Genomic DNA, 139,792 nt, shown 5'->3' with positions numbered 1-139,792 from the left:
GCCTCTGCGTTGTCGAGTGGCCCCAAATTTAAGCCCAGGCAGACTCTTCCTACTGTTGTGCGGTGCTCGGGCTCCCGCGAAGAGCTGGTTTACTAACTGGTTAAACCAGAAGCGACACGTCTCACCGGCTCCGTGTCCAAACGCCACAAACTCACGAAGAAACGCAGACACGTAAGGAGTAACCGAGAATCAGAAGGTCAGGCGACAGGCGTGGCCCACGCAGAGGCCACCCGTCCGCAGTGCGTGGCCAGACCCGGCTCCCCGGGGCCCTCCCCAACCCAGGCACAGGAAGGGACCTCAAGTTCCTCTGCTTCTCACCCCGGTTCTCCGTCCCTGCCAAGGCCGCTGGGCACCACTTTCATAACAAATCAGAGAAGCACTGTCTTCCCGTCAGTGCCTGTGGTCACTTCTGAAGTCGTGGGAAGCAGCTGAAGGGTCCGTGTGAAGAGGGTTTCTAAGTGGCTCTCGGGGCACAAGTGAAGGGCCCCCCTGTAATAAAGTCCTTCCGAACGACCAAGGTCACTGGTTTGACCGTAAACCCTCATTACCAGGGGCTCGCATGTGAACCTCCCCTCAGCAGGTCCCCCAAGGTTCAGTATCTCCCTGAAAACGCTCCGGGATGCCTCCCGTCACCCTCAGGACTGGCGCGGAGCCTGCCTTTGCGGCCAGTCTGTCCTGGGCGTGTCCGGCTGGGCGTGAGGACCGACCACGCAGAGGCGGCCGGAGCGGTCGTGCGTGGGCCCAGGCCGGGCGAGTTCCCAGTCCACAGGGAGGACACCACTCGAAAAGGAAGAGGCCTGAACGTAACTTCTCTTCCACAGAAGGTAGATGCTCGGGGAACTTTATTATCCAGAATCTTCCCGCCGGCTTTCTCCTCCGCCGTGTCTGATACGACCCCAGCGCTCCGAGACCGAGGGACACTGCAGGCCCCCAGCCCCCGCCCCGGCTGCTCACACCTCCTAGTCCAGGACGTGGAGGACACAGCTGGTGAAGACCCACCCGCTTCCCGTCGCGCGAGCCCCTCCGACCACCCCAGGCTGTCGGGGAGCTGGCTCCGGGCGGGCAGAGCGGGGTTCGGCGGAGAAGGGACTCTGTCCTCTGTAGAACTGAGGTGCCGCCGGTCACCTGAAAAGGCTCCCAGATATCGAGGTGGGTCTCCTCCCCCACAGGGACGTCCCTGCACGCGCTCCACCTCCAGCCCCAGGCCGTCTGAGCACCGCAGACCACAGCCCGAGGGGCACGCGTCCACCTGCACCAGGTGTTTGCCGCTGGCTCAGGTGGCCCGGCGCTCGGTCCTGGAGACCATCAGCTCTGTTTGACCGATTTCAACAAGTGCCACAGCTCGTCTGGAGACCCAGCATCACCCTCACTTTCACACACCGGCGGGTTCGCAGACGGGCGTCCGTCCAGCCCCACGAGGGTGTGTGTGTGTGTGTGCGCGTGCGTGTGCGTGTGTGTGTGTGCGCCCGTGTGGGCGTGCAGTCGGCCCTCACCCTCCGCCCTTCGACCTCGCGGCTTCACTCTACTGCGGTTTTTTCAAAACAGCATATAGTTTCGTTTTTGAAAAAAATCGCGATAGAGCGAAGCCGCAAAAGTCGAAGCGCAAAGCGGCAGGGACGACTGCATATAAGTGAAGGATCCTACTATTGCGGTAGAGTCTGGAACAGATTGACCACGATAAACAAGGGCCGGCTGTGTGTGCATCGTGTACGTGTGCACCTGTGTGTACGCATGTGCACGCCTACATGTACATATGTGCATGTGTGTGCATGTGTCCAAGGCGGGGAGCACGAGGGGAAAGACGCCTGCGCGTGTTTTCCATACCAAGTGTCCCTCTGACCTTCTCGGCCTCCCCAGCCTCACACGCAGTCCACTCCGAATCCAAACGCGCACATCCGGAGGTTCTGGGTGCCACACCTGTGAGGGCAGAGCCGCCTCCCGCCCCCCAGGGCCAGCGACCTGCCCCTCTGCCCGCTGCACAGACGCAGGTGTGGGTCACAGGACACAGAGCGGGACGTGCGCTGAAGGACTCGGGAAACGCTGCGGGATTCCCTGGGCCTCCCTCACGCCCTCTCCGCCCGGCCCCCCTCATCGCCTGCCTCCTGCGCCCCCCACTCGTCTGTTCACCTGGGCCCTGTCTGCTCCCGCCGAGCACAGGAAGGGGTATGTTCGGCCTGTGGCCCGTACTCGGGGCCTGGCAAACGCCGCGACTTCACACATACCTGTTGGCTGAGCTGTTTAACCTGAAGGTTTAAAACTCCAGACGTGGAGCTGGCTCAGGACACAGGCTCCCAGGAAGAATGCGGAGCGAAGGCGGGAGGTGGGCTCCCACCCTGTGCCTGAGAACCCGCCGCAGGGGCCTGAGCCTCCCCTCAGTCCTGGGGGGTCCCGAGCGGCTGGCCTGGTGCCACGCGGCAGGACCACACCCCACCCGGGGTGAGCGCCGGCGGAGGCGGGGCCTGTCCAGCCACAGCGTGGCAGGGACACACCTCCGGCCACGTCTCTGCTGGGCTGGAGGGAGCGGCGGGCGGCTCTGGGGGCCTCGGGGCCTCACACTAGTTTCCCTGCAGCATCGCGAGTCTACGTCTGCGCACTTTTGCTTTCACAACAGTGCCACCGACATCCCTCAGCGCGAGGCGGAGCGGTGACCCTGCAGGAGGGTCGCGGGCCAAGGGGCCGTCACTCACCCCTCCAGCACCCGACTTTCTGCATCTGCAAAAATCCAGTTCCACTGCTTAACAGAAGTCAGGGGAAACCGTGTTTATTTATAGGATTGCATAATGTCCTCGTCTGCGAAATACATGTCATGGAGGAAAAGCAACCTCTGACACTCACACCCCCGGGGGAGCCACGCCAGGAGCCACGCCAGGAGCGCGGGAATTCTGCTTCAAAGAGACCCGAGGCGGAGGCTGTGGGGACCACGCTCACAGTGACCTGCTGCGTCGTCTCACAGAGTCTGTGCCAGGGATTCAGTCTGAGGACGACGAGAGGCGTCAGGAGGCGCGGACCAGCCCCCAGGCAGCGGCCCCATGGCTAACTCAGCGTGGGGGGGGGGGCAGAGCAAAGTGCAGAACAGGGCGGCACCCGGGGCTCAGCTGACCACCAGTTCTGAGTGACGGTGAGGCCTCCGGGACCCCCACAGGCTGTGCACCCGGACACCCGGCACGGGGGGTCCTTCCGCGTCTCCCAAGCTCTTGGCTGCACAGGCTGATCTGGGGACACCAGCTAATCCACGCTGCAGGGACGTACTGCAGGTGACCCAGCCCTTCCTCCGTGAGGAGCCCAATAAGGACCCACCGGCCCAGAACTGACGGTCCGGTCCGAGCCGGGCTGCCTGCGGGACCCCGGGCTGCAGGAGGACCGCAGGGCTCGGTGGGAAGGGAGCCTGCTGTTGGCTACTCACCCGTCCTGGGGCATCCGGGACGGCGGCGGGGGGACCCATCGCCCTGGACCTGCTCGCAGGCCCCCGCGTGTGCCCTCGGGTCAGAGTCGGAGCCGGGGACAGGGCTGCGCGGCCGCAATGGCCGTCGGAGCCCACGGGAGACACACAGGAGGCAGCAGCCCTGTGACTCAGCTCGGCGAGGGGACAGCAAATATAGAAATGGAAGGCGGGACAGATGGAAGGGAGTGGACGGCGGGGCGGCCGTGGGTGCGCCTGAGGCAGGGCCAGAGGTACACGGGGAGCTGGGCTGTCGCCACAGCAACCACCGCCGAGGCCCAGGAAACCGGAGGAAGGAACATGCAGCTCCGGAGACGGGAGCCCCGGGGACGCTCCTCCTGGGGCAGCAGAGGCCGGCCAGGGCTCCGCTCCGTGGGGCGCACAGGCTGCTCCTGAGCTGGGGCCAGGGACAAGCAAGGCCACACCCTGGAGCCGCCCTCCCGGGCACACGCCCGCCGGAACCGCGGGGCCGACGTCTTTCCAGCTCCGTGTCCGTCTTAGACACTCTCGCAGTTTCGCCTTTTACTCCAAAGTGTCTGAATGTCACCCTTAATTAAGAAGGATTTTTGGTGTGTTCTTGTGTGTGTACTTATTTCTTACTTTGAATTTCTAATGTGAGAAAGTACAAAGGATAATATAGCAAAACTGCGAACTCACGACTTACACTCTCTGAAGAAATGAACGTGAACAGCGGGGTGATCCTGCTGCGCCCCCACAGGGCGGCCTCGGGCTGCACCCTCGTGTCCCTCACCCAGGGCCGTGCATGGCGCCCGCGATACAGTCCTGACAACACCGTCCTTTGCCCTACTCAGAGCCTGTCCAAGTGCCAAGTGCAGGTGGTTGCAGCACCGAGACAGCCGCCCGCATGGTGGGTGGGAGGGGGGAGGGGAGCAGAGGGCGCAGGGGGTGCCTCATGGACGCCAACCCAGTAAAACAGCCCCCAGCAACCACAGCCACCCCCGGCCCCAGCTCGGCATCTGGGAAGCTCCACTCCAGGTGGGTGTCACCAAGGAGACGGCCCCTCCCCTCCGTGTCAGAGGGGGGCGGGCACCAGCGCCCCCACCCCCACCTCCCACTGGCAAAGGCCACACTCCCGTCTGTGGGGAGCGCCTTCCATCCACTCCAGGGGGCCCTAGGCGACGGCCGCGATCTCACCAGACCGTTCGGCCAGCGGGCACCTCCAAGTGCAGAGAGAGCCGACCGCCAGCCGGGAAGCTCATGTTCCGCAAAACCACCTTCAACACTGAAGGTGAACTTTTAAAATTCCCAAGTAAATAAAAGCAGAGAAATTGTTGCTCGTGAAACCTTACAAGACATTTAAAAATTAACTCAGAATAGATCATAGAACTTAAGACTTAAAAATAAAAAACTCTTGGAAGAAAACATGAAACTTGTGTGTATCCGAGTACGGTATCGAGGGGACGGGGACAGAGGGGACAGTGTTCGCAGATAACATACCTGACGGGCTAATATCCACCATGTCAACAACCTCTACACGCAACCGCAAAGCGATTTTTAAAAACCTAATTCAAAGAGTAATCTAAGGGCGGACGGGAATTTCTCAGGGAAGACACAACGGCCAACAGACCGCGGGACGAGGCTCAGTCGTCAGCGAAAGGCCGATGGACCCACAGGGCCCAGGAAGTGGGTCCCCCGAGAGGGCGAATCTCCGGCGCCCGCACCTCGGACGCTCGGCCTCCGCTCTGAGCAATGAACGTCCGCTGTGTGGAGTCTTGTCAAAGCCCCTGAACAAACCCAGACCCTTTCCGGGCAGGTCCACCCTCATTTCCAAAGTCGGCCTCTGGTCTACAACAGGCAGAACCAACATTTGCTGGAAAATTGAATGAATTGGTAAAATTATGTGACTATTTCAAAATGAGCCCTGGCCGGTTTGGCTCAGCGGTTAGAGCGTCAGCCTGTGGTCCAGAGAGTCCCGGGTTCGGTCCCCGCTAAGGGCATGTACCTCGGTTGCAGTTTGTCCCCAGCCCTGGTTGGGTCGTGTGGGTGGCAACCACTTGATGTGTCCCTTTCACGTCGATGTTTCTCGCTCTTCCTCCCTCTCTCCCTCCTGCTCTACCTGAAGATAAATGCAAAAGTGTCCTCGGGTGAGGATAAAAATCAAGAAACAAAATGAGAGCCCGACTGTGGACGCCAGGACCTAACACTGCCTTTAGCACGGGGCAGCGGTCATTTCTAGCTCCACACGCCGAGGGCCCCGGCCAAGGCGGCAGGTGTCCCCTCACGGCACGGACCCCCCAAAGCTCACGTCCGCGACCGTTCTAGGGAAGAGGAAACCGAGCCTCCGCTCCCCAGAGCTCGGAGATGCAAACAGCCCTGGGGACCCTGCAGGCTGTCTCTCTGGAATGACCTCCCTCGTCCTCCGGGGCCGGGGTGCCTGCCGCTTCCCGCTCAGCCCCCCGCGGGCGGCCTCCGGGAGGAACAGGGTGACCTCCGGGCACCCCTGGAGAGACGCCCTTCTCTGGAACACCTCTCGACTCGGATCCAGAAACAATCACTTTCCTGGGCTTTCCTGAAACCTGCTCTCAGCCGAACGTAGTCACTGGTTTGGTGCCTGATTTCCCCGGGGAGCACGTCCCCAGCCCCGCAGTGGGTGTCAGTGCCTCCGTCTGCCACCAGCTGCTCGGATCCCTCGGCGCCAGGTGAGGCCGCCCGAGCTCTGCGGGTGCTGGGATGAAACCTGCTGATCAGAAGTCACTCCGGGTGTTTTCCCCAGATCCAGCTCTGAGCAGACAATTCCCTTGTTCTCGGGAGCTGCTGGCGTTAATGAGCCTGAAAAACCCACGTTCCCCACTGGGCCCCGGGGACACCGCGAGAACCCGCTTCCTGTTACATAACTGAGTCCGTCCCAGGGCCTGAGCTCCCAGGACCCAGGACCCCAGGGCATCAGGGACCTGCCCACGGCCCTGCTCCCACCTGGTGGACCCGACGGGCTCGGCCCCGCATTTCCTGTACACGAAAGTCCGTGTCGGGGGGCAGCCCTCCGGCTCCTCCTGACAGGATCCGAGAGCCCGTGACCTGCCACTTGAGTAAATCAACAGAGCAGAGAAAGGAAAAAAACCCAGGAGACCCAAATGCCCAACAAAAGGTGGACTTTTACCCCAAACCACTGTCAGCCGTCGACATTTGAGAACCGTTTACCAGACGGCACCAGAAGGCTGCGCCCGGAAACTAACTCAGAAACTCAGGGGTGGGCTTGGCGAGGAGAAGGGAGAGAACCCGGTCACCGCCGCACCTGCCGGGACCCCGAGACCCGGGTGCTGCCCCCACGGCTGCTGCGGCGGACACCCTCAGGCTCGCCAATAACCGCCCTGCCCTGCAGAATTTGTCGATTTAGTCTCAGATCAAGTCTTCACACAGGACTTAGGAGAACCGGTGGTGCTGAGATGTTACCTTAAACTCAGGAACGAACCCCTATGACCGAAGATCGACTCAGAGGACTCTCCCGGACCCCCCACAACAAGGCCCCTTGGGTAGAGTGATGTCTCCACTGCCGGCGGCCTGCACCCTCAGAGCCGTTTGTGGGGGCTGTGCCAAGTGCCCAGAGGGGGCCCCGCAGTGGACTGTGGCGTTTCTGTGGCTAATTTGGGTCCTGAACTCAGGCCCGTGTCAACACTTAGCAGCCCCACGACTGCGAGGCCCTGGACAGGAGGCTGCCGTTCACAGGTCTGGCTCCTCTCCAGCGTCGAGCCGACCCCGGAGCCGCCACGTCAGCCACACGGGAAGCCACGGCTCTGACGGTAGAGACTGATGTCCACGTCAGGGACCAGACCACGGCTCCCAACCACTTTCCCACCGGCAGTGCCGCCCGAATCCTTCTGTCCTGCTCAGGACAAGTCCACTCGTTTGTCTCGCCAACACTTTCCAATTAAAAAATTTAAAACGAAGCCACTACCTGTTTTTAACCCCAGTACGGCTGCAGGCGCTGTTATTTTCTAAGTGATGAACGTGCTGTTTTCTACGACGGAACGAGGACCATTTTAGTTTCCAGAAAGATACACAGCCGCCCAGAACTTGGGGTGAAGCCTTGGACCTCAATGGGACCACGTTCAGAGACGGGGCCTTAAAAGAGGTTCTGGTGTTAAATGAAATCCTGACGGGCCCGCGCAGAAGGTGGCAGCTCGGGGCCCGGCGCCCGGACAGTGACGTCTGAGAACAGCCGGCCACATGGGCGGCGCACACGGCCGTGGGAAGGGGAGATTTTCAAAAGAGTGGGAGTAGGGTGTCTATTCAAGTCAGCCCCCAGCAAAGCCGCTGCCAGACAGATGTTAGTGAGATGACGTCCACGCAGGAAACACAACTTAGCGCCACCCTCGGGCCCCACGCGGGGCAGCTTTCCGCTCTCGGAGGACCCGGGGGACACCGCTGGGCGCGGATGGAGCGTGTGGGCCCCTGAGCAGGGGCGCGGCAGAGACGCACCTGAGCAGGGAAGGTCCCCGCAGCACAGCCTGTCCCTGTCCCTGGGGAGGGGAGGGCTGCACACGGGCAGCGTTTGGGAGCTCCTCCGAGATGGCGAACATCAGAGAATCATGGGAGCCAGTGTTTTTCTAAAGTTCCCAGGAAATGGTGCTGCAAACAGCGCTTCAGACGTGTAAATATGTTCAAATATGTGTGACTTAACACAGGTGCTCACAGGTCATGTTTTAATCAATAAAAATAAAAGGCCCTGTGTCTCATACAGATTGTTGGTTTTAAACAAAGACCAATTAGAAAGTGATTAAAAATTGCTTTGCTGGCCCTGGTCAGGTCAGAGCATCATCACCACACGGTTGGGGGTTCGATCCCCGGTCAGGGCACACACCGGACGCGGCCAATGAACACGTGGGAAAGTAGATGGATGTTTCTGTCTCTCAGTGAATTAAAAAACTTGCTTTCTGCCCAGCCGGTGTGGCTCAGCAGATGGAGCGCCACCCTGCAGACCGAGAGGCCCCAGTTGGACCCCCGGTCGGGGCACCTGCCTGGTTGAGGGCTCGATCCCCAGTGGGGGGCGTGCAGGAGGCAGCTGATCGATGTTTCTCTCACATGGATGTTTCTATGTCTCTCTCTGTTCCTCTCTCTCTAGAAAATCAATACAAATATATTTTAAAAATAAATAAATAAAAATTTTAAACTCCTTTCCCTAGATATGGGCAGGTATAGTACCTTACAAATATAGTTCTTTCCACAGCGAAGAGCATGCGCACCACACCCGTGTGACCAAGCTCAGGGAGAAGCCGGGTGCGGGGAACAGGCGGCCTCGGGCGGGGCACCTGCGGGAGGCCCAGGGCGAGCCCGGCTCACCCCCTCGGAGCCCCTGCAGGCCTGTGCCCGCAAGTCCGTTTGATCTTCACAAACGTGTGGGCGGTGGCACAGCTCCAGCCCCCATCGCACAGGCAAGAGGAGCTCAGAGGAGAAACGCCGGCCAAGGGCCCTCTGTCCTCCAGCGCCGTCGGCCTCAGTGCCCAACCGCCTGGGACAGAGCCTGGGAGAGCCCGGCGCACACAGAGCAGGCCTGGCCTTGGTCACCGCGATGTCCGTGCCGAGCGCCCACTCACCACCGTCTGCTGAAACACGACGTCCGGTCCTCGACACAGTGATGTCTGACCTCAGGCCCCACCCGGCCGCGGGCCACTCCATGGGGGGTCGGCATTGTCCCCGACAGACGAGGCCGCTAGCGTCCAGGACGGCCTCAGCCTGGTGAGTGGTCAGTCGGTCGCCTGTCAGTACGTTCAGGTGCTGCGTTGGGTCAAGTGGAAACCGTGTTTCCTCACCATGGAGTGCGCCCTGGTGCGTTTCGTGAATCTAGGTGATCGTCAGGTAGCGACACCTCGGCTGCATTCAGATCTCTTACGCAAGGTGTCTTCTGAGTGTCGTGAGCTGGGCCAGTGGCTGCTAACGGATCGTCTGCTGGGAGGGGACATTTCTCAGAGTCTGTTCCATCAGGGAAGTGTTTCTGAGTTAGACAGGGAGGAGAAAGGGACACAGGCCAAGACGCGGGTGCGCGAAGGTGTTCCAGGCGGTGACCCGGCGCGTGCAAAGGCCCAGTGGTGCGTGGTGGTGAGCAGGAGCTGGGGTGCAGGCCTGGCCAGGGGAGTGGACGTTCTGCAGCAGAGCCGGCGGGAGGAGCTGATCTGACAGCAGAGAGCAGCGTGCAGAGAAGAGACGTGATGAAAGGGCTCGGGGGCCCTCCAGCAGCTGTGTGCAGGAAGCTCAAGCCGACGGGGCCCGGAGGCGGGAGACCCCTCCAGGAGCATGTTCTCCTGACTCGAGCGAAGCGGGCGGTGTGGCCGGTGCAGGGCGCTCAGGGTGGGAGGGTCCTGGGCCCTCTTGATTCCCAGGTGACACATGACTTGGGGGGGCTCTCCGGGTTGGACATCATCACGGACCCAGGCAGGACGCACCCCAACCTTGCGCCTGAACAGTGGACCTAGTTTGGCTGTTTACAGCTCACATGTTGTGTTTATTGCGCCTTTAAATCCCTTACAGATAAACCGCACACACCCCCGAGCGGCAGGTGACCGATTTCCAACCAGGTCCTGGACAGAGAGCAGGTCCCCCAGCTGACCCCGTCGCCCTGATGCCCCCCACCCTGTCGCTGGGCTGGATGCTGCTCCAGCCTGCTCCCCACTCTGCTGCCCCCCCGGAGCTCCAGAGCACCCCCACCCCCACGCGCAGGCCCCCCCACCTCTCATCCTCCTGGGAGCAATGCTTCATGGCAACACCACCTCTGAACTACGAAGGTCGTTCAGAACTTTTACCAACACGATTGCTCGTGTGCTTACGGAACACTTACCTCCGACCACTGATTCACCCCAGCACCGTCTTTCTTATTCACCGGAACAGAGAGAAGGCGGCACGGCGCCTGGCCCTTGGGGGTTCACAAGTAAGCACATCGTTCACCAGTAATAAACACTGAAGTAACATCTTCCGTTTCACCCGTCAGACACGCACCCGAAATTCATATTCCAAAGGACCGTGTGATCAGCCAGTTTCTGGAAATTCAGCCAAAGTCACCAGATTATTACCAGCCGCTGAGATGATTTACCGGGTGGATGGGACACGAGTCGAGCTGGGTGCGTGGGCCCGGCTGTGTGAGGGCTACAGGCGACTTCGGGGGGCGGAGGACACGGCCACGGACACCCCGTTCCCGACCCCACGCTGCTTCCAGGAAGGGCCTGCTCACGGGGGCGGGGAAACCGCCCCCAGGAATCCACGCTGAGGGGTCTGTGCTCAGGGGCTCCACCCAAATGGACGGGCGTCCCCTGACTGGAACCAAGACCCGTCCCTCTGTCTCAGCTGCAGGGACACTGGTCAGAGCCTTCGGTGGACAGAGCGGCTGCCTGCCGGCGATGGAGCCGCGGGGAAGCATCTCTCAGATGCTCTCTCAGAGGCCGAAGACTGGCCCAGAAATCCCCGTGGGACAGACACACCGCTCTGGACACCACCACGCTCTTGCCCAGGACCCTTCACCCCCCGGGAGTCATGAATGCCAGCCCCTTGCTCGGACGCCCATTTCCACGGCGGCTGAATCCCGGGGTCTCATCGTGTCCCAGACCGTCGTCCTCTCTCATCTGTGACACGTGGAGAAAACTTTCTTCTCTGCACATTTACGGAAAGAAGGTTGTTGACCTCACTCACCACCCTGGACCACCGGAGGAGGACGCACAGCCCGTCAAAGGCGCAGACACAGTCCGCCTACATCGCAGACCAGCCTGTCTCCACAGCGTCTGCGTGAGAACGCAGGACCCCGAGCTTCTGGGCAGTGCCCACGGCCCCTCCCACGGTCCCCGCTCCTCCCTGCGACTCCCCTCACTCCCTGCACCCCGCAGCCGGCTCTGTCCGCTCATCAGGAGACCCCACAAGCTGCAGCTCCTTCCTGCAGACGCCTCCCAGGGTCCTTCCTGGGAGGAGCCATCTGCCGAGTCAGAGACCATTTCAATGTCTCCCTCTTTCCTGGGGTTCGAACGCTGTTTCCCTGCAGGTGAAGCTCTGGGATAATAGGGTCCCCACTTGCCCAGAAGGCACCATAGAGCTGAGCCGCCCCATGTGCCCCGATGTCCGGCCCCCTGCAGGTGCCCTGGGGCACCCATGGGGTGGACACTGGCCTCGCCGTCCTGACCCAGCCATGGCCCAGGAGGTCCCACCACGGGGCTCCCAGTGCCCCAGGCTCTGTGTCATATTAGCCAGAGGAGGTGACAGTGCCTGACCCAGACCAGCATCACACCACCGGTGCTGAGTCCGGGGGGCAACGGGGCCTGTGCACGGAGCCCCCCAGGCTGCCACCCCCTGTGATGGTCCCGACATCCAGGCGGACGGTCCTCCGGCCCCCTTTCTGTTTGTCCTGCATCCCCTCAGCAGCCTACGAACCCCCTCGGGGGGCAAGGAGTTCACCTCACTCACCTCTGACTGCCGTGACCTGAGGAGCAGACCTGTCCCCCAGGGGCAGTCAGCGAGAGAGTGAGACGGCCCAGCCCGCGGTCCCTCAGCGGCAGCAGGTACTTGGGGAGGCCCCGGCGTCGCTCGGCCCCGTCACAGGGCAGCGGCCAGCAGGCTGTGTGCTGCCCCCCTGAGCACGGAGAGGCCAAGGGACGGGGATGGTCAGCAGAGAGCAGGGCCCTGACCACTCCCTCCCCGGCGGGAGGGGCGGAGCGTGTGGGCGGCCGGGGCTCACCAGGTGAGGGTCACAGCACGAGCGGCGATGCACAGGTCGGCCGGTCCTGAGCAAACAGTCAGGACACTTACTTCTTTAGGAGAAAACAATACACTTGAAAAAAATGTCAGATAAAGCAGAAATGTAAAAATTAGGGAAGGCACAGGAAAACCAGAAAAAGGCTTACATTTTTAGCCTCGTGAGTCATCTTTTTTAATGTCTTCAACCGGAAAACAATAAGGACTCACAGGGACCCGGGAGGCACTCGAGCTAAAGGCTGGGGGGGCACCACATTCCACGGCCGGAGACGCTGACGCCTGGCCGAGCAGGGCGCGTCCCCCTCAGACCCTTCGGGACAGGTGGGCTGTGAGGTCAGCGTGGCCGACGACACCTGTTTGCCGACAGAGGAACTAAGGGGGCTTCAGGCTTCCCGGTCCGGCCCGCTCACCCCCTCAGATGTGTCAGCCTGGCCGGGGACAGAGGAGATCTATTTCCAGACTGGACATGTCTCAGACACTAAATTTAGCAGCTTGAATTCCTTCTTTAAAATGTTATCCATTAAACCTGTGGAAACAGGAAATCTACATTTCATGACACAGTCAGAACACAGTGTTCTCTGAGCTGCCGTGAAGCCAGGGGGAGACGCCCCAGGTTCTGTGCGGCCGAACTGCACACCACGCGGCCCGGGGACCCGGAGACGCCAGCACGGGGCTCCACTCCAGCCGCTGGAGACTCGAACCCTGGAAATACGCAGCTGTTCACCTTTCTTAAGTAACAGCTCCTTCAACAGGTTAAAAAGCGACTTTTAACAGGCTTTTGCTACTGGTTGTCAGTGATCCGGATGGTTCTCAAGGGCCCCGCACAAATCGGACTCATGTCGCTTCCTGTTCACCTGCTTGTCCACTTTCACGCACTCGTGAGAAGTCTGCGCAGGAACAACGGCGCTTCGGGGGTGAGAGCGACCCAGACCCCGGTTCACTCGTGAGCACGGAGATCTTCCCACGTTCTCGCCAGACGCCCGGACCCCTCCCCCCCTTCGCCGGTCGGTGTTCTGCCCTCACCCTGGACCTTGCTGACTATGCGCCCGCTGGGCAGCCGTTTCGAGAGACTCTTCACACCCACCGCGGTGACCACCAAGGCCCAGCCCCTGGAGCTGAGGACGTGACCGTTGGGAGAAGAGTTCTTTGCGGATGTGACTGAACAAAGAACGCTGACGGGGGGGGGAGGGGCATCCTGGGTCACCTGGGCGGGTCCTAGATCCAAAGGCGAGAATCCACAGAAGGGTCAGGTTCAGGGGGGTGGGGGGGAGACACAGGAGAAGGTACCAGACAGGAGGCAGAGACGCGGGGACAGTGACAGGTCAGGGGGGACAAGGAGGAAAGCCCCCCAGGACCCTGGAGAGGGTGCGGACCCAGGACACCCGACCTCGCCGGCTGGCCCGGCCCTGGGAGAGGACACATTTCTGTTGCTGTAGCCCCGTCTGCAGCGACCTGTCACACCCTGATGACCTGGCCACATCCACTAGTCCAATAATGCTGTTCCTAGAAATTTACTAGAGAAAAATTATCTCAATTTTCTAAAAATATAGAAAAATACATCAATCACAGAATCATGGCCAAAAATGTTGGTAAGAAACTTAGATGCTGAGAAGTAGAAAATGGTTAAATAACACAGCACCCTGGAATATTATACCTCAATTAAAATAAAACTGTCAAATAATATATTGAAAATATGGGCAAATTTTCAGAAAAAATAAATAAAGTGGAAAAAGCAGGGTCATACCCAATTTTGGTTTAAAAACTAAGAAGAAGGAGGAAGAGCAGCATAAGACACAACTGCAGTCGTCCCAGGTCAGGAATCGGGGGACCTGCGCGGGAGGTTCTCTGTTCCACTGCTCAGCGGGTCAGACGCCCGGATGGACGGACAGAGCGAGGGAAATCCTAGCCTCCAGCCTCGCCCGGGACAGAGACCAGAGCACACCGGACCTAAGGGTGCCGGCAGCCCGACACTGAAACAGAACCTCGGGCTTTGCATGTTCTTGTCCCGGGGAAGCACCAAGGGCTTCGGAAGACGAGCTCGTAGGGCGCGACCGAGGCTCACGGCAAGGCCCAGGCACAGCCTCCCGCAGCCCAGCCGCTGCGGACACTCCGCGGCCAGCGTGGTCTCGGGGACGCTGCTAAGTGTGTGGCTGGGCCCCGTTCCGTGCCTGTGCTGGGGTCGTCCTGGAAAATGCTCGGACCTGCTGTAAGACGCACAGGACGTGCATCTCCTGCCCTCCACGGCTCGGGCGCCAGGGCCGGTGAGGGCTCACGGAGAAGACGGGGCATTTGCTGGAGGCTCCTCATGGCCCCGTCGCCCCCTCCAGGGACCCTCCATGCCTCAGGCTAAAACTCACAACCAGGAGCTCCACGTCCTGAGGGAGCCGATCCTGTTCCTCACGCCTGGCGAGGCCCCGCTCACCCGCTGCCGCCACACTGCGTCTTCCTGACGCCGGCTGTCCCGCCAGGCCCGAGAGCTGGCCGGGTCCCTCCACCGGGCTCCGGGCTGCGACCAGCCAGTGCCCGCCGCAGTGTGAAGGTGCCGGGGCCGGCCAGGGATAGACACCTGGCTCAATGCGTTTCTTTCCCTATTTGCTTTCCGATCTCTTTACAGTCCTTCTGTGGACAGCAGCATAAGCAAGTCCGCTAAGATGCTATTAAATTATGAAAGTGCTGTGTGCCCTGGGTAATGTGCAAATTCAGAACAGCAGCGTGATGGACGCTATTGGCAAAGGACCAAACAGCCGTCCCCTCCTGATGTCTACGGGCTCGGGGACCAGGCTCAGCGCTGCCCAAGGGAGGTGAAGGTCAGTCTAAACCCAGACGATGGCCCCGCTATTCCTACCAGGGCCTGGTTCGGACACGATGGGCAGGGACTCGGGCAGGTCTCTTCACTCTGGAAATGATGTGGATGGTTTCGCAGACACAATCAGCGGATCACCAACCCTTTCTCCTGCCAGGACCCACGGGGTGACCACGGCCAGTGGGACGGATGGAAGGGCTGTGTGCACCTCCAGACCAAGCCCACAGACTCTCCCGGGTCAGACGAGGATCTCGGAGACCGTGGACCCCTCCTGCGGAGACGACGGAGCCAGAGAGAGCCTGGACCGTCTGGCAAAGCTGCCGCTGACAGGAGACCCATTCTGACTCTGCAGAAACCAGACCCAACCCCGCCTGTCACCAGACACGGCCAGAGGGCAGGTCCTCTCCTTGGCTGTGGTCACACCTCCGTGGCTTAGGGTGGGGCCCGCAGGGACAGAGCAGGCATTCGAGCGAGAGGCACTGGGGCAGTGGCCAAACCCGGGCTCCAGCACAGCCTGGGCGTGACCTCAAACCCATCACCTGACCTCACTGCCTGGATGTAGGGAGTGCTGGGTGCATGTGGTTATTATTGGGGGACAAACATTACAAGTACATTGCCCAGCAGGTGTGGCTCAGTGGACAGAGTGTCATACATGGGCTGAGAGGTCCTAGTTCAATTCCTGGTCAGGGCACCTGCCCACGTTGAAGGCTCGATTCCCAGTAGGGGGCGTGCGGAGGCAGCTGATCAATGTTTCTTTCTCTCTCTCTCTCCCTTCCTCTCTCTCTGAAAAAATCAATAAAAACATATTTTTTAATTTAAGTAAATAAGTATATCACGTGGTACATTAGAAGGTAACTGGGGAGACAGAGAGTCTGGAGGGATGGAATGGGCTTCCCGACAAAGCACCACATGGGGGCCACAAAGAAAGGGAGGGAGGGACCCGTGTCCAGGAGCACACGACACCTGTCCCCGCAGCTCAGCAGGAGCCAGGCCAGAGGGGCAGCTGCCAGGTCTGCAGGCCGATGCAGGGAAGCTGGCCTGACCGGGAGCCAGGTGGAGAAGCCACCGGTTAAACAGGCCCCTCTCGGGGGGTGTCATCCATCCAGTCTCTTCTCTGAGCTCCCCACGCAGCAGTTTCAGGGAAACAGGGCCCCACCGGACAGTCCGTTTGTGTCCTGCTGTCTTCATGCAGCGCAGACTGAACACCTCTCCGCTGTGTCCCACCCGCCTGTCTAATGGACGTGCATCTTCACGATGTGGCTGCCTCGTAGCAGGTTTCTCTGATCAGTATCCTGCCGTGAAGCAAGGCTGGAGTGGACATCGGCTTAGCTGACCGCCTGTAAGTCCATGTTCACATCCTCAGGACGGGTTCCCAGAAGTGCTGGGACTGGTTATGCCAGGAAGGTGTATTTTTTAATTGCGAGTCGTGACTCTTAGAAAATATCACGGAGGAACAAGCAAGCAGATAAACCGAACCCTAAAAAATACTGTTTGGTTAGTTTTAAGAGCAACGTAACCCACCTTTCACAATAAACATGAAACTTGGAGTCTGATTCCAGTGAGAGCCGGGAGCATGACGGGGAGACGCAGGAACGTGCCCTGAAGTGGCCAAGGGGCAGGTTTACTACACCCCACGGTCTGCGGAAACGGCTAACATCACAGTGCAGACTCCACATTAAGTTTCTAATAGAGTCAGAAAACTGGTTTTCAGAAATTAGTGCAGAAGCTGTAAAAACATGACAAATATCAGAAAAATGGGAATTATGTTTAAAGAGCCAGACGCTTCCCATTACAGAGAAATAACGAAGGTGCACGGCCCCACGGATGCGCTCGGAGACTCCCGTCCACCACCGCACAGCCCACTGAGAGAAGCTGGGGGGGGCGCCCCAGGAGTCAACTCAGAGGTCCACTGTTCACTCAGCAGTTACTGTGTCAGTGACCCCAAGCACCAGACACACACTGAGGCCACAGCATCTGCCGGCGGCTGTCTGCCCTCAGCACCAAGGACAGCGCCCAGCGCCCAGCGCCCGCGGGCTGGTCAGACCGTCCTCTCCCATAGGACGGACCCAGGAGATGCTCACGCCCAAGAGCTGGGAAACGGCGGAGAACAGACATGGGGACCATGCAGAGGAGAAAAGCCGCACAGTGTGAGCAAAGGTGAGCGTCAGCGCCGCACGCGTCTGGGACTGGGTCGGCGGTGGGGCTGGGAGAGGACAGTGTGGACTCCTGGGGGGCCATGCGACAGGCAGTCACAGGAGGTCTGCTGAGGAGCTCACGGGTCCACCAGGACGGAGGCAGACAGACAGACAGACGGGGCTCCTGCACGGATCCACCCACAGCAAGGCCAGGCCCCTTCCCTGGAAGATGTCACTCTAAAGGGGGGACAGGAAAGTGCATCACGGTTGGCATGAGGTGTCACCACAGACAGTGCCCAGAGAAAGCTGCTACCCGAGCGCAGGGGCCGGGCAGTACGGAAGCGGCCTGAGCTTCCACTGAGGACGGAGGACGTCTCCCCAGAGGGGCGGGAGGGAGACAGAGGGGCCGTGGGAAGGGATGGTGAGAACAGCTCGCATTTCCATTTGGGGGGCCACCCTCAGGACAACACCTGTTCCGCTAAGAAGGTTCGGAGCCTTTACACAAAGCATTGTGGGAAACAGGAACCCCCGAGACCTGAGGAGCCCGAGTTGTCTGGGGACACGGTGTGCCGTCCGTGTAAACGCGCCACCTCAGTGGGGACGGGCGGTGTGAACCCTGAAGACCTGCCTCCTGGGCCCCGTTTGCCATCTGACCGAAATGACGCACATCCCGCAGCTCGGGGACGCCTGCTTTGCTTTCGGTTTCTCTCCTAGCGGATTGCAAGGCTCCATCCTAAAAAACACACCTGTGTCTGTGACCCCAGGGAGTCCACCCTGGGGGCGTCTTCCAAGCTGGAGAACAAGTGCACAGCATCCAGCCCAACGAGACAACCAAGCGAGCGCAGACGCCGCTGCTGTTTGCTGACTTGGCTCCCAGGAAACTGAGTCAAATCTAACCCCACAGAATTGTGCTGGCCCTGTGGTTATCATGCTTGTTTGGTCTCACAGTCTACTTAGATTTTATTAACACTTCTGTCCTTGTCTTTTTGTGGTTATGTTGGGTCAAAACTTTTTGAAAAGAGGAGGCAAACAGACATGTAAGAGAAGAGCAGAAGTAATAAATATCTGCGTTTATGAGAATGTGGGGAACGTCCCATGCAGGAGGGCTCAAACTGGGCCCCCGATGTATGTCCTCATGATGAAAATGGTCAGCTTCTACTGAGCACGCACTCGGGGCGCCGCTCCAAATGCATCAGTTCGTTTAAGCGGCGCGTTGCGTTGACATCGTCCCTCTATGAGTGGTGATGGAACAGAAAAGGACCGAGGTCAAACCAACTGCCAAGTAACACACGGCCACCCAGGCCTTCAGACCCCAAACCCGCTGGTTGGTGTCATGCAAAAGACAGTAGGAGACATTTTAATTAATTTATATTGCCTAGTTTAAAATATATACCTTATGGGTCCTCGGGGATCATCTTCTTAGTATTTTTTTCTTCCTTGTAGAGTATGGCACATGGTGTTAAAGACAATGACCAATCAGACTTACAAAGTTACCTTTTTAATTGGTGCTACAATCTTATGGACGGGCTGTTGGATACACACAAAAAGGGATACCAGACAAAAGTATCACCTGAAGCCCTAGCCAGTTTGGCTCAGCAGCTGGGATGTCATCCTGCAGACCAAGGGTCTCAGGTTCAACTTCCGGTCAAGGGCATGTACCTGGGTTTCGGTTTGATCACCAGCCCCAGTCAGGATCATGCAGGAGGCAACCAATCAACATGTTTCTCTCTCATCGATGTTTCCCTCTCCCTCTCTCTCTCCTCTTCCCTCCCTCCACTCTGCCTAAAAATCAATGGAAAAACATCCTCTGGTGGGGATTAACAACAACAACAACAACAAAAGGCCCATGCAACTCTGGGCTAAGGGAAATGTCCTGATCTTCGCTGATGCAGGTATTCTTCAGGGAAGGGTGGGGTTACATGGCTTCCTCTGGGGAAGGGTGGGCCCACCGCAGCCGAGCCCCAGAAGTGGCAGGGGTGGCTCCCCAAAGCCCTCCGGGCACAGCCGTCCAGGAGGGCGGTGCGGACAGGGAAGCTGGTCCTGGAAGACGCTCGGGAAGAGCAGAGGGCTCGGGACCAGCGAGCGACTCCCAGCCTGGAGCTGGGCGCTGTCACTTCAGAGCGAGCCTCGTGGGAATGTCAGACAGCAGAGAAGAAACGGTGGAAGTGAGGGAGAGCGGGGCCCCAGCCCAGGCCAGTGCACAGAGCAAGGGGACGAAAAGCGAAAACTGTGCCCTTACGTGTGAACTCCACCTGCCTCTGCGAGGACCCACACCGACTCACGCCCGGGATGTGGGGGGACTCCGCTGGCAAGTGGCGCCCCAACAGCACACACAGATCTGCACTGGGATCTGCACATCCCTCAGCCCCACCCACCAACACCGAAGCCCGAATGCTCAGCTCCCGAAAAACGCAGGTTTCTGTCCTCTACGCAGATGGTCACGCTCCCTCTTTGCACCCACAAAGCTGGCAACCAGCTAGGAATGGGGTTGCATGATGAAAATAACTTGTATGTAAACAGGTGAAGAAAGACTTTTAACTGCACAGGGCGCTCTGACTGCTACCTTCCCGTGCAGAAACCTGTCCTTCTGAAGCCAGCACTGCTCTCGGCCGACTCCGTCCAGCCCGAAGGATGAGTCATGGTCTAACGGTCAATAAACAATACATTTAATTAATCTCCCTTTCAAATCTATAATCAAAGTGTATATCATTCACCCCCTTGGGCAGTGGAGAAACCATTACATTTTCCTGGACATAGTTATAAAAAAGTGCAACATCTCTTCAGTTGCATCGCGTGGGCGCATCACGGAAGGTGCACTGTTAGAGAGAGAGAGAGAGAGAGAGAGAATCCTCTAACAACTTTAAGATATTAGAACCCTTTGGTTTCAGAGCCGCTTGGGTCCTGGGTGTGCAGACTTCCATGTGGTCCAAATTTTGCAAAGCACTTTTTTGCTTTTAATATTTAATTTGGAATTTCTAAAATTTCAAAAATGAAATGGAAATAGAATACATCGCCATAGGATGACATATTTATGTCACAGGGGAGAAGTAAGCTATGTTTTCTTTTTTTAAGTTGTTAATTCATCCACATCACAAGCAACCTGAGACCTAACAAAATATTGTTAAAATACAGGGAGGGGCAAAAGTAGGTTTACAGGTGTTCATATTGAAAATAATAGAATAATTAATAAAAAAAATAATACAAGAATAAACTCTGTTTCATGTACTCACAACTGTAAACACTTAAAACAACTGTAAACGTTTAAAACAACAGAAGTATTGGTAAGTAAATACACATTTCCTTCTTTCCCGCGAAGGCACTTGGATGGTCGGGGCAGGTGCAAACTCTTTGGCAGGAAAGACAACCATATCAGCAGCATGAAACGCTGGCTGAGGAAGCTTATCTGAGAAACGTCTTTGTGGTGAGAAAACTTCAGTTTTAATGACTCCGGCACTTTGGATGGATCAAGTATTCGTTCTGCCCACTAGGCACACCTTTTACCTTGAAACGCAGTGGGCAGTTGGACATAATAGAGCTTATCGACTTCTTACTGCGAAACAGGACATTTCTCAGGAGGGTGAACCAGCAGTGCTGTCACTGAGAACAAATCCCACGTAACGAACCCCTGACAGTGACGTCTGCGGTGTGATAGAGAAGGGGTGTGTGGGCTGTGCATCAGTGGGCCCATGACTCCCTCAGCCCCGACGTGCCTGACGGACGGCCTTCCCCACAGCCTGCTGCCAGGGGGCCAGATGTGGGGCATAGCATATTCTAAGCTGTTCTCTTCCAACCAATGCAGAAGTCACACCGTCTAAAAGGAATGGCACACACTCTCCAGTTACTATCAGAGCCAAATCTGTGAGTCACCCAGCTGCCTGCGCAAGACCATTTGCTGCTGGAAAGTCCTGATTAATGGCATTTTTTTAAACACCAGAGTAACTATTTGACCTGCCAAAAATTACCTTTTTTTTAAATCATTTCATCAGTTTCATCAGTTTTTCTCCTTAATTACCTATTACCTTTTGCCAAGAACAGGAAGTAACATGGAAAAGGTATGATGTGCATTAACCTCGCATCTAAATGTTTCTTCCTATGTGTGTGTGGGGGGGGGGTGTCTGTCACAGCGTGAAGACACGTGAGGACAGTCTTTCCGGGTGAGGTGCCCAGACTCCCCAAGGCCATGCTGAGGCGCAGAGTGATTTGCTAACAAGTACAGTTGAGTCACCACCTGCACACAGTCTTTAAGTCCCAGATTCCCATCCGGTGCTCCACGAGGTATCACCAAGCTGGATGCGGGGAGCAAACCGGGGCCGGGAAGAGGCCCGCAGGGCAGTCCTGTCTGAAGCGCCTGCTCGCCTGCTGCCTCCACGCCCGACACCTGCACTGTGCACCCCCAGCTCTGACACCGCCCACAGCCCGTGCCTGCGGAATTAATGACAAGAGGAAGAATCCGCTACCAAACGCTTTATTTTTAATCCATATAAGGCAGGCGGCTTTGAGTCCCGCATGCCGAATTCCAGCCCTGGCCATTCATCGGGAGAAGCGACACGCAGGCGGCTGGAGTCACATTAGCTGAGAAGTGAGAAAAGCCCAAAGAAGGGCAGGAGTTTTCACCGAGAACCGCCACCAGCCAAGGTCCCCTGCACCTGCCACCCCTTCTGCCTCTGAGGGTGTCCAGCGGGTCGCCTCTCCGCCTCTAAGTCTGCGTGGTGCCCCGCCCCGGTCCGGTCCGCTCGCTCCGCGCCTCGCACACGCGCCCCCCCCCCTTCCCCGCCACCTGGCCCGCCGGCCCCCGCCAGCGCTGCGCGGCTGCGACAGTCACATCCCGTTATTTCTGCGCGATCGTTAGCGAGCGAGCCGAGAGCAGCAACAGCCGCTGCCGGGGGAGGCTTGGTGACAAAATCCTGCGCCGCCAGCGCCTCGCTTAGCAACCGCCCGAAAAAGCCCCCGAGCTCGCGCTCACACGCGGAGAGCAGGCGGCGGCCACCCCCTCGCCGCGCGCTTCGTCGGCCCCGCCCGCGCTGCAGCCACCCGCCGGCACACAGAGCCCCGGACCCGCGACCCTCGCGACCCCCGAGCGCAGCTCCGGCTGTCCGCACCCCAGTGCCTTCCCAGCGGGGTCCGCTCCCACCTGCCGCCCCCACCCCGCGCGCAGCCCCCTCACCAGGTCTCCGCCGGCCGAGCGCATAATGTCACAGCTCGGTGTCCGCGCCCCAGGGAACCCAGGGTCCGGGGAAGCAGCCATCCCAGCCCGGGACCCCGAGCTCCCGACGGCTCCGCGCCCCGCGCCCAGTCCCCGCACCCGGTCCCCGCGCGGGCTCCGCGGCCCCGGCATCTCGCACCTTCCTCAGCGCGGACATCCTCGGTGCTCCTGGGTCAGCAGGAGTGGGGACACATGGCGAGCTGGCCCCTCCAGCCGGACGGCGGCTCGAGGGTCGGCGTGTCTGTCCGCGATGGGTCCGTCCACCACCACCACCTCCGCCGCCGCTGCTGCCGCGCGCTCCGACCGCGCTCGATCCCGGCGCACAGTCGGTCCTCCCGGCGGCGCCTGCGCACTGGGCGCCCGGGGAGGCCCCGCGCACTGGGGGGCGGCCGGCGCGCGGCGGCACCTGGAGAGCAGCGGGGCAGCGCAGGGGCAGCGCAGGGGCAGCTCGGGGCCTCGGGCGATGACCCCCGCCGCCCTTCCCCCCCTTCCCGTCCGGTGCGCACGGCCAGAATGGGGAGTGCGCTCACCGCCCGGTCCGTCAACTGTTGCGCCGGTAGCGGCCGGTCACGCGGGGACAGCGGAGACGCGAGGCGCCCAGAGCCCGCCCGGCGGTCCGCCCCTGGCCCCGGCGCTGCACCGGAGCAGATGGCAAAAGCGTTGGGAAGTTACCGCGGGTGCCACACGCACCTGAACACCTGGGCAGGTGCAGCCCGCTCTGGACGCCGAGAATGACACGCGGGCGCATTCGTGAGAGGGATTCGTGGACGAGATAAAATCTCCTCCACACCCAAATGCTCCCGTGACAGGAGGGTCATCCATCCTGCTGTGGGTGCACCCAGCCCCACCTTCCACTGGTCCCACGCGCGCACCTTCCTGTCTTCGGAGGGGGGAGGGGTCCGCCACGTCCCCAAAGGCAGGAGCACCACCAGCCGGGCCAGCGCCTGCGCGTGTTCGCTGTCGGCAGCCTACAGACCGCACGGCCAACGGACTCGGACGGGGAAATAACCCAGTCAAGTTGTGCTAACTTGCAGCGATCTGGAAAATGTAGCGACATTGGCCATACTTGACAGACTGCAGCTGCATTCGTGGGGTTGCCCTTCCCAGATCGGATGCGGGGCGGGAAGGAAAGTTGCTGCGGCCTGAGGAAGGCGGCGCCGCGCTGGGAGCGGAGCCGGTCTCGCTCCGCTGGGCGACGCAGTCACTGGCCGGGCGCTCGTAGCCCCACGTGTTACTGCCTCTGCAATAAAGGACTTGTCCACGTCTCCATCTGGGCTGTGGCGAGGCTCGAAGCAGATAAAAGACGGGAAGGCTGATAGAAGAAAAAAGATGACATTTCCCCGGGAAACGGTTAGGGATTCGAACAGGGAAAGAGGATTCAGGGATCAAAATCCTTCGAATGGGACACAGGGGTCTTTTCTGGAAATTCCAGGATCGTTAATCAAAAGTGTGTCTTGAGGCTTCTCCATGTAATTGTCACTCATATCAATCAGCTGCAGTTTATTTCCCCAAACATCCCAAGTGCTGAGGCCGTGGACACAGGACGAAGCAAAGAAACTCCAACAACTGAACTTCTCTGTGTTTCAAATGTCCTGCAGTTTTGTCTCCGTGGTCAACAACCCCCAAATTCAGACTCTAGATCTACTTTTTTAATTTTAAAATGTACTTTCCCTTTCATTTCCTTCTCTCTATATTTGTTTGTCTCCACGCTCTCATCTTTTTGAGATGCATTTACTTCTTCACAAATTACAAAATGTGCTGGGTGCCAATCACTGATGTGTGAGCGGGAGAAACAGAGAAACAGCCACTGGCATGGAGAGAGTCATTTTTCAAAGTAACACAGTCACATATAATTACAAATCATAACTGCTTCCCTGAAGGAAAGATACAGTGTCACTGGAGACTGTTACAAGGACAACCAACACAGCTTGTATCGGGGAGCAGCTCTCTGAGGAAGTCATAGCGAAGTTAAATCTCAGCTTTCTCTAGGTTCTGAGACATGCATCTGGGCCCGGGCAGTTTATTTGAAAGGTTGATCCAGAAAACTGGAGAGAGGAAACGGTACTAGGACGGTGCTCTCTGGAGGGCCCGTGGGGAATGCAGCCTGAAGGCCGGAGGTGGACATTTTTGTCTGACTTCTATCCCTCAATGACTGACACTTGCTCTCCCCCTGCCCACCCCAGGTTCCTCCCGCGGAACAGCTCCCAGGCCTCCAGAAAGGCTGGGAGGCAGAGCAGCAGGGTTTGAGGTGCCAGCAGAGAGGGCAAGGGTGCTGTGCCACAGAACCAGAATGATGTCGGAGATCGCTCTGCCAGCGCAGGCGTGGGATTCTGGCAAGAAAAGAGTGAGGCAGGGTGGGGGACCAGGCGGAAGAGCAGGCTGAAGATTGGGGGGCTGGAAGGACTTGGTGCTGTGAAGTTGGAGTAACCAGGACAAAGTGAGCGAGGGGAGAGTAGCATGAACGTGTCTGCAAATGGGTGTCAGGGGGTTTAAGAACATTTAAGAACTCTGAATTATACCCTAGACAATGAAATGTAATGTAGGATTTCGAGCAGGGAAATAAGATGTTCTGCATAATGGTGTCGATTGCGGACAAAGTTTTATTTCTCCCTTCCCAATCTATATACTTTTCATTTCTTTTTCTGGTCATATTGCATTAGCTAAGACTTCCAGCCTGATGTGGAGAAGGAGTGGTGGGAGGGGCCCCGATGGCCAGAAGAGCTTCCAATTTCCCATTAGTGTGATGTTAGCTACAGGGTATTTGCCTATGTTCTTCAAGTTGAAGTCCCCCCTCATTTCCTAGTTTGGTGGGTGTTTTTATCATGCACTTTGGATTTTGTTGAATTATGTCAAATGCGTTTTTTGCATCAATTGATATGATCATGTGACTTTTCTTTAGCTTGTATGTGATTCCATTCATGACGTTTGAAGGGCAGTGAGTTCTAAAAGATCACTGTGGCTGCCCTGAAGAGAAGAGGTGGAGGTGGGTGGGAGGAAACAGGTGTGGAATGGGTGAGATCAGATTTGAGATGCCTGGAGAACTAGTTAGTGACCACGAAGATGTGAGCTGGACAGAAGTGGGAGATGTTGCAGGTGGGATACATTGGGTGTTATTTCCTGGAGGTTGTGAGGGAACAGGCAGAGAAGGGTGCACAGGGAGTCCCAGGTCTGGCTCCACAAATGGGCGGATGGTGCTTCTGGGAGACCACTGTCACGCACACTGGGACTGAGGACGGGGACTGGTGACGTGGGCTCCTCGTGACTTCAGCAGAGCAGCTACAGCACAAGCAGGTACATGCAGGCCACACAGGGCAACAGAGTCGATTTTAGGTGACACGTGGGGACTGACTTTGTCATCAACTCTTTCAGAGAGTCTGGGTGTAAAAGAGATTAAAGAAATGAGACTGGAAGAAAATATGTGCTTCCTGGAGAGATTTTATTGTCAGGTTAGAAAGTCCAGAGTAGAGCTGAAAGCTGGTGGGGATTTTGAAGGATAGAATAAGTTCACATTCAACCTAACTAAGGATCTTATCCAGCATTGTTTCCTTCTCTTCTGCACCAGTCACTTTTACAAAATACTATATTTTAGAGCATTTTTAGGTTCACAACAAAATTGAGGTAAAGGAACAGAGATTTCCTGTATACCCACCCCCCAAAATGCATAGCCCTCCCATTATCAACATCCCCACCGTATAGGGCATTTGTTACAACTAATGAACCTGCACTGACATGTCACTGAGTCCACCAGAGTCCACAGTTTACATCCCAGTTCACTGTGCTGTACGTTCTGTGGATTTGGACAGATGTGTGATGACATGTGTCCATCATTCTGGCATCACACAGAGTAGGTTCACTGCCCTAAGACCCTCTGTGCTCCACCTACTCATCTGCCCCCCACCTGCCACAGTCCTGTGACCACTGATCTCACTGTCCCCATGGTTCTGCCTTTTCCGGGTCGTCACAGAGTTGGAGTCACACAGTGTGGAGCCTGTCACTTAGTAACAAGTATTTCAGATTCCTCCACATCTTTTGTGGCTTCCTAGCTCCTTTCTTTTTAGCCGAATTAACATCCCATCATCTGGTTGTCCCGTTTACCCACCACCTATTGCAAAAAGAACGTCTTGGTTGCTCCCAAGTTGGCAATTATGAATGAAGCTGCTATAAACATTGTGTGCAGGTTTTCTGTGCACATGCGTGTCCACCCCGCCTGGCTTGCTGGGTTGCACGGCAAGAGAATAGCTTTGTAAGAAACGGTCAAACTGTCTCCCTAAGTGGCTGCCCATCTACATCCCCACAGCAGAGAGTGAGACTCCCGCTGCTCCACATACCCCCCCGCACTGGGTGTGGTCACTCTAACAGGTGTGTTGGGGTGTCTCCTCCTGCTTGCAGTTGCCTGATAACAAGGATGTCGACTACCTTTTCATCTGCCTTTTTACCATCTTGTATCCTCTTTGTTAAGGTCTTTGGTCCATTTTGTAATCACGCAGTTTGTGCTCCATCACTCGGTGTTCGATCTCAACTTGATCGGTGCTTCCGCACGAACTGGCTGTGTATGGAGCTCAGTTTTTTAAACCTTTTGATTATATGTGTATGTGGTGTGTGTTGTCTTTAAAAGCCCTCCGGCGACTGCCCACACTTCCCACCCCAACAGAGCGCTGCGTTCAGTGTGCAGCTCTCTCTGAACTCCCACCAAGCCTTCGCCTCCACCACTCCGACAAAATGACTGTAATCAAGGTCAACAGTAACCTGCTCTGAACGAATCCCATTGTCTGTGATCAGTCCTCACCTTACCCCGTCGCATCATTCCAGACAAATGACTTCTATGACTTGGCTTCAGGACAGCTCAGGGCACCCCGCCACCAAGGATGACCCGAGGCGCCTCTGTCCTCAGAGAATCCCAGCCTTCCGGTCTCCAGACCACAAACCCGGGGCCATTGCACACTTTTCGGCCACAGCCCACGCTCCATCAATCAGAAGTCTCTTTTACTTCGTCTTCAGATACATCCAAAATCCAGCTCCCTCTTCCCACAACTGCCCGTGCTAGGCAGCCACCCAAGTCTTTCTCCTGCAACGGACTCAACGGGGTCCCTGCGCCCCCCACCAGTCTACTCTCGGGACAGAGGCTGGGGGGCGCTTCCCGACGTCAGGTACCGTCCCTCGGTGCAACGCCAGCCCGACTCCGCGTCGCCCGCCGGACAGCGGGAAGCTGACGCAGGTGACCTGGCCCGCCGTCCGGGACCGCGTCTGCCCTGCCCTCGCCCCGCCGCCCCAGCTCTGGCGCTGCTCCCCCCGCCCCCTCCCCCCGGGGCCGCGCGATCTGCTGCCCCTGCCTGGAGCCTGCACAGCCCTGGGGCTCCCCGAGCGCCCGCCTCCCCCGGGGCCCCGCCTGCGAACGCCGCCCGCGCACCCCACCCTGCCACCCGCCGCTCCCGAGGCCCGGCGCCGAACGGTGCCCGCGCACGCTCGCAGATGCGCGCCCGAGAGCTGTGCCGGGCACGGGGCGAAGAGCGGACCTGGGTCCCGGCAGGGCCAGGGCGGACGCGAGCGCGGGCGGTGCCCCTGGCGGGAGCCTTGCCCAGCTGTGCCCGCGGGAGGAGGGCCTCCGAGCGGACGCGGCCCCTTGGCGCCAGGCCCGCGGCGCTTCAGGACGCCAGGCCAGGAGGGCGCCGAGCGGACCCTCCCAAGGCTCCCGCCGGCGGCCCGCTGAGCCCGCTCGGCCCGGACCGCTCGGCAGCTGGGTCCCGGCGCACCCGGGCTTCAGTCACTTTCCTCTGAGCGTGCGCGGAGCCAAGGCGCCTGGAGGCCACGCCCACAGCTCTCACAAGAGCCAATCCGAAGCCAGAGCGCGGCTGACGGACACCAGCGGCAGAGACCGTGGGTCCGGACTGGGCACGCCTGCCGTTGTGGGCGGGCCTATGGGGCGGATACGGAAGCGGCCCTGGAACTTGGCCGCGCAGGGGTCGGGGGTCGTGCGATCCGCATGGCGGCGGCGCGGAGGGGCGGTAGGTGGTCCGGGGCCCGCGGGGGAGACGGTCCGGGGATCGCGGGGGGCGGGGGGCGTCCTGGGGCCGTGGGGGTGGGGGTTGGTCCGGGTGCTACGGGGGCCGGTCCGGAGACTACGGGGGTCGTGGGGGGCGTCCCGGGGCCGTGAGGGCGGTAGGCGGTCCGGGGGCGGCGAGAGGCTGCGGGGAGCGGGGGCGGCCTGGGGTCGTGGGGGGTAGGCGGTCCGGGGGTCGTGGGGGGCGGGAGGCGGTCCGGGGTCGTGGGGGGCGGTCCGGGGGCTGCGAGAGGCTGCGGGGAGCGGGGGCGGCCTGGGGTCGTGGGGGGTAGGCGGTCCGGGGGTCGTGGGGGGCGGGGGGCGGTCCGGGGTCGTGGGGGGCGGTCCGGGGGCTGCGAGAGGGTGCGGGGAGCGGGGGCGGCCTGGGGTCGTGGGGGGTAGGCGGTCCGGGGCTCGTGGGGGGCGGTCCGGGGGTCGTGGGGGGCGGTCCGGGGGCTGCGAGAGGGTGCGGGGAGCGGGGGCGGCCCGCTCGCAGACACCGCTCTCGCCCAAGTCCTGCCCCCCCACCCCGCCCGACGAGGCTGCCGCTGTACGTCCGTCCGGGATCCGCAGGCCCAGCCCTGTGTCCAAGGGGCTTGGGCGGGGGCCCATGGCCGGTGGGAGCCCCAGGACCCGCCGGGCCTTGCGTGAGTACACGTGGGATTTGCAGATGCTCCGGATGGCGGGTGCGCGGACCTGCACCCCTGACTTGCTCTCCTCACCTGAGCCAGAGCGCCGGCCTCTCTGAGCCTGTTGTTCGCTGTGGAGCAGGCGGGACCTGCGACGTGCGCACATTGCAGGACGCACGTGTCTGTTCCGTGACCGTGCCCGTGCCCGGTGAGCCTGGCGGCGCCCTGACACCGACCGTCAGGTGCGGGCCGACCCGGGGGAAGCCGGCCGCGCGAGAATGGAGAAGGAAGGCCGGGCCCGTCCAGCTTTGCCGAGGGCTGTGGCCGGCGTGAGTGCGCGCAAACCCTTAGCCCTGCGGTTACCGCAGGTGGTTCCCGGCCGGCCGCTCGGAAGGTCCGCTCTCGGCAGCTGGCGGAACAGCGTTGTTCCCACCTCCCAGGACCTGCCCACTTCATGTCAGTGTTGTGCCTTGTGACCCCTTCACCCGTCCTGCCCTTCCCCCAGCCCTGGCCTCTGGCAAGCACCCGTCGTTTTCTGTGTCGGTTCAGTCTTGTGTTTGGATCCCACTACCAGTGAGATCATGTGGTCTTGGTCTGGCTTGTCTCACCCGGCACGATACTGTCCTCCAGGTCTGTCCCTGTGGTCTCAGACGCCAAGACTTCACTTCTTTACGGCAGAAGCAGCTCCACTGAGTGCACGTGCCCCGTGTTCTTGCTCCATCCGTCCACCAGTGGACGCTGGCGTCGCGTCCGTGCCTCAGCTGTTGTGAATAATGTTGCAGTGGACGTGGGGGTGCAGATGCCTGTTCATGTTAGTGTTTTTGTTTCATTCAGATCAATAACCAGAAGTGGAATTAATGGGTATATGGCAGTTGGCTCTACTTGTAATTTTTTGAGGAACCTCCATACTGTTCTCCATAGTGGCTGTACCAATTCACATTCCCACCCACAGTGCACAAAGGTCTTGTCCATGTCCACCCTAACCGGTGCTATCTCACTGGTTTGGGTTTGCACTTTCCTGATGAAGAGTGAGGGGTAGCACCTTTCCTGTACCTGTTGGCCACCTGTATGTCTTCTTTGAAAAGTGTCTATTCAGATTCTCCATCCGTTTTTTAATTGGATTGCATGTTTTTTTGCAGTGGGTTGTGTGACTCCTTTATACATTCGGGATATTAACCCTTATCAGATACATGACTAGCGAATGGCTTCTCACGTCGAGGGTGTTGCTTTTCCGTCTTGGTGGCGGCTTCCTTGGCTGACGTAGTCCCGCCCGTTCATTTCCGCCTTTGCTGCCTGAGCCTTAGTGTCGAGTCCAAAAGCTTCGGTGAGGCGTCAAGGAGCCCTCGGTGCTCCCCTCCAGGAGGCTCACGGTTTCAGGCGTGTTGCTCACGTTACTTGGATTAAACCCTGTGATTTTTTTTCTTCTCCACATTTAAAACACAGGATTGCGTTTTTGCCCTTTGCAATGAAAAGCCGAGTGGTAACTATAGTTCATAAGCATTTGTTTAAAATAAGGAAACCAATTTGTTAACCAGACAGAATATGAGGAAAAGTGAGTATAGGTTCCACCGCTGTGGCTGCCTCGTTGGGGAAACACTTTGCTGGTGCACCCCTGCTGCTCGGGGTGCCACTGAGTCATGGCCTTCACTCACCTGGTCAGGTGTCAGGCCCCAGAATGAGCATGCACAGGTGTTAGTGATGCCGCCACGTCTCAGACCTCACTGTCAGCAGGGTTAGCAGGCTGTGCGGTCACATGCTGAGGGTTCTGGGAGCGGGCCTGACCCCAGGGGCTGTCACGGGTCTTCATGCCGCCCGACACACCCCCTTCTGCTTTCCTGCGTTTTGATTGGGGGTTCCCTCTACTTCACACTAGGTTTTCCTTGTTTCTCTTTCTCCTTCCTCGTTTCTGACATTCAGTGCTCTGCCCTGGACAGATCACTATCATCTGGGATACACCTGGTCACCTGGTCTCCTTTTTTTTTTTTTTTATCCTCACCCGAGGACATTTTTCCATTTTTTGTTCAGGTAGAGTGGGAGGGAGAGAGAGGAACAGAGAGAGAGAGAGAAACATCGATGTGAAGGGACACATCGAGTGGCTGCCACCCGCACAACCGACCAGGGCCGGGGACAAACTGCAACCGAGGTACGCGCCCTTAGCAGGAACCGAACCCGGGTCTCTCAGTACCGCAGGCCAACGCTCTAACCGCTGAGCCAAACCGGCCAGGGCTCTTTTTTTTTCTTAATCCTCACCTGAAGTGTTGATTTTAGAGAAAGGAAGGGAGAGAGAGAGAAACATCGGTTGGTTGCCTCCCATATGTGCTCCACTGGGGACCAAAGCTGCAACACAGGTATGTGCTCTGACCAGGAATCAAACCCACCACCTTTCGGTGTACAGACGATGCTCCAACCAACTGAGCCACACTGGCTAGGGTTATACCTGGTGTACTTTTCAAAACCTTTGTCAGCTCACTGAATTAAGATGATTGAAACCTTTTTCTGGTTTTCATCAGTCAAGAAACATCTTGACTTCTTTTCCTGTTGGAAGTGTGACAAAATTGTGGAGTCGAGTTAGGTTATTTGAGCACATTGTGTTTGGAAGCTTGGGTTAATGAGTCTTGAGAGTGCAGGTGTGAGGGACAGTGTTCATGTGGGTCACCTCCTAACGGTCCTGATGAGCCCTTGGCTGGGGCGGCGCGGGCCCTGAGTCACACCCACCATCTGTGGTGGGAAGAGACCTGGGCACTGGGACTTTGAAGTGTGAGTCCGGAGCCCCCGTCTAACATTTTCACCCCTGTGACTGTGCTGACTGTGACAGTTAGGAAGCTGTGTGACGGGTGGCGGGGTGGTGGCCTGGCAGACTTGCCTGCCTCCCTCCTCACAGTCCAGCTGCTCTCCAGGAACACGGGGTCCCAGAATGGCAGGGAGGACAGAGGCCATCTGTGCATCTGTGGAAAGGAAGCGAGCGTGGAGTGGACACATGCGGGACTCACTTAGCGCTCGTCCATGCAGCCAATGGCATTGCGCGTCTGCTGGCGGGAGTGAGCTCCTGTGACACTGGGGCTGCAGCCCGACCAGACATGTCTGCTCTGGCAGCTGGGCTGCCCCTTGGGCCAGGGGAGGGGCTGCCTCGGGAGCAGCAGTCTCAGTCTCGGCCGCAGGTCCAGAGGGCGCTGCTCCCCTTGCACGGGGCAGTGCAGTCGCTTCCTGTGACCATCTAGCACAGCTCTTCGGGGTGACTGGGAAGGGCGCTTCGACTTGGCAGCAACTCTCCTCCAGTAGCAAGTAATTTTTTTGAAATGTACTCTGTCTCGTGCTGCAAAGTCTGTCGCTGGTTCTGGAGCATGTCTCTTGGCCAGAGTTCGGGAAGCTCTGGGAGGTCACTGAAGTGAACCGGCGGGGCCCACCTCCCAGGGGTAGTTCAGTGGCTTCCTTCCTCGGGGGCATCGGGTGAGAATCGGACAGTGTTCAGGACCAAGTCGGGTGGGCCCGTGGAAAGTGCTCGGAGGAGGCAGAGCAGCAGGAACCTGCGCTGCAGTCTCAGCACTGGGAGGGGAAGGGTCTCGGGACCCGGGCTGTGAGGCAGCGCCTGCTGGCGGCTCGGTGCTCCTGCTGCGTTGTGTCGGGCCCCTCGCCCCGCGCTGGCCCTCGGTGGCCGTGCAGTTAACGCTGGAGTGGGTGACCTAGTGCAGCCTTCCTGCCGCCTCCCCCCGGGCCCCCTGCCCTGTCCAGGCCCCTGTCCGCAGGAGCGCGTCCGTCTGGAGGAGATCTGCCCACTCCCCTTGCAGTTGCGCAGCTTCACGGCGGCTCCTGTGTCCTCTCGCTGCCCCCTGCTGCTGAGGCCACTTCCGGACGCTCACAGGACGGGCAGGACTTGAGTCCTGGAGGCACCTGGGAGGCTTGCTCGCCGAGGATCTGGGCCAGCAGGAGACGCTCGGCTCCTGAGGCTGTTCTCACTCTGGCTCCTTCGTGCCAGGCGACTGGTGGAGAGGACTCGTGTCCAGCACGCCCCCCTCTGGGACAATCTCGGAACTTTTCAATCATGAGACTTCTCACCAAGAGGGGCGTAGCAATCCAGCCTGGTGGCTAAAGGATCACAGGACACGGCCTTCCACTGCAGACCTTGGCATTGGAGGTCCCCGGCCGTCTGCACCGGCACCCGCTGTGGGTCAGGCAGGCAGAGGCTGATGGGCTCGTGTGCTGTGCAGGTGGTCTGGTTGCTCTTCAGTGATTTGTTCTTGCAGGGCCTCCTGCCTGTGTGAGGGCCGGGCCGGGCCCTCCTGGGACCAGGGGTGTGGCAGCAGGAGGAGGGCTGCCTGAGCCTGCTGGTCCTCCAGGGACCCTCCGATGGGCTCACACCTTCAGTGGGGCTCTGCTCCGTCTCCGTGCCCTGTGGAGGGTCTGGGGTCAGCGTGGTACGTCCGTACTGTGGGCTCGCCGTGGCTGGCCGCCAGTGCTCTTCCCGAGGCGTGGTGGTGGGACGGGTCTCTGTGTCTGCACGTGTGTGTGTGTATGTGTCTATATCTCTGTGTGACTCTGTTCGTCTATATTTCTCTGTGTGTGTGTGTGTGCGTGTGTGTCTCTGATGTGTATATGTGTCTATCTCTGTGTGTGCATGTGTGTGTATATGTGTGTGTGTATGTGACTAGTTAATGACAGTAAATGCTACTAAAGAGCCCTGTAAAGAAAAGTTTTGGACAAAGTTCAGAATACGTATTTTTCAAGTGTTAAAGTTTTGGGAGATAATGAGTATTAGTGTACATCTGCTTCGTCCATGGGGTTACCACATCAGACTGGCCGGTGTAAGATTCTAATTATGTCCTGTTTGAATACTATTTTTCTTTTAATTAATATTTTAGAAAGTTGGCCAACGTTTTTTAAAATCTTAGCTAATTCTTTTTCTATTTGAAATTCTATCACGGAGCCTGTGAGGAAGCTCTCGGGTGGAGTCACACACCGATCTGAGCTCCTCCTGGCCACCTGTGGTACTGTGAGTGTCCTGACCTTGTTGGGGACGGAGCGGGACAGGGCGCCCTGAGCGGCTTTTGGGACAGCAGTGGGCAGGCTGACAGGCGTCCGCAGGCCAGTGAAGTGGAGAGAAAGTCCACGTTTCAGGAGCTGCAGTACTGACGACATTTAAATGCAAAGTGGCTCTTAAAACAAGACGCGCAGACCTCGGGTGGGGGTGGGGCACTGCCAGCGCGGCTGAGGCCAGTTCTCCGGCATCTTTGATGTGCCGGTGTCCTTCCTTTCCGTGGCCATTTTTCCTTTAACTGTGATTTCAAAAAGCCAGCAACTCTCGTTTCAGATGCCAGGTAACCCCTTTTCCATTCACGAGTCTGTGAGATGAGCCGTCTGCCCTGTTTCTCTTTGTTGACGCTGTGGGCTCTGATTCCCAGGGGGTCCCTGTGAGTGGGGTGCTGCTCCCATCAGCCTCTCCTCGTGACACAGGTTCTGATCTAGTTTTGCCCATGTCCCCACATTAGCTCTACCTGTGTCTGTGTTCCAGACCCGCTCGCGCAGACACGTGCGCACCAGGGGTCACGGCGGGGTGAGCTGCATCCCCAGGTTCGGCCCTGCGAGGCGCTCTGAGGGGCAGGATCAGGCGCATTGCGCACAGACATCGAGGGAACGCGTGCTCCTCTGAGTCTGAACTGTTTTCTGGAAGAGAAGACTTCATGGCTCCGTAGGGTGACTGCTCACTGCTCCCCAGGTGCCTGTTCCCTGCCAGGTGGTTTGCAGCTTCCTTTGCTGCAAGAAAAGTGCAGAGTGCAGCACAGTCGGTCGTGGAGGGAGGATCCCATTTCCACTTCTTCTCTAAGAACATTTCAGGTGCCTGCCCTCCCAGCCTCCCTGTCCAGAGCTTCTCAGGCTGGGCCAGGCTGGAGGGCGGGGCTGGAGGGCGGGGCTCGTGCCCACCTGGTGCTTCACCTTCTCTCCTGCCAGGAGCTTGGCAGACTCTTCACCAGCCTCCGCCCAGCTTCCGCTCCACCAACACAGCAACAGAAAACAGCACCTTTGTGAAAAACAGAACAAACTTCTCTTTTTTTGTCCCCGACTGTTAGATTCTAAATCAGGTAACTGCGCTGAAGAGCTTAGCAGTGAGTGGGTCTTCCAGAGTTCCAGGTGTTCTGTGCTGAGGCTGAGTGTGTGCAGCCTGTTCTAGGCGTCCGGTTTCCAGAGAGCACAACTGGAATTTGTCTTTATGTGGCTCGTGTCTAAATTGAAACAGCAAGTTCAGACAGTCCTGTCTGCTCTTCTGTTTTCTGGTGATTGCTTTCTGACAGTCACCAGAGCTTCTGCCGCAGGGAGGGGACGTGTCGCTGAGGTGTGAGGTGAGGCGCTGGCCTCCTGCGCGTCCGGGCCTCGCGGTGACTCGACAGAGCTGTGTGACACCCGGCCCCTCAGGACAGGCACCCAGCTCCTTTCTGCTTTGTTCTGTATTTGAGCATGCTGGAAATTAAGCACAAAAGGGACTTTTAACCTTTAAATTGTTTTTAGGCCTACATCTGTAGTAGACACGCACACACATACACACACGTGCATACGCGCACGCAGTCAAGGGGCGCATTCCAACAAGCCAGAAATGACTCCTGATTTTTAAAAGTGATGCCTCACTGTGTCCAGTGACCAGGAAAACTAGTTCTCATTTCTGTTCTGCTTTTAACTTGAGCCACTGAGCACATTTGCCCGGTAGAAAACCTGTTTGTACACAGAATTAGGTCCACGTTTATAGAAAACCGTCAGGTGGTTCACAGAGTGCTCGTTCCGTGTATAACTCTGGAGGCTCGAAGTGGCCATGAAGGTTTGAGGGGCGATGCGATGAGTTTGTTCTGCCAAAATAGCTGGTCCACGCAGATAAATATGAACTTTCAGTGACGCAGGACTCCGGTGGCTGCGCCCACGCTCTGCGGCCGCGCCGTCCCTGAGAAGCGGGGAGGTGCGCAGGGTGAGCCGCGCGCTTGTTCTGCTTCCGGGGCAGGTGCACAGGTGCTCGGTCCCACGGGTCAGCGCTGCACAGTCTCCCCACCCTGACGTCCATGGGGTGGGGGTGGGGTGAAATCCCCTGACCTTCCAGCGATATTAGTTGGTAGAAAGTAATCATCGGTCATTTAATTCTGCTTGTTACACGTTGCTCTTTCAAAACTGACCTTAAAAAACTAAAATCACGCCCTGGCCAGTTTGGCTCAGCGGTTAGAGCATCGGCCTGCGGTCTGGAGAGACCCGGGTTCGGTTCCCGCTAAGGGCACATACTTCGGTTGCAGTTTGTCCCCGGCCCTGGTTGGTCGTGCGGGTGGCAGCCACTCGATGTGTCCCTTTCACGTCGATGTTTCTCTCTCTCTCTCCCTTCCTCTCTCTCCCTCCCACTCTATCTGTACAAAAAATGGAAAAATATCCTCGGGTGAGGATAAAAAAACAAAACAAAATAAAACAAAAAAACTAAACTCACATATTTTTAAAAACACTTTGCGCTTCACATTGTGGCAGCTGAAAGAGACCTGCATATTTATCAGCAAAATACGGACATGGAGAGCCTGGAGGTGCTCCTGGTGCAGGGGGTGGCCCTGTGCTCACTGAGGGCGGCCGGCAGGGGGACAGGACCCACCCTGAGGGCAGGCCAGGCCGCACAGAGTGGGGGACATTGCTGGACCGTGGGAGCGGGGCAGGGGCTGGCCCGGGATCCAGTGGTGCCCTGACCATGGAGACGGGCAGGGCACAGGTGTGCGGGACCTGGGGGTCTGCCCCAGAAGCAGGTCAGAGCTCAGGCACTGCAGCAGGTGGCAGCCCTTCAGCGGGTGGTCAGATGCGCGAGGAAGCGTGATGCCGAGTGAACCCTGTCTGCGGGGGTGTCCGGGCTTCAGCCAGGCATGCGGTCCGAGGCCCACGGGTGGCACATCCTCTGTCCACCCTGCAGGTGTGCTGCCCACTCTGGGGGGAGGCTGAGGCCCAGGAGGTGCCCAGGAGAGGCAGACGGCTACGGGCAGCCTAATCCGACTGAGGTCCCTGGGACGTAGGCAGGACAGTCCCGCGCAAGAGGGGCGCCTGCGAACTGGCCTTGGTTTGTGTTCATGGGCCTCGCTTCCTGAGAGAGCAGCTGGAACAGGAAGTGGCCAGCCTTGGGTCTCAGGAGCTGGGCTGCATTTCGTGGAGGGTGGCATGTTGTGGGGGATGCAGGACAGAGGCGGGGGGAGCACCTGTCCTGCCCGGTGTGCAGTGTTTGCTGGGTGGTCCTGAACCCCAGAGCCTGAGGTCTCGCCAGCCGGGGACAGGCACAGCACAGGCCAGGGCGAGCCCCGCCCTGGACCTCGGCCCGTGAGAGCTCTCTGCTTCCAGAACTGCGGACTCTGACGGGGCTTGTCCACGGGGGAGAGGTCGGGTCAGGCAGAAACGGGCATTTCGAGAATGGAGCCTCCCCCAGAGCCCATGTGCAAGCACCCAGAGGAGTCGAGCTCCCAGGCCTGCACCCAGCCCAGGGTCCTTGGGGAGGTGGTCAGCTGCAGTGGCCAGGGGTCTGTGGGGATGGTGCGGGTGGGGAGTCCTGTGGGGACAGCTGCTTTGCTTTCTCTAGTTAATATTAGAATATGTGTTTGTTTAGCCCTGGCCAGTTTGGCTTAGTGGTTAGAGTGTTGGCCCATGGACCAACGAGTCGCGGGTTCAATTCCGGCCAAGAGGAAGTACCTGGTTGCAGTTGGTCCCTGGCCGGGGTTGTGCGGGAGGTGACCATTCAGTGTGTCCTTCTCACATCGATGTTCCTCTCTCTCTCCCCCTCTCGTCCTCCACTCCATCTAAAGATAAATGGAAAAAAATATTCTCGGCTGAGGATTAAAAATAAAATGTCTTTGTTTTACATAAATTCTATATGCGATTTAAATAAAACTGCCTTAAGTAATTCCTTCTCTTTTTTTGTCAATTGGTTGCATTTTAGTGTTTGTTGAAAAAGTACTGAGGAGACTTTTCCCTCATGATCCACGTGACCAAGGAAAGGAGACGTCTGTGCCGGCCGCCGCGGAGACCCTTCCCGAGAACGCGCGGCGCGGGCCGGTCCCCCCGCTGCCAGGTAAGGGCTGTAGGTGCCATGGGGCCGGGAGGGAGGCGAGGTCCCCCGACAGTCCCAAGGGGTCATGGTCACTGTGCTTTCCCTTCTCTCGTGTCCCCCAAATCCACATGGAACCCCGGGGCCTCAGCATGCGGCTTAGAGCGCGACGAAGGTTCAGTGAGGCCGTCGGGTGGGTCCTGACCCAGCATGACTGGTGTCCCTTTAAGAAGAGGGATTAGGACACAGGCGCAGAGCGGGGCCACCCTGTGAGGACACGAAGGAGACCGCACTGTGCACCCCAAGGAGAGGCCTTGGGGGACCACCCTGCCAGCACCCGGATCCCGAGCCCCCAGCCGCAGGACAGAGAACAAGTGTCTGTGGTCTGAGTCTCAGCACATGGAGCTTTGTCACGGGCCGAGCTGTGGGCGCCCTGCTCGCCCGGCCGCGGGTGGGCGCTGTTGAGACGGTGGTGCTGTGGAGAGGTGCGCTGTCCACACCAGGAGCGGCCCCTCTGTTGCTGCCCGTGGCTCTCGGATTCCACCAAGCCCAAGGTCCTCGTCACTGGGACATCGAGTTCCGGCCCGTCTGCACTCTCTCTCTCCTTCCAGCTCGGCAGCTCCGACGGCCACTGTTGACCAAGTGGCTGTTGGGGGCCGCGTGGGGAGCTGAGGCTGGTCCAGCCCTCGGCCACACTGCCCGCACGGGGCCTCTGGGCCCCGGGACCCTTCCCTGGTTGGCAGGTTCTGTTGGACAGCGTCCCGGACACGAGGGCACCTGCAGTGCTCCCTGCGAGACGCGTTGGGGTTGCACGTGATCTCAAGGAGCCTGAGCTTAAACCCAGAACATGGAAACAAAGTACCAGCCCTGGCCAAGGCTCAGTGGTTAGAGCGTCGGCCTGCAGGCCAGAGAGTCCCAGGTTCGATTCCAGTCAAGGGCACGGATCTTGGTTGCAGTTTGTCCCCGGCCCCGCCAGGGCCGTGTGGGAGGCAGCCTGTCGATGTGGCTCTATCGCATTAGTGCCCCCCCAGACTCATCTGAAGATAAACTGAAAAACGTCCTCGGGTGAGGATTAAAAAAAAGAAACATAAGGTAGTAGAAGAAACCGTGAGCCTTTTCCCTGTGAAGCTCACGCGCCACCTGGGAGCACGAAGTAGAAGATGGGTCATTGCACCTTATGAAACGTCAAGTCCCACGTGGCAACAGTGACCAGTCGCGAAGTCAAATGAAATAAACCAGAAAAGAGATGGTAACTCCTGGCGCTCACAGGTCCATCCCTTCGTCCGCAAAGAGACCGTGTGCTCCTGGGAGAACGAGCAGCTGCCCAGTGAGAAACGCAGGAGCAGACGGACGGGGCTCAGAGGGGGCCAGGGGCTCACAGGGACGGGGGGCTCACAGAGGGACGGGGTCTCAGAGGAATGGGGGGCTCACAGGGACGGGGGCTCACAGGGATGGGGGCTCAGGGATGGGGCCTCACAGGGACGGGAGGCTCACAGGGACAGGAGGCTCAGAGGGGACCGGGGGGCTCACAGAGGGATGGGGGCTCCCAGGGACGGGGTGGTGTGTGCCGTGCCTCTGCCAGCGTGAGAAAAGGCTCCTGGCCTGCTGGTGGCACTGATGGAGGCTGGCGGAGCCCACGCTCTGCCATGTGGGTCGTCCTGATGGGAAATGCGCCAACAGCTGGGTGGCAGGCGAGCGCTCAGGCCTGGCCATGGAGGCAGCACCTCGTGCCATCGTGAAAGGCTGGCTGTCCGTCCCCAGGTCGCAGGTGCCCAGGGCTCAGCAGTCACACCTGCAGCAACTTGACGTGCACATGAAGTCCCAGGTGGGCATAAGCTGTTCAGGGTTATTCATCGTGTGGTTGTTCAGGTAGCAGGAGTTCAGGGAGTGTCTGCATGTCCATCCACAGGGGCTGGCTAGGTGACGGATGCACACTGTCCCGGGACGTGGGGGGGGGGGAGACCACACAGTGTAGCCCTGGGCTGCTGGGGCCGTGGGGGGGGGGCATAGTGTGTTGTGGGCTCGCACACGGGGCCTGTGGGAAGGATGCATGAGCTGCCTGGTGGGGGGCATCCCCTGCGTCCCCGTGCACCTCGTGCTGTGACGTCAGAGCACCTGCTAAGGAAACAACAGTCCTCTGAAGTGTTCAGCTCTGTGGAGCACGAGGGGTCCACCACCCACAGCCTCACTGAAGGGACCACAGAGTGAGTTTTAACAGGAAAAATGAACCTAGAAGGAGGGACAGGATATCAGATGCAGTGAGGTCAAAGCAAATGTGTTTTCAGTCTTGGTGACGTACTTAGCTGTTAGTGATGACGGAGAAGTGATGGTTTGTGTGGCTGTAAACGTGGCACTCTCTGTGGCCAGAGGCTCGTGGGGTGGAGTCCGGGTCCAGTGGGATGGAGCTGAGGTCAGAGGGCACTGATGGGCTGCACAGGAGGAGCCATGGCTGCCGTGTTGGAAGATTGGGGAAAGGCCGCATGTCTGCAGGCGCTGAAGTTCTGCACTGAGAGGAAACATTGATGGGGGGGCCTGCTTGCCTTTGGTCAGGGTGTGGGCTGGAGGGAGGCCCTGTGTGTGGACGATTCTGCAGAAGAAGCCAGCAGATGCTCTAAAATAGCGTCCAAGGGCGCCGTGGGGGACGAGCGTTTCTGACGTTTCCCCTCATTCCCGGCAGCACCAGCTCTGGGTGGGAGCCGTTCAGCCGCCTGCCCAGGACTCGCTTTTCCAGGGGAGTTCAAGGCAGAAGGGCAGGCACAGGCGAGGGTGCCCCTGTGAGGGCCCACGGGCCGGGTGCCAGCGTGGGGCCCCTGAGGAGAGTCAGTGGTCTGTATGAAACCAGGCTGGAGTGGTCTGTCTCCCAGAAGAGCCAGGGCCAGAACGAGCAGAAATTCAGCGCCTGGATGGAAGAGAACCAGCGTCTCCAAGGTCACCACCCTCCTGTCTTCCAGGGAGCATGTGACCTCGTCAGCAGGAAGGTTCTGGGTGCCTTCTCCAGGCCTCTGCCCCGTCCCTGGGAGGCAGCAACCCCAGGGCCAGCTCAGGGTCGCCAGCCTCTGCAAGTGGAGGCCACCACGGTGCGGGTGCGCGGTCGAGTGTAACTGGCCTCCCCTTGGTCGCCACGTGAGCCACGAGTCAGCACCTACTTCGTGAAAGGAAACGTCTCAGCAAACCCTCCCTACCCAGCGGAACCGAGAGATCTCAGAACTGGAAGCGGCGGCGGAGTCCCCAGACCCCACTGTGCAGATGGCCAGAGGGAGGCCCAGGGACGGACGCCCTCATGCCCTCCCCAGGCATCTCACCTGCAGCTGAAAAGCGCAGCCTGGAGCTCAGCGCTGGCTGCTGAGCCGATGACGGGGTCTCTCGGGACCTGCGGGCTGCTCTGGCGCATCCTGGGGCCTCGCCAGGCGGTGTGTCTCCTGCCCCTCCCCCACGGTGTCCATGCCCCCCAAGGCGGCCCCTCCCCCCGCATCTCACTCCCCCTCTCCTCCTCCCCCACAGTGTCTCCTGCCCCCCAAGGCATCTCCTCCCCCCTCCCGCATCTCACTCCCCTCTCCTGCTCCCCCCCACACTGGCGTCCCCTGATTCCCCCCCCAACAGCGTCTCCTGCCCCCCTCCACGGCATCCCCCCTCCGTGTCCCGTCCCCCATCTTCTGCTCCCCCCACGGCATCCTGAGCTCACAAAGGAGGACGCAAGCAGGTTCTTTCTAAGTCCTGTGCAGCTTTCTTCAGAAAACTTCTCTGATTAAAAGCTTCCAAACAGCCCGGCTGGTGTGGCTCAGTGGTTGAACGGCGACCCTGCACCAAGAGGTCGCTGGTTGATTCCCGGTTGGGGCGCACGCCCAGGTTGTGGGCCTGATCCCCAGTGGGGGGTGTGCAGGAAGAGGCCATTGGATGTTCCCTCTCGTCAATGTTTCTATCTCTCCCTCTTCCTTCCTCTCTCTCTAAAAAACCAAAGAAAAGAAAAAGATTTTTAAGAAGTAGCCTTAAAAAAAAAAAGGAAAGTAAATAAATGAAAGCTGCAAAACATACCGCCCTGGCTGGTTTGGTTCCCTGGTTAGAGCATTGGCCCTTGGACCAAAAAGCTTCCAAACAGAACGAACAGCAGGTCTGCACATGTCCCCTCCCGACTCCCGCCAGGTGACCGCCATTGGCCACCTGGGGGCTTCAGACCGAGGTGGGAACTGGACCTCCACATCTTTTTTTTTTTTTTTTTTTTTTTATCCTCACCCGAGGACACTTTTCCATTTTTTGTTCAGATAGAGCGGGAGGGAGAGAGAGAGAGAGAAACATCGACGTGAAGGGGACACATCGAGTGGCTGCCACCCGCACGACCAACCAGGGCCGGGGACAAACTGCAACCGAGGTACATGCCCTTAGCGGGAACCGAACCCGGGTATCCCTGCACCGCAGGCCAACGCTCCAACCGCTGAGCCAAACCGGCCAGGGCTGGACCTCCACATCTTAGCTTCAAGAAGATGAAATATTTTTTTTTACTTTTTAATTACAGTTTTATTCGTTATCACTTTGTGCCTGTCTCAGGCACAGCACAGCAGTTAGACCGTCGTGTGCTCTACAGAGGGTCCCCGTTGTTTCCAGGGCCCGCCTGGCACCCCAGTCACCCCGCAGTAGTGACTGTCCTGTGCTTCACGCCCCAACTGTTCGTAAGGAACGTGAGATCTGTCTTTGGCAGAGGAATTTAAAACGTCTCAAGGTTTTAACTTGAAGTGTCCTGAAACCAAATGTCTGTTACAGGAATTAGTGATTTTGTTCAGTCCTTGTTTTTTAAAATTTTTTATTGATTTGAGAGAGAGAGGACGTAAGGGAGAGGGGACATCAATTTTTGTTGCTCCTCGTACTGAGGGTTATTGGAGCTTCCTGCAGAGCCGACCCGAATCGAGCCCGCAGCCTGGGCACGTCGGGATGACTAACCAACGGCAGCCCAGCCACTATTGTGTTTTTAATGCTCGTTTTTCTGTGAAGACTGGTCAGGCCATCCTCGTGTTTCTCACGCACAAGGTTTACTTGGCCTTATTTTGATGAGGTATGAAGATGGAAGGGTCGATGCTGCGGAAGAGTGTGGGGGCGGGGCCGGCAGAGGGGCTCCCCCTTTCGCCCGCAGCCCTCTCCGGGACTCACCCCGAGGAGCTCAGCCACCCGCAGCGGACACTCCAGGCCGCCCTGAGTAAGATGAGGACAGTGGCACATAGGCATCTGCCAGTTACACAGGTTATTATGTAGCCATTAAAACACCACAGAAATAAATACATTTTATCATATTCACTTTTGAATGATACAGTGTGTGATGTATGTTTTATAATAAAATAGGTGAGCATGATCCCATGAAGACGTGTCTGTGCACGCGGCGCGCACACCTGCGCACACACACCTGCACGCGCACGCACACCTGCACACACACCTGCGCGCACACACACCTGCACACACACCTGCACACGGTCGTCCGCACGCACGGGGCGGGGGCGGCAGAAGATGGTGCCGCGGGGGTGCTGAGACTCACGTTGTGATAATGATGGTTAATTATGTGGAGTATTTTCTGCTTTCTGCTCACTGATCAGTCATGTTGTTATATCCAAACACCTGGACGCAGACATGACGTGTGACCTGATGTGAACTGAAGCATCGCAGAGCGATCTCCCGGCCGCGCTGTTGACCGGCCGCGCTGTGCCCTCTCCTCCCGCAGGTGGCAGCACCGGGACCCCGCCGGGCCGGCGGCCCTACACCGCGACCCCGCCCCCGGAGGGCTACGCGCCCGCCCCGGAGCCGCTGGGCCCCGCGGACTCCGAGGGCTCGTCCAGCAGCGCCGGCGCCGGAGGTGAGTCCGTTCCCAGCCCTGCGCGTGGGTCCGTCCACGTTCACGCGAGGGGCGAGCCTGCCCTGTGCGGCCGGGGGGGGGGGGGGCCGCCGGGGGGGGGGGCGGAGTGTGATTTCGGCCCCTCCTGCGCCTTGGCCCGCCGCCGGGACCCCTGGTGGTGAAGTCGTGGAAATGGCAGCAGCGCTTGTCTTGGTTTCGCAGAATTTGTCTTGATTCCCGTATTTTTTTGAGAGTGTCTGGGAAGGGATGTCCGTCGTGGGAAAAGCGCATTTTGCTCTTTCGTGGAAAATGGAGCCACGGCGTCGCTCTGCCGCTGCCTGTCCGGTGCCCGGTCACGGCTGCCGCTGCGCAGAAACTTCCACCTGGAGAAGTGAGCCGGCAGCTTGGTCTCTGGTTCGTTCTTCCAGAACCTCCCCAGAGGAGTGTGCGTCTCCAACACAGTTCTGCCCGGATGCCTTCCCCCGAGCGTCCGGGAGCCCCTGCGGGGACTGACTGGCCCGGTGTGCGGAGGTGGGTCCCCGCACACTGGTCTTTCCGACTCCCACGCAGAGGCCGGGTCTCCAGCTCTGCAGGTGGTCGCTGGGGAGCCGTGGGGTCACTTTCCAGGCCTGGCTGGAGTCTCCGGGATGTGATTATGAGAGGAGTAGATCGCACATTAGATGAAGGTGAATCACTGTGGGGAGCACACGTCATCAATCACGCTGCTTGTGTGTTCACCGCACACGCGCCAGGCTCTCTCCCGAGCTGCGTGCACCTGCCCGGAGGACCCTCGGCAGGTCAGTGCAGGGCTGCTGGGGGGACCGTCAGTCCCCGACTCCGTCTGTCCCCTGCCCTGCAGGGCTGCGCTGGAGTGACGTCCTGAGGGAGGGGTGATGACAGTGCCAACCGGACACAGGTGTCTCCTGTAAGCAGTGTTCCTGACCCCTGTACCTTGTCTCGAATTACCTGTTGGCTTTCCTCAGTGACTGTTCAGAAACACTGACAGACCAGACTCCCTCTCCATGTGCTCCTCTCGACTCAGCGCCTGACTCCTCTAGACCCACGGGTCTCACTGGCTGCATCGCTGGCTCCAGGCTGATGCGTCTTCCCTGCAGGCCTTCCTGCAAGGCCGCCCGGACCCCCTCCCGCCGAGGGGCACCCAGAATTCCTGCGTCATGTGCACACTTTCCCTGGGGGACGGTTCCCGGATGCCCCTCCACAGCCCCGCCCACTGGAGGCTGCCGCCTGCGTCAGGACCGCCTACCCCCCTGCTCCACTGGACTCCTGTCAGTGGCCAGTCATTGTCCTGAGGGGCTGTCCACCTTCCCGGGGCCTCCCTCAGCAGGGGCCTCTGTTCCGCAGCCCCCACCGCAGCCGCTCATCAGCTTCCTGTGAACACGGCGGCAGGGTGTCTCCCCCACACACACTGCTCACTCGAGGTCTCGTCCTCGCCCCTCCTCCTCCTTCCGGTCAGAGTGGACGCACTGTGGGCACCGCCTGGCGGTGGGTGACTAGGGCCCCTCACAGCCACTGCTGTGGACTCACAGTCCTGCATCAGCTTCTGGGGTCCGTGCCTCTGGCTCCGGCCCCTCGCTGTGCACATTTCTATTTGCCGAGTTCTAACCCAGAGCCCTGCTCCTGACTGGGGCCTCCCTCCTCCTGTCACATGTTGACTTCACGCCACCCTCGTTTCTGAGACCTGCCCCCCCCCCCACCCTCTGGGCTCTTCCTGGCCTCTGCTGGCTGCTTCATGGCTGCAGCAGCCTCCCTCCCCGCACCGCCGTCCCTCCTCCCAAACCGTTCTCAGCCTGCTTCCCAGCCTCTCTGCAAAGGGCCTGCCCCCTGTCCTGGGTCTTGGTTATTTCTGTAACTTCCCGTCCTCCTCTCCTCACCCGACTCAGTCCCGACTCCCCAGAGCGCGTCGGGCTGGGTTCCAGTCCTGACGACGACAGTGCACCTGGGCACCTGGCTCCCGGCACTGCCAGCGCTGCCCCGAGGCCTCTGCCTGCTGGAGCCCAGGCTGCAGTCAGGTCTGGTCGGCCGAGCGCAGCAGTTACTCCGGACAGCGAGCGGGACGGCGGGCGCCGGGCCCCTAGTTCCTGAGCACGGGAGGCTCCCGCTGTGCGCACACGGTTCTGTGTTCAGACCGAGCTGCAGTGCGGCCAGCGCCCAGCTGTCCCCACAGACAGCTGCACAGGCATCGAGCTCAAGTCGTCGCTGACTTCATGGCTCTTGGAGTGTGAGCTCGTGCTTGTTCCTGGTGGGCTCGTTGAGGGTTAAACGAGGGTCCTTTCCGTGAGCTGGGACAGATCTGGGCCCTGGTCCGGATCTCGTCGTCTCTGGGCTGGAGAAACCCCGGTCTGTGGTGTTTGAGGCCCGAGGAGGCACTTCCGTGGCCCCTCGCTGGGCAGTCCAGCTCGCTGGCCAGTGTGGCGGGTTTCCCAGCAGGTGCGCAGAGCCTAGTGGACGCGCTGCACCGCTCACTCGCGGGGCCAGGACCATCGGGCAGAGTCTGCAGCCTCGTCTCCTGCCGCCTGCTGAAGGGAGGCCTGGGCACTGCCGCGTGAACGGCTTTCCCTCCGTGGCTCCTGCGGCTCCTGCTCTCCGTTACCAGGACCAAGAACATGAACCTGGACAGTGAAGGCATCTTCTCAGCCCGTGAGAGCTGAGCCTGCGCAGAGCTGACCGAGAGGACTCGGAGGGTGCGGCAGCGTCGGAGCCTGACGCGAGCCTGCAGGGCCGACGCTGAGGGTATCGAGCAGCGTGTGGGTCCCGCACTCCCTGCCTGCTCACGGGGGGTCGCAGAGGTGACAGCGCTGCTCCCCGAGCACCCAGGTTTGAGTCGCAGAGACCGACTCCTGGACTGCTGCCTTTTAACCGCCCTCACGGCATCAAGGCCCCCACAGGGCGGAAGTAGTGCAGGTGTGCACGTGGAGAGCAGAGCACGGGCCGTGGAGAACAGCGCGGAAGATGCTCTCGGGCACAGCTGTGAACTCGCTGCTCCCCCGCTGCTCCGTGTCACTTGGACTTCAAGCTCAGTTACATCCTGGAGCTGATGCAGAGCAGCGGGACCGGCGACGTGCTGTTGTCATGGCCACTTTCACACTCTGGACGCGCTGTTCTAGGTGTGGGAGCCACTGGAAAAGAGGATCCATTTTCAAAAGGCAGAGTCTCCTTCGCTCAGGCTTGGTCCAGCCGTCCCCACCCCAGAGTCCCCAGAGCCCCCAGAGCCCCCAGAGCAGAGGCCTGTGCTCGGGGCTGCCCAGCCCCTCCTCCCACGTCTGCGCCTCTCGGTCGAGTGTCGTCTCCAAGGCCAAACCAAGCACGACATCCTCCTGGCTCAGCTCCTCCTGCCCACACCCGGCCCGAGGCTTGTGCCACCTTCGGCTCCGGTGGCCTTCCCTAGCCTGGACGGGCTTCTGTCGAGAGGCCCCGTCTGTGGGCAGGTGTCGGAGGCCACAGGTCTGACCTTGCTAAGCGCTGCGTGTTAGTACAAATGTCCTGAACTTTTGGCAGACAGCAGACCACTGACGCATCGGCGTCGTCACTCTGACCGCTGACCTTCCCGAGGCCGCTGCTCTCTGTTTAGCTCCTGGAGCACACTGATCCTGAAGGCAGGCCTCCCGTGTTCGCTGTTCAGCACCGGGGGCATCGACACTGAGGGCGGGCGTCACATGTCGGCAGCCTTAGCCTGGACCCGAGTGGACTCTTCGAAAACATCCCACGTGGCCTGAGACTGTGGGGTTGGTTCTGTCTCCACTGCTCAGGACGCAGGTGCCAAACGGCGGTGCAGACGATTTTGACAAACTGGTTTCTAGAATTAGCATGTGTGAGAGGAAAGGTACGTTTTGGGGATGGCAGCTTTTCAAAATGAGTGCGCTTCTCAGATTATAAATAGTCAAACCTCTGGTTCTCTGATAAACATCTTGTCATTTTCCCGTGCCTGAGGGTCTGAAGCAGGTTCTAGCTGCTGGAGCATCGGGTCAGACCACACAGCGGGGAGGCAGCACCTCCTGTGCCCTGGACGGGGGTCTGACCAAGCTGGGGGTGAGGAAGCCACGGAGAGTGAGCACCAGGGGCTTCGCTGGAGAGGAGCCCGAGTCTGCGGAGCCTCTGAAAGGGAGAGGGCAGCGGGCTGCGGGCCCCAGGGGCCAGGGATGCCTGCTGGCTCCCCGGGCCGTCCAGGCTGCGCTCGGTTCCCGGGCTGGTTCCCGTCCAAGGACCTGAGGGCACCGCACTGCCTGTCAGAACAGTGCTGTCTGCACTGTCACGTTGATGCCTCCTCTCCGCACGGCTGCTAGACGGGGGACGAAGTTGGGGAGGCTGGGCGGGGCCACGATGTCTGGCATGAGGCAGGGCAGGGCCTTGGGAAAGTTCCGTCCTCTGCTTTGCTTCCAAGGGTGCTGGCTGCACCTGTCATCGACGATCAGGACAGGTCACCGCCGTGGGGGACGGGGCCAGCCTGAGTCTCAGAGGAGGGACACAGCCAACTCGGCCCCAGCTGTGGACCTGAAGTGCCCGGCCCAGAACAGGAACCTCAGTGGCAGCACACTGCTCACACCCGGTTGTCACCCGGACTGGCAGGGAGGTGGCATTGTTTCCACCTCGCGGATGAAGAAACAGGCCCAGAGTGACCTCATCTTGTGCTCGTGTTACAGCCGTCGTCGGTCGATCGTGTGGGGTGGCCATAGGAGTGACATTTTATTCCCAATAAAATTGCAACAACTCCTACATCCTTAAAACCACACTGTGTGTCATCACTGTAGCAACCATGCGTGTGTCTTTCCAACGCACGTCTTTGGTGCCAACTGAGCACCAGCAGGAATCCCCCGTGTGGGGTGCGGTGAGGAGGAAGCTTCGTTCCTGCAGAGGCTCCAAGGCAATGCAGCTCGGCTGTGGGGGGCCCTCTCCTGCTGACGGCTCTGCTCTGCCCCCCGCCATTCTGCACTGGTCTGCTCCCCGGGCTGAGGTCGCTCTGCCGCTGCCCGGCCCTGGGGAAACACCTTCCGGTCTCTGCTCAGCCAGGAGGAGGCCGCCCTCCCTGGTGGGAAGGAAAGTGCCCCCCAGGGGAGCTGGCTTATGTAGAAGGAAGAAGTCCTTCCCTGGTCCCTGATTGGTCCATCCTCATGCAAATGAGGACTCCAAATCCTTGCAGTTTGATTGGTCCAAAAGGCAAAAGGCACTGTCCTGATTGGTCAGAAAAGGCCACTCTGGTTAGAGCTACCAGCCCGGATCCTAGAGGTTGAAGCAGGTTCCAGGAACTGCTTCCCAAGGGCGACTGGGCAGGAGCTCAGCCCGGCTTTGCGGAGAGGCCCCCCTGCAGAAATGGCTGCTGGGCTCTGCTCTGTAGCATTTGAGCCCGTTGGCAACCTGCCCTTCTTGGTGTCTCCCCAGGGTCCACCACGTGCGCCTCTTCTCCCGAGAGCACGTGGGCTGTTAACTCGCGATGTCGTCGGTCTCGGCGTCCTTGGTAGTGTGGCTGGTCGAGAGGCCGCTGAGCATCGCTGAAGTAAATATCTCCAATTCTTTTTCTACTAAAATTACAAGACCCTAATGGAAATACACTTAGGCCGATACGCTGTGGTTCTAGCACACAGGAGGTCAGAATGTTCCTGACTTTTGTTTTGCAGATCAGGACCCTTGTGGTCAGCCGAGGAGGAGAAGGGTGAGGAGGCACCGGTCCAAGCGACGGTCTGAAGACCCCGACAGCACCCACGGGGTGCGCGCCGCGGAAGGGGGACAGCAGAGTGTCTCACAGGGGAGCCCGCACCCACAGCACACAGATGGCGCCACAATGAGCAAGAATAAGAAAAGGAAACTGAAGAAGAAACAGCAGAGGAGGAGGAGGGCAGCGGGCTCCCTCACGAAAGCCTCGGGCATCAGCTTCCTCTACGAGCCCAGGGAGGGCGGCCCGGAGCCGGGAGACACGCGCGAGGACGCGGGGGACGCTGAGGACCACGGGGACCCTGGGGACGCCGGGCAGGGCCCTGGCAGAGGCTCTGATGAGAAGGCAGATAGGATCCTCGATTTTTTCAAGTCGACACAAGAAATGTATTTTTATGACGGTACGTTTTTCCTGTTTTTCTTTTGAATAATGACATCTATTTATTGGGGGAAATAAGCAAATATAGTATAATATTTAAATGTTTAAAATAGAACTCATATTTAAATACTCAGTTTCAGAGTAAACCATTACTTTTGAGGCAAACTAAGATGATTTAGTTCTTTTCAGCAAGATCTGACCGGCACTGGCTCAGGACACAGCGCAGAGGCCTCGGCGGCGGCCTGGTCCTCCCGTGGCCTCCCCGCTGGCGTCGCCCAGGCGGGTGGGGAGATGCTGGGACCGCCGTGTCTGAAGGACAGGCAGGTGCCGAGGGGAGGTTCTGGCTGACTGGTCCGTCTCGTCGCTGTCTCCTCTAGGGCACGACTTTCTCCACCCCGCGTGGCAGGTGCTGGCGGGGTCTTTCAGCATCGGCTCTGAGTGCTGATGCGGGAGGTGAGCCAGACGCAGGCTCTGCCCGAGCGCGGTGCCTGCGCTGCAGCCCGGGTCTGGGGGAGTCGGGCGCACCCTGCCGGCGGCAGCGATGCACAGACACGGGGACTGAAGTGCGTTTCTGACGCGGTGTTGACCCCTCCCTCTGGCACAGTCGTCAGCACTTTGCACAGCAGATGAGAGCGTAGTGTCAACACCGAGGGACAGGGACGCGGTCCATGCGCCGCGGGCGGGAGCAGACCTGGAGGACGTGGACACTGCCGTGGGTCTGAGCTGCTGAGGAAAGTCCCCCAAAGGGCAGGTCTCAGAGGCTGCGAAACCACCAGGTCAGCCAGAGCCCCCCACTTCTCCGAGGGCAGCTCTGGGTGCGGGGCCGGCAGACCCTCCAGCACAGACCAGCGGGCAGAGGCCTGCTCCTCGCGGGGCCAGGCCAGCGGGTCCACTGACGGCAGGGAGGAGCCGCTCTTCCCTTCGGAGCCTTTGCCAGACCCTGAGCTGTGGGCGGTGAGAGACCAGGCTCAGGGCTTCTGAATCCACAGGGACTTGGGGCCGTCTCGAGGTCAACAAGGCCTTGAGCCGACAGGGATGGACCTGCCCCTCGAGCACAGACGCGCTCAGAACGGGGTGCAGGCTGAGGACCAACTCCCACAAACGCAGCAGACGCCCGGGACCAAGCCAGGAGCAGAGGCTGTGCCCCGCAGGGTGGGGCCCCACGCTGGAGACCAGGGGTGTAGTGAGGTGGCTGTGATCCCCACGGGGGGTGAAGGGGTGGCAGGAATTTACCCGTTGTCTTGAGTCTGTTAAGATACTGAAATGGCCGGTTTGGAGCATTGGCCTGCAGACCAGAGGCCCAGGTTCGGTTTCGCTAGGGGCACATACCAGAAAAAAAGATTGAAATGGAAATCCCAGATCTGAAAAATGTAATAACGTGAATTTAAACAGATTAGATTCAGCATAAAAGAGAATCAGTGACTGGGAGCCTGGCCCCAGGCGGACTCAGAACACGGAGGGAGAGAGAAAGGACCGGAAGGGCAGCGTCCCGGCTCCTGTGCCCCAGCAGGGCGGGAAGGTGTTTGAGGAGGTCGGACGGGAGTTCTTCCAGGTTGAGAAATGCGATAAAGCCGAAGATTTGAGACGTTGGGTGAGCTCCCAGCAGGATCGGTGCAGAGCCGACCTCAGCCTGCGACTGGAGAGGGCGGAAGGCACAGGGCCCGGTCCTGCCAGCGCCGTGTCTCCTGCGACACCTGTCGCACAGCCCGCGTGGGAGCTGTTCCCCTGGGGACCCGGAGAGGCCCTGCCCCACCGTCGCCCAGCAGCCTGTTCAGTTGTCACTGCTCAGAGTTCTGCTCCAACTGTCTCGAGGCTTTTCTATCCCAGACGCCTCACCCAAGTAGAAACTATTCTTTGTTAAGACACGAACACTGGTCTTCAGTTTGCAAGAGCCAAATGAAATGCATTTCCGTGGTCCTGCCTTCCTTCAGGTGTGTCCAAGGACTCGGACCCGGCCTTCCTGGGCGCCGCCGAGCAGTTGTGTGACGACCTGGGCACAGGCAGCCTGCCCGCCGCAGACCTGCTGGCCCTGGACCACATGCGGGCGCTGCTGTTCCTGCAGGACCCCGGGGAGCTGCAGCGCGCCCTGCAGGTGTTCACGGGGCGCTGCACCCTGCCGCCAGGTACGTGCGCCAGGGACCGCCCGATCGCCCCACAGCCGCCTTGGAGTCAGACACAGCAGGCAGGGGTGGCCGGAGGGGAGTCCCCCGAGGAGGGTCTGCCCTGCGGACGGTTGTGAGAAAACCTGTGCGTCAGCTTCCAGGCCTGGGAGCTGCAGGCCTTAGGGCCACGTTTTCCTTAGTTTAAATGAAATGGAAGTGAAAGAATTCATTTCTTCTGATCTTTTCTGCCCCCTCCACTGCCCTGGGAGAGGGTCAGGGTTGTCTGTTCCTCCGGTGTGGAGGGTGCCTCACCGAGCCCGCGCGGAAGCAGTTGAATGATGAGGTGGCGTCCTGCTCTGCCGCCTCCGCCTGACCTTCACTGGGTCCCTCTGCGCAGACCGCAGGTGCAGAGCCCACAGCCTCTCCCCAGGGCTCTGGTGGTGGCTCCGCGTCTGGGACATTAGGCCGCAGAAATCTGCAACACGCATCGGAAAACCGGGCTTTAGAGCCGCTGGAGCTGGACAGCACTGTGCCGGACACGGAACAATCTCGGACGCGGTTTCAGTTAAAGCAGGGTCTCCAGCCTCAGACGTCTCTGTCGCTGAAACAGACTGAGATTCACCGACAGCAAATCAGATGAGTCAGGAAAGCAGCCCCGCTGGGCCCCGCGTGATTGACAGGTGGATGGCAAGGCCGGGAGGGGACTTGGTGACCAGGGCAGCCGCCCTGTGCCTGGCACGTTCTCCAGGATTTGCAGGGACAGAAAATGCAAAGCCTGTGAGATGCCCCACAGCGGTGTGGCCTCAGAGGAGAAGGCAGGAAGGGTCCTGTGGGCGGAGGAGGTGACGGCTGTCACGGGCCCCCTGGGGCCACGCGGATGTGCTGGTTCGTGGTCGGAGAGGACGGGGCTCCGGGGACTCTGGCACCAGGGCCACTGCACTGGGCAAGGCTTCCCGGCGGTCAGGCCAGGACTGAGGGGCTGAGATCACCTCCCAGGGGGTGCAGGATGGTGAGACCCATGGAGGTTCGGAGTAGGACCAGCAGGTGTGCTGAATGAGCAGGTGTGGGATGTGAGAGACATCAGAGGGGGGTTTGGATGGAGTCTCCGGGTTGATCGGGGTGGGTCCAGAGGGGAGAGGGGCAGTGGAGGGTGCAGACTGCACCGCCGGGGCTGGGGCTGGAGGGGAGAGGCCTCGCGGTTGTATTTTAAGTGGGAGAAATGGCAGCCGTGTCGCTGCTGGGGGAGGGGCGGCCGGGTCTGCCTGCGGTGAGCAGCTCTGGGCAGCCAGGTCTGAGCCAGACGCAGGGAGGTCGCGTTGCCCCCCGGGGCCAGGAGTCTGACCAGCTGGACTGGCGGTCAGCGGCACGGACGAGTCTTCACCGGTTAGGCAGCTGGACTCTGAGGAGCCCTTCCCTGGGGCCCGATTCTCCCCGAGACTGAGGGACGGGATGTCACAGGCCTTCGTGAGACGTGAGCGCTGGGCCAGCACCAGTTCTGGGGCTGGGACTCTGCTCAGCTTCTCGCTGGCTCGCTCCCCGTCGGCGCTCCAGTCGAGCTCTGCGTGGTTCTCTGGCGAGACGGCGGCCGTGCCGTGGGACACTGGGCCCTGCGTCTGCAGGCTCCGTCCCCGGGGAAGGGCGAGTGCAGGGCGTGTCCACCCTCCTGCCGTGGGGGCCGTGCAGCCACCCAGTGCTGACCGCACCGCCCACGCCACCCCCACCCCCGCTGCATGTCATCAGGTTAATTCAGTGGTCACTTTGGGCCAAAGGCGAATATCCACAAACTAATAATCTGTAATGTTTCTTGTTTTGTTTTGTTTTGTTCTGGTTTTGTGTTTGCCCTGCAGACCAGGCCAGAGTGATCTCCGCTTTCTTTAGTTACTGGATCACCCACGTCCTTCCGGGGAAGCAGTGAGTCTGCCTCAGGGGCTGATAGGCAGCGAGTGGGCACCAGACCAAGGAGAGGAGCCAAGACGGCACCTTCCCCCGAGGTGGGATTCCCTGGGTGTCCTCAGTGCCCGGCCCTGCACCTGCGAGGACGTTCCTGCCACGTCACCGGCTCGGGTGCCCACGTGCCGGGAAGGTGTCGTCTGCGACCGCACGAGAAGTGGACAGGACAGAAAGTTCCCACTTTCCAGACATCACATATGTCTCGAATTACTGCCCAGTGATTCTGTTTTTTAATTCCTGCAACCAGTGCCCTGGCCAATTTGGCTCAGTGGTACAGCATCGGCCCTCGGACCAATGAGCCGTGGGTTCGATTCCAGCCAAGGGCACGTACCTCAGGGGTGGCTCAGCCCCGGCCCTGGTTGGGGTCATGCGGGAGGCAGCCAGTCGATGTGTCCCTCTGACATCAACGTTTCTCTCTCTCTTCCTGCCATTCTATCTGAAGATAGATAAAAAAAAAAGTATCCTCGGGTGAGGATTGAAAAATATAAAAATAAAAATCCTGTAACAATTGAAAACGCACATTCTGGTGCACATCCTGGTCAAGGGCAGGGACCTGTGCTGCAGGGTCAGTGCCCACCCCAGGGCGGGGTTGCGAGGGAGGCAACCGGCGTGACTCACTTGGAGGCTCCCCTGCCGCCCACCCCCCTCCACTCGGACCCAGAATCGGGAAGTGCCCTCGGGTCACGCGGGTCAGCAGGGAGGAGGAGGAGGAGGAGGAAGAAGCTGCATGTCCCGTGAAGAGTGAGCTGGGGTGTGACGCCGTCTGTGTCCACGCAGAGTCTCGACCACGTGTTGGAACGTCTGTGGAGAAGCCCGACGGGTGTCAGGTGCTGTGGTTTGTAGTTTGTATGTTTCATTTTCCTCCTTCCTACTCTACCCAACGCTCGGCCCTTCGACAGGGAGCGGTCAGCAGTTGGCAGTGTTTTGAGGTATGAAAGCCTGTCCCTGGGCACAGCCTTTAGGGGGCTCAGCGCCTCCCTGAGCACACCCTCTGCCGTGGTGACGGGCCCCTCACAGCCGACTGAACACACCCTCTGCCGAGGTGACGGGCCCCTCACAGCCGACTGAACACACCCTCTGACGGGGTGACGGGCCCCTCACAGCCGACTGAACACACCCTCTGCCGTGGTGACGGCCCCCTCACAGCCGACTGAACACACCCTCTGCCGTGGTGACGGGCCCCTCACAGCCGACTGAACACACCCTCTGCCGTGGTGACGGGCCCCTCACAGCCGACTGAACACACCCTCTGCCGAGGTGACGGGCCCCTCTCAGCCGACTGAACACACCCTCTGATGGGGTGACGGGCCCCTCACAGCCGACTGAACACACCCTCTGCCGTGGTGACGGGCCCCTCACAGCCGATTGAACACACTCTCTGCCGTGGTGACGGGCCCATCTCAGCCCACTAAGCACCATGACCCTTGGCGCTGCTGTGCGCACACTGTTCCCCATTGAGGCTGACTGGCGCTGTGGTGTGGACAGGCCCATCTTGTCACCCGTTGCCCATCGATGGGCCATGTAGGTTCCCATTTTTCTGCTATGAATCGTCTGCCGTGAACATCACCTACAGGATCTGGGTGAGGTTTGTTTTTGTCTGAAGAATTGCTGGTTGCAGGTGACCTGGGCGGCCGTGTGGGAGGGCACGTTCCCACCTCCCTCGGGCTGTCCACCCGGAGGCCGGCCTGGAGGACAGTTCTCAGGACAGCCTGGTCCACATTTCCCGATGAGCCCCCCCGCCTCCTGCCTGCTCGAGCCCCCCCCCCCCCTGAGAAGTGCCCTCCGTGAACTGGGGGCTTCGTTTTCATTGAGTCACGAGAGTGTCACTAGAGCTGTGGCCCCTCCCCTGTCACCACGGCTCAGACGAGCAGACTGGTCCTTCCTGGGTCACGGGTGCAGCGGGCACATCCGGGCTCAGCCCTCCCGGCTCAGAAAGGCCTCCCCCAGGCAGCGTGGGCTCGCGGGAACGAGGTCCCCAGGATGGAGGTGTCCTCGCCCCGGCCCTCAGCTGACGGAGCAGGAAGGGTGTGTGCACAGGTGGTGAGGAGACACAGGCAGAGCCATCATCTCAACTCTCTGTGGACTGAGCGTGCTCACAGCACACGCTGGGAGGAAGGGTGTGAGGGGCACACAGGGTGACCCGTCTGAAGGAGAATGACTGTCCCTGCAGAACTGCGGGCAGTGTGAACGGCACCGTGTGGTCTTCCGACTTGTCACCTCAGGCCTGCGCCCTGCTGGCCCGATGAGGGTGAGGGGTGGCCACCATCGGCCATGACACCCAGTGGCACTGTCCCTGAATGACGAGCCCTCTGCACAGGTAGGTGGGTGGCCACCCCCTGAGGGTCTCGCCTCCTCGTGTTCAGCCCTCAGCAGTTCAGACCTGGGAACAGCCCCCTCCCTCCACTGCCCTGGCCTCCTGCTCTCCAGGAGCCGCCCACATGGCCAGCGACCTCTGCTCTGCAGTGAGGGACCTCGCGGGGCCACCGTCCTCCGCCACTCGGCAGCTCGGCGTGGCCAGGGGCTCACCCGGCGTGTCTGTGGGGGCGGCCGTCGCTCAGCGCCACACAGCACTCGGAACAAGCAGAGAAGTGAGGCCGGTGCCTCCCCCGCGCCGGGACTACATTTCCCATGTGACCAGCTGTGAGGACCGTCCGTGAGGAGACGGTCACTCAGAGACCACGTGACAAGTCATCCTAATGGCTCGCCTTGTCCTGCTGTGAAACACCCACCTCAGAGCTGATGTCACCCGTCGGTACAGCCGCTTCAGGGCTGGGGTCGCGCAGAGACCTGAGGAGCTGCTCACTGCCCGAGGACAGGACGCTCCGAGGGGCCTGGGTGTGGCCGGCCACTTCCTGGCCTAGTCTGGGCCCAGGGGCCCTCGGCCTCCTCTGTCTTGCAGGGAGACCAGGGCCTGCCCGGGGGCGTTAGGTGCAGCGTGGTGGTACTCGGCAGGGGCACCGCATCCTCGTCCCTGCCCCAGGCCCTCGTCCCTGCCTGCCTCCCGCACGCTGACAGATGCCGTCTGGCGCCCGGAGCTGGCGTGGCCCTTGGTGCCAGGAGGGAAGCTCCCGACGCTCTTGGGGCCAAACAACATCCCCACACGTGTTCTCCTCTCCCCTCGGGTTTGAGCTGTAACTTGTGTCTGTGGTGCCAGCGTCCTGAACGCAGGGCCCCGGGGGAAGCGAGGGGTGTGACTGCCGGGCCCGAAGGTCCCGTTGTCCCCAGCTGTCCCTCGCCGGCGGGAGCCCACCCAGCATGCCCCTTGCCAGGTTCCTGCTGCCCCGTGTGTGCAGGAGGTCCCCATGTGTGTGTCCGTGTGCCGTGTGCGTGTTTGCCGTCTCTGAACATGCGTCTCAGTCATGACTCGTGATCAGTGCTCTTGAAGTTCGGTGAACAGTCTCCGGTTCTTGGGTGCGCTCGGCCCCTCTGACTGCAGCGTCACCTCCACGCTCCGCGTCTGCAGAGCCCACGTCTCATGACCCTCAGGGATGCAGCCTCGGTTTCTCTCCAGGTAGCGAGCAGGTTTCTCAGTCAAGTCTCAGGAGGTTCTGTTGGCCGCCTTGCTGGGACCCCAGGCCTGCAGGACCGGACCCTCTTTCCGGACCCCGCTCGGGGTTGCCTGTTTCTCCTGCAGCACCTTCCACGTCCACGGGCGAGGCCCTGTGTCCTCTGGCCTCAGCCAGGGCCTCCCCCGCGGCCTCTGCTCTGGAACTGACAGCTGCCTGCGTGGAAACGTCCCTGGTGTTTTCCAGTTGACCTGAGTCTCCAGCTGGCACCTTCGCTGCATTTGAACAAGTACTGACACCTTCACAGTTTAATCAACATCGTCACATCCCAGACACGAACCTCCCCGTGGAGCTCACCTCCCTCGACCGTCCACGGGGAACAAGGCCTGTCCACAGAGGGGTGGTGCGCCCTTCCAGGGGAGACCCTCTGTCCTCCACGTCTGCGCAGGCGCCTGGTGGGGCCGTGTGGATGGTGCCCCCGCAGGAGGGTCAGTGACCAGACCCCGCGCGTGAGCAGCTGTGCGCATGTGTCGGTCTGGGTGCTCTGCCTACCTGGGGCCTGCACACCTGGGGCCTGCACACCTGGGGCTACACACCTGGGGTCTGCACACCTGGGGCCTGCACACCTGGGGCCTGCACACCTGGGGTCTGCACACCTGGGGTCTGCACACCTGGGGCTACACACCTGGGGCCTGCACACCTGGGGTCTGCACACCTGGGGCTACACACCTGGGGTCTGCACACCTGGGGCCTGCACACCTGGGCCTGCACACCTGGGGTCTGCACACCTGGGGCTACACACCTGGGGCCTGCATACCTGGGGTCTGCACACCTGGGGCTTGCACACCTGGGGTCTGCACACCTGGGGCTACACACCTGGGGCCTGCACACCTGGGGCTACACACCTGGGGCCTGCACACCTGGGGTCTGCACACCTGGGGCTACACACCTGGGGTCTGCACACCTGGGCCTGCACACCTGGGGACTGCACACTGGGGTCTGCACACCTGGGGCTACACACCTGGGGCCTGCACACCGCCTCTGTCTGGTGCTGCTATTTCCTTGGCTTTTCCTGCAGGCAGCTGACAGGAATGGGACCCGGGTGCTGACCAGCAGGTGGGACACGGGCTCTGAGCTGCTGACCCCGGCGGCTGGGTGGTGGAGAGGACCAGGCCTCGCACCACGGAGGGCCAGTGGCTCAGCACCGGGCGTCCTCTTCCGGCCAGTGTGGCGTCCAGCCCTGCAGAGCAACCACAGGCTCGTCCTCAGTCCGGCCCCGCCCGAGGTGTCCCCACGATTGGTGCTGCTGGGGTCCGGGCAGCAGGAGAGTGTTGCTCGACCTAACCCCAGGCCCTCAGACTGCAGGTCTCAGAACACAGGCGCCCACGTCCCGGCGTCCGGGCAGGGCAGACGTGCAGAGTTGGAGCTTCATGGAGATGGTTGTAGGAGGTTCGTGCGGTACGTGACCTGAGGCCTGTGGGCCAGCGAAACAGTGACCGTCATGTATGCAACTGTGGTTTCTGGGACTTCAGACACCCGTTTCCAGACCAGGACCTTTTCCAGGCACTTGCTCGGTAGCACCTGCTCGGCCGAGATGAATGGACACGGACCCCAGTCGGCTTCCGCACATCCAACCTCCCACAGCGGCGCCCGCCACCCAGACCATTGCGCCCACATGTCCGGCACTGTGGGCTCTCTGAGGGGTGCTCGAGTCCACACACGCCCTCCCTGTGCTCCCAGAAAAGTAAAAGCATCAGTCTGAGCTCTTCTGTTTTGATTTAATTAGGGATTGGCAAGGACAGAGTGTGGCAGCTGAGGGCTGAGGGCTCTGTGGGGAGAACAGGGCAGGAGGAGGCGTCGGGAGGAGCCGAGAACAGCTGTGGCGGGAGGAGGGGAGGTGGGCTCCCGACGGGACTGAGACAAGCCCAGGTGGTCTCATTAAACTGAACCCGATGGTCTGAAGATGCTCTGGCAGGTGCACAGCAGAGGGGCCTCCCAGGGTGACCCCGCTGACTGAGCCCTGGAGCTGCGGCCGAGGTGTGGCTGCTGCGCCCCACTTCCTGCGCGGGGGCACTTACCAGGACCCCCCTTTTTTTTACTTTTAGTTTTGAAGATGCTGCCCTCTCAACACTGTGTATGTTTAGCCACTACGGGGCTTCCTAAACAGCTGGTTTTCCTGCATAAACATTGTTCCCTCTGGTGGTGGTGACTACAAGCAGGCAGACTGGCCCCACAGCCCCGCGCGGCCCGAGGCCTGGGGATGGGTCCTGCATAGACACCATGGCCCCACAAGCAGAGTGCCCAGAGGTGCCCAGGCCTCTGCTCCACGTGGGCACAGGGCAGTGTGTCCTTTTTCTTCAGACTGCAGTCTTAGCTAAACTCCCCAAATCTCTGTTCTTGTCTAATGCTGCTGTGGTTGGGCTACTTCTCATGGATCCTGGGGAGGGGCCTCAAGCCTCAGACCAGAGCCCATTCAGGGACCGGAGAGAGAGAGGGGCAGTGACCAAGACTCAGGTCCCTCAGATAAAAAAAAAAAAAAAAAACTGAGGGCCTGAGTGGACCCCTGCCCTCTGGGCGGTTCATCCGACTCTGAATGATGCTTTTCCAGGCCGAGTCCTGTCTGGACACAAAATGAACTCTCTCCCCCCAGTTACCGTCTGGGGGCAGATTCTAGTAGTAACTGTACTTCCTTCCGCTGGAAACAGTCTCCGTCCCCTCCCCAGACCAAAACATCCCAACTCACTGAGGAAGGAAGGAAAGGCTCCGAGTGGCCGGCACAATGGGCTCAAGTGTGGCCGGATGTGCGCTCAGTTCAGAAACCGCAGCCGGTCAGCTGGTCGCCAGGGCCGCGGGCCAGGGGGGGCTGGTGGCCGAGCCTGTGCGCCCGGGTCTCAGGCCGCCCTGCTCCGGACCCTGCTGACTCTGCCGCGTCCCTGCTGAGCCGCTTCTGTGCGCAGCCGGAGTGGTTTCCACCCGACTCGGGTTTTAGCCGCTGATGCTTCCCGGGCGCCAGGTCTCCGCGGCCTGGGGTGAGCTCGGACACGGGCCTCGCGCGTGAGCACGTGGTGATCGGCTAGTCGCTTGGTCTCCTTGTGTCCCCAGTTCCGGGCACTCAGTCTGTCCCCCCGACTGAGCGAGGTTCGCTGTGCGGCGGCACCAGGGTAAAATGGACGTTTCCTCGTTTTGTCTCGTTTGTTCTAGTTCTGTGAGCTGTGAACCCCTTGAAGGGCTTGGAGCACAAACCTCAGCAGGCATAGGACCACCGGGCTCAGAGGTGACCCCATCCTGTCTGTTCAGGAAGAACTTCCTGCGATAAACCTGGACGGCGAACCAGGCACAGGCTGGGCAGGGCCTCCCCTCCGAGGCGAACCCCCAGAGCAACCGGGCGCCGCCCGGGGGGGGGGGGGGTCCAGCCTGGGCCGAGGTGCTGGCCGAGCCGAGTGAGGAGCTGACTCCCCTGGGTCCGTCCCGACGGGGTCAGGACCCTTCTCAGCGCCGGGCACCTGCTCCGGGCATCCTCTCGGGGGTCACTGGGGTCACTGGGGTCACTCGCCCGTCCTGCGCGCAGGGGGAGCGGCGAGCCTGGCTCCTGCCTGGACCATGTCCGTTGGGGACGGGTCCCCTGCGGGTGCCCTGTCCTGAGCGCCCCAGGAACGCGGCCCCGCCCACGGCCCCCACAGCCGGGCCGCCCTCCTGCGGACCCCGCCGTCCGTGGCTCCCGTCTGTCCCTGACTCGTGTGACCCCCGAAACCCCGCGAGTCCTAGGCTTTCGGGAAACTCGAGTCTCCGCCGTGAGAGGAAGTGTCAGGGTCTGAGCCCTTCCGGCCCGAGGACGACCCGTGTTTCCTCGGGTCCACGGCCACGGCCTCGCCCCTGCCGGCCCCCCCACGCCGCCCACGGCCACTCGTGACGTCACGTCTTCCTGGAAACCCTTCCGCTGCGCCCCGCACAGTGCGCTCTGAGCATCACCAGGGGGGCGCTGCGGGCTCCCGGCTCCCCGGCTGCGGGGTCCAGCCGCGCGGGTCGGAGGGCGGGACTGTCCCGGGGAGCAGGGGCTGCGCAGGGTTCAGCTCTGCCATCGCCCGGCGGTGAGGGGGTGCTGCTTGCGGGGGGGGGGCAGCCCCGCAGCCCGGCGGTGGGGGGTGCTGCTTGTGGTTGGGGGGCTCCTGTGCCCGGCGGACACGTGGAGCTGAGCGTGTCCCCGGCGGCCCCGCCCGCCTTGTCCGGGAGGCGGCGTCCTTTCGGCCAAAACCTGCCAGGGCCCTGGACACCCGAGGGGACCCCTGGGGGCCGTGTGGTTGAGAGATTTCAGGGGAACCTCCTACCGAAATACATTTGTGTTCTTGAGGGGTCTGCCATTAGAAAACTCTGCTACCTGATACTTGAGGAAAAAGGCTGCAGGAAAATCTTGAATTGAGAACATAATTATTTGTAAGAAGAGCACGGACAGAGAAATTCTTACAGAAATTCACGGGGGTGAAGGTTTTCCGGGGGGACAGCTTCCTGCCGCCCTGTGGCCCCTCCCACAGGGGCACCGCGACCTTGGGGCCTGGAGTCTGGGGGCCGGCCGCCCCTCTGCAGGCTGGCGGGGGGCTGGCGGCCCCTCCTGTGCTGTCCTGGGGTCCCCCCCCCCCGGCCCCTCGCGCTCACACCCGGGGAGGACTCGGCCGCCCGCTCACCCAGGACCCTCCGGACTGAGGTCGGGGCCGCCGGACGACCTGACAGGCCTGTAGGCGCCGAGGTCGGGTGGCCGCTCAGGCCACGGCCGGGCCCGTCAGGCGTCCTTTGAAGGAACCTGTCTACGTTTCGCAATAAAAATGTTTCCTTCCTTTACTTCGTGGACGCAACGTCTCTGCAGGCTGAGTGTGAGCATCAGCATCACGTTTCAAGGGCAGATGCCCCACTGCGGTGGCGAGTGGTGGTCACGGCCCTGCGGCAGTTCCGGAGGGTCTGCTCGGGTCTCCCCGGCCCGGCCCACCTGGCACCGAGCACACCTCCGTCCCGACCTCGAGGCTGGGGCCCTACACCGGCCTCCAGGGGGCGCACAGCTGTCTCCCTGCCTCTCCGGCGACTGTCCTGGGCCTTCAGACCTGCACCGCGGTGAGCTCCGGGCCCAGGGTGCCGGCTCCGGGCCCACTGGTCCAGCCCAGCTCCTGCTCACCGCGCCGGAGGCCCTGGCACAGGTCCTGGCACCGCCGCTGAGGGTGCGGGATGCGCACCCAGAAGGTCCACACGAGAACTCTGACCCCTGAGCTGAAGGCCCAGAGCAGAGCAGGTCACGGAACTTCCGTGAGGAAGGGCCGATGTCCAGGTGGACCTGGACAGACAAGCCTCCTCCACGGCCCTGGGCTCCCAGGCACTGTCCCGGGAGCTGCAGGCCCAGCCCACACCCCTCTGTCTCCTGCCAGCCCCACAAACTTTGCTGAAAAAAGTACATAAACTTGGGTCCTAACTGACAGGGTCAGGAACGTTTTAAAGGGTGAAGGTAACAGTTTGCAAAAGGCAGAAACTGTGGAAACTGTGTGGCTGCAGGACCTTTGCTCAGCCTCTCGCTGAGTACGGATGAGGATTCTCCGGATCGTCCGCAAGGCTGGGTCACCCAGCAGATGCCGGACGAGATACCAGACCAGCCCTGCTGCAAAGTGGACAAGGGGCCAGACAGAGCACATCAGCAGGAACTGCCGGAAGCTAGAAGTAGGGTGTATGACCGGCACCCCAACCCTGACTCGAGGCTGAACCCTTCTCGGCTCAGTTGCCTGCACCCAGGTGTGTGCAGTAAGCCGTTTGCTCCCCGTCGGCCTTGCGCTGTGGATGTGACCTCCGGCCGCTCAGCCCTCTCACTAACTGCACCTTCGGGTCCCGTGTTGCCGCCGCGCACGCAGCCGGAGAGCACCGCGCAGCGTGGGCTCCTGTTACCCCTCATCCGCTCAGTCTCAGGCCAGCCCAGCAGGTGGGGCTCAGTGGTTGAGCGTCAACCCTGCACCATGAAGTCACCAGTTCAATTCCCGGTCAGGACACATGCCCAGGTTGTAGGCCCGATCCCCGGTGGGAGGCGTGCAGGAGGCCAGTCGTTCTCTCTCATCAATGTTTCTGTCTCTCTCTCTCTCTCCTTTTCTCTCTAAAATCAATAAAAGAAAAACATTCTTTTTTTAAAAAGTGTCAGGCCCAGTCACAGGACCCAGGAGGGCAGAGGGAAGTTCTCCTCCCTCACAGGACCCCCAGCCCAGACCCTGCAACAGAGAATTCTCAAGAAGAGCGACTCCTGGGCTGCGTGGTGGTTACTGAGGCACCGGGAGCCTGGGCCCTTGGTTCCCTGCTGGGACGACGGTGGACCACACTGCCTGCCCCCGGCCCGAGGGCTGCAACAGGGCTCTTCAGGCCCCTGCTCCCCGCAGCCCGTCCTCAGCGCGGGCGCCTGGGGCCCGCACCCTCGAAGCTCCAAGTGCAGACCACAGAGGTGGTGTCACTGTCCTGCTGACCGTGAGACTTGGCAAAAGCCACAGGGCCCTCCGCCTGTCTCCCAGGGCGCCTGACTAAAGCCACTGAGGAGTGGCCAGCCCAGAACAGTCCTGAGCCTCAGGCAGGAGCAGAGGGCACGGGAGGCCAGAGGTGGAGGTTCCGGGGGAGGGGCGGGCCCCCAGCAGCATTCCCTGCTCCTCAGTGCCCCTCACCTCCCTCTGCTCCCCCATCACTGCGAGGATGGCTTCTCCTCTGGGGGTGGCTGCTGTCGAGACTACACGTTTTCTGATACTGGTTCTGGGAGCCCAGGGTTTCTGCACACCTGCTGCCCACGAGGTGAACCACACTCTCCTCCCCGCTGCAGACACCAAGGCAGAGGGACGGCGTAGCCCCTCGAGCCACAGCGCCCAGGGCTGGCGGCACCTCGCTCCCGGCAGCGGCTCCTGCCGGGGCCCCTGCCGCCCTGTGCTGACAGGTCACAGGCTTGAAGAGCATATAAATGTAACTACTTACATGCAGAATAACCTTCAACATAGTTTTAATTTGAAAGAAAACAAATATGACCCTTGTTAACTACGATAGGAGAAGCTCTGGAAGGGCCGGTGTGTTCCCTCTGCTCCTGGCCCCCTCAGGAGGAAGCCGGAGTTAATGACAAGGCGCTGACCTGTGATGAGGAGGATGGACAGTAACTGCGGTGGAGGGACCACCAGCCCCGAGTGGAGACAGCAGGGTGGGGGGTCACTTTCTGCGCTTCCGGTTCAGTGTCGGGCGTGAGGGGTGCTGCTGCCCTGGGAGGAGCCCAGGCTGGTCTGTTTCTCAGCTGAAAGGCAGGACCTCGGTCAGAGGGGCCTGTGCGGGGCACAGGGACTCGGGGTTTAGGGCCCAGGAGTGGGGGCTGGACAACCTCTAGGAGGAAACATCTCGGGTCAGAGGGATTCTGTCCAAATTGACGCAACAGGTGTCCCGCTGAGGGTGGCCCGTCGATGAGATGCTCGTGAGGCAGGTGGGCAGCGGCCGGGGTGGGGCGTCTGACTCAGCAGAGTTCGCGCTGACACAGGCTGGACAGGACACAGAGGTCAGCCCCAGAGGTCGAGGCCCTGAGGAGACGACTGGTGTTTGGCGGAGGAGGTGTCGCCGTGCACAGGGCCCGCGTGGCAGCAGGGAATGAGCGCTGACTGGGGCAGCGGTTCTCAACCTGGGGTTGAACGACCCTTTCACAGGGGTCGCCTAAGACCATCGGAAAACACATCTTTCCAGTGGTCTTAGGAACCGAGACACCACTCCTCTGTCGTCCCCAGGCAGGTCTGCCCACGAGCAGATGCCCACACACGGGAGGAGCCGTGTTTCAGGGTCGGGCGTTGGGAAGGCTGAGAACCATTGGCCTAAAGCGGTGGCACCGACAGGGAGGTCGTGCTGGGACAGCGTGGAGGTCCCCATGGAAACGGGCTCAGCCGCTCCCCAGAAGCCTCCCAGCCTGCTGTGCAGAGGCAGCCCCCCAGGGCCCTGCAAGGGTCCCCACCCCCCAAGGCAGACCCCCCCCCCCCCCCCCCCGGGGTTGTGAGAAGTGCTTCTCAGAATCCGAGACTGCCTGACGCCCCCTCCCCTGGAAATGATGCAAAATGTTTACAACCGTCTGGAGTTGCGCTTTCTGACGTAGTGAGCCCGGCTTTCTTCTCCCGGATCATCCGGATTTGCAGGAGGTGACCACGCATGTACAACGGAAACGTTCAAAGCACAGAAATGCGGCTACTGCAGTGGAGGGGAAGCCGGGGCCTGGGACCAGGTGCCGAGCCCCCGTGTGAATAACGAGACCCGAGTCGGTTTTCCGTGTGGTTTGCAGTGTCTCTGAGGGCTGTTTCGACCCCGGCTTTGCTTGGCAGCCTGTTTCAGGTTCTACTTTGTCGCAGTGGTTCTGACAGTGGACCGGTGTGTTGGTCATGCATCCAGTGACCACTGCCCATGTGTGTACTCGGTTGCATGTGCCTATTTGACCTGGTTGGAGAAGGTGTGTCTATAAAAATGTTCAGTATTCTTGTATCTCCCGAGGAAGAAGTTCTTAAATTTAATTTCTACTGGGTAGAGCATTTTTTATAAGTGTTCTGTGGTTTTCATCCACTTGTAATATTTGTGCCTGGTGGGTCCAGAGATATTGGGGCCCTGGTGAGCCTGTGGCGGCTTATCTGGGATCCTTGGCTCACGGGGAAGGCGTCTTGCTTTGCACGCGTCTGGCTGATGTTTAAACAGGATTATCCCAGTGAGCCCTGGGCCCCTCGATCCTGACCACTAACCCTGTGAGGCCCTGTGCCTGACACCACTGGTCTGTCTGGAGGCCCCTGGAGGCCTCTCCCCTGAAGACAAACTCAGAGACTCCTTTATCTTCAACGTTTTGCTGATTGCTCTGGAAAAACCCAAAAGGTGCATTTGATTTTTTTTTTTGGTAGTAGCAGTAAAGTTGCAATACTTAAGTAAAATGTTTACAGAAGTGTACAGTTCTGGGATCTCCTTATAAATGTATTTTTAAATTACTCAAGACGCACATGAATGTCCAGTGAAGTTATAAACAATATGAAGGATATTGGAAAGAAGTTTCTCTGCAGAAGCTAGTCTGCTTGGCAGGAAGGTGGGCACGTTCAACTTTCAGAGAGACTCACAAATGGATCCAATCTGCCTCCAACAGTTTTTATGTAAAATATTTTTTAATTGATTTTTTTAGGAAGAGAGGAAGGGAGAGGGAGAGAGAAACATCGATGTGGGAGGGACCAGGCCTCCTGGGTCCAGCCTACACCTGACCGGAATGGGACGGGGCCGGGCACCCTGGGCGCTCAGACTATACCCACCACGGAGCCTCACCAGCGGGGCTGCCTCCCACGGCTCCTCCCGCTGTCCCAACACTGGACACGCCTTTGTAAATCCTTACGACTTCCATGGGTGGGGAAACGGCATTTCACGTTAATTTGTGTTTTTCTGATTATAATGGAGTGTAACACACTACACAAAATAAGTCACCTTGTGCTTCAGCGGTGACGGGTCTCCTGCTGGACTTTTGGTGACGTGGGAGAGGACCCTCTGCGCCAGGTGGGATGCAGGCTGGGTCCCTGCAGTTCTGTGACATGAGTGTCTCCTTAGCTACAGAAAGCCCACCGCAGACTGTCGGATCCCCTGTTCCCTGCGCCAGGTGCAGCGCAGCTCACCTGTTGGGTCAGAAAGCCCTCCAAGTGGTTTCCTCTTCCTCTTGCCCCAGGACGGCTGCACTGCGGAGGGGCCACTGGGCGTCCTCCAAGTGCTTGTTGGTCCAGGGGGGCGGGTGTCTCCCTTTGGCCAGCCCGGGTGTAGCTACCTTGCTCCCTTTCCCCTGATGCCGAGACTTGAACGTGGATACTCACAAAGCCCCTTCCTTCTCCTCTCATTGGTCTGGACACAGGCCACCCGCCTCTCCGGGCCGGGCTGTCGCGGACGGCGGTGCAGGGGACGCACCTGCCCGCCTGCTCCACTTCCTGGGGCTCGGCGGCACCTGCAGGTGCCCAACCCCCGGCGTCCCGCCTGCCAGACGCGAGGAGCCCTCGGCGCAGGTCCAGGGCTCTCGGCGCACTGCGGGCGCGCGCACCCCGCACACCTGGAGCCCCAGCGTCGCCTGTGGGTGGACCGAGGCCTTGGGCGCGGGTGGACCTCGCTCCAAGGACACAGGGGTCACCGGCCTGCGGCGTCACTTTTCTGGGCGAGCCAGCGGCCTCCAGATACCTTCCAACCACCGCGTCTCCAGCCCCCGGTTCCCCTCTCGGAGGCGGTTGTGGGCATGCGCACTGGCCCGCCCCGCGTCCCGCGGCCGTTGCCATGGGGACCGGAGCCCGGCTGCCCCGCCCCCCGCGCCAGCGCCCCGCGGACATGGCCGCGCCCCACGCCAGGGTGAGGGGTCGGCCCGGGGTGGGGGCGGGTAGGCGGTGGGGGCGGGGCCTCGTCCTGGGTGGCCCGGGCGGGGCGGGGCCTGGCCGTGGGGCGGAGTCCCCGGGTGGGGGCGGGGGTGGGGGCGGGGGCGGCCTGGCCGGGGATTGGCCGGGTTGGGTTTGGGTCCGGGGCCAGGTCTCTGAGGCGCGGGGTCCAGGGCGGGGGTTGTAGGCCTGGCCGGGGGCGGGACCCTGTCCCGAGCGGAGGTGGGGACCCGAGCTGGGTCGGGAGCCTGGGGGGGAGGGGGCGCAGGGCGGGTCCGGGTCCGGGAGCGTGATGTGGCCCCGCCCGCCCGGCCCCGCCCCTCGCCGCGTCCGGGCCCCGCAGGAGCCGCCGCCCGACCTTCCGCGCGCTGCGGGCCGGCCGGAGAGGGGCGCACGGACGCGCGGACGCCGGGGCCGGGGCCGGGGCCGAGCATGTGGAAGCTGAGCCGCAGCCGAGTGCTTCTGGACGAGCCCCCGGAGGAGGAGGACGGCCTGAGGGGGGAGCCGCCGCCCGCCGCGGACGCCGCCGCCGCGCAGGTGAGGGGCGCGCAGGTGGGAGGCGCGCAGGTGAGGCCGGGGCCGCGCAGACAGCGGCGCGCAGGCGGGGTGCGCGGAGGGGCTGCTCGCAGGATCGGGGCGCACGGGTGGCGGTACGTGGGTGCGTCCCGTGAGGATTCGAGGCTTCTCCGGGGCCCGCCGCCGTCCGTGTTCACCACCCCGCGCGGGGCCGGGGCCGGGGGCCGGGGCCGGGGGCCGGGACCGGGCACCTGCGACGCTGGCGCGGGGCCGCGAGCTTCCTGCGGAGGTGGAGGCCGCCTAGGACCTGGCAAGTCCCCGCGCGGGGCGGAGAAGCGGGCGGGTCCGGGGTCCCTGGGCGCTCCCGCCGCCGGACCAGAAAGCTCTCGGCGACCGCAGCGACGTGCCAAGCGAGCAGCACTTGTCTGGGTAACAACTGTCTCCTTGTCTTAAGTCTGATCGTCCGGAGGAAGAAGGCGGGTGACCTTTCTCCGGAAAACGGAGACACCGGCCCTGCAGGTTCGGAGACACGCTTGGAATGATCAGCATTTGTTCCTCGGAAGGGTCCCAGGTGGATCCTGGGCGCGCCGCGCTCATTCCTGGACTTGGGGCCAGAAGCGCGCTGTTTTCTCGGTCTCTCTCGTTTGAAGGGGGCAGAACATTTATGTTTTGTTACATGTTTGGAAACTGCTGCTGGAAGTTAGTGGTGATGCGTCTTTCTCGGGACTTGTGAACGGTTCACTTATCGTCTGGATTAGTCGGTTAATGAATTCGAGTAAGCCTTCAACTACGGTTCCTATCCGAACCGCCTTCAGAAATTACTTGTTCATAGTATTAGTGCTAACCCGAAGTTTTATTTTTTAAATCTCAAAATTGATGGTCACTCTAAACAGCAACTCTCTTAAATGGAATGATGGGAATGTATATGTGGCCACAGTTATTTAATATTTTAAATAACTTGTTGATCAAAGATGAGCAACATCTCTTTTGGGATGAACTCTTTAAAATGTTTAATTGATCCTTTCTGTGCTCTGCTTCCTTTTCTCCTGATGAACCCTAAAACCCTTTTCAAGTTTCATTTTGAGAAATTCCTCACATAAGGAAAAGTTGGGAGAGCAGGAGATGGAACGGCACGTGTCCGCCTGGGTTCAGCCACTGGTGACACATTCATTGAAGTTTATTTTTCCTGACCTTGCAGTTTATGGAGTTGTCGTCGGCATCCTTTGGCTGTGTATTTCTGTGCGTGTGGGTTAATAAGTTATTTTTCAGGCACCCAGCACAGCTGGGCGGAAAGCACAGCGAGTCCCCACATGCCCTCTGTGCCCACAGGCACTGCCTGCCCCACGCTCAGACCCTTTGGGGAGCCCCTCACCCGGAGCCCGAGCTCACAGCACAGCCCACTCTCTGTGAGCTACGCTGTACAGACTCCGACACACACATCGTGAAATGGTTCAGGGTCACAGCATCACATGGTTTCACCGCCTGAAAACCTCCTTACTCACTCACTCATCCCTCCTCTTAACCCCTGGCAACCACTGATCAATTGACTGTCTCCTTGGTTTTGCCTTGTTCCTGAATGTCATTGGTTTGGAATCACACAGTCGTGTGCGTTCACGGTTCCTCCGTGTCTTTTCTGGTTTGAGAGCCCGTTGCTTTTTAGCTGAATAATGTCCCATTATCTCGATGGACCACGGTTTACCCGCCACGTACGGGAGGACGTCGTGGTTGCTGTCACACACGGGCAGCTGTGAATGCAGCTGCTAGAAACATCTGTGTGCAGGTTTGTGTGGACGTACGTTTTTAACTCGGATGGATACTACCAAGCAGAGTGGTTGCTGGGCTGGGTGACGAGAGAAGGTTCACTTTGTACGAAGCTGTCACGCCGTCTCCCTGAGTGGCCCCACGGGCATCCCACCAGCAGAGTGGGAGGTCCCGCCGCCCCGTCCTCCCAGCCCTGGGCGTGGTCAGTGCTGGTGCTGGTCATTCGAACAGGTGCGTCCTGGTCCTCGCTGTGGTTTTTATTTGCATTTGCCTGATGGTGTGTGGCGTGAACCTCTTTCGTGTGCGCCCCTCTTTTTTGGTGACGTGTCTGTTACAGTCTTTGTCCCATTTTTAATAAAACTAGTTACTTTTGTATTTTTTATTGTCGAGTTTGAAGGGATTTTTGTACATTTTGGATAACAGTCCTCTATCAGATGTACCTTTTCCAAGTATTCCCTCCCGTGGCTTGTCTTCTTCATTTCCTGACCTCGTTGTCAGGAGAAGTTTCCGATGTTGATGAAGGGCAGGCTGCCAGTCACTTCGTCCATGGATCACGTATTCGGTGTTGTCACCGCCACCACCAAAGTCATCTGGATTTTCTCCTGTTATCTTCTGGGAGTGAGATTCAGCTGGGCGGTTTGAACGTTCCTTTACAGTGATACCTCGGTTCTCGAACGCCTCGAATTTCGACCAAATCGGTATTCGACCAGGAGATTCGAGAAACTTTTGTCTCGGAATCCGAACAAATATTTGGAACTCGAACTTCCGAGTTGAGCCGAATGGCGTTCATTCGGCCCAGCGCGCCTTGCTTGCGTCATCAGTGTGAGTGCAGAGAGAGAGTCACGCTTTGTGGAGAGAGTCACGCTTTGTGGAGAGAGTCACGCTTTACACTGAATTTAACCCTTAGACATACTGTACACTTTTATTTCTTGTTGAGACTTATGTTTTTCTACATATTATATACAAATTAGGCCAGTAAATAGGCATTTTCTGGGGCTTGGAACGAATTAATCCAGTTTCCATTATTTCCTATTGGGTTTCATTGCTTCGGTTCTCGAACAATTTGGTTCTCGACCGTCCTCCTGGAACGAATTATGTTCGAGAACCGAGGTATCACTGTATTAAGGGTATCTGTAGTTTCATGTGTTGAAAATCTTTGGTACAGATAAACTGGTGGTGTTTTCATGGTCACAGGTTAGTCATCCTCAAAATGTAGTTCATTCCTTCAGAGGATTGGTCTTTATCCCAAAGCCAGTTTCTGTTAGAATTAAATTCGACCCTCTGTGACAAGCTACCCTCACACTTCTGCCTACGTAACTTCCAGTTGGAGTGAGTAGGAGTCAGTGAACGAGAAGGGTGGAGCCAAAGTGTCGGGTTCCGACCTCTCGGTTCTCAGCGTGAGCCCTGCCGCCCGGCGCCCAGGTCCGGCAGCCTGTTTCGGACCCGACGGGCAGCTGGGAGCCACTGGCCCGGGTGTGGACAGGTGCACAGTCCGCCCTGAGAGCTGGTGGCCCGACTCCCGTGGAAATCAGGTCACACAGCTCTCGTCTGCGCTGCTTATTGAAAGAAAAAGGAGCTTAATGTTAGGTTCTAATAAGTGTGACATGTGAGGCCTTCAGAATCGTGTGGCCTCAGGAACTTCGCTGTTACTGAACTAGTTTGGACGCTGGAGAAATGAGTGTCTCTGGGCTGCTCCTCAGGCCGTGAACTTTCGTGCGGCAGCGCTGTCGCAGGAAAGTAAGACAGGCCTGTAAGGCGAGACTTTCAGTGCAGTTATTTAACAACAAGGAGAGAGCAACAAGTTTCCATGAGTCTGATGTTTATTTTATTAAAAACTCTGTGCTTACAGTAGAAGATCTCTGGATACTAAGTGTAGGTCTTGCCCTCTCCCTTCTTTTCCATGGGGAGTATTGTTACATCTTTTCCTTTGTGGGGCTACCAGGAAGCACTTGTGTGTCCGTGTAACTGTCTGTTTAAAGTCACACGTTTGCTTTTCTGCTGTGACCCCTCTGAACTTGTTCCCTGCGTAGTGTCACGGGGCACTGAGGTCCAGCTCTGCAGCTGGGAAAAGTCATTGCTGAGGCTGTTGAGTTAAATGCCAAACTGGCTCCTGGGCCTCTCCTGACGGCCGCACCTCTGCCCCCCGCGTGGTGCAGGCAGAGCCACGAGATGCACAGGTGGGGTTTCTGCCGGTGCCGGGAGACGGCTGCAGGGCTTTGGGCTGGAACACACAGGATTTAGCAGCTTTAAATTAATGCCTTCGAAAACAAGTCTCAGAGAATTTTTGGCATATTTTCATGTTAAAATTTTAAAAGGCTTAAACATGTTCTGTAAGCACCCCCCCCCCAAAACAACCCAGGGAACATTTCATGTGACTCCGTTTGCTCAGGAGATTGGAAGAGTCAGGGTGGTGAACCTCCGTGTTGGGGACACGGGCTCACCCGTGTGGGGAGCTGCGAGTGTGCCCCAAGCTTGTGTCTGTGTCGGGAGGACAGGTGTGGAGGTGACTGGACAGCGGATGCTTTGTCTGAGCTCCCCAGTTCAGACCCAACATTGGTGGGCCCGGGGGACGGCATCTGGCCGAGTGTGCGCTTTAGTGAACAACGTTTAAACACATCCACGGGCTCTGTTCCACTTAGCAGTAGCTTTGGGCTCACTGATACCTGAGCAGCTTCTTCATGCTGAGTGTGTGTCAGCATCACGCAGTCCTTGGCTGATACATAGGCTTTTAAAGAACTGTTCCCGCGGTGACGGTCAGGAGGGTTTCTCTGGTCCACGTGTCTGAGGACAGAGCTCTGGACGCGAACCGCTGGGTTGGGGCCTGCGCACAGTGACGGGAGGGTTAACCCTAAATGTCCCACAGAGGTGGAGCCCACAGCCCTCAGCCAGCTGTGTGGGGTGTTGGCCGGGCTGGCTCGCCCACAGGGATGGTCAGAATGTTTGCAGAATTGTACACCTGAGGGTAAAAGCGGCATCGTAAGTGCACAGCTTCTCGCACGTCTGCACGTCCTGATGAAGACTTCTGCATGGTCCCTGCAGTCCCACCAGGCGACAGGCTGACCTGGAGTCCAGGCACCTGCGTCCTTCCCCTGAAAACAGCCCGGGTTCGGGTGTGGAGTCTGGCTCCCGGGCTGCCGTGAGGCCTCACCCTCTGCCGCTTGTTGGTGGGTGACCTGTCCGAACCTCAGTTTTGGTTTTAGCCGTGAAACTGGGTCAGGACGAGCTGACGCCGATGAGCTCGGGCTCAGAAGACCCCTGATGTGGTGTCCCCGCCTCTAGCTGCAGAAAGCCGTCACCGAGGAGGGGCCGGGGACCGCCACACCCCTCGAGGTCCTTGGCCAACCTGCTCAGGCCCCTGCGAGCCTCTTCCTGGCCAGTCTCAGCCGCTTCGACCTTGAGAATCAGCTCTCGTCCTTGTGCTTCCGGTGATGCAGCCAGTGGGTGACGTGAGGGCTGTGGGCCTCCAGCCGTGGGACACAGGCTCCCCCGAGGCCACCGACCGCTTGCCTTTCACACGTACGGTGGCCCATAGAGAGCTTCTTAAAGATACGTTTTATTGGTTTTTAGAGCGAGAGGAAGGGAGAGAGGTAGAAACATCGATGTGAGAGGCACATCGATCGCTCTGGCGCCTCCTGCACGCCCCCTGCTGGGCATCGAGCCCACAACCCGGGCACCTGCCCTGACCAGGAATCGAACCAGGACCCCCCAGTCCAGGGAGGATGCCCAGTTCCCTGAGCCACACCGGCTGGGCTAAAAATAAAATTTTTAAAATGCTACTCATGCCCTGGCCGGTTTTGCTCAGCGGTTAGCGCGTCGGCCTGCGGACCAGAGAGGCCCCGGTCAGTTCCCGCTAAGGGCACGTACTTCGGTTGTGATTTGATCTCCGGCCCTGGTTGGGGTCGTGCAAGAGGCAACCAGTCAGTGTGTCTCTTTTGCATCGATGTTTCTCTCTCTCTCCCCCTTCTTCCCTTTCTCCCACTCACTCTATCTGAAAACAATGGAAAAATATCCGCAAGTGACGATTTTTTTTAAAAAAATGCCACTCATCATTACATTTGAGTTCGATGACTGGGTTTCAACGAGCATTGGAATCAAACTGAACACGGGGTCGCACACCTGTCCGGTCTCGGGCTGCGGTCGTCGGCCCTGCCTCACTGGGCTCAGACCTTCCTCACAGGAGCACTTTGTCCCCAGGGTGAGGCCATGAGGTCTTCATTCTGCCGTCATTTAGGTCACCTGCTGGGAACAGTGCCGACTGCCGTGTCTGGGTTTGGGGAGCAGCTGTCCGTGGGGGGCAGTGAGCCCTGGTTCAGGATCAGGGCCGAGACAGAGGCCCAGCGCGTGGGCCTGACCTCTGAGGGTGAGACAGGGCCCGGCTATGGCCGGGTGGGTGCTGGCAGCTCAGCTGTGTGCTGTCGGCCGTCCGTCCGCAGCGGCCCTGTGCTCTGTGCAGTCAGACAAGCGAGTTCCTGCCCTCAGCTCCGGTGCTGCCCTGAGGGAGGCCTGAGCTCACCTTTGCTGAGCACAGAGACTGAGGAGAGGGGCCCGGCTCGGGCGGAAGGTGAGGTGAGCTGGGCAAACAGGTTCGACCCGGAGGCCAGGCCCCGGGCCAAGCCGAGGGCAGGTGCCCAGGAGCTCAGGTGATAACTGCATTTCTTAAAGAAAGAGCCAGTCGCGCGTTACCGTGGAGACAGGAATACAGTGTTCTGTGCAGGTCTCACTGTCGGGACCCAGTGGCCAGCACGGACTGGCTCCGGCCTTCGGAAGGGGCCTGGGTCCCCTCCTGCGCGCCGGAGGCAGTGAGGCCCGGTCGTCCGGTCACAGAAGACACCGGAGCAGCCAGGCCCGGCCGTCACGCGAGCACCATCGTCCCAGGGCCTCAGCGCTGCCGTCCTCACGTCCGGTGCTCTTGGAGGCTGACGTCGCTGCCCCAAGGCCCCGAGCGTCAGGCCGAGTGCGCCCAGCTTCCCTGGGCAGGAGGCCGCGGTGTCTGCCGGAGGAGGGCGGCCATGGCTCAGCCCAGCGGGGGTGGGGTGGGCCGTCCGGCCGACAGGCCCCTCGGTGTTCAGGCGTCTGCGGAGCACACATGAGCAGGTTACGTGTTGACGGACCGACGGACGTTCTGTGGCCCGAGGTCGACGGCCTGGCCCTGGTTCCCGCGGCGGCAGCATGTCCACGGCGGTTGCTCCGTGTCCGTCGTGACGTCCACAGCGTCGCCGCCTCGGGTGGAACTCGCGGGACTCGGCCGCAGTGACACGAGGAGCTCGGAGCCGTCAGAGAGCATCGGGCGTGGAGTGGCCACTAACGAGAATCCGAACTCACGTTTCTGAGTTTACATTTTTTTGCTACTCTCTCTCTTACGGGACAGGTTACAAATTGTGGTATTTTCTTCATTTTTCAAATATTCACATTTGTATTAAAAAAGAACTAGGGCCCCAGCAGTCACTGCCTTAGAAGAGCGTTGATGACGTCGTGGCCCCAGTTCCCGCGCCACAAACACCACTGTTCTCGTGACTTCCTGCCGTGTGTGTGGGGTGAGCGTGAGGAGCCCTGGGCAGGGAGCTGCCCTGGTGAACCAGAGGTGGGTGTGGGTGAGGAGCCTGGGCACACACCTCCGTTCTGAACGTGCTCCGTTCCAGCTGAATAATTTAGGGGCAGCAGGTAGATCTGGCCCAGGAGGGACGGTGTCGGCTGCAGGAGCCGGCGCAGGGCTGTGGGGGGGCCCTGGTAGGTCTGGGCACGGAAGACGAACCTGTTACCTGGCACAGTCTCAGGGAGGAGGTCGGACTTCACCTTCTAGGGAAAGACTGAAGGCCGTGGCGTCAGGCTGTGTGGTCTCTCACGAGGGTCGTTGTCCACGGAGACTGTTAGAGGCGGGAGGTGCGGATGGGAAATGAGCCCAAATTCCAGACCCAGGAGGGGGAGGTGAGCTCCAAAGCCCGTGGAGACTGTGCCCCTGGAGGGGAGGGTCAAGGCTGAGGGACCTGACAGGAGCCGGGCCGCCGGGGCCACCGTCTTGGAGCAGCATCTGGAGGACAGAGTGTGGGCGCTGAGACGCGGCCGCACCACGTGGGGGGCGGGGCCCACACGCTGACCCTTTTGGAATCGTGAAAGGTCTGCAAACACCTGCTGTCCGTTTCACGATCTGCTGTGTGTCCAGGAGTCGCCAGCAGAGCTGGGTCCCAAGCAGGTCACTCATTTTGTGACTGAGGCACACAGGTCAGCACCCCTCCCAGAACCCGTGTTTGGGGGCCGGGAGCTGGTGCCGCTGACTTGCTGTGGGGCAGGAAGTGAGCGTTTTAGGCTCCGCAGGTAACGTGCGTGAGCAGCGTGGCCGTGTCCCCACCAAAGTCCCTGTCCACGGGCCAGGCTGCGGCCTTGGCGGCTGACCCCTCACCGAGACCAAGGGCCTGTGAAGTGTCTCCTTATTCCGAGGTGACTCACCTCGTCACGGGTTCTGATGTGCAACCTGCTGCGACTCCGTTCACAGGGAGGAGCCTGGGTCGGGGGAGACGGCAGTGCCCGGGACGCCGCTGGCCCCGCGTCGGCGACAGGTGTGCGCTTCAGGTGCCTTTGTACAGACCACCTCGTCTGCTCCTTCATCTCGTCCTGAGACGCAGCGAGAGTGGTGTGCGGTGGAGGGGACGGGGCTGCGCTCCTCGCCCTCACAGGCTGGAGGCGGTGAGCAGTGGGCGGTGGGCGGTGGGTGGCCCAGACGGCCGGGTCTCAGTCCGTGGGCAGCCCCAGCCCCTCTGCCCCTGCAGCTCCGCCCTGTTCCTCAGTATCGGGAGCGACGAGCACCCTCTGCTCCCGCCTGGCGCCCTCTCCCCCTCGTGGGCCGTGGGCCCCCTTCCACCCCGCGGAGGACACCAGAGGTGTCGGGACGAGATGTGAGATTAGACTCACGACATCGTCTAGCGCCCGCCTGGCCTCCTGACTCCGGTGGAAGAGACGTGACTGTCTTGCTGGCTCGTTGGTTGTTCGCGGGAACTCAGAGCCGCGCTGGGGTGCTCGGACCCCCTCCTGCCCCGGTCCCCTCAGCGCTGAGAGAAGACCTGGTGTGAGCGAGTGTTTTCTTGTAACTGCTGATGTTTGTTTTTAGATCCCTCACAGGCCTTCTGCACAGCTGTGACTAAGCCTTTTGGCTGAAGATGAATAACTTCAAAAACAAAGTTGTTTTATAGTTCTGGTATTTCTAAAAATAAACGGAGGCATTTTGCCCGTGTTGTAACCCGTAGACCTGTTCAATGTGGCAGGGAGATGCGCTGAGAGATGTCGCAGGGGAAGGTCCCGGTGCTGTTCCTCACTGTCCTGGAAGAAACATCCCCGTGCGTGGTTTTCCCAACGTGGGTGGTTCTCCGGCTCCTCAGCGCCGCGTTGCCCTGCCGTGCGGGTCGGTTCTGGCAGAGCCAGCAGGCTGCACCCGGAGCTGCCCTGCTCGGCTCACACACGGCACCCAGGCGGGCTCGGGGCCCACAGACACCCCCTTAACTGGGGAGGCGCAGCCCGGAGGCCGGCACAGCCACGGACAGCGGGGGAGGGGTGAGGGGCCCGCTCTTCCCTCAGTGGCCTCTGCCCCTGCGGCCGCCTCAGCACATCAGAGCCGTCCAGCCTCCTGGGAATCTGCCCGGGACTGGGTCCGTCTCACCTGGCGGCGGTGGGACGGAGCTGCTGTGCTCCGGATCCGGGGCCGCTGAGGACGCGAGGGCTCAGCCCCGTGGGGCGCTGCTGGGAACCCGCCGCCCCGCACACAGACACCGGGAGGAGCGAGGTCCTGAGCGAACTCTGCAGGTGGGAGAGCAGCTCAGGCTCGGAGCAGACTCGGTGAGAAGGTCTGAGCGGCTGCAGGTCTCCCGCCTGCTGATTGGTGCGGCGTCTCCCGCGAGGCCCGTCTGCGAAGACCGGGAGGCCCCGTTCTCCCAAATGCTCAAGTCCCAGCAAAGAAGAAGGCGGCGTACAAAGAAACAGGGAAATAGAGCCCATCGGGAGGAACAAAATAAGTGTGTGGAAGCTGAGATCTATGAATTACCTAACAATCAAAAATAATTACATCAGCCCTGGCCTGTGTGGCTCAGTGGTTAGAGCGTCGGCCTGCGGTCCGGAGAGACCCGGGTTCAGTTCCCGCTAAGGGCACGTACCTCGGTTGCAGTTTGTCCCCGGCCCTGGTTGGTCGTGCGGGTGGCAGCCACTCGATGTGTCCCCTCACGTCGATGTTTCTCTCTCTCTCTCTGTTCCTCTCTCTCCCTCCCACTCTATCTGAACAAAAAATGGAAAAACGTTTTTGGGTGAGGATAAAAAAAATTAAACTCAATAAGCGACTAGAGAATATAGAGAATTGAATGAATTCAGGAGAGTTATGCATGAACAAAATGTAAACATCAACAAAGAAATGGATAATATTAGCCCAACCTGTGTGGATCAGTGGCTGGGGCGGCGCCCCATGTGGCGGGAGGTCGCTGGTTCGATTCCAGGCCAGGCACAGGCCCGGGTCGCTGGCTTGATCCCCAGCAGGGGCGTGCAGGAGGCAGGTGATCACGTATCTTTCATCGATGTTTCTCTCTCTCCTCACGTCTTCTCTCTCTTAAATCAGTAAAAACATTTAAAAAAAGAAATGGATGATATTAATTCTGCAGCTGAAGTGTACAACTAAAGGGAAAAATTCTCTCGAGCATCTCAACAGCAGGCCTGGCCCAGCGGAAGGAAGCATCCGCAGACATGGAGGAAAGTGATTTGAAATGATCAGGTCAGGACGGAGGAGGGAGACGCGTGTCCCTCAGCGCAGCGTGGAGGGCGGGTCCGCGGTGCGGCGGGAGGCGGCCGGAGGGCAGACGCTTGAAGAAGTGATGGCAGAGCCTTTCCCGAACCTGAGGAAGAACACGAACATCCAGGTTCAAGAAGTTCAGCGCATTCCGGCTAGAACGGACTCCATCTCCGGCTAGAGATGACCTGCGATGAAACTGTCCAACGTCAGAGACGGAAAATCTTGAAAAGAGCAAGAAAAAACCATCTGTCGTGCACAGGAGCCCACGAGATTGTCAGCAGAAACCTGACCATCAGGAGGAGATGGGATGACGTTGTATTCACAGGGCCGGGGGAAGTACACCAACCGAGAAGACTGTGTCTCGAGAAACATTCCCCCAAGAAGGAAGGAAGTGAAGACTCCCAGACGGGCCGACGTCGAGGGAGAACGTAACCGTTAGACCTGCTTCACCAGACTTGCTCAGTGAAAAGCACGTGAAAATGTATAGACAAAAACACAACCTTGAACACTGCGATGATGTACACAAGTCACTTCAATGTGGTGTAGAACTTAGAAGTGTAAAAACTAACTAACTGTAGAACTGTGTTGATGAATATCGTCGATGTACGAGACCAACACTGCAGAGGGTTTTTATGAGTTTATTTGAGCCACGATTTGCCACAGCGCCAGGAAGCGAGGTCTCTGCCTCCGAGGTGGACGGTTCTGCAGTTCCCTTTCTGTACTTGGAATTAGGGAGGGAGAGGCGGGGGGACGCAGCGGAGGTTGGAGAAAGCGGGGTGCAGAGCAGTTGATAGGTCACGTGCCCCCTTGAGGGCAGTTCTGCCTTTGAGGGTCCGGAGAAGAGAGTCACTTTGGACTTGCTTAAGGCGAAGGTGAACTTTCCTAAGGAAGTGCTGTGCCTGGGGTCTGACTACCCCGACCCTCCCGGTTAGGGTTTTACGATCACATCACCCGTGAGATTGCTTACGCTGGAAAGAGCAGACCTGTAGAGGGTTTTTGTGAAAATGTATTGGAGCCAAGCAGAGGCTGTGCCTGGCAGGAGGCTCTCAACAGGTGACGTGGTCTCAGGTGTGGAAAACCCTGGAGACCTCACAGAAGCACTTGCACAACCAATAAACACATTTAGAAAGTCGCAGAATAAAAAATCATTTGTGTTTCCAGATACTACTTTGAAAATCAACACACAGATTAAGAAAGCAACCCCATTTAGGGTAGCTTCACGAGGGATGAAGTACCTAGGAATAAATTCATGCAAGGAGACAAGTTGTCCGCTGACAGTGGGAAACATTCCTGAGAGAAATTAAAGACAGACCTGTGGGACGACATCTGTGTTCGCTGAGGAGGGTGCTGGCTGTTGTTACAGTGTCCACACCACCCAAAGTGACCCACAGCGTGAGCACAGCCCGTCGACATCCCACGCGGGGTCTGCAGAAATAGGGGAATCTGCCTTAAAATTCAGACGGAATTCTAAGGGACGCTGAGTGGCCACAGGACCTCACACGCCCTGACCCCAAGCTGCAGTCATGTGAGCAGCACAGAACCGGCCTGAAGACAGACAGTGGGACAGGACAGACAGACAGAAGCCCCCGTCCCCATGACCCACGTCAGCGGAGCCAGGAACACACTGTGGGGAAAGAACAGACTCTTCCGCGGAAGATTCTGGAAAAACTGGACATCACGTGCGAAAGATGACGTTGGAGTCCAAGGGGACCCCACACACAGACGTCAACTCAGTGAAGCAAAGACCGAAACGTCAGACCCGCCCCCGTCCACAGTCCCCGGGAAGGACACAGGCCCAAGTCGACCTCACGCCGGTCTGGGCAGCCACCAGAAACAGCCCGGACGGAAAGTCGACCAGGAGGCGCGGCCTGCGGAACCGGGGAGACACGTCTGCCGGCCGCTAACCGCCAGGACCACAGGTCGCCCCACTTCCCAGAAGTCCGTGTCCAACCACTTTGCTTTCAGGAAACGTCTACATCAGCCCGTGTCTCCACGGGAGAGGAAGGTGGAGAGACCCCGCCTTCGCGGGAAAGCCGTTCACGCCAGTGCCGGGCGGGCGCAGAGGCCGGACGGGGGCTCGCAGACACTCGGGGGGCGGTGTGGGGGGGGCCTGTACGATGGACTCCGACAACTCAGCTCCAAGACCTGCTGGGAAAAAAAGAACAGAACTGTGCAAACATTTCTCAAAAGAAAGTTACAAACGGCCTGCAAATATGTGGAGAGAGATTTGACTAATTTTCATGGAAATGAAAACGATGAGTCGCCACCTCACACCCGTTAGGACGGTCACTACCAGGGAAACAGTAACGAGCAGGTGGGAGGAGAAGGGGCCTGTGCACTGGTGGGGGCAGCTGGTGCGCGGCGGGGTCCCCAGGGGACGGCCACCCGGCCCCGCCCACCAAGTGCAGGTACATTTGCGTCAGAAGCTGAGCCGGCTGACGCTTTGTGTCAGCAGAGTCCTGTGTTTTCTTACGTTTTACCCACTTTTCTACTTGGCCTTTTTCATTGTCTCATAAAACTGTTCATGTTGAGGATATTGGATTTTTATCATCACATATTGCAGTTTTTCCTAGTATTTTGCTGGTTCATTTTTTGTTTTGTTTCCAAATTCACGAAGAACATAAAGTTTGTGATGTAAACAAGTCATTCCCCACACCTCCCTCCGCACAGATTCTGCTCCGAAGTTACGACTGAGCCTCTAAGCCGCTTCTCGGGACGCTGGACCCCGTGCCCCAGGCTTGGCGCCCGCTTTCCCTGGGGGTCAGAGCCGGGCAGAGGCCCCTGTCTAGGTGGCACCCCGGGCGCTGCTCCCCTTGCGGTGCCACAGCTGCTGCCTTTGGGGTGCGTGCTGTGCCCAGCATCGGAGCGGGGACCCTCCGGCTCCGGGTTCTCCCCGGGGCTCAGAGCTGCAGACCCACCGCCGTCTGCTCGGTGCTTAGAAGCTGCCCCGCGTGCGGGTTTGTCCTGGAGCCGGTGTTTCTGGAAGCCTGGTTCTCTCCGCGTCGGCACTGCCCCTGGGCTCTGCGTCGTGGGCTGGGGGTCGGTTCTGGACTGGCCGTGGGCTCTCTGACCACACGTGTCCCACCCTTCACTCCCGAAAACCCTGCACCATTCTCCTGCTTTTCCCGTGAAAGTCGTGAGACTCACCACGTGGACGGTCCCGTAACCACGCCTTCACCCTCTGCCTGAACCTCGATCTGACCAGCCTCCGGACCGCGAGGCCTGTCGGGGGCCCGCTGCTGTGACAGCCCAGACCGGTGACAGACGCGTGGGGCACAGTGGACAGTGTGCGGGTCGGTCCGCCAGGGCGGACTCCTTACTGCTGGCTGCCAGCCGTCTGTCCTTCCGTGACCACTTTCCCCATTGACTCTGCGTATAAACACACGACTGGCTCCAGCTGGTTTGGCCCAGTGGCGGGTGCATCGGCCTGCGGACCGGAGAGTCGAGGGTTCGATTCCGGTCAGAGGCTCGGGCCTCGGCTGCAGTTTGATCCCTGGCCCTGGTCAGGATCATGTGGGAGGCAGCCAGTCGATAAGTGTCTCATATCAATGCCCCCCCCCCAACTCTATCTGATAATCGGTGGAAAAATATCCTGGGGTGAGGATTGAAAAACAACATATAACTGTAGACGTGTGCAGATACATAAACACGACACAGGTGTGTTCGAGTGTGTGACAGTCACAAACACACGGATTTCGTGTGTGAGGAGGACGCGTGTCCAGTGCTGTGTCTGCGTGGGTGGCGCACGGGGTGGACTCGCACCCGCATCTTGCTGGTCATTCCTGTGGCCCCTCCACTCAGGAGATGATGCTCCGCGTGTCTGACCCGCCCTCCGCCGCCGGGACTGCCCCGTGCGTCCCCTCCTCAGGCTGGGGCACAGGACACACTGGCCCTGACGCGGGCCCTCCCTCCTCCGTCAGTGGGAAGGGTCAGAGCTGACCCGGGTGATTCGGGTGTTTAAGGGTAATTAGAAGCACTGTTGAGCCCGGCCCTTGTGGCTCAGGGGACTGAGCGACGTCCCGGGGACTGTGGGGTCCTGGTTCGATTCCCACCCAGGTTGCGGACTCCATCCCCAGTGGGGCGTGCAGGAGGCAGCTGATGGATGTGTCTCTCCCCCGCCTCTCTCTCTCAAAAGATCAATAAAAACATACTTCTAAAAAAAAGAAGATAGCCCTGGCCGGTTTGGCTCAGCGGTTAGAGCATCGGCCTGCGGTCCGGAGAGACCCGGGTTCGGTTCCCGCTAAGGGCACGTACTTCGGTTGCAGTTTGTCCCCGGCCCTGGTTGGTCGTGCGGGTGGCAGCCATTCGATGTGTCCCTTCACGTCGATGTTTCTCTCTCTCTCTCTCTCTTCCTCTCTCTTCCTCCCACTCTATCTGTACAAAAAATGGAAAAATATCCTCGGGTGAGGATAAAAAAAAATAATAAAAAATAAAAAAAGGAAGATATACTATTGAATAAGTGATGAAATAAAGCAAATCACCAAAGGGTAGCTGGAGGCTGATCAGAGCCCTGTTCCTGTTTCAGCGGCTGTGGCCGGGCTGTTGCCCGGTGTCCCCGAGCCGCACCAGTGGGAGCGAACAGGAAGCGTTAGCCGATTCTCACTCCATCCGAGAGGTGGTTTCCTTGCCAAGGGCGAACCTGACAGATGAAACTCCACCAGCCTGAGGCCTGCGTGCGCCCCCCTCCTGGTTCTGGGGGTGGTGACGGCCTCCGTGCTTCTGGCTTTATTCTCTGAATAGTCACCAGGGCCGGTCCCTGCGTCCGACCTGGTCCAGTCGCGCTGCCCGCAGGAACAGGGCCCCCACGCCGTCCCCGCAGCTGAGTGCCTGTGTGGGGTGTCCCTGCGCGGACGAGCCCGGGCGCGGGCAGGGGCCCCTCGTGCCCCGGTGCTGCTCCGAGCTGGGAGCCCGGGGGTCTGGGCGCTGGCAAAGGCCCTGCCGCCCGGTAGCCGTGGTCTGCTGAGCTCCCGGGGTCGGTTCGCATTGACCCAGCCGCCCGAGCGAGCCTGAGGCCGGGTCACGGCTCAGAGCTCAAGCGTGAGGTCCTGTGACTTAGCGCTCAGAATGGCTGGTGCGGAAGCCTGTGGCTCCTCCCGCCCATGAGCCGGCCCGGCACCGCGTCTCCCTGACGGCACAGCCGGTGCTCCTACGGAGGAGCTTCGAGACACGTACCCCCGCCAGCAACGCCCTGGAATGGAAACACCGCCGTAGGTGTCGGCACGCGGCAGCCTGTGGGGGTTTCACAGGCTGTTCCAGCCAAGCTGACCAGGGCTGGGGGCAGGTCTGCGGCTTCTCCCATGTGTCTGGAGTTGGGGGGTGTGGAAGGTCCCGTGAGCGGGGGGGACTGGCAGGTTGGGTGACGGGCTCTCCCGTGGTTGCAGCTTGTTCACAGCTTGTGACCAGGATACTCAGGACGGCGGACGGGCTGGCTGGAGGCCGGCATCGGCCTTTGACAGGAGGTTAGTGGCTGGGGCGCGACTGCCCACGGGGGAGTCCAGGGTCAGTCCCATGAGGTCACTTCCCACAGCACCCCCTTTACGTCCACAGGGACAGAGTGGGCTCGGGGTCTACGCAGCTGGCTCCACACGGCCCGTCTCCCAGCCACACGAGGAAGCGCGTGGACATGAGTGGGGACACTGCCACTGAGTTCCCGGACAGACAGACGCTGACCTTCCCGCGTCCTCCAGGGGTGCGGTTCTCCCAGGGCTGCCGGGACGCCTGGCCTGACAGATGGTCAGTCTGACTCCCGGCCTGGGGCCCGAACACCCTCAACAGAGTCCGCGTCGAATTGCTCTGGTTAAGCGGAGACGGAACCTGGTCAGGTGGGAGGTGCCCACAGGGCTGACCCGCCTGTGTTATTAGTCGTCGTCCTTTGCGTTAGTTCCTGCTTCTCAGAGATGTTTGGTGAGATATCTCCACGCGCCACCCTCCGCTGTATGTGACGCGTCCTGGTGACACGTCTGGGTTCTGACCTGTTCGCACCAGGACGCCCGGCAGCCTGGGCCCCGGCGGAGCCTGTCACAGGGGCTGAGGGTGCCCGCAGGGCTTCCGTCCTGGGGTCGCTGTGGCTGTCCTCACGGCACGGACGGCGGAGGGGACGAGATGGCCGTCCCGCAGGTACCGGGCAGCCGCCCCGTTTGTTTTCTAGGCTTTGGCTCCACAGATCTTGTTGCAAAACTGATCTGTTCATTTTCTCCCTCAGACTCGATCTCTTTCTTAACCTTTTATCAGGTGCAGGGAGCCGGCTTCCGAGGATGGAAAGAAGTGACCTCGCTGTTCGATAGTGACGACGAGCAGCACCTGCTGGGGAGATGCAAAGCCCCCAAGTCCAGAGGGTGAGTCCCATGGGGGGCGTGGGGAGTGGCGAGGTCCCTGCCTGCACCCCTGTCCCTGTCTCGTGGGGACAGCAGGGCAGGTGGCGGTGAGAGTCCGTCCCCTTGGGGTCGGCGGGAATTCGTAGGACCAGCTGGGCCCCTGGATGGAGACGGAGCAGGTGTGTGTCCTGTGAGGTCAGGAGGCCACTCAGCAGGGTCTCGGACCTGCTCCACTGCACGGTCGCGGCCGAAGCCACGAGCCAGACCAGGCTGCAGCCGGCGCTAGACGTTCAGCAGTTTCATAAATTCAAGGGAAAAAACTCAAAACGGCAAAGGGTATAAAGAGGTTAGAAAGTGAACGTACGTGATGCCGGCGGCTGGGTGGGGCCAGGAGCCTCTGAGGCGCGGGGTTCGCGGACGCGCCCCTGGCCCACAGCCACGTTCTTCTCTGAGGACCGGGAAGTCGGGCCTGTGTCCTGGCCCCTCCGTCTAAGTGACTGAGCCTCTCGGGGGCGCAGCCTGGACGTGGTATTGGGGGTGCTCCAGCCACCAGACTGCGGGACCCGTGGCCACTGTCCCCCCGTGGTGCATGGGGCTCTGAATCCGTTTGTTCAGCAAATGCCCCTACGTGCTGGGGACCAGCCAGCTGGGTGGGGAACCCTCTGGGAATCACTGGACACGGAGTGACCCCCACACACGGGCCTGGCTCCCTCTGCTTACTTTGCTTCGACACCTGAGCACCCAGAGCCTCCTCGGGGGGAATTGGCGGCGTAGTTCCAAGCGGGGTCTCAGACGAGGCTCCACGATTTCATCGCTGACGTGCGGTGACTAATGTTTCCCTATTTTGCTGTTTAAAGTTTCACGTGTCGATTTGTGTCACTTTCTGCCTGATTTAAGTGTGTAGAAGAAGGGCCTCTGTGCGCAGCGGGACGCACTGCAGGCCCCGCCCCACTCCGCTCCTGTCTCCTGCAGGGCCGGCGCGCGGCTGAAGGAGGAGCTGCGGACCGAGAGGAAGCCTGGGTTCTGGGACAGTTTGGTCCTAAAGCAGAACGTGCCGTCGAAGAAGCCGGACGAGATTGAAGGCTGGGAGCCCCCAAAGCTCGCCCTGGAGGACGTGGCCGCCGAGCCGGGGGGCTCCCTGGGTGCCGGGGCGGCGGGGCCGGGCTGGGAGGAGGGGGCCGCGGGCTCCGGCAAGTACACCAGCCTGGCCAGCCCGGGGGGTGGCTCGCGCTGGAGCCTGCGGTCGGCCGGGAGGCTGGTCAGCATCCGGCGCCAGAGCCGGGGCCACCTGACCGAGCGCTGGGAGGAGCTGGAGTGAGGCCGGGCCGTCCCCGGGCGCCTCACACTGGACGCCCCGACGTTGCCGCTTCGCGTCCCGTCTGCTCAGGGCCTTAGTCGCTGTGGTGTGTTTGCTAGTCCTGAGTTGTCCGTCTTTCCCGATCAAGAGCATGGAGTCTGCTCTGCACACGTTTCCTGTCTCAGCCGGTTCGGAATCTCCAGACACTGACCGCTTGGCGGGGCCGCGGCTGCTGTCCTGCGAGTCCGTTCCCGCCGCCCTCAGCGGCCGCCGTCCGGGCCGTGGTTGGTCCTGCCGTCGCGTCACCGCTGTGGCCACGCGACAAGCACGCCAGCCCGGGCGTCTTGCGAAGGCGTCGTGTTTACCCTGGGAAGTCACACTCTGTCTCGTGTTGCATAAAAGTCAGCAAATCAAAACCCAGGGCAGCAAGGGCTGCGCCAGGGGCACGAGGCCCCCACCTGCGGCGGACACGGAGCCGCCTGCTCGGAGCTCCCGTCTGCACCGCTGGACTTTCCGACACTGATCTTTCTTCTCCTCTAAAGGTTTGTCCTTTTCTGATGACGGACTAGGAGTGCTGTAGTGTGGGTCCGTCTTCGTAACTTGAATCCATGATTTTGTGTGGAAAACGTTCGCTTGCTCATTGTAGGGTTGAAACTGTAGACAAAACACTGGAAGTGCCTCCACTCTGACCCCGACTCGGCTCGGCCACTGTGATCGCCCGGCTCCCTCGGGCTTCCTGCTGGTGTGCGGGCGCCGGTCAAGGGCCTTGCGGCCGCGCCAGGTCCCCGGGCAGCTCCTGCCTGTGGGCGGCGCACGGTCCGTCTGAGGTGTGAAAGGCGGGTAGTTTTTTTTGGGTACAAACAATAACCACTGGTCACACTGTGTCCCTCTCGCAGGGAGCACTAGTCTGGGGCGCTCAGAGCTGAGAGTGTGGGGCTCTGTCCCCAGGTGCAGGAAGGTCGGTCATTTCAGCGAGACAACAGGCTGCGGACTTTCCTCGAGCGGACGGTGCGGCAGGCGGTACCTGTCCAGCCTGAGCAGCGCTGCGGGGTCCGCACGTGCCCGGCCTCACGCGTCCCGTCCTGGGCTCCGGGCTCGGGTCCAGGACCCCGTGGGCGACCGGGCGGAAGACCTGCGGCGCCCAGTCTGGAGAAAGTGCTTCGTAGGATCGCTCCTTAGAATCCGAAGAAAAGCCGTTGGGATCGGAACGTGCTCCGAGAACCTCCCGTGTCTCACCCACGGAGATTCGTGCACAAGAATTTCTCTTCTTCGTATCGAGTTAGAGGGAAGGAGCTGTTTGTGGGGTTCACGTGAATATTTATCGGTGCCTCAGGAGACGTGATTTACCAAAGCAACTCTGTTCTCAGATCGAGAGGAATCAGGTCTTGGCGGCGGGGTCTGTGTTGGTCATTGTTAATACGAGCACCGCAGCTTCAAAGAGGGTAAAATGCATCCTTAATGCTGAGATTTTTAAAAATAAAAGTATCGTTTATATCACCTTTCGGTGTCGGCATGATTCTTGAAGCTGTGAGCAGGTCACTCCCACGAGGACGTCACTCGGACTTCTCCACGCCGACCCGAGGTCACGGCCGACCGCGAGGGGCCCCGTGGGGGCCGAGCCTCAGGCGCCCGACCGCTGCCGGCTGTGCCCTGGCTCGGGGGCCTCGATCGCTCGGCCGGTGAGCTGCAGCTTGAGCGTGTCTCCCGGCACCTGCTGGGCACCAGCCACCAGACCAGCGACAGGACACAGCTCACCGCTCCTTCCCTTTGGGGAGCTGCTGCCTCTCAGAGGAATTCTTTTTCTAATTTTTTTATTTCACCCTCACCCGAGGACACCTCTGCATTTATCTTCAGATAGAGCAGGAGGGAGAGAGAGAAACATCGACGTGAAAGGGACATAGCAAGTGGTTTGACCCCGACCGGGGCCGGGGACGAACCACAACCGAGGTACGTGCCCCCAGTGGGAACCGAACCCCGGACCCCCCGGCCCGAGAGGAGTGTGACGTTCCCCCAAGCAGGGGTGATGTCGCGTGGCCTCAGGCAGGAACTGTGGATGGGGGCGCGGGGACCAGGGCGGAGTCCAGGGCAGGAGTTTCTGCCTCTGCTTTTCCCTTCTGGGCTCTGGGAACCGTCAGGGGTCCTGCCCGCTGCCCGTCCAGGCCTCCGCCCCGCTGACCACATGCATTTCCTCATCTTCAGTCGTGAATTTGAACTCGAACGGGGGCGGGTGGAGAGACGGACAGGAGCCGGCAGGGAGCTGCCTGCCCCCCCGCCTGCCCCCCCTTGGCTCTAACCCTCGGGGAGGGTGTTTCCCGTGGATTTCAGATGAGCCGGAGGGTGGGGGGAGACATCGAAGGGCTGCCTCCTGCTCAGGGGTCAGACCTGCAACCCAGGCACATGCCCTTGACGGGGACTCAAACCCGAAACCCTTTGGTCTGGGGGCCGACGCTCTGACCGCTGAGCCCACCAGCCTGGGCACGTGGCTGAGTTGGTTCCGGTTCCTGTGAAGGTCGCACGGCCACTGGGCCCAGGAGTGGGCGTTGGGACAGCGCCCGTCACTGCAGGGCCCCAGCCTTCCCGGTTGGGGCCAGGTCGGAGCCGGGTGGGGTGCGCTCTGCCCTCCCCAGGCCCTCGGGGCCACGGGCCCGTGCCCTGGGCTCACAACATGCCCCCTGCGTCCTCAGTCACCCCTCTTCCCTGCTGAGCCTGTCCCGTCGGGTCAGCGTAGCCTCAGCAGACTCAGCCGCGCTCTCGTCACTACGGAGGGTCTGAGCCAGGCCGCGGCCTCCTCCTGAGGACAGAGAGCCCTCGGGGCCCTCGTGGCCTCGTCTGCCCGGAGGACCTGCACCCCCCGGCACACCGGGGCTCCCCGCGGGGACGGGGGGCCGAGCCCCGGCCCTGCTGCTGATCCCTGGGGGCCTCACGATGCTCCGGCTCGCGCCCACCAGGTGGTCTGTGGGAGGCCCCGCGAGCAGGCGATGCTGGGGATCCGGCGGGCAGGCTGGCCGGAGCTGTGCCCTGGCCGGAGCTGTGCCCTGGCCGGAGCCGCCCGGACGCTCCAGGGCCGAAGGAGCAGTGGTCGCCCAGCTGCCCGTGGCATGAGGAGGCCAGCTCCAGGCCTCCCTGCAGGGCCCCGTCCGGATGTGGGCTGGGGGCCCTGTGCCAACGTGGGCCGTGTCTGTGGCGTGGACATTGGCTGCGCAGGGTCACCAGCTCTCGTCCACGTCAGAGAGGCCTCTCCCCCAGGTGGCCCCCAGCCCCGGCCTCAGGACCCGCTGTCCCAGGGATGTGTGTGCGCCCATCTGGGCCTCCCCGAGGCCACGCTGCGATCGTGTGAGCCCTGCACCCCCACAGGAGGCCGGTCACAAGTGGGCCCCTTCCCGCCGGGTCCAGCCGCTGACCAGGCAGAGGGTCGGCTCCCGCCCCCAACTGAGGCTCCGTCCAGAACCTCTGCTCTGTGAGGTCCTGGGCCTGGTGACAGCAAGCAGGCCTCACGGACACTGTCCCTTCCACCGGGATGTGGCCGCAGGCCCCAGGGGACGCAGTGGCACGTGTCAGCCACCTGTGGGGACCACGTGGGGGGGTCTCCCCCTCTGAAATGTGGGGGCCAGACAGACCCTGGGCTTCCTCCCTCTGCCTGACTGATGTGTGGCAGGACCGTCTTGCACACCCCAGGGGTGCCCCAGGGCTCAGAACCTCTGGGGGGGCCCCACTCAGCACATCCCTCCGCACTCGGCCCTGAACAGTCCACCCCGCCGTCCGACGCTGGGGCGCTGGTCAGGGAGCCCAGGGCTGGCCGCCCGGCAGGTGCCCGTCCCCGGGCCCTCGGTGGCTGGAGCGGCTGGGCCCGCGTCTCAGAGCAGCAGCCGAGGGGCAGTCAGCTCCGCCGTGTTCGACCTGTGCGCAGGGAGTTCACTGGCGGCCACGTTCGTCCTCAACGTTCATAGCTGACCTGGCCCGTTGCAGCCGGGCTTGTTCTTGGGGGGACGAGTGTTCCGATTGAAAATCCCATTTCATTAGGGAAAGGGACGCAGAAGTGGAAGGACGCGGACACCTGTGCGCGCTCCACGGCGCTGTGTGACGGTGCAGAGTCGCGTGTGACGGTGCAGAGTCGCGTGTGACGGTGCAGAGTCACGTGTGACGGTGCAGAGTCCTGTGTGACGGTGCAGAGCCGCGTGTGACGCTGCGGAGTCCTGTGTGACTGAGCATTTAAAAGCACAGCTCAGACGTTTCACCGACTTGCAGGGAGATGACTCTCCCCTGCCCACAGCACACCCGCCCACACGGAGTCCCCAACAACATGCGTGGACCCCGATTTTCCCTGTTGTCTGGGCAAAGTCCTTTAGCTTCTCCCACAGAGCCGGGGCGGGCACGGGAACTGCGCCCCGCGGTCATGCGGGGCCCGTGAGGACCCAGACACCCACTCCTTTCTCGCTCTGGACGGGTGGAAGGCAGGCCTCTCGCGTGGGCGTGTGCCCGTGCCCGGGGCAGCCGCTCCTTCCCCTGCGCCCACGACCGGCTCCTGGACACGGGCGTGGTCGCCGGCGTCTTTCACAGACTTCCCCGTCCGTGGCTCTGCACAGGGTCCGAGAGTCCACTCGGTATCCGCCAGGCTGATCCCCGGTGAACCCCCGAGTTCTGAGTGTGGCTCGGGCCACTGCGGCCGCCACGTCTGGGTCCCGGTCCCCCAGGGTCTGGGAGGTCTGAGCTCGTCCCCACACGGCCCGTGAGGGGCGTCCTGTGCGCCGGCTCCGTCTCTGGAATTGGGGACGGAGGCCTCAGCCTGGCCCCAGGGTCGCAGGTGACCTTTCCGCTTGAGGACGAAGGCTGGGTAGACTTTTAACTTTCAAAACGAAGCCTTATTATCGACTCCCCTGGAATTACTGCGTTTAACGTAATCTTACAAAGTCAAGATCAGGGTTGTAGTTTTAGGGAAAAATGTCTTTGATTTTTTTAAGTGCAACTTAGATCACTCAACTGTTTTCAAAGAAGCTGAACAAGGGCAGGAAATGCCATTTGCTTTGAGGTTGTTCTGAGAAGTGCTTTCTGCCTTCGGAGATTAGGGCTCCGACGTCCGCCCCAGGGCTTCGGCGGGGCCACGGAGGGGCAGGGACTGCAGCTCGGGACACCCCCAGAGCGGAGCGCGTGTGTGGTCAGGCAGGCGCCGTCCGTCCGCGGAGCCGGACGCCCGCGTGGTGTGGTGCCCACGGCGCCTCGGCGACCCCCCCCGGGAAAAGCAGCAGGAGGCAAAGACTGGGAATAGCAGGAAGACGTGTCGAAGTGGGAATAACACCTCACAGTAGGATCGTGGGTCGTGTCGGAAACTGTGAGTTGGTTTAAGAAAACTTTCCCGAGGGAAACAAGTCCAAGAAGCAACGCTCCCTTTGAAATGAGGCCCGGATGTGTGCAGCCCGGCGTTAGGGACGGTTCGTGTCTGTGAACGGTGGAAAACATTAAGAAGGCACCAAGACACACAGAAAGGATGGAGCTCAGGTGACCCGTCACAGACAGACGTCCGTGAGCCCGCTGTGCCCACGGCCACGCCCCGGCCACGCCCATGGCCCTGCCCACGGCCACGGCCACAGCGGGCAGGGCAGCTGGCGGCGTCACAGGAGGACGGGAACCAGGCGGAAGCAGGCGAGCACCCTCGGCCGACACAGACGAGACACATCAGCAGCACAGCAGCACCGCGCAGCGCTGATGGCCGGCCGCTCCTCGTCCACCCCGCACAGCGCGGCCCCGCCCGACAGGCAGGAGAGAAGGGACAGAAACATTGAGGGAGAGGCAGGGCCGACTTCACCGTCGCGCAGGAAGCGCCGGAGTCTGGAGCACGGAAGCGGCAGTTGTGTTCCTGCACGCTGACAGCACGTGAGGAGGAAATTTAGAAAATCCCATTGATGACGAATAAAATGTTTGGGATAAACTGAGTCGTACAAACATTCAGACGGAAATTGAAGACAAAACGGAAAGACTCCTGTGCTCTGGAACGAGAGCCCAGGGCGTCACCAGGTCCCTGTCAGGGCGGCAGCGGCACCTTTGTTGTAGGAACAGAAACGTCCATCCACCCCGGCTGGCTGCTCGTGGTCGGAGCGTCCGCCTACGCCCGAGGGCCACAGGGTCACTTCCCTGCCGCGGGCACGTACCCGGGCTGCAGGTTCAGTGCCTGGGCCCAGTCAGGGTGAGTGCGGGAGGCGGCCAGTCCGCGTGTCTCCGTCATATCACTGCTTCCCTCCCTCCCGCCCCCCTCTCCAAAAATCAATGGGAAAAGCATCCTTGGGTGAAGATTATAAAGGAAAGAAAGTAAAATGCTAACCTTCCTCTGGAATCCCCAGGGACCTGATAGAAGCATTGTCCTTCCCGCTCCCGGGGGGCGGACGGGGGCCCTGCCCCAGGGGACACAGGTCCAGGGAGCAGGGCGCAGCCCAGGACTGCAGCTCACACACCCGGTCAGAGGTGCTCACGGCTCTGGGGCCCCCTGCGCTCTGGGGACACTTGACAAGCGAGAAGCTCGCTGTTGGCCGCCAGGGCTGGTGCAGCCAGAATGTGGAGCTGGCGGCGGACTGGTCCCTACAGACAGGGGCTGGGTCTCCACGCGCCCAGTCGGGGCGGCAGGCGGTGTGCGCAGGCCCGACCCGCGGACCCAGGCGGGACCCAGTGTCCACATTCTTTCCAGCCGCTGCCTGTGGGCGGCAGGGCTGCGGTGATTGTATTCATACACCTGTGCACACGTCTTCTAACACGGACTTGTGTTTGCTTAAAATAAAACAATCTCGTAAAGATTTGAAAGGCCGGGATGAACCACAGGGAAATCGCGGTCACATTCCCGGTCGATGTGAAACTGCGCGGTCGGCCGTGCAACTTGCCGTCCACAGAAGCGGTTTCAGCAGAGGAGCCAGGCTGGGGCCCCCGACGGCCCGCGTCTGTCCGCGGACACCCAGGCAGCGTGGTGTGCGGTCCGCACCCCTGCGGGTCACACGCACTTTGCACAATTCACGACCCAAGGGCTGAACCCCGGAACGGACAGCCAGGTAGTCCCCCAGATCGTCTGCGTCCGCACAGGAACTGCTGGGACACAGCCAATGTGGTTAAAATACATCTTAAGAAAAAGAAATACTCTGCACAAGGTGCTCACAAGGATCGACTGCTCTTCCCACCCCCAGCCGCTGCAAACCCAGGAGTCTGGGACCTGACAGTGAGACTGTGGCTGGGGCAGGCCGGCCCGGAGCGAGCTCAGACCCAGAGCCTGAGCGGCCAGGCTGGTGGACACGCAGTGTCCGTGTGCTCAGAAGAGAGGGACTTGGAGGAGGAGGTGGAAATGGCTTCGCTGCAGCTGCCTGGACGTGTTCAAAAAGGAGCAGCCTCTCCTGCTCGGCCTCGGCCTCGGGAGCGCGGGTCCCAGAGCACAACTGTGCGCCTGCGGGACACGCCGGCCCCTCAGGGCTGGGAAGGTGGAGGAAGCGCTGCGGGGACAGGTCGGCGGCTGTGCAGGTCCGGGGTCCTGTGGGGGGGTGGGGGTGACACAGGTCAGCCACCTGCCGTCTGTGTAGACGCCCAGACCCAGCCCAGAGGTGATGAGAATCATGGAAACAGGCAGCACAGTGTCTCGGCACAGAGCCTTCCTGGTCGATGTCCACTCCAGTCGATGGACAGACAGCTGGCCCGGAGCCAGCCCCTGGCTGCTGACCCTGCTCAGAGGCCCGGACGCCAGGGTTTCTCCGCCTTCGTCCCAGCCAAGCTCCCCACGGCTGCCCTGGACCACTGCCCGCACCCCGCAGACACCTAGGGCTGCACAGGACACGGGTTCTGTGCAGAAGACGATCCGAGAGCGCCGGGCCCGGAGTCCGGGCCAGTGGGGCGGGGGCCACACCAGGTCAGCACGTGCTCAGGGCCACGTGTGGAACCTACCAGAGGACATTTTCCCGCCACCTCTAGAGCTTCCCCTAAGACTGAGCCCAGGGCTCTGAGGTATTTCCATGAAAACCCCTTCGCGGCGGCTGAGTCCTCCGCCGTGTGGCTGCTGGTCACTGTGGGCCCAGCGTGTGGGCGGCAGAGGCTGCGTCTAGCTCACTGTCCTCGGCAGGGGACGGCGGACGCCGGGGATCCCGGGCGGGGCAGGGGAGAGGCACCCTGAGCAGCAGAGCAGGGCAGAAGGAGGTGGAGACGGCGCAGGAGGGAGGGGGAGAGTAGAAGGAGCCGCCGACGTGCACTGTTTACGACAAGTACCACCACCAGGTGACCCGTGGGCACCTCTGTTATTAACGTGAGCACCGGACACCAGCAGAGCCCCAGGCCCGAGACTGAGGACAGTCTCCAGCCAGGACACCGTCCGCTTCCCTCTGCGTCTCCCCGGGAGGACGAGGGGAGCTGCTGTCTCCTCGCAGAGCCCGGCAGAGTCCTTCGCAGGTGGGGTGGCCCCACATGGAGCGGCCTCACGGTGAGCCCGCCGGCCCAGCACCGACGTGTGCACACGCGTGTGAGGCCGCAGCGCCCCGGCGTCTCCGGGCGGCTGTGCGGGCTGGTAGCTGGCCCATCGGGTTTGTGACGTTTACTAGGACGAGGTCACCTGTTGACGTTTCTCACCAGGTGTCCTTGTGACGTGACAGGTCACTAAACAAACACGTGTGGTAACAGCCAGGAGCCCGAGGCCCCCCCCAGGTGAGGGGCAGGTGGGGCTCAGGACGCCTGGGCCCGTGCGCAGAGCCGTCCACAGCTCCACCACTCTGCCCGTGAATCTCACATCACACACTCACTCAAACTCACGGCGAAGCGTGGAGAACGTCCAGGTGAAGCCAGGTTACGAGAGAAGAAGGTGAAAGTTACTGCGGAGGCGGCGGCACAGGTCGCGCAGTGGACAGCGGAGAGGACGACCGCTGGGCAGGTCCGGGAGGAGGCCCCGGCCCTCTGGGCGTGGGAAGTGCCGCGGACACTGGTCCCCCCTGGAGGGCAGTCCGGCTGTGACCACAGAGGAGAGAGCGTGTGCTCGGCCGGGTGTCCTGCGTGCAGCTCTGAGGGGCCCCGAGGCACGGGCGTGGGGGCTCCCTGGGAACAGCTCCCTGGGGCAGCTGGGACGCTGGGCTGAAGGCCTGTCTGGGGAACGTGAGCACAGGCCTTCCTCTTCCTCTTCCTCTTCCTCTTCCTCTTCCTCTTCCTCTTCCTCTTCCTCTTCCTCAGGCAGAGGCTCTGGGGAGCAGCATCCGCCCAGCAGGAGGGCCGAGGGCCCAGCCTGTCCTGCCCTCCTCCCCGTGGGGACGTGCCCTCCACCAGCGGACGCCCCGCAGGGAGGACCGTGGTCCAGGGACAGGAAGTGGCCAAGCGTCTGACTCAGACCACAGCGTACATTCCGCCTCCATGAACCCACCCCCTGCCCAGTGTTGCTGATAGGGTCTCGCGGTCCCCACTTCCCACACGGCACAGCGGGGCAGTGTGCTCCCCACGCCGCAGCCCTCGCACCCGGAGCCAGGTGTGCCCCGCACCGCGCCCTGGCCGGGTAGCTCCTCCGCAGCCCGAGTGGGCGTCTTCCACTCCACGGGGCCCTTCTCTGAGAGGGTCAGGCGTCTGCGGGGCTGGACACGCGCTGCTCTGAGCCGGCGGCGGCTCCCGCGGTGCCCGGAGACCTGGACCCACCTGCCGGGACCGACCGCGGCCGCAGGTCCGCACGGTGGTCACGCACGGCGCTGAGCAGGTGTAAACCCTCGGATCTGGTGTGTTACTGCGTGAGAACCAGGTCTGCTCACTACGCTGTTCACCAGACACCAACACGCTATCTGTGTCGACTGAAAAACAAAAAAGCTGATAAATTACACACATCACACGTGTCAGACGGCACAGGCCTTGAAACGACATTTCTGCAGAGGTACAGGACTGGCCACGAAGGCTCAGCCTCCCATCCTCGGACTCGGACGAGACACCGCGCACCCACGGGACGGCTGTGATCACGGCCAGCCGGCTGCGCCTCTGACGGGAGGTGGACACACCTCGCCCTCGCGCACTCTGGACGGTCCGGCAGCCCCTCAGAGACTCGGACACGGTCCCCGTCTGACCCAGAACGTCCACCGCTAGGGACACACGAGCAGATAGGCAGGGACATGTCCCCACGGGAACAGCATGTTCGAGCGAGTCTGAGCCACAGGTGGGAACACCCGCTCGCGCACAAGCTGAGGGGCAGGGAGGCCGTGTGGTCAGAACGGGCCGCGTGCGAGCTGAGTGGACCGGGCAGCGGTGCTGCGGGGACTGGATGTCGTGGCTGCGATGACGGCGACGTCCAGGACAGAAGTGGACTTGGGGGGCTGTGCTGAGAGCAGACCGTGGGGGCTTCTTTCTGGGGGGGGGTCCTCACGCCGACTGCGGAGGGGCCTGCGGGGTGACGGGTCTGAGTGAGGGTGTAGCACAGGGGACCTGGCTCGGGGAGCTGTGTGTGCCTGGACGCGTGGACGCTTGGACGCACCCAAGGACCACAGAGGCCGGCCCGGGGCAGGGGCTCCGCTTCCTGCCAGCACCGCCCGGCCCGCGGGTTCCGGCCACCGCGACGGGAGCTGGAAGGGCCCCTGGCGGGTCTGCCGCAGCGGACAGACCCTGCAGCTGCGAAGCGCAAAGCACATCTCCTCTCTCAACACTGACGCAGACGTAACTCGTTCTGTATTAGAAAACGATCGACCTTGTCATCATCAAAAATAATCACTGGGGGCCACGCCCCCTTCCCTCGCGGCTTTGAGGTGGAGAAGGAGTCGCTGAGAAAACTTTCTCAGACTCTGCAGAGGCAGCGTGAAGAACGCAGCAGTTACAGGCCTGGTTACTTAACGCCTGCGCCCCCCCCGTGCACCCCGACCCCCCACGCGCGCCCCCCCACGCTGTCCCCAAGGACGTTCCCAGAGAGGAATAGAAGGTCAAGCGCTGTGGCCGCTGCAGCTCTGAGAAGCGGACGGTCACGTGGTCGCCCCCCCCCCCCCCCCGTCTCCCCACCTCCCCCCACTGGCCCACCCGGTTCCGAACACACACGCAGCCCCACCCCCGACGCTCCTCCTGCCGGCACAGTCGCCCCTAACTCATCGCCTGTGCCCCTCACAGTCACTCCAACGTGCTGGGCTATTTCCTGTCCCACCGTTAGTTGCTGAGCCCCCAAAATAGGTCATTTATTTTGGATGCTGTGTTTTTAAATCTGGTCAAGAAAGGTGCAGACGAGACGCACCTGTAGGTGCTGCTGCCCATTCTGACGTCTGTGTGGGAACAGAACCCCTTTCAAGCGGCTCCTTTGGGAAACGGATGCGAGGACGTCACCAGCGGTCAACATGTCCCTGAGACGCCGCCGGGCCCCCCGACCACCCCGGCCGGGAACCGCCGGGACCCACGCGAGCTCCTGCCGCACCAAGTGCACCTCGCGTCCTGGTTGCCTGGGTTACGCACCCTCCCTGCTCCCTGCAAACGCAAACGAGAAATGTCCCCGTACCCTGTGCTGACTCCAAATTCCATCGACATTCTTCCTGCTGAAATTAGCCCTGAACCCCTTGGTCTCCCCCAAGTTCATGGAGAACGTTCTGAGCTCACCCAGGGCCTCTGCAGACCTCCGTCTGGCAGGTGGGTCCTGACGCCCTGGTCCTGCACCCCGGGACCCGGCAGCAGGCTTCCCGAGGCCCCAGCCCTTCTCCCCTTCTCTGTAGGGTCCCGCAGGCGAGGACCCTCTGAGCTCTCCACTCCCCTCTGGCTGGACCTGTCTTCACACCCCCAAGGCCCGCTCAGCTAGCTGCACTCGGACACCGTGACGTCCGCTCGACCCGACCCCGTGTCCCTCTGGACGCCTCAGGGATGCGCAGCACGGCCCCCATCCGTGCACACGGCTGGTGCAGGCTGACGAAGGCCAGGAGCAGAGTGACCGCATGCGGCGCGTCAGCCTGATTCTCAAACACCCCTACGGTCCTGTTCCCCAGGCTACAGGTGACAAATCAGAGGCCCAGGGAGATGAAGAAAATGACCGAAAGCCACACGGCTCGAAGGGGGGCCAGGACGGGACACAGGTGGTCTCCAGTCCGCACTGTCTGCCCAGCAGCTGCCCCCCCCCACCGTGCTCCGGCCTGTGCCTGCAGCGCTGCTCCGTGCGGTGTCAACCATCCGAAATTCGACGATCTCACTGTACCTTTAGCACACGAGCTGACTGTGACCTGACTCCACACCAGTGGAAAACTCCCCACGACGTTCCCGAGGCCAGAGCGGACCCTGCGCGCCCGACACCCTGCTTGGGCCTCCGCAGCCGTGGCCTCCGCAGCCGTGGCCTCTGCAACCGTGGCCTCCCTGGAAAAGCTGCCGCACTCCAGTCTGCGCCCCGAGCCTCTGCCCGAGGGTCACAGGGCGGCACCCACAGGACGGGCTCAGGCCGCACTGAATACCACTTTCCCCTTCTGGGAGCCCGTCAGGCAGATGGCCTGTGAGACATGGTTTCTACCTTCTGAAGTGCCCTTTTCCTCCACCGTCCTTGGGAATTAACATCCCGTGTGACTCTGTCCTTTTCGCTGACTCCTTGCACTGGCCGGGAGAAAGACTGTCATTTCGGGCCCTGGCTCAAGAGCCGTTGGTTGGACACCCCTCCCCCCCCATAAGCCCTGATTGCAGGGCACATGCAGGAATCAACCGACGAGTGACGGAACAGCACATGACGTCCCTCCCTCTCTCCCTTCCTTTCTTTCTAAAACTGATTTTAAAAGACTGTTGCCCTGGCCGGTTTGGCTCAGCGGTTAGAGTGTCGGCCCACGGACCGGACAGTCCCAGTGTTGTGGCCGAGGGAACCCAGAGACCCCCAGAGCCAAATCAAAGCCAAATAGAGAGCAAAGCCGGCCGGTGACTGATCCCCAGTTCTCGGAGATCAGCCCCGACTTTCAGCTACATTTTTATTTTATAGGGGGCTTGTGACAAACCTCTGCAGCTGGCACTTCTTGTTGGCCTTGGGGCAGAGCAAACAGTACAGATGCGGCAGCGATACGCAGGAGGGGACGCAGTGGGGAGGGAGCTGAGGCGAAAGGGAACTGGGTGACCTGGGTCAGTACACGTCTGTCCTGCTGTTCATTCTATTATCCAAGTTCTAAAAACTAACACATTCGCTTAGAGGACACATTCACTTAGAGAAGCACAGGCCGGCTGGTCCTTCCTCAGTCTGCCCCTGAGAGCTTCCAAGTTGGCCTTTTGTTTATTGAGTCAGGACGAGGTGCTAGGAGCAGGTTCCCGCTAAGGGCAGGCACCTCGGTTGTGGTTTGTCCCCGGCCTGGTTGGGTCGTGCGGGTGGCAGCCAGTCGATGTGTCTCCCTCACATCCATGTTTCTCTCTCTCTCTCCCCCTTCTGCTCTATCTGAACATGAAGGCAAACATGTCCTCAGGTGAGGATAAAAAAATAAGTTAATTGAGAAACACACTCCTTGTTTCTTTGACATAAATTCTCAGGGAAGTTCCATGGAGGAAACGAGAAAACTCCGTCAAGCATCGTAGATGTTTCTCCACCCCTTGTTCAAGCTGCGCTGGGAAGAGCTGTGGGGGGGCCTCTGGAGACAGACCCTGAGGCCCGCTCCCCGCAGGCCCTGGACAGCTGGTGCCTGCAGCACCCAGGCCGACAGCCCCCAGGTAACAAGGACCAGGGAGGTGTGTCCCCAGTGTGTCCAGAGGTGGAAAGAGAACAGGACTGGCAGGAAGCAGAGGGGCAGGTGTGGGAGGGCGGGGCAGGAGGGCGGGGCAGGAGGGCGGGGCAGGAGGGCGGGGCAGGAGGGCGGGGCAGGAGGGCGGGGCAGGAGGGCGGGGCAGGCAGGTGGGTCTGTGTAGGGGCATCACTGAGGGCTTCTGTTTGTCTTTGCTCTTTACAGAAGGTGGACGTTAGTGGTCAGGGTTACGAAGGGACTTGGAGGCCTTGCGAGGGTTTTACAGGAGACAGCTCAGGGACAGGGAGGTGACACGGCTCCGGGAGGGGTGCAGGGGAACGGAGCATGGCCACAGGTCCCCGGAACAACACGTGGAGTTTTTATACTCTGTATCTTTTACATGTGTTAGAAAGCCTACGTCACAGCTATTCTTGTCTAAGATGAGGCCAGAGGAGGCTTGTCCATGTTAAAAGACGTCAAAGAAAGTCTCAGAAAGCAACATGGGACAGACGGGACAGGAAACCACCAGGTGGCTCAGGAGTCAGGACCAGGGACATGGGCCGTCCACAGAGCCTCAGCGGCCGGCACTCAGCTTCTTCTCCAGACCCTTGAGATGGGACCCGGGCCCCCTCCCCTGGCCCAGGACCCCCGATTCCAAGATTGAATCCCGCTCTGTGGACGGGGCCGGGGTCACTGCTGTAGACCAGCGAGCGTGACGGGGAGGGAGGAGTGACGTGGGGACGCTCGCTGTGAAACAGCCTCTCTGCTGACGTCGCTTCCTGGCTACTGAATTCTGGGCAGTTCCAACAAGACTGGGTCCAGTCGTGGTCCCAGCGATAGAAACCCCAGTGTGTCTGCACACAACTCGGGGGGGCGGCCTCCACGAAGCCCCGCCTGATGCCAAAGGCACCCAGGCAACCGACTGGCACCAAACCAAACAGGTAAGACACCACCAGGCTTAAAGTGACCTACCTCCCAACAGTTTGCTCTCATAACACTTTTTGTTTCAAGTTATTGATGGAAAATTTTAATCAAGATAAGTATTGGGCCCTGGCTGGTTTGGCTCAGGGTTAGAGCGTCGACCCGCAGACCAGAGTGTCCCGGGTTTGATTCCGGCCAAGGGCAGGTACCTCAGTTGCAATTCGTCCCCAGCCCTGGTTGGGGTCGTGTGGGAGGCAGCCACTCGATGTGTCTCTCTCACATCGATGTTTCTCTCTCTCTCTCTTCCTCCCTCCCTCCCTCCTACTCTATCTGGAAAAAAAAAAAAAAAAGGTAAATGCTGGTACTAAAACACAAATATATACCTAGCAGGAAATACACGTATTGCGCTCTCTGTCCGCGGCCGCTGCCCTTGGAAAGCTGTCTACCTGCCAGAGCAGTAACTGAACGGAACTGCAGGAACAGCGCTGTCAGCACCCACCCGGCGAAGCTCTTTGGTGACTCCCTCCCAGGACAAGGAAGAACACAGAGTATCAGTGCCCAGTGTTCCTCCATCACATCTGCCTTCCTGGAACAGAAGTTTCAGTTCTGTACAGAGAAAGGTGTGGACCCATTTGCTAAATTGGAAATTCTTTTTTTTTTCCCCTCACCCGAGGACATTTTTCCATTTTTTGTTCAGATAGAGTGGGAGGGAGAGAGAGAAACATCGACGTGAAGGGTCACATCGAGTGGCTGCCACCCGCACAACCAACCAGGGCCGGGGACAAACTGCAACCGAGGTCCGTGCCCTTAGCGGGAACCGAACCCGGGTCTCTCAGGACCGCAGGCCGACGCTCTAACCGCTGAGCCAAACCGGCCAGGGCTAAATTGGAAATTCTCTATGAGCACAAGCAGACGGGGATTTTTTTCCTGCGGACACAGTGACAGACGTCCCCCGTTACCCTCGTCTTTGCCCTGCTCTGCCCAGGCCCACCCTCCCCTCCCCTGGCCAGCGCCCAGTGCGGTGTCTGGGGGTCACACTCTCCTCCTTCTTTCCTCCAGCCCCTCCCAGCCCCCCCCCCCCATCCATCAGTCTGTTCCTCCTAACTCTTCTCAATGCCTAAAAGCCACCCCAGGGAAAGTCTCTCCAAACCCAACCCTCAGCTGCAGGAACCGTCACTCACTGTCCACCTGTAGCAGCAGGAGGCGGAGAAACCGCCGACTGGGTGACTTCCCACAGGTAAGAGCAAACTGTTCACGGCTAAGAGCCTTTCTCTTCGAATGCAGGCTGAGATGCACATTTCTTCCCAAAAGGCATCAGGAACACAACAGGCTCTCGTGAGTTCTGTTTTGCACGCTCTCCCTTCTCTCCGCAGGCGTGTGCTCCCCGCGAGGCAGGGCTCTCAGATGACCGGCAGGCCCACAGAGAAGCATCTGCTTCCCCAGTACCGCGACCGCCGACGTGCACATAAATGCTTCAGAGACCGGCCTGGCCCCCCCGAGCCCCGAGGACCATCCCCTGAGCAACCCCCAGTCTGTTTCCCCTGGAGCCCACTCTCTGCCCCGCACATCAGCGCAGCTGCCTGCAGTTGCCAGAGCATCATGTGTCCCACACTCACAACGAAACACTCACGCTGACCACGTGGCTGGACCTGTGGACGTCCTGCACGGCACTTGAGAAGTCCAGGCGGGTGAGAGCCCCCCACAAAGTGCTGCAGCTGGAACAGGCCCGAGTCAGCGCTCAGCACGGCCCGGCGGTGAGCTGACAGTTCACACGCGTGTGCGAGACGGCTCCTGAGTGCTGGGAAGGACGTCTGTGCTCATCACGCTCGAGCCCACATTCGGACGAGAGGCAGTGAGATCGCAGCGACGCCCACTCCAAGTCCCCCGTGGGCCACAGGGCTGCGCGCTGGCAGCACACTGTCAACAGGACAAAGACGCATCTGTGCAGCATCTCGCTGATTTATTCTGTTGGGACACATTTGGTGGGAGGGCAAAGTCAGCCTGAAATCATGCAGTGAGTGGGAGTATTCCCGGGATGCAGCTACAAACAGACCTCGGCCCCTGGCTGCTATGAAGAGCGCCGACCACACCTCCACGCCCAGGATGGGATCCCCTGGACCCCGCCCGTCGGCAGGCCAGGAGTCTGTGCAGCACACAGGACAGAGGTGGGGGGGGGAGGGGCTCTGACACCAGCGCTGGGGCAGAGAAGGCAGGAAGCAGTGGGGTGCGAGTAGGGGGCAGGGCCTGCCTAGCACCCAAACCCAGGACACTGGTCATTAGACCCAAAGGTCCAAGAGTCAAAAAAAACAAATGAACACAAGTAGTTCTTGCTAAGAGGGAAAACCGCGCTACCCGACCTTAGAGGGTTTGCTTTAACGAGGTGCCTGTATTCTGATTGTTCTGTAAACACTGGTCTGTGCAGCAGGTCCCATGCATCACTGTAAACTGCATCTTTGGTATTTGTAAATACAAAGGATACAGAAAGATTTGTAACAGTCAGGGGACAGAGAAACGGGGGCACAATTACAGCAAACCGCAGATGTGGCAGGAGAGGTTCAGAAGAGACTTGCCTGCGGCTCAGAGAAAAGACGCACCAGAAGGGCTAATGTGGTTTGTGCCCAAGTCGCAAGAACAGCCCTCACGTGTGCACGGTGCAGCCGAACACGTCTGTGTACAGCGCTCAGCGTGATGCACTGCTCTGTGCAGAGCAGTCCCTGTCCTGCTAACTGGACGGAGCCTGACCTCCACCACGGCCACTTTCCTGGGCGTCTCCTCCCGCTCAGTCTAGAGCTGGTGCAGCAGGCTCCTCCCCACGCAGCCCCACTCACAACAGCCCCTTCTCTGGGGGAACTGAGTCTGATTTGCAGAGCTACCACAAACGGCATGTGTGAACCCATGTGAGCACCCCCACCTCGCGGGGGCCTGGAACCACACAGGCGGGCACTCAGAGGCTGCAGGCGGCCACAGTCCGCCACACAGACAGGCAGCGAGATACCTGGTCCGCCCAGGTGAGCAGACAGACAGCTCATGATGCAGAGCTGGGCAGAGACGGGCCAGCTCACCGTTCCCAGCCCTGCCCCCCCAAGCCTGGCCGCACCCTGCTTCTCGGATCCACACGAGACCCGCAGGCCCAGTGCGCTCCGTGCTGTTGCGGGCACTGCCTCAGCTGGGTCTCTTTTCTTGGACCCAGTGTGAGAGCACAGAGCAAGTGAAGCATTTACTAGTCTTAAATAAGCTCCAAGTACGTTAGATTCTGCCAAACTTTCTTCTAGTTGTGCATCAGCCTGTATGCTAAGGGTCAGAGGCCTCTCGCACCCAGTCAATGCTGTTACCATCACCAAACAGGTCAAATAAGTTTGTCTCACAATGTAACCCTTTTGCCCTGGCCGGTCTGGCTCGATGGTCAGAGCGTCAGCCCGTGGACCAATGAGTCGTGGGTCCTCTTCCAGCCAAGGGCACGTCTCGGTTGCAGTTCGTCCCGGCCCTGGCTGGGGGCGTGTGGGAGGCAGCCAGCAGATGTGGCTCCGTCACACCGATGTCTCTCGCTCCCTCCCTCCTGCTCTGTGTGGAGACAAGTGGAAATTGTCCTTGGGGATGTGGCTCTCGAGCGCTCAGGAAGCTGGGCTCACACACTCATTATGACGCTTCTGGTGACGGACTGTTCACTTAGCAACAACCCCCTAATTTATTTCCTCGGTTGCTACAGAACAAGGCAGAAGCGAGCAAGCTTCCCAGATACCATACGAAAGAGGAGCACAGAGCTGCGTGAGGGGCCTGTTCCGTGGCCTGTAAAAAGGCTCCTCCCACTCGGCAAAAGGAAGGAAGAGAGGGTTCGAGGTGTCTCTGCAGATGACGGTCACTCACGAAAGCCACAGCAGCACCTCGACACAGTGAAGGAGGTTCAGAAAGTTCTCACCCTCCCAACACAGGAGCCCCACCGCCCCACGGGCACCAGGCTCCGCACTGAGCGCCTCCAGGGGAGGGGAGAACGACCTACGTAGGGGCCCACCCTTGTTCTGCTGGTTCGGGTTTGTACCGGGGCACCGGCCACAAATGCACACACACAGGCACACACACACACACACACACATGCACACACACGCACGCACACACATGCACACACATGCACACGTACACACACGAGATTCACTCTTTCAAAGATCCTCATGTGTCTTCATCTGTCAGAATGCGAACCACAGACGTGATGTCGCAAAAGGAATAATTTATTTAATGTGACATTACATATTCAACACAACACAAATATACACTTATTTATAACAGAATACTTACTTCTCCTGTGCTTTCTTTATGGACATAGATCCATTTCTCATGATAAAAATCTAGAACAAAAATTAACTTTGTTTTTAAAATCTGGGGAATCATTTCAAAATGTAGATTTTCAAGAACTGAAAATACCTGCAGTGTTAACAAAGCACCTGGTGTGGAGACCGGAGATGCCTGCACTTGTCACACGTGGACAGACTTTGTTTCCTGACGTCAGGTCGAGAGATGCTGAAACACGTCTTCACGGGGAAGACGAGCGGCAAGCGCACCGGAGCCTAGTGACTCAGGAGAAAGTCGGCGTCACTACTGAGCATCATGACATGAAAACACACATTGTTATAAAAGTGCAATTTTTAATCAATTATTATGTATCTAATAAAAAGTTATCTTCTGGTACTGCCTTTATATTGTATTTTATTTAATAAAATTTTTCATGAAATTCAAATCCCAAAGCTTCAAGGGTCAGGAGGACTTCTGCCAGGACCGACCTCCTCCAGCAGCCTGGACACACAGAGGCCCCTCAGGCTCCGGTGGGCCACGTGCTGGGTGCAGCCTGTGGTGCGTGGCTGCCCCCAGGGCCCTCTCTCACCCGGTGCCGCCCAGCTCGGGCCTGCGTGCGTCCTGCTCCGAGCAGCGGTTCTCCTGCACAGAAGCCCCAAGAAGACACCTGACTGGGCCTCACTGCGTGGAGCGAGCCAATCCCGACCACGGTCCAGTCGTTCAGATGCGCGGGCTCCTTTGTGGGTTTGCTCTCTTTTGTTTTGTGTTGTTTTGCGAACCCTAAGAAAGTGGGTGAGCTGTACGGAGTCTGCTTACGCGGCCGGGGCCCTGGGGAAGCTCTGCCACACGTCTGGGCCGCCTTCCTGGGAGCCCTGTGGGCGTGACTGAGCACACCGGCTGTCCAGGTGCGCACAGTGTTCACTGAGAACCGACTTACACTGGGCGTTGCTGTTGTTCCTGAAATGGTCCTTCTTCCTTCTGCTGGATGCACATCTGTGGTCCGCAGTGGTGACTATTTCTTCATCTTGACTATTTAAGATTCTGAAATAAAGATACATTTTATTAAAATATCTTTACAGGGAGACAGATCTTCATTTGGCTTTTCTTTTTCAAAAATGATACTAAATATCTGGTTTGCAATGTAAGAGATCAAAGTAAGAGTCGTGTTACATCTGAAAGCAAGCAGTGAGTTTGCAAAGCGACACATCACAGTCAGACAACACAGCGCAGGTCGAATACATTCTTTTTGTTTTGAGAAATCTGTGATTCCTCTTGGTCCTTTGAGAATGGTATTCCAGGAAGTGCTGAACATGTTTTAGGGTGTGCCAAGGGTTTTGATGTGCTGAACCCACAGTTTCAGACTTCAAATCGCGTTACTGGAACAGGGACACTGTGAATACTCCGGGGAAAAGCAGTGTGACCCGACACTGACCAGTGACCTGCCGCCCCTGGGCCGGTGCAGCACCAACATGGGCCTTAGATGGAGTGAGGCTGGAAGGACAGAGCAGACGTACACCCATCTCTGCATCCGAAAACCGAGTTCACGGTCTTCCAGCACATGGAACATTTTCCAGGACAGATCATATGTTGGGCCACAAAACAAGTTTTTAAAAAATTAACATTGAGCCCGGCCGGTGTGGCTCAGTGGCTGAGCGTCGACCCTGCACCAAGAGGTTGCTGGTTCGATTCCTGGTCAGGGCACATGCCCAGGTTGTGGGCCGATCCCCAGTGGGGGGCGTGCAGGAGGCGGCCAGTCGATGTTCTCTCATCGATGTTTCTGTCTGTCTGCCTCTCCCTTCCTCTCTCTCGAAAATCAATGAAGAAAAAAATTTTTACATTGAAATAATATCAATAATATGATGGTATGAACTGGGACCAGTTACCAGACTGAACTGAAACATCACAAATATGTGGAGATTAAACAACATGCTACTGAACAACCAGTGTGTCAAACAGGAAATCAAGAGAAATTTAAAAATACCCTGAGATGAACGAAACTGAAAATACACAGAACTCAGGGGAGGCAGCAGAGCTGTTCTGAGAAGGGGGTTCGTAGTGACAAATGCCCCATCAAGAAACAAGAAAGATTCCCAGTCAGCAAGCTGACTTTACACCTCCAGGAATATAAAAGAACAAAGGAAATAAAGATCAGAGCAAAAATAAACAAAACAGAGACTAAATATATGTACCACAGGTCAATCAAACCAAAAGCTGTTCTAAAGAAAAACAAACAAACTGACAAGCATTCAGGTAGACGCACCAAGGAAGGGGACGTGCACTCCACTCACTCGGGAAGGCAGGGGGAGGCGTCACAGCTCATGCCACCGAATCCAAGGATCCTGAGAAATGACCTGTCAGGCTGGACGACCGGGGACAGACACTCAGCTCCAGAGGGAGCACCTGCCAACACGGGTCACAACAGGGAGCCTGAGCGGACTGACCACAACCCTCCCAACAAGCTAAGTCCAGTGCAGATGCCAGAGGCCTGTCCTCAGGATCCCACCGCACCCTTCGGGCTCCTCCTTCCCTCGCCCACTCCTTGATGATCCCACCACACCCTCCAGGACCGCCCCCCACTCCCCGGAGCACAGGGCGCTGCACCCACAGCACCCCGAACGCCTGCTCCTGCCGTCGTCCCTCTAGCAGCTGCGAGACTAACTCTTCGAAGCAAAGGTGTTTCCGTTCCTCTCTTTGGTAAACACAGTGCTATTCACGCTCACCTACTTCACGTGTTCACCCTGTCACAACCGAAGTCACAACCGAAGTTAGTTCACGAAACTGTAAATAACCTACATTTCTTCCCTGCAGAGCAGGATCTCTGCTGAAAGAACCCCCACTGTCCCCACTACACGCGCCAGGGCTGCTGGTTGCAAGGGACACAGTTGGACAGCCCTGCGCCGCCCACACGGGGCGCCTCTGAGCAGGTCGGCTGCTCCGACGTCGGTGCCAACGTCCTAGCCACTAAAGAGAAAGGCAAGGAAGGCCACCTGGGGCTCACTGAAAGCTGTCACAGTCCTCTGGAGGGCCCACGGGAACAATGCTGGAACGAAGGTGGAGGCAGGTCCAGACCACACGGGAAAGCCTCCCCCCGCACTGTGGCCTCAGGAGCAGTTTTCACTTCTTACCCCTCATGCTGACCAGAGACCGAGTTTGCATTTTCGCAAGGGAGCCAAACATGCGGTTATTTTTTCGTTTCCTGGGGGAACCACAATTTAAAATGGTTTTTCTTTCAGAGAAGCCCGCGGTCGGGACATGTGGGAACCACCTCAGTTGGAGATGATCCCGGTGGAGACCCAGGTCTGCCACGACCTCCGCTGCTCTGCCCACCGAGACCAGCGACCTGCGCAGGAGGTGGAATGCTTCAGCAGACGCGCGTAGAAATGACGCCACGAGGTTTCGTACGGAACGGCAAAGGGAAACCCAGAAGCAGCACTGCTGAGGCTCAGCTGGACACGGCCACTCGGCCACTCGCTCCCTCCGGAAAGCCCAGCTCCCAGAGGACAGGAGCGACCTCCGTCTGCCTCCAGAGCCCCCACTGCCACTAGCCCCGAATCCGATGGAGATGCGACAAGTCTCTGTGGACAGCACCCGACCTGCCACTCAGGGCCTCTCCTTCCCAGAAGTCAGAAGTCTCACCGTCTCCGCAGCGAGGCCGCAAGCTTGTCGTTTCCCCAGGCGAGAACCTCGGCCTGGGTCCTCCCTGGAGGGGCCGATTCAACACGCCACCCGCACCTTCCCAGCCAGCCCCTCAGACCAGCCTGTTCCCTGGGACTGCGTACACCCTGCCCTGGGCCCTGATGGGGACACAGCTTTGAGCCCTGCCCCGGTCTCCTTGCTGGTTGGCTTCACAATAAAAGCCTTTTCTTTTCACAAGCGGGTGCCCTAGTACTGGTGTCTGCGAGCGCCGGGCACTGAGCCCTGAGCCCTGAGCCCTGGCTGGGTGACAGGAGCAGCATGTGCAGGTGGGCCACCTGCTGGCTCGGACTCAGCTAAGGGACGTCTCTCCTCACGCCGCCCACCAGGTGACCAGCGCAGCGCTCTGCAGTGACTTGGGAAGTGAGTGGAGCCGTGACGCGGAGCAGGCCCCCAAAGGACGGCTCTGCCCGCTGCACCACACGCCGCGGGGACGTGGCGCTGGGCGTCCCCTCCCTCGAGGGCCCGTCCGGGACACACACCTCGTCCAGCGTCTTCCGTCTTCGTCCAGCTCCATCCAGACCTCCAGTCCTGGCCCAGAAACGGCATCTTTCCAGGAACAAACTTGATTCATGTTTGAAATGTGTGTGTAATTAGCAAGTTGCTTTTCACTTAGAACATTTATTTGTTAATGTTTAAAAAGTAAGTTCTTCCTTAATATTTAAATATCTGTACAGGGTGTAGATGCTGGCTGGACAGTATGATAAAACGGTCAAGATGACAGCGCCTCAGGTGTACCGAAATGACAAGATGGAAGGCTTTGGCGGATTTACTAGCCTAGTGTGGCCCCGTCACAAAGGGCCGACCAGAGGTGCCGTCTCCGCTCACAGCTGAAGAACAAGCAGGGCGGGGGCGGGAGAACAGGGAGCAGGCCCCCGACAGACCTGTTCCCCAGAGGTGGGAGCAACGTGAATGGAGCCTGTTCTGCGTCACGGTGGGTGGTGTGGGGGAGGGGGAGGGGCTGCAGAGGGGTGCAGGCGACTGGGGCAGTCGAGGCAAAGCAGTTGGAGGGCCCAGATGAGGGATTAGATCACACCTGAGCTTTACAAAGAAATTAGGGTTACACTGCAGCGAACAGATTGGGGGGTGTGCCTGGAGGAAAGACAGGGCTGGAGGCCACTGGACACTGACTGTCCTTTAAACGGGGAGCGGGCATGGCTGCAACAGGGACAGCGAGAGGAGGAAACACTGAGGAGTGGGGGCGTCGGCAACCAGAGCTTCCGCCGGTGTCCTCTGCTCTCCCCGACCCCGGGGACCCCAGCCACACGCTCTGAGCTGTCCGAGGGAAGGGCCAGGGCAGGGAGCAGCACCAGACTGGCTGAATGTGTGAGGGATCTTGAAGAGGTGTTGGTTTCAGTTCTAGACATGTTGGTTTCAGAAGAGGTGTTAGGTTTCTATGCCCATGTGACAGGCACTATACTAGACTCCAGGTGACATAATTAAACAATGAAACAGATATTATCACCGTCATAAAGCTTTTGAACTGGTGAGAGCAAGACCTGAAATGCTAACTCTTCTGTTGCCTCGAACTGCCTTCCTCTGACCAGTGGTTCTTAACCTCCGCTGTGCATTAAGTACTGAAAGCTTTTAAAAATTACAAGTGCTGCCCAGCCCTGTGGCTCAGTGGACTGAGTGTTATCCCATGGACTGAGAGGTCCCGGTTCGATGGCCAGTCAGGGCACATGCCCGGGCTGTGGGCTCCATCTCCAGTAGGGGGCGTGCAGGAGGCAGCCGATTAATGTTTCTCTCTCACATCAATGTTTCTCTCTCTCTCCCTTCCTCTATCTCTAAAAAAATCAATAGAGCCCTGGCCAGTTTTCTCAGTGGTTAGAGTGTCAGCCTGCGGTTCAGAGAGACCTGGGATAGGTTCCCGCTAAGCGCATGTACCTCGGCTGCAGTTTGTCCCCAGCCTTGGTTGGGTTGTGCAGGTGGCAGCCACTCGATGTGTCCCTTTCACATCAATGTTTCTCTCTCTCTCTCTCTCCCCCCCACTCTATCTGAACAACAACAACAAAAAATGGTAAAAAAAAAATGTCCTCAGGTGAGGATAAAAAAAACAATAAAAACATATATATATATATATATATATATATATGTGCTTGATCCCATTCCAGACCAATTACATATGCGTATTTGTGGTGATGGCTAAGTCTTTTTTTAAAGGGCACCAGTGACACCTGCACAGTGAGAGCTGAGAGCGGCCTCAGGTGTGCACATCAGTGACTCTGGACGTCCCAGCAGGAAGTGCTCCCTGGAACACTCACATGTTGACTGTCTGCCTTCCTCCAAGAACATGCAGGGTGTTGTTCAACTCTGTCCCCAACTGTCTCATCGGGGCCGGCACACGGCAGGACCTCGGGGCCCAGAATGAGCGCACGCACCACAGATCATGGCCCAGGAGAGAGGAAGGCTGGAGAGCGAGGCAGGAGACAACGCACACTCGGACAGAGCCACAGGGACAGCCTCATGGAGAGGGACACGCCAGCCAGCAAGGAGGGGGCCAGGAAAATCACGAAGGGCAGCGGCACTTAGGGGCAGGCAGAGGAAGATGAGCCAAGGAAGGAAGCAGAGAGGAGGGGACGCGGTGGGGAAGCATGGGGTCCAGAGAGCAACACGCTTTAAGAAAGAAATGAGCCCTGGCCGGTTTGGCTCAGCGGTTGGAGCGCAGGCCTGCAGACCAGAGAGTCCCGGGTTGGTTTCCTGCTAATGGCATGTACCAAAAAAAAAAAAAAAAGAAAGGAATGATGTACAGAAGGAACATGTTACCAAGAAACCAGTATTGTAAGAATGAAAAAGTACATAATGAATTTAGCTACAAAATAGCAGCTGGCAACTCAATCAAAAAACAGTTTCAACAGAGTAATGTGTTATATTGATCTAAGTCCCAAAGTAGCCTCGGCATGTCTCACTAACGTGGGATATTTTAGAGTCCACAGACCTCAGTGCAGGGCAGGCATTGCTCTAACACTGTACCTGCATGATCTCATTTAGGCCTCACACTGCCCTACAAGGTGGAAAGTGTTCTCACCCCCATTTTACAGGGTTGACTCTCCATTTCATAGTTGGAAGCACAGAGGCAGTTTGGTGGCGCCGGCATGTACATTTGTGGAACGTCACTCCAGGGTCCATGCTCTGTCGCTGCGTTTTCACAGCCGCACTCCTGAATGTCCTATGAAACAGACGTCATAAAATTGCAGAGTTTTTTTTTTGTGTGTGTGTGTGTTTTTTTACATCATTTACCTCATATTACACGTATCACCAGAAATAATCTCAAGTAATGATTGGTTTAAATATGAAAATGGTTAAGATAAGGAACCTGACAGGAAACAGAACTCTAATAAACTTTAAAAGGCTACATACAGCCCGGCTGGTGTGGTTCAGTGGTTGAGCATCGACCCATGAACCAAGGGCTCGCGGGTTCAATTCCCAGCCAGGGCACATGCCCGGGCTGTGGGCTGATCCCCAGTGGGGGGCATGCAGGGGGCCACCAATCCATGTTCTCTCTCATAGATGTTTCTATCTCTCTCCCTTCCTCTCTCTCTAAAAATCAATATAAGGCTACATACATTTTGCTATGCTTTTAAACTAGATGGGAAGGAAATGGGAGTAACTTTACAACAGTCATTAAACAATAAAAACTGTAAGTGCTGAACAAGGGCTAGGGCTATAAATATACTATAAACAAGTAAAAACAAAGGGTTTTGATAACAATAGCAGTAAGGCACTCAGAGAAAAAACTGGCAAAGGAGTCCCCCCCACCTTTGTCATTTTTCATCATAAATTCTGAAAAAATACATGTTCATTGTCCTGAGAAGGGGTGAGCGACAAGGTCCTCAACTGGATAAGCATTTGCCCTTTCGTGCTGCTTGTTCTTCTTACAAACTTTCCAAGTAATTTAGGGTCAAACGTGAACACGGACTGAGAGTGAAAGAATCTGACCCAGAAGGAACATCAAGAAATTCACCAGGAGGGCGGACCAGAGACGGGGCGACTGTCAGGAGGCTTCACGGAAAAGCAGAGCTTTCAGAAAAAGGGGGCGACGGAATCGAAAGAAGAGAACGTGCTTTCCGACGGGGCGGTCGTGAAGGGTTTGGAGGAAAAGGGGGCTTCGCGGGGGGGACACGACGCTCCGAGGCCGAGTTTGCAGCAGCCTCGCGGGCGGCGGGCCCGGGCCGCCGGGCGGACGGAGGGCGGGTCGCGGAGGGTCGGCCGAGCACGCGCGGGCCCCCACCCGGCGCCCCCACGGTCCGTCCCCGCAGGAGGCGCACCGCGGGCCGCCCCGTCCTCCCTGCGCGCCCGCAGACAGCGCGCTCTGCCCCGACCGCGGCGGCGCCTCCGCGTTTATTGCCGAGGTCGCTGCGGAGAGCCCCGCCCCGCCGCGCTGATTGGTCGGCGCGCACCGCGTTGCCAGGTTACTGCCCAGGTCTCAAGGCCGGCGACCGGGCCTGCGCAGTGGGCACCTCCTCTTTTCCGCCCCACGCCCACTGGACGCGTGCACCGAGCACAAGCCGGGCATGCGCAGTGGGCTCCGGGCTCCGTGCCCTGCTTGCTCAGAGCCCTGAGCGGGGCGTCGTGGGCGGGCGGCCGCGTGGGGAGGGCATCCGCGTACCCTGCGTGCTCGCAGCGGAGGGCCGCCGCCTGCCCTGCGGTGGGACAGAAGCGCGGTTCCCAGCCCGCCCGCTGAAGCCCAGGCACGGCCCGGGTGTCAGAAGTGCGGCGGGGACTGGCCTTCCCGGCTGTGCTCCTGATCACCTTTCGTACTTAGGTTTGAGGTTCGAGTACTTTCTGTTCGTAAGCAAATCAGTGTTCAGATCTTTCTGGATGGTTGCAGATACTCCAGAAGACCGGCCTCAGCCTGTGGGTTTTCCCCGTTAGGAGAGAAGCCGGTGGGCCGGTGCGGGCGGGGAGGGGCAGGGCCCAGCGGTCAGTCCGCTGTCACCGGAGGCCGAGGTTGGGGCCAGGGATGCCTGCCGACCAGCTGCGTGAACTCACCGAGGCCTTTGTCCTCGCACAGGGAATGGAGATGCAGTGATCCTTACCGCAGAATTTCTATACGGATTAAAGAGTTCAGGTATGCAAGATATTTCAAGTTCAGTGCCTGATGCCTAGTGAGCAAGATAAGTATCTGATCTTAGTGCTTTTCTTTATGAAATGCGCTTTTATGTTTGAAACTCACTGCAGGAAGCACATAGTAGGTATGCGTGTTTTATTTATTTTTTGACTTTAGAGAGAGAGGAAAGGAGAAGGAGAAAGAGAAACAGCGATGAGAGAACATCGACTGGCCGCCTCCTGCACGCCCCCCACTGGGGATCAGGCTCACAGCCTGGGCACGTGCCCCGAATGGGAATCACCGCAACCTCTTGGTGCAAGGTCCATGCTCAACCACTGAGCCACACTGGCTGGGCAAGGTACGCATACTTTAGAAAAATTGTTTTGTAAGTTATTTCTGATGTGATTACTACAGTAGTGTTCTTTGCCTATATGGTTTTAAAATGAAAGTGATTATGGACCGAAGTCAGCAACATTGCTTGCATATCCCCAATTTAAGAGCTTCTCCACGTTGCCCCTCAAGGCTCAGGAGATTGTCTCTTTCTGCTGTCCCACCCCTTCTGCAACACAGCTAATGACGTCTTTGTGCATCATGTGAAGACTGATTCTGTCTTCTTTACAGTGATGATATGAGGTAAGAAATAAAAAGTAACCACCAGAACCAAACCCTGCCCCCTTGGTGTAGAATCGTTAATGAACGAAGCAGGGCCTTCAGACTAAAGGTGCTGCGTCACTAACTGTGGGCACCATGGCAGGTGCTGTGAACTCACCATCAGTGCAGACCCAGCGTGGCGGTTCACACTGAAGAAACAAGTGGTGAGAGCTGTGAGCTGTTCAAAATGTGGAGGGAGCCTCGGGCAAAAGCAGCATCCAAAGAGCTGCCTCCAGGGAGCACTGGGCTGTGACCATCCGAAGCCAATAAGCCTCTGTGCTGAGGCCAGAGGCCGGGGATGGGATGGGGACAGGACCCACATGCTTGTTTGCTTGCTCACTTGTTTCAGATCTCCTCTTGGTCTTGGGTCTCAGTACCTTTCAGATGGGGATTAGATAAGAACTGTGAGGTAGTCCATCAAGCTGGTGGCCAGGAGCCCGTGGTAGGTGTGTGACATCTGAAAGGGAAGGCTGATGTGAACACTGCAGTCCCCCTACAGGCACCCCATCCCCACTCGGGGTCCATCCTAACAGTAGCCTTATGCAACCCCTGACTCTATCCCGCTTTGAAAGCCTGTCTAGCCTGGCACCGTGCCAGAGCCAGGCTGACCTCACTGCCCAGGGAGAGTGGCTCATTGAGCTAGAGCCAGAGCACAGACTCGGGGGCGTAGCAGACCTGGGACCTCATCTGGATGCCTAAGGGTGCACCTTTGGGCAATTCACCTAGCCAGAGGCAGCTTTCGGGGTTCTGATTAAGTCACCGCTGGCCACAGCATAAGGGTAAGACAGCCCTTTCCCTGCGAATCTCCCTGCCAGTCTGCAGTAGGAACACTGGTGGGCACTGGATTTGCACAGAACATGAATTGGGGATAACAATCCACCTTGGAAGGATTGTTAACAAGTCTTCAATCAGAATGGAATTCAATCTTACTAGGCACAGTTTTAATGATGACAGGAGGCAAAGGCACCCTTGTGGACGAGAGAAAATGACAGCGAAGCAGTGAGTGGTTTCACAGCAGCACGGAGACTGGTGATTAGGGGAGTTCAGGTTGCGATGCTCGAGGGTACAGGGCCATTACGTCTGCATCCTTGAGGATGCTCTGCAACACCATGTACATCAGGCTAAGGGCTGTGGCCTTCACTTTGGAGGTAAGATCCCCAGGCTGTGTTCTTAGGACCCCTGGGAACACAATCATAAGGACCCTTCTGCTAAGCATAGGAATGTAAGGTACAGCACAGTAAGTATAGTTAATAATTATGTATTTTGTGTATATATGAGTCGGAAGTAGATCTTTTTTTTTTTTTATCTTCACCCGAGGACATTTTTGCATTTATCTTGATATAGAGCAGGAGGGCGAGAGGGGGAAGAGAGAGAGAGAGAAACATTGATGTGAGACACATCAACTGGCTGCCACCCATACAACCCCAACCGGGGCCGGGGACAAACTGCAAACAAGGTACGTGCCCTTAGTGGGAACCAAACCCTGGCCTCTTGGTCTGTGGGCTGATGCTCTAACCGCTGAGCCAAACCAGCCAGGGCAGAAAGTAGATGTTCAAAGTTCTCATCAGGACTACATGTGGCAATGGTTGTGAACTAGACTTACTGCAGCTGTCCTTTTGCAATATAACCAAGTGAATTATGTTGTCCCTCTGACATGAATGTCAATTATATCTCAGTTTAAGAAAAACTTCTTTGAGGTAAGACTGACACACACACACATTTAAGGTATATAACTCAATCAGTTTTCCTCATTAAAAAATTGTGCTTCCTGAATTTACAGGGTTGAGTCTTGGGAAAGATCTGATCTCTTCCCATTTCTTCTGCTTCCCACAGTTTTATTATTGTAGTTGGTTTTATGTTTTTTGTTAAGCCTTACCTGAGGAAATTTTTTCCATTGGTTTTTAGAGAGTGGATGGGAGGGAAGAGTGGGGGGAGAGAGAAACATTGAGGGGAGAGAGAGAGATCGATTGGTTGCCTCCTGCATGTGCCCGACTGGGGCCAGGGATCACACCTGCAAACCCAGGTATGTGCCCTTGACTGGGAATCAAACCCAAGACCCTTCCATACGCAGGCCAACACTGTAGCCACTAATCCACGCTGGCCAGGGCCGTTCTATTATTCTTGACAGGGAACTTTCCCCTCCAAGACCTACAAAGTCACACACTGGAAGGAATTTGGAGTTTGTAACCATCCTCAGTAGACCGGACTGGGCAAGAATAGGATCGTCATTGAGGGGCAGGGTGTTCCCATGTTATCAGGGCCTCTCCACCAATTGCTCATTACTGGTCAGAATTTTTTGCTGTAACAAATAATACACAACTTATTCTGGAAGGCAGGGAGGCCAGACAAACACGAAATCAGAGTCCTGCCCCACAGGTGGTCAGGGTTCTGCACTACGATGGTCCAAAAATACTGCCCGTAGACCACATGTGTTCCCTCTGATGGGGACCTGCAGGCCAGCACAGGGGTTTGCTGTGGGCATCTGCTGCCCTGGAGCTGGGCCTGTGTTCTGGTGTCAAATGGCATGCGTGGTTGTGCTTCCTGGGCCTTAGTTTCCCCAGATGAAAAGTGTGACGTTGGATGAGATGATCCCCATCTCTAAGCTGTACTCTCTCAGCAACTTTAAGTGTGTAATGCTGTGTCATTAACTGTGGTCCCTGAGCTGTACATCAGATCTCTGGAACGTGTTCATCCTGTAGCTGGAAGTTTATACCCCCTGAGCAACGTGTCACCAACTGCCCCTCCCCTAGCCACTATCATTCTACCCTCTGCTTCCATGAGTGTGACCTCACTGGCTTAGAACACTACATAAGTGTTCAATTGTGTAACCAGAAGAAATGGCCATAAAATGCACAATGACTTAGTTGCTCCCAAGCGCCGTCCAGTAGGAAGTCTGTTTCCACAGCGGTGTCTGCCTGCCTGTGTTTAGGGTCTTCACGAGCCTATTGGGTCTGGAGGCCACATAGGCAGTGCTGAAAATTGCCCAGGCACCCCACAACAGGTAGTCCATCCCTCCTGCTACACTCTCAACAGCAGAGGCAAAGGACTTCAACATGTGGGCTTTGGCCTAAATTAGACCTGTGTTTGAATCATTGGCTTTAGGGAAGACACATGCCAGCCTCTGAACCTGCTTTGTCACAGGTCTGTGCTGTGGCGAGGATGCACAGAGAGCCCTCAGCATCTAGCTTGGCTCTGCAGGTGCATGTCACATGAGGGACTCCCCCCTTGCACCTTGACCTCTGGCGTGCAGGAAGGCTCTTTCCTTCTGAAGCAGAGGCACTTGCTGGAGAGGTGGGTGCAGGGCCTACAGGGGCCTCACGAGGCAGGGAGGCAGGCACTGAACCGTCTCCTGTGTTGTCTCACGTCTCCCTGTATGCAGGGCCCATGAAGGCTCCTGTTGGAGAACACAGCAGGAGGGAGACGCCCACCAGGGCTGTCCCCACCCACACCTGCTCCCAAGCAGGGCACCATGGCCCTGCTCTGACGTGCTGAAGTCTCACTTTCTTATGGGCACAGATGGCTTTGCCCTTCAGAGCAGCAACAGTTAGCTGCACTCACATCCACAGGGCAGGTCCTGGGCCTGGACTCCTGATCTGTGTCCACCCAGTGCATAGACACCCTGCCTACTATGAGCATGGGCATCCCGGACACTTAATTTTCTCAAGCTTCAGTGGGCCTAGAAAACAATCCCAGCACATCCCTTCCAACATGAGCAGTTCTACGGATCCTGAGCTAAAGTAAAATGTTCTGTGGAGGCTCAGGCAGTCCAGGGGACCTTCCTACCTTCTCATGGAACAAGAGCACTTACTAGTCCCCCCCCCCCCCCCCCGTTTGACTTCGACCATATTGTGGAGGCTCTGGAACACCATAGGACTGTTCCATCCCCCACTTCCAATGCAGCAGTTGTGGTTGATGGTAACTGGAGGGGACTTAGGACTATTTCTAGAGATTCATATGGACCAAGGGTGCTTTCTGAGGCCTCCTCTGGCAGCTTCATCTGGTCCCTGTACTTGGAGTGTCACTTTCAATGTCAGGAACGACATGAACATGTACCTGGCAGTACAGTGGGGTCCTTGGAGAGCTGTGTGTGCCTATCTCTGCAGTCATCTTTGTAAGCCTGAGACAGCCTTCATGAACAGAAAATTTATATTCAGTATTAACAGCAATCACAACAGTGATCCGTAAGAATGGTAATAGCTGGGGTGGGGGCATAGAGCTGTAAAGGAGTAGAATCTGAATCTGTGATTTAAGTTGGTATCAATAAAAAGTAGACTGTTTTAACTTTAGGACACTGTGCCTAACCTCCATAGTCACCACAAACAAAATATAGAAGTTCAGTCACATGTGGACCTTCCACATTAAACACACCCTTTCACAGAGGCCACTAAATCACACAAACAGCAAGGAGACACCTGTGTGCACACCGTGCGGTGGCCACGTGCCCTGTGCAGACACTAAGGAAAACCTGGCCGTCCTGCTTCGACAGGAAGCACTTCATCCCCCAGCAGCGGCCAGGGAGGCACATGGCAGAGGAACACGTGTGAACTCCCGTCAGGCCAGCGGTGCTGTATGGTAAGAGGCAGGTGATAAAGGATCTGCATGTGGGTGTTTGACACAATTGCATCAGCAAAAAATTAAATTTGGGAAGTGCAGGTAAATTAAGCCAGGTTCCCATGAGAAAGTACCAAGATTTTAATGTGATTGCATGTTGTTGGTTGTGGAGGACTTTTCCTATGGAGTCATTTCTGTCAAAATTCTGATTTAAATATTTTATATATTAAAAAGAGGTAAATCCTTTTTTGATTTTAAATATTTCAATAACTATAACATGAATATCACAGAATATGGTTTTGTGTACTGTATAAGTTCACATCTAATATTTTATAAGTGACCCAAATACGTGTGTTTGTATTAGTATAAAGAAAACTGGAATTTAACCAATCTGTTTAATTTTTACTACCAATTAATGCCTGCATTTTTCCGGTATTAATCATTGTAGTTTGACTTTTATGCTTAAAATCTAGAATTTTTCTTCAGTCCCAAATTCCTAATGTAAAACCCACCGGAATGTTTATCCACTTATTCAATGTGAGATAATTAATGCTAAGTAATGAGAAGTCACTGAAAATATTTCATTTGTGACACTGAATGTTCAAGTGTGAACTCTCACCTGTTGTACAAATGTTGATTAATAAACATTTTGCCAATTTTCATAAAATCACTTTTCCAAGATAGATTATCTGCTAATTTTCAAGAGGCTTTGCCCTCCTAGTAGTGAATTTTTCCACTTAACCTGTTTTAGCAGCTGACACTAAATGTTCTTGTGCACATCAAGCGTGGTGCTTAGCTGAACAGCACAATGATTACAGAGCTGGGATATCTCCTTTGTGCGGTTTACTAACATGTTTAAAAAATAAATGATAAACCAAGGCATTTCTACATTGATTGCACACACAGAATTTCTCCATCCCCCTCCCCAATCATTCATGGGTTAGATTCATTAACTAAATCTTTTATCTGGCTGAGAGGTCTCAGATTTTGGTCGCTGCCCTGTCACTAAGGAGGACATGGCAAGAAGCTTGTGAAAGCACTTGCACAGAGAACATCCAAAGCCACTACGGGTCTAATTCATGCCAGCTGGCCTCACCTTAATCAAGTTAGTAGCACTTAATTGTTCTCATTCCATCTCACCCAATTCTTGTTTAGTCCCAGCTGAGATCCAGGGCTTGGGTTGATAGATTTCCATTCTAGAGTCTCAATTCAGATCTGAGTTAGAAATGTGTCCTGGCTCCTGACTGGGATCAACTCCCGGCAGAGACCTTGCTTGCAAGGTGTTTTGGTCAAACTGTGTGGTGGGCTGGAACCAGGAAAGAACTCTTGTCAGTTCCAGCTCCTAGACAGAATCCTGGATCTGGACAGGACTCAGAGGTCAGGGTCAGCCCTAGGACAGATTCAGATCTGGTCTAAGAATGAAGCGCTCCAGAATCCCTGCCACAGCACCCTCCCCCACGTGTATGGTGACAGTGGCTCTAGCCAGCAGTGTCTCACGGTCCAGGATGGAGTCAAGATCCTATTATACTGAGGGCATGCAGGTCCCAGCCTCCCCACCTCCAGTCTCCTGGCCCATGCCTACTGCAGCTACCTGCTCAGAAGCAGACTCCCCAGGGCTCTATCCAGGCTCAGCTGCCACCACACCGCCACACCCCCCTGGCCATACTGTCGGCATTTTGCCCCTAACTTCATCCACCATAGCCAACCTCCGATTTCTCCATTTTCTTTAACAGAACTGTGTATAAAAATCCTTATACATTCATTCTTTTACAGTCTGAATTCTCCAGGTAAGCCCATTGTCTAGTTTGTCAAGTAAATGCCATACATATAGATTCTCCCCACTTAGAATTAACTTCAATTGAATGAAATAAGAATGAATAAAGGCTCTTCCACATTGATTACAGTGCTTTTTTCAATGTGTGAGTCGTCATGAGTGCTTAGAGTTTGAAAGGATGGGTGGTGAATCTTCCACATTTATAACCTTTACAGCGTGAGTTTTCCCATGTTGCCTAAGGTTAAAGTATTTACTGAAGGCTTTTCCACATAGATAACATTTGTACGGTTTCTCTCCAGTATGAATTCTCTTATGTAGTCCAAAGTTATAGCTTCTGTTGAAGGCTTTACCGCATATATTGCATTCATATGGTTTCTCTCCAGTGTGAGTTCTCTCATGTCGTCTGAGGACAGAAGAGTGATTGAAGGCTTTTCCACATAGGTGGCATTCGTATGGTCTCTCTCCAGTGTGAGTTCTCTTATGTCGTCTAAGAACAGAAGAATCGGTGAAGGCTTTCCAACATAAGTGACATTCATATGGCTTCTCTCCCGTATGAGTTCTCTCATGTCGTCTGAGGACAGAAGAATCAGTGAAAGCTTTTCCACATTGATGACACCCATATGGTTTCTCTCCAGTGTGAGTTCTTTCATGTTTTCTAAGGTGAGAACAATGAGTGAAGGCCTTCCCACATAGAAGACATTCATGTGGTTTCTCTTGATTGTGAGTTCTCTCATGTTGTCTAAGGTAAGAATTTTTACTAAATGTCTTCCCACATAGATTACATCCATATGGTTTCTCTCCAAAGTGAGTTCTTTCATGTTTTATAAGGTCAGAACAATGAGTGAAGGCCTTCCCACACAGATGACATCCATGTGGTTTCTTTCGAGCATGAATCATCTCATGTCGCCTAAGGTTATAACTTTTACTGAAGGTTTTCCCACATAGATTACATCCATATGGTTTCTCTCCAAAGTGAATTCTTTCATGTTTTCTAAGGTCAGAACAATGGGTGAAGGCCTTCCCACACAGATGACATTCATGTGGTTTCACTCCAGTATGAATCATCTCATGTCGTCTACGGTTAGAACTGTTACTGAAGGCTTTTCCACATACGTGGCATTCAAATGTTTTCTCCCCATCTTGAATCTTACTGTGTTGTCTAACAGCAAAGCGGTGAATCAGAGCTCTCCCACGCTGACATTTATACACTTTACTTCTAGTGTCAATCAGTTTATGTTGATTAAAGTAACTGATCAGTTTTTTAAATTCTTGTATAATATGGGGTTTCTTTCCCATGTGAGGTATCACACACTGAGTCAATGTTAAGATTTCAGTAAAATTGTCTCCCAAATCATTACATTCAAACGGATCTTCTTGATTGTAAAATCTCTGCTTTTTGAAAGAAAATGAGAGACTGTTAAAGGTTTACCCACGTTTATTCTTTCCTTCATTCATTTCTCGACATATAAACTCTAGAATAATCAGTCAGTGATAGACTCCAATTAACATTTTTGCTATTAGTTGTATAAACATGGGGTATTACTCTCTCACATACATAAAAATTTTCTCTTTTGTGGCTTCCTAACTGCAGAGATATCTGATTAATTTTTAGACATTATATGTCAAAGATTGGTTATATGAGCCAGGATTATGCAATGATCTGTTTATAAGATCTCAGGTTATGGTTTTGACATCAAGTTAATTTTTTCCCTAAAACCAAACTAACTTGATTCCAACTCTAATTAGTCAAGTAACTGCCAAACTCATAACTTGTTCAATTCCCAAGTTTTTATTTGGAAGTACAGGTTCACACCCATAAAGCTTACCACTGCACTGATTAGGGATGTGTCCTTCTTGTAGAAATGTTGAGTGGATATCATTTCTTGTTTTTTAAAATCATCTCTCCTATCTGAAATGACTAGAAAAGAATAAATTGTTAGAGCTACAGTAGGGGGATTAAAATGTTGATGAGACCCAACGCCCATCTGAGTATGTTTCAAATATTAACAAATAGATGGGAAAGCATGTTAATAAAAATAAGGAGAAACACATTACAGACATTAATGACTGACATTTTCTGGACCAGAATATAAGAAAATAAAATGAAGATGGCAAGTTGGGGAGGAAAAGAGGGAAAATCTTCATAGAGTAGGTCCATGAAAAGGGACATTTTGTGAATTAAAAAACAAAAGGAAGCATCACTTTTAAAAATGTTTTAATTGATTTTTTAGAAAGGAAGAGAGAGAGAGGTAGAAACATCAATGTGAAAAAGAACCATCTATCGGCTGCCTCCTACATGCCTCCTACTGGAGATTGAGCCCACAATCCAGACAGGTGCCCTGATCAAAATCAAGCCAAGACCTCTCAGTCCATGGGATGATGCTCAATCCACTGAGCCACACTGGCTAGGCCAAAACATTACTTTTAATGACCAGTCAGGGACACAATGGACAGTTTCACAGAATAAGACAGTCCCAAGACAATGGGGTGTAAAATGACAGCAGGCAAGTTAATACTCCTCACCCTTATCCTCATCCTCAGCACGATCTGTTCCAACCTCCTCACAGTCCTTGTCAAGCAGAGCAATGTCCTCACGAGTCTCAGAAGACTCTCCTTCCTCCATTTCCTGACCCATGGACCAGTGAACAAAGGCATGCTTGGCATCCATCAGGTCAAACTTGTGGTCCAGGAAAGCCAAGGCCTCAGCAAGAGCTGTGGTGTTCTGTGGTATTGCTCAGCATGCACCTATCTCACTGTATTTTGTCCAGATCTCTACCAGATGCTATAGTGGAGGCTGCTAATTAATGCCAACTTAAAAACCAGTGGGGCACCAATCCACAAACTGATACTGTGCTTGGTCTTGATGGTGGCAATTGCAGCACTGGTATCTGTGGGAACTGTGTCACCAAAGTAGAACAGGCAGCAAGTCAAATTTCACCATCTGGTTGGCTGGCTCAAAGCACAAAATGGTGACCTTTACAGTAAGCTGTTCACAGTAGGCTTTCTCAGTAGAGGTGACAGGGGCATATGTGGGCAGAGGAAAGTGGATTTGGGGATATGGAACCAGGATCTTGAATTCTGCAAGATCAACATTCAGGGCTCTATCAAACCCAAGAGAAGCAGTGATAGAAGACACAATAAGGTGGCCAATAAGGTGGTCAAGGTTCCTATAGTTTGGGTGCTCAATATCGAGGTTTCTACAACAGATGTCATAGATGGCCTTGTTGTAAACCATGAAAGCATAATCAGAGTGCTCCAGGGTGGTGTGGGTGTTGAGGATGGAGTTACAGGGCTCAAATAGAGCTATGGAAACCTGAGGTTGGGGGGCGGGGAGGGTAAATAGAGAACTCCAATAAGTACATGAATATAACCTTCCCTAAAGCTAAAGATACTGAGAGACACTTGAATAGAAGTTGATAACTGCAAGGTATAATGACATCTCAAAAATTTGTCCCCTACATTTTAAAAATCACCACTAACCTGAGATATCATTTTAATCGTTCTTAGGGCCTGCTCACTTACTGACCATGCTCCTTTTCTTACCGAAGCACAGGTTCTGGCAGCTCACCTGGACTCTGGCCTTGCACAACACCCATCTCTTCTCTTGAAAGTTGCTCTCCCTCCTTCAAATGGGAAATCACATCTGATTTGTAGAGCTGACCGCCTATTTGTAGGAAAATGATATTTGAATTTGAGTTTGGTACTAATGACAGTACATGATCATCAATACAGGCTCAACTAATGAGAAAAAATAAGACAACCTCTGAAGGTCAACCCAGGAAAGAGTATACTGACAGCAACATGGATAGTTCTTCATCAGCAAAATGAGAGGTCCTGAACTTGTTCCAAGCTCAAAGACAGTCTGAAGAACAATCAGTATTTTCATTCAGTGAGAAAATATAAGCTTTCACAGTGTTTGAATACTATAGCCAAAAAAATCCAATAAATACAACTTCTACCAGGTAAAAATGTAACTTCTATGTGGAAAACAACGTCTTGTTATTTTTTATTTAGTTTTTTTATTCTCACCTGAGGACATTTTTCCACTTTTTGTTCAGATAGAGTAGGAGAGAAAGACAGAAAGAGAAAGAAACATCGACATGAAAGGGACACATCAAGTGGCTGCCACCACACAACCCAACCAGGGCCGGGGACAAACTGCAACCGAGGTCCGTGCCCTTAGCGAGAACCAAACCCGGGTCTCTCTGGACCGCAGGCCGACGCTCTAACCGCTGAGCTAAACCGGCCAGGGCTGTCTGGTTATTTTTAATACTGTGTTTGATCTAAGCACAGTCCTTGCAGCAAAACAATTATTTATCTTAAAAATCAATACATTACATACCCATTAAAAAATAGTGAGTTTCCACCACTATTTGAGAGTTGGAAATTGAGTAGTAAAGACAGAAAATTGTGTCAGCAAGATTACACTTTACTGGGATTACAAAATCAACATAAGTAAAATGTAAAGAAAACTGCTTGTAAGGTAGTTTTGTGAGAGTTATGAAGGAATCAAGACAAAGTTTGGAACAAGGAATGGGAAAGCTTTCTGACATGTTGAAGGAATAAATACGTACCTACGTGTTGAGAAACTCACCAATCGAGACCAGATGCCTGATGCTCTCCAGCATTACATCAGCGAATAGTTTTCTCTGGGATGTGTCCAGCAGGGCCCACTCTTCCTGGGTGAATTCTACAGCGACATCCTCGAAGGACACTGCTTCCTAAAACATTATGGACCTTGTTTCAGACAGGGCCATGACTGCCAGTCTCCAGGGGAGGTGGTACAGGTAGGTCATAGAACTAAGGAAGTGGCAGTTGAGTGCACAGAAGGTTCAAATAGTTTGGGTCCAGTCACATCATTCTCATTGTTGAACTTTACATCATACTTTCAGATACACCCACAGTAAACATATAAAACTTCATTATTAAGAAGTATCAAATGAGGTATGGTGATATCCCAATAAACTTGTAATTAGGACTCCAAATCATGACAACATTTTCACTTGAAAATTTATAATTAGAACACTCTTTTTGCCCAGCCAGTGTGGCTCAGTGGAGTGAGAGGTCTTGGTTAGATTCCCAGTAAGGGTGCACACCCAGATAGTGGGTTCGATCCCCAGTAGGGGCATGCAGGAGGCAGCCAATTGATATTTCTCTCTCACATCAATGTTTCTCTCTCTCTCTTCCTCATTCTCTAGAGGATCAATAAAAACATATTTAAAAAAAAAGCCTAGCTGGTGTTGCTCAGTGGATGGAGCAACATCCCATGGACTGAGAGGTCCCAGTTCTGGGCACATGCTCAGGTTGTAGGCTTGAGCCTGGTTAAGGGGTGTGCAGAAGGCAGCCGGTCAATGTATCTTTGTCACATCAATGTTTCTATCTCTGTCTCCCTTCCTCTTTCTCTAAAAATAAAAACACACTAAAAAACAAAACGAAACCCCACTCTTCTCCACCAATTTCAAGGAAACCTACAAACTCATCACAAGGAATGCAGTCTCTATGATATGCCCCCTTTTAACCATGACTGTGGTCAGATTATTCTCTTTTATTGGCTCAGTTCTCATCAAAGAACAGGTTTAATGATTGTTAGGAAATTTTTAAGATCCAATGAGCATGTGTAAAATGATAACTATCTAGCAAACAACATTAAATACAAGCTCCATGTTCATTATTCAATAAATGACAGGATATTGAAGCAGTGTTCAGAATTCCACAAAACAACACAATTTATACAGGACTTGGGATCATCAGGTGCTGCCTTTTACCTCCACACAACGCAGACATTTGTTACAAAGCATGAACATAAATGGTTCAGCAGCACAGGTCAGAGATTCCGAGACCTCTGTGCTGAAGGATAATAGAATCCTATGGTCTGAGGCCGGTTTCTCAAATTCTCTGGAAGCTCTGCCTACCACTTATCTTCGCCTCTCGTTTCTTCACCTTGTTTCTCTGTTCAGGCATACTGGAAGCCACTTGATCATTCTTGCCTTTTAAGTTAATAACATTTTTTCCCCACAGGGCCTTAAGTTTTACTCTACCTTTTAAACCCCTCCTCCTGAATCATAACCAAAATTAAAGAAGTAATAGTCCCTATGAACTGCCTCCATGTAAATAGATGATAATTCCTCATTCCTTTCTCTGGCATAGTCATCGTTCATTGTCCCTTGACACTAACCAGCACTTCTGTCGGCACCTGTAACACTGGGCTGACTGAGCTCACCTGTGGAAACATCTGCCTCCCTTTCTGGCTATACTGTTTTTGCTCACTCCCCACTCATCTGCATTACCTGTATTCACCCCAATCCTAAAGCCATTACAGTTAACAACATAGTTAATGTGTAACTCTTTTTTGCTAACAAGGCCATGAATTAGATGAGAAAACGAAACCTTTCTCATCCCTCCTGTAAGTACATAGCACTGACAGAGGCTGGAATAGCTTAGTGTGATATTGGGAAAGAGATGATCATTTAATAAGTCCTTGACCCAACATGACCATTCAGGAGTTCTGGGGAAACTTGACTAAAGCTCAGGTTCTTATTCAATCTCGCATGTACTTAGACATCAATGCCTGCGGGAGACATGCACCTATACTGGCGATGCAGATGCAGTCCAGTAGAAAGAGCAATTCTCCACTCACCTGGGACCCCATCATCTCTAGCTCAGCTGCCAACCGTCCTCTGGGTTTTCACTGGCACAGTCCAGGCAACAGGAGGCAAAGCTGAGGGAGAAAGAAGTCATGAAACTTCATTATCTATAATTTCTAGACCCCGCTGTCATGAAGCTCCAATGCTTCACCTGGGCACCAGCCCCAGGCCAACCAACAGAAACAGCAGGGTTTGCTAAGAAAAACAGTGGGAGCGCTCTCCTGTCAGGGCCCATAGAAGACACAAAGACCTTCACTTTAGGTAAGAGTTGGGACACCATGAGTTTGTGAACTAATTAACCCATGGTGTTCAGAACTTTTAAATTCCCTCTTGAAACAGAGATCCTACTCATGCCACACGTGTCTCCATCTCCAGGAGCCACTGTGAGATTTCTCAGGCCTGAACATTCTTAGTTTGTGCACAAGCAATGTTTCTCCAACTTGATCCAGCCCTTTGATGCCTCAGTCCATTCCTACTGCTTCCTGTCCCTGCCCTTCAGGTACTTTTGTCCTGAATCAGTTTGTCTCCTAAAATGAGGTTTCCAGGAATATCAATCCCTTAACATGGACTTTTAGATTTGTTCTATATGAATTTGGTTATGAACCAAGAGAATTAGGGATACATTTTAGGATAAGGTCGCTCACTGCAGTGGCTTATTCCATTTAGAGGACTCAATGGCATCTACCTTCAAATTTACCCCTGAAGATCCCCTGCATCAGAAAACAGTGTGAGTACATGGGCTACAGAACCACTATCATGTCCAACAATCCTCGCAGGGCAGTGGGCTCAAAAACTATAGAACGTAGGCGTTTTAGAGGAAATTTAGTTCTTCCACCTGATACTTAGAAAAGTGGCAGTGGAGATCCTGCCCTTCACCAGCCCCATCACCTGACACTTCTTCTAACTGCATTACTGCTCTGCCTCACACAGCTTTGTGAAGTGTAAGCCCTCACCGAAAACATTAATAATTATGTGTATTTCATGGACAAATGATGACAATGAGTCATAACAGAAGTAGCTTTAAATGACCTATTTGTGATTTGTAACAGTGAAGTTTCATTACATGTGATGCTGTGCTTAGACTTACATATGTTTGTTTATTTATTCCTCAAAATAACCCTACTGATTATGGTTCATTTATCAATTTAATAAATGACATGATCAGAGGTTCAAAAAACTTCAGTAAATATGACAAAAATCACATGCATACAAGAACATACAATGCAGACAAGCACATGTTAGAAAGTAACACAGGCTTAATCTGAATTTGTCTCTGCCCGCCTTCCAAGCTCAGAATTTTTTTTTTCTTTCTTGGTTTTAGAGAGAGAGGAAGGGATAGAAACATTGTTATTTTCTCATACATTAACTGGGTAGATTATATGAATCAGAGCTAGTGCTAAGGATTGGGCAGTAAAGACAAAACATTTTATTCCCCCCTTCATGCCACTAGTGTCTAATAAACAAATAAGTTACAACACTGTATTACTTTATAAACCTACACGTCAGCAAACAACTGAACTGTATTTGGCTGAGCACAGTGTAAAGAAGCCCTGAGCCCTGTCTATTCTACTTAAAAATTATCCGAAGGGACTGGAAATAGAAAGTATCCTAGAAACCAGTCTCGGTGACTGAGGCTGAGGGAGAAGAGATGAGAACGCTTGCACAGTGCAGACAGCACTCGCGGGTCAGCTGAGCACACTGATGACGGACCACGCTCAGTCGTGCTAGGGAGAGAAGGTCTGCGCTAAGAATTGCTACAAGTTTTCAGTCTCTGGGTGACTGTTAAGTCTAACATTTTCAGTGACTTTAAAAACATGTAGATACTGCCTTGGTCACTGTGGCTCAGTTGGTTGAGCATTGTCCCATATACCAAAAGGTTGCTGGTTGATTTCCTGGACAGGGCACATACCCAGATTGTGGGTTTTATCCCTGGTTGACGTGCGTATGGGAGGCAACCAACTGATGTTTCTCTCTCACACTGATGTTTCCCTCTCTCCTTTCCTCTCCCTCTAAAATCAATAAAAACATATTTTTAAAAAACAAAAACATACAAACGAAGAGAAGGAAAAAGGAAACATGAGTTTTTTGGCTTTTCCAATTTTTACAAATAAGCAGACAATAAAAGTTCAAATAATAAAAAGATTAAATAAACAACTATTGAAAAATGAAAAAACATTTGACAAAGATCAAGAAAAGTTTTGACAGGGAAATCAAAGAATTAAAAAGGACTTATGAAAATATAACACTAGCAATTAAAATAGAGCATTTATTCATTTGAAAGCAATACTTTGAAATCTATGAAAAATGGGAAGAACTATATTATTAATTTGTATGTGTTAAGAGAAATTGATTAATTTCCAAGGAAATGTCATGACTCTTCACTCACCAATAAAAACAATCAGATTAGGCCATTTGAATATATAAATTATATATCAAAATTTATCTCCAAAACGGGTTCATGAGAGTGTCCTGAACATGTAAGGTAAATTGCTCTAAAGAGAAAAAGGACCTGTTCTCCTTGGTTAATCAGGCAAACCAAATATACATATATGTAGAAAAAAAGTCGGACATTTCAACACTCTTCCTTGAGAACATTTTATAAAAACTATTAATACAGCCCTGGATGGTTTGGCTCAGCGGTTAGAGCGTGGGCCTGCGGTCCAGAGAGACCTGGGTTTGGTTCCCGCTAAGGACACCTACCTTGGTTGCAGTTTGTCCCCCGCCCTGGTTGGGTTGTGCAGGTGGCAACCACTCGATGTGTCCCTTTCATGTCTATGTTTCTCTCTCTCTCCCTCACACTCTATCTGAACAAAATATGGAAAAATGTCCTCGGATAAGGATTAAAAAACAAAACAAAAAACTATTAATACAATTTTAGCCATTTAGCTATTACTGCCATGGTTAAATACTAATACAACCCTGTCAAGTGGAGTTTATTGCAAAAATGTAAGTATGATTCAATACTAGAAAACCTATTACTTTCATACAATAATTTTAACGATCCCCCCAAATTAAATTACATCAATAGACCCTTGGAAAAATATATGATCTTTAAAAATAGTTGAAGATCTTTAAACAGTGGTGAATAATTACTGTTAATCAAGACCACCTCTGCACACATATTTGGCAGTGAACAAAGATGCAGCTCCAGGGGAGGGAGGGCCGAGAGCGGGGCTGGGCAGGGATGCCAACATTCACTCACCAGGCACAGAATTCCTGAGCCAGGAGAGGAGGGACAGCATGGCGCCGAAAGAGTGGAACTGCATTTACTCTCACATGACATGCAAACTGCACACTCAAGGAAAGCAGGACACTCCATTCCAACTATTACATTTAACAATACTTTTATAAGTGAACAAAACTATTCTGAATACACTGAAATCAGTATTTCCTGTTTAGTGACAATCATTTCAAAAGTAAGCAAAGCAACATTGGTTTCTACTTATAATGGCAAAATAGTATAACTCCCATTTGAAATAAATTTGCAGACCCATTTAAAGAAATTCTAAAACTTTTTCAGGACATAAGAATGACATGTGAAGAGTCTGTCAAACCAAAATCTTAAACTAGAGGACACGGTGAGCAGAACCCCAGGGACTGCATAGACCTGGCACGACCCACACTTGAAAGTCACATGCACCATTTTACATGAAAAGTGACAACTATCTTAAAAAAGTCAATTTTGACTCAATTTTTATTTTGGGTGAAAAATATAGCCAAAATAACCATAAAAATTGGACACAGGTCAAATTACATCTGAACCTATATTTATTGAAACTTTAAAACAAATTAGTTTAACATCCTTAAACAATATACTAGCAGTACTGAATGGAACATAACATTTTATGACATGAAATAGGTGACATCTCCGGAGGGCAAAAAAAAAAAGGCAAAGGGCAGAGAGGAAGGGTTTTGGTTTCATTACACGAGCATTATGAGACCAGAGTATGCGGGCGTGTGTGTGTGTGTCTGGACTACAAAACAGTGTCTAGTATCTAAAAGCACACCAATGAGTCAAGAAGAAAATCTCATTTTACATATACGTACATGTCTATAATAAACAAAATTTATTCAGTTAGTGACACAAAAATAAAGACTTGTATTTTACCCAAATTTACAAATACATGTATTTACATGTATGCACACACACATATACATATACTGAGTCCTTAAAGCAGGTGGAACCTCACAAATTGGTGGATGAGAATCTCTTTGCAGTTGCGTGTGTGTGGCATCGTGCCAGAATTTATTATAATATGAAATGCACCATCTGTTGATCCACCGATCAAAACCCAACTCACCTAAAGTGTAGGAACCCTTAGATATTTGCAGAGAAGTGAATTCTTTACAAATCCATGAACAACAAGGTCTCCTTGGGATGCATCTGCTGTCAACAATTTACAAAACCCTCTACTGTTAGGCACGTAGAGTGATTCCAGTTTTAAACAGTTACGAAGAAAACATACCGCAGAATGTGGACGAAATGTCACCTTAATGTGCCTGTTTCCAAGCTGTCCCTTCTAGTGCAAACTGCTAATATACGGAGGCCACTGCACCGACTTGCTTTGTTAAGCTTCAAAAGCATCACACGATCAGGCAAACAGACTGCACCCCACCGAACTCCGCCCCGGGTTCCCCGGTGCTCCCGACAGAACTCACCGCGGACGGTGCAGGCGCTTCAACGCGGCTCCCAGGGCGCGGGCGGGGCACGGAGACCCGGTTCGCACGCCATCGGGGCCTGGGGTCCTCCCTGCGTCCGCCGAGCCGCTGCACCGGGAGCCGAGGCGGGTCTGCAGACGGAGGGGGGCAGGGAGGCCCCAGGGGAGGGTCACGCGGGTGCCCGGGCGCCCGGCCAGCACGAGACACCGGCCAGCAGGTAACGTGCGCTCGCGGGGAGCGCGTCCCCTCCCCCAGCTCCTGCTCCGAGCCCCTTCCGCAGGCGACCCCGGGTCTCCGAACGGCTCCCCTTCCCGCTGCCGCCCCCGTGACACCTCGCGCCGGGCCCCTCCCGCCACCGAGCGCACCGCACCCTCCCTCGCCCGCCCGGTTCACCTTCTGAGGCCCCCTCTCCGGAGCCCTCGCTCCCCTCTCCTCGGGGTCCCCCGGGGCACCGGGCAGGCGCGCACACCCGGCCGGCAGGGCCAGCGGGCGACGGCAGGGGACGGGGCTGCCCTGCGGGGCGCGGAGCCGCGTAGCGAGCGGGAGTCGGACCCCGCGGCGCAGGGCGGCCTCGCTGCGCTACTGGCCGGAACCGGAAGTGACGACGCAGCGCCGGAGCGCTCCGCCTGCGGGCCGCTGGGCCTCGAGCGCACCCCACGGGCGGGACCGGTGCGAGCCGGAGTCTGTGGCACCCACGGCGACCCCGGGCACGGGGTGGGGGACGCTGCGTGGAGGAAGCCAAGGAGCAGGGACGGAAACCTCCGCGAGCGGAACTCACTCACCCTCCCGGGCCTTGCGCCGCAGGAACTCTCTTCTGTGTGGACAGGAAGTACGCAGGGTGGGGGCGGGGCCCCGGCCAGGAGGAGGGAGGGTGGGGCCCGGCCAGGAGGAGGGGGCGGGGCCCCGGCGAGGAAGAGGGAGGGCGGGGCCCGGCCAGGAGGAGGGAGGGCGGGGTCCCGGCGAGGAGGAGGGGGCGGGGCCCGGCCAGGAGGAGGGGGCGGGGCCCCGGCGAGGAAGAGGGAGTGCGGGGCCCGGCCAGGAGGAGGGGGCGGGGCCCGGCCAGGAGGAGGGGGCGGGGCCCGGCCAGGAGGAGGGAGGGCGGGGCCCGGCCAGGAGGAGGGGGCGGGGCCCGGCCAGGAGGAGGGAGGGCGGGGCCCGGCCAGGAGGAGGGGGCGGGGCCCCGGCCAGGAGGCGGGCATCTGGGTGCTGGGCCCAGGTCTGTTCAAAGCGGTTCAGCGCCCTGATCCTCTGGCAAACTCAGGGTCACACCACGTGATGAACGAGAAACAGTTTGCACACAAGTCCTTCTGCTGACGGCCTGGGCAGTCGAGCTCTGCGTCCGCCTCACCGTCCCCTCCGGCCGTGGAAGCCTGGGTGGCAGCGGAGGACGGCGCTGCCTCGGCCAAGTGGTGCCGCCCGGAGCCGTTTCCACCGGGAAACCTGTCCCCGGAGTGGACTGGACGCCAACACTACAGCGAAGGCACAAGCGCCTGTGGGTCAGAGAGGCAACTGGGCGCCCGGTCCTGGGTAGAAGAGCAGCACAGCAGCGTCGCACTCACACTTGGGGGCCTGGGAACCCCCCGGAAGAAACACAAGTAGGGCCCCAGCCCCCAGTTCCCGAGCGTAGTGTTCCGTGTCCACCCATCGGCGCGGTCTGGGATGCTCCCAGCAGGCGCAGCTGCAAAGCAGAAGAGGAAGGTGCAGGGGCAGGGAGAGGCCGCTTCCTGAGCAGCGGTTCCAGCCCCTGGCCTGCTGCTGGGGACCAGGACCCCAGGGAGGCGCGAGCCTCCCCTGGGCGGGAGAAGGTGCCCTGGCCAGCTCGCCTCGCGCAGGCCGCCAGTGCAAGAGTTCCTTGTGAAACCAAGCGTCCGTGTTCAGCTCCAGATTTGCTGTCTTGCAAAATCGAATACTGAGTTCAAGGACAAAGGGGTAGGGGAAAGTAAAGTTTATTTTACAGACAGCCAGACTCCCCACAGCAGGGAGGGGACTAAAGTAGGTTGCTGGTGAAGCTCTGTTGTCTAGGGGTAGATATACACCTTGCTAGCTTCTGATTGGTCCTTTCAAGAATTTCTGCCTTAGCAACATCCATACATTTTAAAGGTTGTGTTTCCGGCCTGACTGGGTTCAGTCCTGGTCATCTATAGGGACCTTAGTGCTTCCCCTTTTTTGATAATTTCAACTTCTCCCAGACTATTAGTGGGGAGGAGCAGAAATGCCCTTGGAGCAACTGTTGTAACATGTCAGTGAGATAACCAGAGACACACAGTCAAACTGAAAAGGAGCACTTCATTACACGGGGGGTGGGGGTGGGGTACAGCTTCCCCAGATCCTCAGTACCAGATTCTTCTTGCTCCTTGGATTTTAAAGACAGAAACCCCACCCCCCTTTTGCCCCCTCCCCCACTGGTACAATAGTGGGTGTGACAGTGATTACAGAAGTCAAAATTAGCACTATTCACATGGCTCACAAATACCTGCAAATGCCTGCAAATACCGATTACTTGGAAACTGCAAATGCCTCCCCATGTGTGGGGCAACTATAATCTTAGGCAAAATTTCTTTACTTCTAGGAGTAATTAACCTATTACTGGAAAATAATCGAGGAAGGTCCACTGATGATAAAAATGGAGTCATTTAGTCGCCTTAGCCAAGAGGCCTACATAAGAATGGAATCTAGTCACCTTAGCCTCGGGGCTCAGGTCACAACCCTATTTTGGTTTCTCTCTCAAATCCAACCTTGCTTTTCTATAACCCTTTATAAGGTAACCTGACTTTCTGCAAAATAGAAACACACCAAATAGTTTCGCAGCAGAACTCATGGGCAGTCCTGTTGCCTTGATTGAAACCAGCCTTTCCTGCTTGTGATTGACCTGTGCTCCTTCCAGGAGCTTCTAATTTTCATTTCTATAAATGGAGGTTGGGAGTTTCTAGCCTTGGAGGCACAATTTTCCATGTTGATTTTAGTTTTATTTCGAGATATGTAGAGTCCGAGCAAGCCTCCAGCTATCCTGTATACTGACTGGGTTACCTGCCCATGGGCCAAGCTCCAAGTCATCTCAAACGTCCCCCATGTCTCCCTTCCCATGGTCCCGTCTCTCACTGCCTAACCTGCCTCTATCTCCTCACTTGCAGAAGGGTGGTTCAGGGCCCTGGTAAGGGAGGTCTTTAACTAAATACATGTTAATCATTTACAAATGGAAGGTACTGGGACAGGCATATACCATACGATACACATTGGTGAACAAAACAGACATGTCCGTGGAGCTCACTGCTTACATGGGTAGACAGACACTAAGCAAATAAATATATCATTTTAAAGCAAGAAAAAGGCTATGAAGAAAAAGATGAGAATGCTGTTACAGAAAGATGAGAAATGAGCGGGGAAGCATGTTTTTGAAGAAGCAGCATGGACATTTTCCACATTGTAAGTTCTTCAGATTATCTACACAGGGCACAATTTCACTTACAAATATCTTCAGATTTCTAGAAAACCATACATCCAGGCCCTAAACTCACTTAAAGTGCTAAGAATGCCATTACTATCTTATTCTATCATTGATGAACCCTAAAGAATAAAGTTTAAGAGAGAGAAAAAATAAAATGAGTGAACCAATAAGAACAAATTGTAAAATGATGGTAGAATTAAACCTAAACTGGGCAAATATTACAACAGAAATAAGTGAACTAGCCCTGGTCAGGTGGCTCAGTTGGTGGGAGCATCATCTAGTACACCAAAAGGTTGTGGTTTGATTCCTGATCAGGGCACATACCTACGTTGCATGTTCAGTATGCCAATGTTTCTCTCCCTTTCTCCCTCTCAAAATAAATAAATAAATAAATAAATAAATAATCAATAAACATAGCCCCTGGTGAGGATAAAAAAATTAATAAAATAATAAGGGGACTAAGTCCGCAAATAAAAAAGGCAGATATTGTATGACTGGATTAAGAGACTCAACAAGATGCTTACTACAAAAAAAAAAAAAAAAAAAAAATCCTACCTCATTTTAAATGTAAGTTATAAAGAGACCAAGAGTAAGATGATAAAGAAAATATAACATGAAAACTCTTATAAGAAAGCTGGGGTGGCTATATTAATATTATACAAAAGGTGGTTATATTAGCATTAAAGCAATCTTAGAACAATGAACATTATCAGTGATAAAGAGGGCTATTCTGTAACAATGCAAAGATCAACAAGGAGTCGTAATACTCCTAAGTATGTAAGATTAACTGTAACAATGCAAAGATCAACAAGAAGTCGTAATACTCCTAAGTATGTAAGATTAAATAATATAACGTCAAAACACACAAAACAAAAATTAACGAAATTGAAAGAAGCAAAAGATGATTCCAGAAGACGAAGACTTTAACACTCTTCTCTCAGCAACTGGTAGAATGAATAAGTGAGACAGCGAGGATGTAGAGTTTCGAAACCTGGAAGTTGTAGTGTGGTAACTGATTTAGTTTCATTGTCACTTATAGAAACCTCTATCCAAATATAGGAAATATTCACCAAGATAGACTACATTCTAGGGCATAAAAAGTTCTCAGTGCAAAATAATTGAAATATACAGTGTACATTCTTTTATACAAAATAAGTATTTTAGGATGCAATAACAAAAATGTATGTAGACCATCAGCAAATAGCTGGAAATAACACAGTATTTTCCTAAATAATATATGGGTCAAAGAAGAAATTATAAGGAAAATTATCCTCACCCAAGGACATTTTTCCATTTTTTTGTTCAGATAGAATGAGAAAGGAGGGAGAGAAGCATCGACATGAAAAGGACACATTGAATGGCTGCCACCCACATGACCCAACTAGCGCTGGGGACAAACTGCAACCAAGGTACATGGCCTTAGCGGGAACCAAACCCAGGTCTCTCCAGACCACAGGCCAACACTCCAACCGCTGAGCCAAACCGGCCAGGGCTTGAACTTGAATTTTAGAATTCAAGTTCACAAATCTAAGTATATATTTAGAAAATGAGACTAGTTTAATATTTGGGGTTTGAAAACCGTGAGTGATTTTTTTTCATAAAGAGAAATATATTTGGGACTGAATAAGAATGTACCCAACCCATTTAATGTACACAACCCATTAAAATTTGTGGTTGGGACATTGCTATCTTCTGCAACCGCTGATGCTGAGAAATCATGAACATCCGCTGGCGCAGGTAAGTCTTATTTTGTTCACTTTGTTAGCCTTTTTTATCTATTTCTACAGGATTTGGTATAATTTTGAAGTTCTGTGAGTTATTTTTTTCCTTCAACATTTACATTGACATGAAAAAAGTATTTTTGTTAAGCTACCTGGTTGGACTTAGAGATGAACTTTATTGAATTATGGGTTTGTTTACAGTGTGAGGATCTGGTTCAGTTCACATGTCTGGAAACTTGGGTCTGGTGTCTGGCTCCAAGACCAGACTGTGGCAATGGTATTTTGGTTATGGATTCATGTTCCGTGTTTCATGTCCAGCATCTGTGTTTTAAGGTAAAATTTTCATCTGGCTGTTTGTCTTGAGTTTGGGGTCTCTTTGGGTGTGAGTTCATGTCCTGGGTTTATATGTGGGGTATATTTGCATGTACAGATTCATTTTGTGGTGTATAAAATCTGGCATTAAGAATCCTGTGACAGCCCTCGCCGATCTTGCTCAGTGGTTAGAGTGTTGGCATTTGGACCTATTTCTCTCTCTCTCTCTCTCTCTCTCTCTCTCTCTCTCTCTCTCCCCCTTCCTCCCTTCCAGTATGTCTCAAGATGAAGAGAAAAATATCCTCAGGTGAGGATTTAAAACAAAAGATGAGCCCTTGCCGGTTTGGCTCAGCGGTTGGAGTGTTGGCCTGTGGTCTGGAGAGACCCGGGTTTGGTTCCCGCTAAGGCCATGTACCTTGGTTGCAGTTTGTCCCCAGCGCTAGTTGGGTCATGTGGGTGGCAGCCACTCAATGTGTCCTTTTCATGTCGATGCTTCTCTCCCTCCTCTCTCATTCTATCTGAACAAAAAATGGAAAAATGTCCTTGGGTGAGGATAAAAATAATAATAATAATAAATAAAACAAAAGATGAAAAAAAGAACCCAATGACAGTCTCTGGCCTCTGGTTTCTGGCTTTTGCACTGCCTGGTCTGTTTGGGTCGGGAAACAGCTTTGAGGTTATGGCCCAGGCCATGGGTCCTGGTTTTGGTTTGTGGTCCACTGTAGGGTCAAGGTTCCAGAGTCCAGGGTCTGTCTCTGGGATCCTGATTTTGGCTCAGGCGTCTGGTATCTGTCAACTAGTGGTCACTGTGTTGAATTCTATACTAATAGGAGTCCCTAAGTTTAAGGCAGGTTGTTAAAAAGCTAGGAAAATTTTCTAGCTAGTGGAATAGGAAACCTGAGACTCTAAACAAGGCCTAGTACTTTATAGGCAGCCAATAAGTCACAAGATCTTATCTTTCTGACCAAGAATACCTGGAAGCATCCCGGATCTTGCTGGGCAGAGCAGCAGCATTGGTTCGAGTCCCTCCCAGTGACGTTGTTCAAAGGTGAAACTGACAAAGGAATGACCCTGATCACTGGATCGGCTTCTTTTTATGCATCAAAGTGAGGAGATAGAGGCAGGTTCAGCAATGAGGGATGAGACCATGGAAAGGGAAGGCTGAGTTTGATATGACTTGGGGCTCAGCCTTCAGGCTGGCAAATCAGTACACAGCATATCTGGAGGTTTATTTGGACTCTACACAGTATAAAAGTAACATCAACCTGGCAAAATTTGCCTTTAAGGCCAGAAACTCCCAGCCCCCATTTATAGAAATGCAAATTAGAAGCTCCTGGAAGGAACACAGGTCAATTACCTAATGAAAAAAAAAATACAGAAAGGGTGGTTTCCTGCAGGAGGGTAACAGCAATTGTATCCATTTCTTTTTCTGGTGAGACAGATGATCCCCTTATCTTGCAGTGCAAAGACCCCTGCCCCTGGCTAGTGTGAGAAGGAAGCCAAGCACACATCCTCCAACAGCCTTAACTACAGTGGAACTAGAAAGCCCTCAAAGGCCCGGAGGCTTATCATGTATAAGAGGTGGCTGGAACCTGGGCTTGGGGATCAGCCTTTGGAAGTGACTCTGCTGGGACAGCACTGATGCACATTAAACAGTTTTTTTCTAATCCTCCAAGCCTGTGGTCTGTCTCTTCCTGCCTACCGGATTTCTGCCATAACATATTGGTGTGTTGGCCGAGAAGCTGACAGCTGCATTGGCCCTTTGAGCCACCATTGTCAGAAGCCAGCGGGAAGAAGCCACTAATATCAGACCCCATGTGATGGAAAGGAAGGTGCACCCCCAGTGATTTCACTGGACCCTGACCCTTGCCAGGCCCGACTGAAGTTGGCCACCACAGTGCTCCATAGACTCCAGGAAGAGTAGAAACATCTGCTAAGACATTAGAGCAGTAAGTGTCCCCAGGAACACAGGACTGAGTTCAAGCCTGCCTCTAAGGCTGAAGGGGAGCTTGGTCACCTCCCAAGTGCCATAGATGCCAAACAGGATAGGAAATTTTTGGTGGAAGTA

General features: G+C 57.0%; 3 protein-coding genes across 10 annotated transcripts; 2 read left to right on the top strand and 1 right to left on the bottom strand.

Annotated features, from left to right (window-relative positions):
* The first annotated feature begins 28,205 nt into the window (after positions 1 to 28,205).
* ERICH1 (glutamate rich 1) lies at positions 28,206 to 54,183 on the top strand. 3 transcript variants are annotated; one of them, XR_004958180.1, is made up of 7 exons: positions 28,206 to 28,267; positions 37,855 to 37,986; positions 43,664 to 43,795; positions 49,405 to 49,839; positions 51,749 to 51,940; positions 52,317 to 52,599; positions 53,767 to 53,846. XR_004958180.1 is itself a non-coding variant. In XM_036250643.1 (6 exons), exons 1-6 carry the CDS (start codon positions 28,246 to 28,248, stop codon positions 53,832 to 53,834), a joined length of 981 nt encoding a protein of 326 aa, XP_036106536.1. In that variant the 5' UTR covers positions 28,206 to 28,245; the 3' UTR covers positions 53,835 to 54,183. The 3 variants fall into 3 exon arrangements, 2 of the variants coding, with proteins under 2 accessions (XP_036106536.1, XP_036106535.1); XM_036250643.1 differs by lacking the exon at positions 52,317 to 52,599 and having other exon boundaries at positions 53,767 to 54,183; XM_036250642.1 differs by lacking the exon at positions 53,767 to 53,846 and having other exon boundaries at positions 52,317 to 52,999.
* A 14,009-nt stretch (positions 54,184 to 68,192) lies between these two features.
* Positions 68,193 to 87,824, top strand: LOC118622981 (testis development related protein). The gene is made up of 3 exons (XM_036250550.1): positions 68,193 to 68,297; positions 85,030 to 85,133; positions 86,085 to 87,824. The coding sequence occupies exons 1-3, from the start codon at positions 68,193 to 68,195 to the stop codon at positions 86,428 to 86,430; spliced, it is 555 nt and encodes a 184-aa protein (XP_036106443.1). The 3' UTR covers positions 86,431 to 87,824.
* Positions 87,825 to 114,792: 26,968 nt separating this feature from the next.
* LOC118622853 (zinc finger protein 596-like) lies at positions 114,793 to 132,708 on the bottom strand. Of its 6 annotated transcripts, none has more exons than XM_036250375.1 (7): positions 132,640 to 132,689; positions 132,247 to 132,377; positions 127,581 to 127,661; positions 125,538 to 125,664; positions 124,512 to 124,607; positions 122,770 to 122,861; positions 114,793 to 115,075 (listed from the first exon to the last, which is right to left on the bottom strand). In XM_036250375.1, exons 3-7 carry the CDS (start codon positions 127,593 to 127,595, stop codon positions 115,010 to 115,012), a joined length of 396 nt encoding a protein of 131 aa, XP_036106268.1. In that variant the 5' UTR covers positions 127,596 to 127,661; positions 132,247 to 132,377; positions 132,640 to 132,689; the 3' UTR covers positions 114,793 to 115,009. The 6 variants fall into 6 exon arrangements, with proteins under 6 accessions (XP_036106268.1, XP_036106264.1, XP_036106263.1 ...); XM_036250371.1 differs by lacking the exon at positions 114,793 to 115,075 and adding an exon at positions 119,498 to 122,332 and having other exon boundaries at positions 132,640 to 132,708; XM_036250370.1 differs by lacking the exons at positions 114,793 to 115,075; positions 132,247 to 132,377; positions 132,640 to 132,689 and adding exons at positions 119,498 to 122,335; positions 132,054 to 132,173.
* Between the last annotated feature and the right edge of the window lie 7,084 nt (positions 132,709 to 139,792).

The sequence above is a fragment of the Molossus molossus genome, unplaced genomic scaffold, assembly GCF_014108415.1.
Source record: "Molossus molossus isolate mMolMol1 unplaced genomic scaffold, mMolMol1.p scaffold_m16_p_9, whole genome shotgun sequence".
NCBI lineage: Eukaryota > Metazoa > Chordata > Mammalia > Chiroptera > Molossidae > Molossus > Molossus molossus.
Note: the sequence above shows the minus strand (reverse complement) of the source record. Positions and strands in the feature narration are given on the sequence as shown.

Excerpts from the sequence above, each read along its gene's own strand:
- LOC118622853 (XM_036250370.1), bottom strand. Across the intron at positions 124,608-125,537 it reads CAGGCATCTGGTCTCGATTG|GCGGTCAGCTCTACAAATCA; the intron begins GTGAGTTTCTCA and ends TCCTACAAATAG. Across the intron at positions 122,336-122,769 it reads CATCCCTAATCAGTGCAGTG|CAGAGATTTTACAATCAAGA; the intron begins GTAAGCTTTATG and ends TCTTTCAAAAAG.
- ERICH1 (XM_036250642.1), top strand. The coding sequence starts at position 28,246 with ATGGCGGCGGCGCGGAGGGGCG. Across the intron at positions 37,987-43,663 it reads GCCGGTCCCCCCGCTGCCAG|GTGGCAGCACCGGGACCCCG; the intron begins GTAAGGGCTGTA and ends CTCCTCCCGCAG. Across the intron at positions 49,840-51,748 it reads AGAAATGTATTTTTATGACG|GTGTGTCCAAGGACTCGGAC; the intron begins GTACGTTTTTCC and ends GCCTTCCTTCAG.
- LOC118622981 (XM_036250550.1), top strand. The coding sequence starts at position 68,193 with ATGTGGAAGCTGAGCCGCAGCCGAGTGCTTCTGGACGAGCCCCCGGAG. Across the intron at positions 68,298-85,029 it reads CGGACGCCGCCGCCGCGCAG|GTGCAGGGAGCCGGCTTCCG; the intron begins GTGAGGGGCGCG and ends ACCTTTTATCAG. Across the intron at positions 85,134-86,084 it reads AAAGCCCCCAAGTCCAGAGG|GGCCGGCGCGCGGCTGAAGG; the intron begins GTGAGTCCCATG and ends TGTCTCCTGCAG.